The sequence below is a fragment of the Rutilus rutilus genome (genome assembly GCF_951802725.1).
Source record: "Rutilus rutilus genome assembly, chromosome: 3".
Lineage (NCBI taxonomy): Eukaryota > Metazoa > Chordata > Actinopteri > Cypriniformes > Leuciscidae > Rutilus > Rutilus rutilus.
In genome coordinates, this window is record NC_140211.1 from 23068054 (window position 1) to 23212232 (window position 144179).

The following is a 144179-nucleotide window of genomic DNA, read 5'->3' on the forward strand; positions in this document are numbered from 1 at the left end:
ATTGGAATAGGGCAGGGTTTCACTGGCAGGTTGAATTTCATTTGGACCTGAAATCAGGAAAGCCCTGAAGAGTCTTTTTCTTCTCTTTGGAACTGTCATATTTCACAGAGGGAATCAGAGTATGAGAGCGACAGAGATTCCAATAGTTCAGGATATAATTGCTTTTTATATAGCTTAATTCAATGATTCCAGGGCAATGACAGTTACATATTTGATGATGGGACTTCTTCCTGTAGGACATACCCTCCCCAGCTGCTCACTGGAGGTGAGTAATGAGCTAAACTATAAACTATAAACCGTAACTGTGCTGATGATGTGGCTGAAGGCCACTGAGCATGTGCAGTGAGTCTGCTCAGGGCCTTCTGCTGCTCATGCATTTACTTCATCTTCCTGTGCTGTCACAGGACGGCCTGCCATCGAGCAGCCAGACCTGAAAGTTTAATGAACACCAATTAAGCCTTCGCAATCGCTTAAGTGGTTTGGACTACTGGCAGTGAAGATAGAGGAGCGATGAGATGAGATAAGGAGAGAGGAGAAAAGGAATGGAGAGGAAAACAGAAAAAGAAGCCGATTATAAAAGATTATATATAAAACTTTAAATTATTTTAGAGTTATGGACATATTTATTTTAATTAGTGAAATATGATTATCTGCTCCTGCTGTTAATATTATTTAGAATATTATGATAAAATTAACCTTGTGTTAATATGAATGTCATAATATTTAATAAATTCATTACGTTGCAGCTCATGTGCTACTCCAATATGCCCTTTAATAATTCTTTTTTTTATTAGTGTCATCCTGTGATCTTTATATCAATGCTGAGTTCAGAGTAGCTCTGACTGCTTGCCCACATGAAACATTGACACACATGCATTTCATCTACAGCTCTTTGCTGTCTGCCCTTTCAAATCTTTTCTGGTGGGAACCCTGTAAAGCAGCCAAGCCCCCTTTAACTCTCTCTCTATCTCTTCTATGAAAGCAGCACTGGTGTGCGTAGGCCTCTATGGTATACAGATCTTTTACTGCCCCACTGGAATAAGCTTGAAATGCACACTCAGTTTATGCACAGATATAATAAGCAGATAGGAAAACCCATGTGGTCTAACAATCAGTGAAAATATGTAGCCTATTGCTGCAACTGAACTGACAGAGACTCAGTCAAGCATCATAGAAGAGTTGGATCCAACAACAAATACTTATAAGTATTTGTAACTGCATGGATTAACATCCCCAGTCTGTGGGCAATACAGTACACACAATGTATGTGTACAACAAAATCTAAATAACCCTATACAGATCTAATTGTCTTAGCAATATGTTTTCAAAGCTTTGATTCAAAGATGTAAATTGAAGACCATTGATTTTTAATGTGGCTGTCTACCAGAAATCTCCAGAGGATGTGAATGTTCTGTTGTTGGAAGCGGTTCGGTCTAAGTGATGTTATTTTAGTGCTCCTCCACTAAACACAAACGAAGCATCTCCTTCGTTTGACACAATAGGCTATGTGCATGAAATCAAATCTTGAAATGTAGGCTACTTCAGCTGTTAATCTAATTATACGTCTTCATATTTGTAATAAAAAGTGAGCTTGGAAATGCAGTAAGCTTGTGCTTTTCTCTCTTTAGACCCCATAGCTGATCAGTCAGTAATAACTGGTCTGTCTAGAACAGACACATTTATATTTGTGACCTTAATATGAAACACCCATATGAAGAGAATCTTGCTCAATAAGTGGCTGCATCCAAAATCGCATTCTCTCTTGAGTATAATGCCAAAAGTATTGGGACACCCCTCCAAATCATTGAATTCAGGTGTTCCAATCACTTCCATGGCCACAGCTGCACAAACATTTGTGAAAGAATGAGTCGATTGACAGCACACTTTGAAGGCCCAAAAAGGTATGAGACATTGTTAAAATAGTCAGTCCATAGTCCAAAGTGGTTCAACCTTAAATTTATGAAGCGACGAGAATACTTTTTTTGTGTACCAAAAAAAATCGACTTTATTCAGGAATTTCTTCTCTTCTGTATCAGTCCCTGACGCACATTCACGAGATGAAGCATGCTAGTTAGTTAGCCAGAGTAATTAATGACAGAATTTTCATTTTTGGGTGAACTAACCCTTTAACGGACGCTCTGAGGTAAAGTGTTCAGACTGGTTGAACAAGCTCTGCTTTCGTGTTAGTTTTCTTTAAATTAATGTTGTTAAACATCATATTTGATTCACATGTAGTGTGACGATCATGATATAAATAACATATGAATGATAGAAACACAAGATGTTTAGCAGTCATTTAAAAGGTTATCAGCATTAGGCCTACGTGTTTTTGCAGTGCCTTACTGGAGTGTAGCCTACGTATTTCAGCAATAATTGTAATTTTCTCACAACTGTAAACGCAAAACTTTAAACACTACATAAAACATAAGTAAATCAAATCAAACCAAAATGAATGTGACGATGGTGACTGGATTTGTTTGTGTGTGCAAACATCGCTATGGGATTTGTTACTTTAAATTTCAGTGTATATTGATCGTGTTCCGTTAAGTATCCACTGTAATATAACAACATTGCCCTCTGCTGGTAAATGTGTTTTTTTTTTTTTTTTTTTGAGGGATCATTTTTAACTTCGTGTCTGAAGAAACGAATAACAATCTTTGATGGAAAAAATTCATGGAGATAATGATTAAAGGCCAACAAACATATCAAAATTGTGGGGTTTGTGATCTACTTTGTTTCAGTAATTCCACCTGAATCATTTGTGTGATTCAGATTAAGTTTGCTAATAAATTATTTAATTTTTGCATTCTATTTATTACATTTTGATTTCTACTTGTTCACTATAAGTATCAACTTTCTTAATTAGAATTCAGTAAAACACAAATGGACACGGACAAGCAGCAAATAGGCTATACAGTCTTCAAAACACAATATACACACCACAGCTTCACATCAGGATAATTAGAAAAAGGTGAAACATTTTGGTTAAGGCATATTTTTATCACAAATTCCAATAAATAAATTATTCAGCTCATGGTAAGAAATGGATACATTTTCTTGAAGATACAGGTCTGATGTTGGGAAAACCTTTTAACTGGTTGAGAGTACACAGCAAATTACGAATTTAGAGTAATCTAAGTTTTATTTAAGAGTTTGATCATTTTACGACTATAACAAAAATGTGTGAAAGTCTCGAGATACAATGTTTGTAGGAGTGTTTTTCAAATCTGAGCTTTGTCTCTGAAGATAGACTCCAGACAAGGATTAACCATTTCTATTTTTCCCGTGTATTTACAGAGACTGAAGTCATAGTGGAGAGGAAGTTAGACTTTATGAATATAGTGGTCAAGTGGTGGCTGTAGTTTTTGCTGTGGTGATGTTTGAATAGCAGTGAAGGACTCTGAGCTTGTTGGTGTATTTAAAGAGCACTTATAGACTCTCCTGAAAGCAGTGCTTGGATATTCAAGTGCTTTGGCAGATTATCAGTAGCAGAGGAAAGGTGCTCACAGAGACATTAAGAGTGATTCACCTCTGCAGTCAGAGAAGGCAGATAATGAGATAATACTATGGCAGTGCTGAATGTTTAGTAACGTGCTCTGATATAAGAGATAGCTGGAGATAGCCTATTAATATGAGCGAGAGTCATATTGGCTTCAGACACCAGGGTGTGCGCTGAGTCGACAGAGAGCGTCTCCTACAATGTCCAGCTCATGCCTGAGCTCCTCGACCACATCGTTGATGCTGGGCATGTCCTTCAGCACACATACGCTCTGTGTGTACGGGTTATAACGCAGGGAGAATGGACGCTGGATTGTCTTTGCAAACTCACTGTGAAGGATAAAATGTATGGTTAAAACAAAATAATAATGATATAGAAATATAACACGTCACATATACAAAAAATGTATTTACCGCATTCTAAATTTAGCTTCCTCAAAGCTCTCTGAAACAAAGTAAACATCTTGAAAGGTGGTGATGAGACACTCCTGCTTACAGGTGACCTTTGGCTCAAAGGGAAGGATTTTAGCAGCGCCTGAGAGAGAGTGCTTTTAAACAAAACATGGGTTTCAGTGTCATATCACAGTAATGTTACAGTTTATAATAGCCTTATTACAAAGTATTTCTATTTCAAATAAATGCTATTCTTTTGAACTTTCTATTCATCAACAAAATCCTGATTTTTGTTTCATGCGATGATAATAATAACAAATGTTTCTTATAAAATAAATGTGCCGCAAATCAGCATATTAGAATGATTTCTGAAGGATCATGTGACACTGAAGACTGGAGTAATGATGCTGAAAAATCAGCTTTGCCATCACAGGAATAAATTACATTTAAAAAAATATTAAAACAGAAAATAGTTATTTTAAATTGTAATGATATTTCACAATATTACAGTTTTTACTGTATTTTTGATACAGTAATGTAGCCTTGGTGAGCAGAAGAGACTTTTGAAAACATAAAAAAAAGTAAATGGGGAACAACTTATATTTTATTCATATTTATTGTTCAAATGATTAGATTAAACATAAAAAGGTTATTGTTCTAATCTTTAATTCTAAAACCGATAATGCGTATCTAGTGTACCTTAAGTTCGCTGATGGACGAGAGAAGTCCAGCACCGTATGCTCTGAGTGAACCCTCCTGCTTGCACAGGCCAAACTCTACCGTGAAGAAATAGCACTGCAATGGCACACACACCAACATAACAACAATCAAAACTACTGCAAAAAAAAATTACGGCTTCGTATGCACACCAGGACAGCAAAATGTACTGAAATATATACTGTTGCTAATTTCTGCACAGCATCATCAGACGCCCCGAGAGAAGCCAGTCCTAATTCCTGAGAGAACTGTGCAAAACTTGGTTCAGCCAACAGAGGAACATGACCCAGCAGCTCATGACACGTGTCCCTGAAACACATAGACATGAAGATCTCTTTAATTTATTCATTTATTTGCATGTGCCTATTTCACATGGCACATACAAACGTGAAGTGAAGCAGGAGCAAGCTACTAAATGTGGTTGAGATGTTGTTTCATCGCTGAAATAACATTGAAACGATGATAAATGGTTGTAAAAAGGTTAACAAAATCAATGATGAAATTTGAACAATATTGAATAACAAAATTCAACAGGGATTTAACATGACTCATGACGTTGATTCACCCATGTTGAAATGATAGCACACAAAATGGAGCCCAAAGTACAAAATATAAACTGCTTAAATCATCTGGATTTAGTTTGATTTGTTGAATAAAAGGTGCTGTTTGTTACAATTCCTGCGTGTGTAACTTCTTCATGCATCAAGTTTGATGGACAGTGTGTTGCTTCAACAATGGGTTCTGCTTCATAAAAGCCTATTTCAAAAGATTGTGTCGATAAATCGGCCTGAAGAGATAAAGGGACATATGCTTTGTACTCACGGTTCAGGAGTGTAGAGAGGATCTGAGCTGTGACGCACATATTGTGTACAGTGAAACACTCTGAAGGCCAGACCAGCCAGAAAGTCTCTCGGTGACAAGTACCCAGCAACAGGGCGAATGGTGAAGCCAGTTCGCTCTGAAACACAGATACACAGCCACACATCTACTGTCCCCTGCTGGTGACACAACTAATATTCCTCTTCAGTTCCTCTTGTAAGGTTAAAATGTATCTTTTAAAAAAAACTGTGCGTGTGCTCGGTCTCACCTCTCAGGAAGTTGGACACGTCCTCCAGCTGTGGTATGTTGTCCTCTCTGTAGCCGCAGTACTGGGTGAGCAGAGGCAGGTTGTGCAGGTACTCTCTACAGGCATGTGTGGGGTACAGCTTATTCAGCTCCCGAAACACTACACCCCACGTCTTCACCTCTTCCTCTGTGAACTCCACACGTGGTATGGGATCTCCACTGCAGAGTGAGATAGAACCATGTCAATATTAAAGATATGTATAAATATATTTAATAAAACATGGAATTAATCCAGTTATTGTTAAACCTTATTAAACATACTGTTTGTAACTCATGGCAAGATCAGCAAAATATTTCCTTCTCTTACGATACACGTTGTCTTTGAATCCCTGAAATCGTATAAGAACAAAAATGTTTTCATACACAGGGTCACAACTCAAATACTGAAGACATGATCAGTATGACACAAGGACTACTAATTATTAATAACCAGTGAATTTATGAAGCAGACAATACAAACCGGATGATCCGCATCCAAATCTGAACCGTACATTAGAACACGACAGGCACTCTTATCCAGATCTGAGATCTTCTTAGGGAACCAAGGCACTTCAGCAAGATCTGAAATATGTATTTTCACAGTGTTACACAACTTTATGTGCAGTACTTGTCAATCTAATGAGGGAGTAAAACACAGTACCATTTACAGGCGTCCAGAACTTATCAGGTGAGTCCATGGCTATAATGCTTGTTTGTTTGCGCAGCAGCTGAACAATATCTTTCAGAGTTTCTCGATCACTGTCACAATCCACCAGTACTTCCAACTCCGAGTTACGCCGTCGGGACTTACGTGACTCAATATGCAAAAGGTTTACCTGGTTGTCCTGTTTATAACAAATGAAAATACATCATTTAGCACACAAATTTTCTATTTGAAATATAATTCGCGTACATATCAGAGTATACATATATTTGGAGATGTACTAGATTTATAATGTGTGATAAATGCAGTGAGAAGGTATACTTACATTTATACATACTGTAAGTGACCCTGGACCACAAAACCAGTCATACGTCGCACGGGTATATTTGTGGCAATAGCCAACACAACATTGTATGGGTCAAAATTATCGATTTTTCTTTTATGCCAAAAATCATTAGGATATTAAGTAAAGATCATGATCCATGGAGATATTTTTGTACATTTCCTACCTTAAATATATCAAAAATTTATTTTTGTGAGTGGATGCAGCACTATCGAGAACATAAATGGACAACTTTAAAGGCGATTTTCTCAATATTTCGGACTCCAGACTTTCAAATAGTTGTATCTCGGCCAAATATTGTCCTATCCTAACAAACCATACATCAATGGAAAGCTTATTTATTCAGCTTTCAGATGATATAGAAATCTCAAAATCTCCCCATAAAACTGGTTTTGTGGTCCAGGGTCACATATATCACCAGCATTTCTTCATTCATGGACATAGTCCATACTTTCCATGATAGGGTTTGACAATTACTGTAGTTTTAGCTGGAATTACTAAACAATTAGTTATTTAACAACTTACCTTTTTAAGGTGCCAGCTACTGTATGTATAACATGATCCTACTAAAGCTAAGAATAACCAAATAATACAGATAGATAGAACAGAAAACATTTATGTACCTGAAATAATTTTAAAGCCTTCACAAGCCCTCCAACTTCATTCTTCAGAGAGAAGACAATTGCGGCATGTTCCCTCTTGGAGGAAAGTGTCTTGTCTTTGTTCTCGTCTTTCTTATGAAAAGTAGTTTTGTTCAGCTTAATGAGAGAGAGTGTGAGAGAGAGTGAGAGAGAGAGTGAGAGAGAGAGAGAGAGAGAGAGAGAGAGAGAGAGAGAGAGAGAGAGAGAGAGTGAGAGAGAGAGAGAGAGAGAGAGGCTATTATATTCAGTACTCAGGTGTTTCTTCACATTACCATGACAATCTCTCTACTATAGAGCAGATGTGTAATATCCTGCGTGAGTGAACTTATGTTTGTTTTTGACCTGCTTTTCAAATAGGAAATCGTTATTCAAAGGCAAATAACATGTAAAGAACATCATTGTCAACAGGTTGGGTAGGATCCATTCATCCATAGTGCTAATAAATACTTAGCCTACATGACTAAACCAGCACTATGTGGTGGACAGCGACTTAAAAGTTAAAAGCCAATGACATCAACAAATCACCTTTTTTTTCTTCTATTATATTAACAATATACAATACATAGATCAGAAGTTCATGCCCATTCAAAAATATATGGAAGTTGTTTTTTTTTTTTTTTTAAATGTACTTCCATGATATGGTAAACACAAAATATATTTAATATTATATTATTAATGCAAGTTATTGCAAAGAATTAGAATAATATAAAAATATATATCAACTATTTTATTCCTTTCTTCCCAGCTAACAATTTTTGGTTCCCATAACGTTAGTTTTTGGTACCCAGAACATTCTCAGAATGTTAGTTTATGGTTCCCAGAACGTTATTTTTATGGTAACCACCCAGCAACGTTCTGGGAACGTTATTTTATTGTTACATAAAAATAAAACCAAAAAAGAACGTTCCCCTAACGTAAGTATTTGGTTCCCAAAAAAATAACCAAAAAATAACATTAGGGGAACGTTCTGTGTTAACTGGGTTTGAACCTCAACAATTAATGACTGCACACAAGTCTATTGTAACTCGTCAAGTTCTACTAAAAGTAAAGCAATACAAGAATACATCCGTATTCAAACATTAGGCTAAGCATTTTGAGTGGGCCTACATGTAAAAAGTTGTTTTTACCTCATTGTTGAGTTGCTTCTCTTCGTAACTCTTATTGATGGAGTCAAAAGACCGTCCTCGACGCGGTCCGTCAAGCTTGTTGGCGAGCATGGATGGGTGCTCTTGATTTTATAGTAGAATATGGAGAGGTGCGTGGATCAGACAGACGCTGCTATCAGTCTGGTAATGATGTTTTCTCTTTGGATTTATAAAGAGATTCGGCGGAGGAGGGGGAGGAGCGCGACCAGACCGACCAGAAGATTCAGCAAGTGAAAACTATTTAACCGTTAGATCGTTATGAAACAATACAACTGAATAGCCTAATAATAATAATAATGTTATTGATATAAGCACAAAATGGGAGAAAGGTGCTTGTCACATTTTTTTGTTAACCCCAGTGACTATTGAGATGTTTTGTCCAGTATAGCCTATAGCCTATTTTGACAGTAACGTCTGAATGCAGCCTGAGTTTGCTTTAATTGTGTTCAATTGTTTTTCCAACATCTACTTCAAAAATATAATGACGATGTTGGAAATGTATTCATTAATGTAATGTAAGGTTGTTTTGTACTAAATGTTAAAAACACATACAAAACCTCTGCTAGAAAATTCCATTTGACTCAAAACCTTACATTTAATGAGATATCCCATTGCCAACTACAGGGTACCCCCAGGATCCTCCAACTTAAATTCAAGGCTTTTTAAGACCTTTTTAATACCATTTCAAATGAAATTCAATGCCAACTTCGTACCAATTCCGACAGAAGTATGAGGGGAAAATGTAAAATCTGTATACATTTTAAACCCTAAAAAATAATTATGTACAAGTAGACTATTTGAATTAAATAAAACATTTTATTTAAATTATCAGTCATATTTAATACATACGCGGCAGCGTTGTAGCGTGCACGTGTGTGGGCCAATGTTAATTTTGGCAGCCATTTTTGATTTAGTCTTACTCTTCATCTTCAGACGAAAATGCTTATTGGTCTTAGTCACATTTGAGTCATTCTGCCTTTCATAGTTTTAGTTGACGAAATGTGTTTGCATTTTTGGTCAACTTTTAGTCATTACTTTTAGTCAAACTGCAGTTACTTTAATTACTATTTTATATGTAGCCTAGTCTTTAGACAGAAAATGTCATAATTATTCTCTCTAGGCCAATTCGATTAAGCTTATGAGAAATTAAAATTAAGCTAACAGGCTGTATTGACATTGCACTCTTTAGCAGTAGCACTTGTGCAATTCTACATATCCCTTTTCCTTAGTTCTCCCATTTTTTAGAGTGCCGTACCCCCTCTCTTCCACGACTGCAGTCACATCTTTCCATTAAGGGACAATATTTGCCCCATTTAATCGATTTTTCCATTTCATTTTTCACCTTTATAATACTTTTAAAAATAAATAATGCTTTAAATAAAACAATGTTCAATAAATATTCAATGTTAAAAAAACGTTCAATATTAATAAAAATATGATATTAAAATCGCCAGTAGGTGGCGGTAACTCATTGTCTTTGTCATAGCCACAGATTTTGTTGCAAAATAGAGCAATAAGCCTGTTTAAAATTTAGTACATCACTTAATGTTACCCTTTTTTTTTTCTTTTTTTTTTTTACTGTTGTATAAAATCAATGTCACATTTGAAATCGTGTGGATAGTTGGGAAACATTGCATTCTTGCTCGCATAATGATCAACATTAAAAACACTGCTGTATATCAGCCTGCATTTTGATCGCAGATTTAGTCGCACAAACAGCGCAAGCGGCTCATGACAGATATTCTCAAATGAAGATCGCTGAACTCCAGCTTGTCTGTGTTTTCAGATCATCCGCGCTTCTTCAACAATGTAGAGAGAGCGCGCGTGGATGGTTATGGCCAGATACTACTGAAAAGACCGGGTAGAAAACATGCTCTTTTAACAGAAAAGCTCTGATTAGTAACCATCGTAACGGGTGCGCGCGCTTTGCGCGTTCTTCTATGACGTGAAGTGCGAGGTGCACTCAACGTTACGCGACAAATTTTTAATTAGTCTACATTAGTAACAGCTAATTTTGTTATGGTATGAATTTAATCATAGAAAAGGCAAAAAAAAATTAAGACCTTTGTAACGAAATTCAAGACTTTGTATACCAAATTCAAGGCTTTTAAGGCCTTAATTTGAGATTATCAAATTTAAGACTTTTTCAATGCTTTTAAGACCCCGCGGGTACCCTGCAACTAGCTCCAGTCTCTTATCTTATTTTGCTTACATATTGATCATTATTGATATCATATTGGTTATCACCTTGAAAGTGTGAAGAGTCAGAGCATAATAGACATGTGCGCTATTCATAATGTTAATTAGTTTATTATTTTGATGTTTAATATTGAATCACAACAGTATGTCAGTAGAATATGCCATATTAAACACCAGCCTTACAGCAGATCACAAGGAAAGAGAAGAAAAAACAAAAAGGTAAGGAAATTCAAATAAAATAGAAAATCGAGTATCATGCAATGATCTCTGCTGATATGTTTCAGCACTATTGCCAAATGAACAGCTCCGACAATGCATTAAAAGATTCATAAAAATCGAGTCGAAGACCTTGGCATTTAAAACACACCCAATCTTTCATGTGGTGCATATTGTTGATTTATGTACTCTTTCCAAGGTTGGTCTGGGATCAGTGAGCTTTATTTCCACGCCTCTGTGGAAAAAATCAGTGACGAAAGTGATGTGGATAATGGTCTAATAAGACACGGCAGCAGGTCTAGATTAACTGGTGACGACTGATTCGGAATGTGCTTGTCACTGGTTCCTGTTGTCTCCCAACCAAACTAAAGGCCCCAGTCCACACTATAGTTCCAGTCCGGGGGTGATTTTTTCCAAAGGGAGAAACATGGAAAATAATAAAAGCACGTCAATGAGCGTGGCTCGGATTAATAATGATGTGGTAGTTATGAGCAATGGCTGTTTACAAGCTCACACCAGCATTAATTAGCTCAAAACGCAATATAATTAGGTACTGCTGTACGTCCATTTCCAAACAACATGACTAATCTTTTATTCAGACATTCTCACGCTACTTCTGTGCTTTATTGGTCCATTGTCTGTGCCTCCCACTGCTTGGTCATTGATCTGAAAGACCTCCATACCCCTCTTCAGGGGGATAGACAGACAGTCTTTTGTATGGCAGTCCATAAGTACACATCTCATTAGGCTTCATGAAGTGAGAGATTCACCATCTATTGAAACACGGCCAGTTTATACCAGTTCCAACAGCGTGCTGAGATTATTATTTATTTATTTTTTGCGCTATTTAGTGCAAATGTAGAATATCTTTAGCTCTGCAAACCAATTTCCCATATCATAAAAAATGTTGAAAACCAAAAATGTGTGTGAATCAAAACACTTTGAACTTTATGACTCAAAGGAAATCTCATTCACCACAACTCATTTAGAGGTAAGGCACAAGAAATGCTTGAACTTTTTTGTGGTAATAACCATCAGGGGGTACAGAGGAACCAGGGAAAAAAAGATGTGTTCACCTTATTATGGTTAGCATGTATAACTTGTATTTACATTATGTATGAGATTTCCATTCATTTCCTTTTTTCCATATATAGTAATGATGTTTGTGCAGAACCGGTGACGTACAGCGTGATTGAGCCAAGTCAAATCATGCTCAGACTAATCCAATGCAGTGCTGGAGTCTGGTCTACAGTAAAGCTTCACTGTATGCACACAGCTTCTGCAATCAGAGTCAATTCAATCTACAGTCAGTCTCAGCAACAGGAAGTTCCCTTCAATCTATGTTGTGAGAAAAGGCCATGATAGAATAAGCAATGATACAGAGTTCATTGGTCTGTCAAACAACCTGAAGTTCCTTCAAGGCATTAGTGCTTCCTGTCCTCCCATGTGAGCAAGACAAGGTATGTGATGCAGAACAATGTCAGGAAAGATTAACTCTGGTCATGATCACTGAGCTTCAGTTGAAAGATGACAATCGTAAGAAATATTTGGGCAGTCTATAAAATCCATAACAGTATAGGTGGACCGAACAAGATATGCTCCAGTGCTGGGAAAAATAACTAGGCAGCCCTCATTAGTGGTTTAACTTTGCTGCAAGGCACCTGAGTCAAGTTTTGGCATGGTCTACACATTTTATGAGACTGTAGATTTTCATGCTGACCTTTTATATATTTTACTTAAAGGTAAAGGTCTCCTTTCACTGATATACAAAGGAAGGAAGAAATGAATGTGTATAGACCGTGTGTTCAAAAGCTCTGAGAGCTAATTCTAATTCCTAATGTCTGAGGCAGGCATAAACATGTGCGTCAGCATGCTGCATGTGCATCTGGCATGCTCCACAACCTGTGATCTCTTCGTCATCCTGTATGGATGATGGAGGGTGCAAAACAGGGCTATGTGACAGAAAAGATTCCATCATAATCATAATCTTTTCAAGGCGCTGAAAAAAATTTCAGGAGAACTTCCTGTTTCAACATGGACACCACTCTTTCCATGTATATATATTAAAGATATTAATACTTGTATTCATTGAGGATGCATTAAATTGGTCGAAAGTTACAGTAAAGACATTTATAACATTACAAAAGATTTCTATTTAAAATAAATGCTTTTAATGTCATTTAAAGCTTTTTATTCATCAAAGAATCCTGAATGGTTTCTATATGGCATAATAGTTGCTACAATAATATTAAGCATCACGCCTGTTTTCAACATTGATAATTACGTTTCTTGAGCACCAAATCAGCTTATTTGAATGATTTCTGAAGGAACGTGTAACACGGAAGACTGGAGTAGTCTGCTTTAACAGTTAAAATGTAATAATAACTCACTAAATTACTGGTTTTACTGTACTGATCAAATAAATGCAGGTTTAAGTATAAGAGACTTCTTTCAAAAGCATTTAAAAGCTTTATTGACCCCACTCTTTTGAACAGCAGTGCAAGTATATGACAATAGCCAACCTTGTTTATGTTTATTTAAAACCTTAACTGAAATTGTAACAATATCAACAACCAAAACTTTCCACAATCATGTGTTATTGACTCGCCAGTGTTAGCATATATAGACATTAAACGCTGAAGATGTATGAGACAGGAAATTGGCTGCAAGTCACATAGGTTTACTTACTGTTTATCCTGTTCAGTTTTTAACCTCTCACCTACTCTGAGATCATTTCTAGAATACTATTTAAAGAATGGGATGTGTTATGTGCAGGGGCTTTTATTATCAGTTGTATGTAAAAAGAGTATGTGGTGATCTAATAAACCTAAATTTGCCAGGCTTAGAATTGAAAATGAACAATTTGTAATCATGACAGTGATGCTGCTTTAAACCATGCAGGATCAATTTATTGACATTTTCAATTAAATTCATTTTATGATTAGTTTGAAATGTTTCTTCATGTTTGTTACAGTGACAACTTTAAGAGGGAATTTCATAAGAGCAGGCTTGACATTTTCACAATGCAGGTATGGATAACAGTAAACACTTAGATGGATGAATTTTACAGCCACGACAGCAGCTAGACCAAGGTAATGGACTAACTGGACAGAATGACTGACAGCTGTTGAGACACAGACACACTTGACTGTACATGAGCAGTCACATCTGATTAAATTCTTGCTTGTATGATATAGGCTACTGCCAGACAACCATCAACTATATCCAGTTCTTTCTTAGGAAGCAGTGAAATCACTCGTTTTCTTTTTAACGATTGAAAAAGACTAACCAAGTCAAACAACATGGACATGAACATGGTTTGTTTTACCATTAAACATTTTTCTAAGTGAAATTCACCTTCAAAGGTTCAGATAAGAGGGAAAAATGTATTATTACCCAGTATGAGCATTAAATACTTACAGAGAATGTAATAAATTCATCTTAGGGAAATTTTGTTTAATAAGTAGTATCCTTTGAGGCCAATGTTTCTTCATAAACCAAAACCAGAGTTTGGCATTAGAGTAACACAATATACAATATAATTTGAATATACTGTTACATTTATTAAAGACAAAGATCAATTTGAAATTTGTTCCAATCGTTTGTGAAAGTGGCAGATGCACTGTTAAGTACACCAGCACTAACAGATTGGAATAAAAAAATTAAAATAAAAAAAAAGATAGAGAGCGCCATGTGGTGGTCATGACAGGAATTATCTTACTGCTAGTCGTCTCCCCAACCCTCATCTGAGAAAATATCAGCCTGTCGTTGTTTGAAATTGTTTTTGAAGTCCTCATCAAAGTGCTCCAGATCATCTTCTTTGAAAATACCCTAGTAAATAAGGAAAATAAGAAAAACAGCTGTGTGATGACAAACACGTCCTCTAAATAATGAATCTGAGCATGCGAGATGGCTACCGAACCACAAATATCCGTGTCCTATGGTGTGGTGTTCTCACCTTTGGTAGGTATCCCAGCAGTTTTGTCGCATGCTGTTTTAGGAGCCTCTGTCTCTCCTCTTCGATGATCTTCCGACGCTGAGTCTCTCTCTCCTGCTCCATTGCTCGCTCCTCTTCCTCCCTCTCCTGTTGAATATTAAGATTCATTCATTCCACATTATCGGCAGTTATTGGTATAGTCTGACTCGGAAGGAACTAACGAGTGAGCTGCACATTTGCAGGTTGATTTGTGGGTTTGGGTCTTACTTGTTCAGCCAGATACTGCTGTCTCCTGTCTTCCAGCAGCTTCTCCACAGCCCGTTTGTGTTCCAACTGTTTCATACGACGCTTCTGGGCATTCATCTGCTCAATTCGGTCATCCTCTGCAAACTTGGCCATCATTATCTGTCTGAAGGCCTCCTCTTCCTCTTTCTCGGCTTGTATACGCAACTGCTTGAAAGCCATCATCTCCCGGCGCGTCTGCTGCAGCTCCAACCGCTGCCGGATCCTCTTCTCCATCTCTTCCTGTGAGTGACATGATGGTAAAGAGATGGTAAACGTTTTATATGGTGCTAGTGAATCTACAAATAATTACAATAAAATACATCTTCTCATAATTACACTGTAACATGGACAACTTAAAATAGTGTAACCCAAAAATAAGATTCATTATTGATTGAGGAAATCTTGAAGGCCCTAAAAGGGTTATTTGAAATATGAATTGGACATTTCATTGACAGGAATCATGAGATTGACCTTTGTCATCTTTGTAAAATGTTTAAAGTGCATCCAGTAAAGTGTGATGTGGTAAGACCGTTCTCACAATTTCTTGTTGTCTTGCAGCCTCAGCCTGCTCTTCCAAGTAGAGTTCCTCACGGACGCGCTCCATCTTCTCACGCTGTCTGTTCTCCATCTCGATCTGCTCAGAGAGCTATAAACCAGCAGGAAAAAAAGAACACATTAACATTTGAATCTTGATTGCTCGCCTGTACTTGATGACCCAGAGGGTGAGCTTTCATGTACCATTTTGTGCAGGGTTTCTTTCTCCTGCTCTCGCTCTCTAACTTTGGCCATCCTGTCCTCCTCTTTCCTTTGCTGGTATTGGGCAAACTCAATGATGCGCCTGTTCTCTGCTTCCACTTTTTCTCGCTCCATACATCTCCACTCTGCTTGCTGCTTTTTAAAATCTTCAATGTATCTCTGAGTGGTCGTCACCTTCTCGAGTCGTAACTGAAGCTCCCTGTAAATTAAGCTTGTCAGTTTCAAACCGTCCTAGAACCATCTGATCAACTCATCTAAAATAGATATTGTGATCTTGTCTGTTTGCTCCAGAATAATTAATAAACGTAAGAAAAAGGAACACACTCACATCTGGTCCTCCTCATAGATCTTTCGCACTATTTCGTCCACCATGAGTTTTTCTTTAAGAAACTCATCATAGGCTTCCTGCCTCTTGCGCTCCTTCTCCTCAAGCTGCTGCTCAAGGTCTTGCTGGTAGCGCACCACCTCTTCATACTTCTTCTGCTCCAGCTTCTCCTTTTCCATCTCTGCACGCTCATGCTCGCCCTTCATCTTATGGGCAACAGCAGCCTCTTGTCGCTGGTAATATGTTAAATCACAATAAGCAAAACCACAAAATAGATGGCCAAATGTAAGACACTACTTTGGAGTTCACACTCACCATTGTCTCATATCGCATGGCCTCCTTTTCTGCCATCTGTGCTGCCCGTTCTCTGTTCAGGTAAGCAGATTTGAGCTTCAACTCTAGCTCTCGAAGCTCAACACTGCCAATAAAACACAAAGTTTAATAAATGGTAAAGCTATAAAAAAAAAAAAAATGTATACAGCGCTACACAGAGTGCCATTACACTCTGGTCTGTTACCTGTTCTCTTTAATGTACTGTCTCATCTTCTCATCTCGAAGTTTCTCATTATTAATTCTCGCCAGCTCCTTGGCCATCCTCTCTTCCTGTTCAAGCTGCCTCTCTCTGAACTGTCTGTCCTCTTCTGCCTAAAAACATACATTTTGCAGGAGTCATATAAGTGTTAGATTTTGATTTTATACATTCACATTTAATTGTAATATTAAATATATGTTAAATGTGTTAATTCAGAATATATTGTGGTGATCTATGTATGTTTTAAAATGCCTCAGGAAGGAAGACTGCAGTGCCATAGGGCACAGCTAATGGGGATCCAAACAAATAAACAAAAACGACACCACGCATCTCTGCATATAGCTGACGTATTTTATAAAACCAACCTTGAGAAATGATTCATTGACTTGTTTGCCATACTCTTCAGCTTGCACCTTGCGCAGGAAGCGCTTTCTCTCGACTCTTTCTTCGCACTGGAGGTTGGCTTGCAGCTGCCGCTCTTTGGCGATGCTTTTGGTCTGATCTTCACGCATTTCCTCCTGTTTGCGGTGATCCAGGATCATCTTCTGATGGTGGTTGTGAGAGATGTTGCGACGCTGGCTCATGAAAGACTGCAAAGACACGGTCACTTATAAGTTCTACAACACAACCTCGCTAATTAATGACTAAAATCGCGTCTTACATGTCATCTTTATTCGCGCGTCGTCATCTGTATACAACGATTAGTTTGTTCAAACAGACTGTTTATGGCTTTTTAACTATTAAAATCTACGTCATATTTACCATTCCTCAGTTGTGCTCGACAGCTCCGTCGATTTTGCTTTTGAAATGCTTTTGTTTCTATCCAGACAAAGTAGGAAACTCCACGCTTATTTGTTTGTGAGTCGTTGTCCTAGAAACGCCGGGCTTTCAGACCTGGGAATAAAGACGAATTGTATTGGCCAGCGCAACTCTTGCAGAGCCAATAAAGCGCAACAGGTTCCGGAAGTAAACATTCCATTTATTTTGTCAAAGGATACATTTATGTTGAAGGATTCCTTAAAAACACTTATCTATATAGAGAACTAAAAACTGTGTAAAATAAATAAATAAATATGCGCTCATCCATTTAATGGCAGTGAATAGTGACCAGCATCAAGCTTTGTTAAAAAAGACGCAAACATATCACAGAATGATCCCATGACACGTGTTCTTCTGGGTGCATATTTTTAGTGAAAACCGTAATTGAATGTATTGTTTAACGAAATTCTTGACCACCTTGGCCATTGGGCTTCTCTGCACGCCTGCACAATGTTCGTCAAGGCTCTATTAGGGCCGCAGTTCACTCCCTCTTTGCCAGAAAAAGCACACAAGTTGTAAGTACAAACTAGTTGTTAACGCATTAGCTAACCAGAGTCTCACAAATGTGCATGTCGTGCAGCTGTGCAGAGAAGACCAACAGAAAAGGTCAAACATTTTGTTGAATACTACATGACATTTTTGTTTGTTTTTCACTAAACCCTATGGCCTACCCCCAGAACAGTTGTAATACGCCATGTGTTGCATGGGATCATCATTCTGTGATGCTTTTGCATCTTTTTTTACAAAGCTTGATGCTGGTCACTATTCGCTGCTATAATGAACGAGGGCGAGCATTTTTAAACAATTATCCTTTTGTGGTCCATAAAAGAAGAAGGGCATACGGCATTAGAACAACACCAGGGTGAGTAAATGATGACTTAATTTTCATTTTATGGTGAACTATCCCTTTGTAGTTACCATGAAATCATTATTGATTTTTATTTTTTACAGAAAATTTTCAGTATTTAATATAAAAGATTTATTTGTGCACATCATAATCCTTTTTTTCACATCATGTTTTCTTGTAATCTTTAGAGGGCGGGACAACCTGTCACTCACATGAGATCACAGCAGTGGCAAACTATGATAGACAAAAATCACATCCCGCCCTACATGTTTTCTTGTTCGAGAAGCTGTTTCTCTCATATGTAAGTCACAATAGGAAAGAAAAGAGGTGTGTTCCAGAGATTGTTTTATTATTGGAAGATGAGAGGGTCTCTAGGCTCTTGGAAAAAGCAAAACGGCTAACTTGGATCACTTGAGGCACCTCATCATAATGGCAGTGACATCAGTGGCCAGCATTCAGAGTTTTAAGACAATAAGTTACAGTTTACGTTGTACACAGTTTCTTGTGGATTAGCTTGTGTGTCTTGTGAATAATGTTATATATTTGGTGTTATATAGCTGAACATACAGTAGTGTTAGGGGTTAACAGTTTAGGACCCAATAACCAGATGTTTGAAAGAAGACCCGGAGTCAGAATTATAATAAATTGAAGAAAAGTTTTACTGAAGATAGTTTGCAGTTTCATCAGCAGAAGTCAGCTTCAAGACTCACACAGGAGTTCGTAGGCCGCCCCGCTTACAGTTACAAAGATCACAGCAGTTATACCATTTCCAAGGTCTAAGCTACGTCATTGCTTACAGGCTGAATGATTCTGATTGGCTAAGAAATCGATCAACAGTAATTTTCCACACATATACAGATAGACTGAAGCATATCTCCATAGATTATGCAGCTGACACTCGGACCCTGAAGTCAGGCACGCCGTGACCTTCCAGTTCTCAGGTTTGCATTGCTGGGCGCCAGCCTGTCCCGAACAACTCAGTCAATCTCCAATAATGCCAGTTCCTTAACCTGTAACCAAGAGGACTAACATACACACCGACACGGTTCCAAGGTTGGAAAGTTCTTTCTCTCAAGGATAGGAAACTTTAGTCTAAATGGAAAATATAGGCTTTAACTGAGAAATGGTCCCTTAAACTATAGACTTCAATGACCCCTATTTGTTTTAACACGTTGAAGACCTTTCTCAAACTCAAACACAAAACCAGTCCCTATTTCATTTCTGGAAGCTGGGATAAATAAGCAAGCACTGTTACTGCATTCAGATGTCAAATACAGACATTAAAGAATACATGAAAAGATCATTCCAGTAATCACACTGGTTACTTCTATAACAAAGTAAAATCTCCAGAGAAGTCATTCAACTCATTTGATATTTAGAAGGAAAAATGTTGATTAATACCTTAATTATAATCACTCATTACATATACATTGAAGCAGCAGTGGATTCCAATCCACCCCCTTCAGTAGAACTGCAATTTTTGTGGAATGTGACTTACTGAGCAGTTAAAAAGGTTCAAATTACTGGTCACTACAGTGCGCATAAAACCACATTTAAGATTAGATTTAAATCTATTCATAAAAAAACAGCTTTATTGGACATACACAGCAGTGACACCAATCACTAAAAATGTGTAGTTTAATTGTTGAAATCTGGAAGCCACAGAGAGACCACATAATTATTGTATTTATTTTTCATTAAACAACAATCTAATACAATTGTTACATGTATGATCTGTGTTTCCCCCCTTCATTGTGTTTTTGGTTCAGTCCTGTGACCTAGTGTTCAATGATTGTTCTAATTAGTCATGTCTATCACCTGTGCATTGCCAATCACCTCATTAGTTATCTTGTTATTGCCTGTGTATTTTATACCTTGTGTTCTCCTTCAGTCTGGGTCCGTTATCGTCAATGTAAGCGTGAGTGTTTGGTGATTAAATGTTATTTATACGTATTCCTCGTCTCCATGAGCTTTGTCCGGCACGATTTTCTGTTTGTTCATTAAAATTCATTATCAGCATCATAGTGCATGGCAGTCATAGTCATTCAAATATTTTTAAAATTGAAAGAAAGAAAGAAAGAGATACTTTATAAATCCCCAATGTGGAAATTGTCATGCATAAGCAGCCAGACTTCTCAGGACAATACACTATTATACAAAAATACAAACATATTATACACTAAGTAAAGATTATACAGAATAAACACCAAAAAAACAACAGTAAATATGTATACAATATTTAACTACACAGAGTATACAAAAATGCACAGGATATAGGATATATGTATAGCCTACAGTTACAATTACAAGAGAGGCTGCATATACGAAGTCTGCATTTCCCCTGTTATGCAAATGAATGTGACCCACTAGTCCACCAAAAGATTAATAATGCCTCTGCTTTTTTTTTAAGAGATGTATTCTACAATTTTATTACAGAAGGTACAAATTACCTTCTATATCGCTCACTGTTACACCAGGGCAAAATCACTCCTGCTAAAATTTGTCCTCAAACCAACATGAGGGGGGTGAAAGATGCTATTCATGATAATCACATGTTTGAAAGAAACCATCGATATTGTATATTTTCTTTGGACAATATATCACTCAATATTACACAACACCTATTATGAAGTACTAGCCTACATGATAATGCTGTAAATGAGTCCTACCTGTCGAGATACCATAACGCTCTGCCTCCTCTTAAAAAATAACATTATTATAAAGGTAAAATCTACATAAAAAAAAGTATTGTTTAGTGTAAAACATGCTAAAGATTAGCAAACAGGCTGTCAATTAAATAAAAGCTGCTTATTCAGCGTAGTGAAGCCTCTCTTCCATTGATATTCAACAACAACAAAAAAACAAAAAATCCTCTTGTCTCCGTCCCTGCGTACTGACAAAGCTGGAGAGCTTTTCTGGCTAAAGGTTGCAGGCTTGCCTTCCAGTGGCTTTGGTGTGTTCGACTTGAAGCGGCCATGTGCAGATCGATCGGTGCATGACAAGACTTTCCCGCGAGAGCGATTAGAGAGCAGACAGCTCTGAATGCTTTCGAAGCGCTTTGATGTCATACACCAATCGGTCTGCGCAGAGCCACTTCAAGTCAAACACACCTAGACCATTGCAAACATGATTGGAACCGCAGAAGCTATTTTACAACCCAGGTTAAGGACAATGATACACGGGCATGCCAATAAAATATGTTTATCTAATCTGAACTGATAACCTGTTACCCTTTGTCATTGAATCCTGGATACTTTGAAACTCTAGCACTTGTGGCATGTTCCTAATAATATATTCAGATGGAACACTGGACCTCCGACCACTGGCCTCCGTCCCGTAACACCACACTGAAAATCACTTGGGAGAAAAAGCCTCTACGGAGGAAACCTTTTCAATTTTCAATTTATTGGTTTATTGTTCAGCAACATCTACAGGTTGTCCCTTGATAAAAATAGGTTGAATGGATTCCTGAAAAAATTATATCTCTTCCTTGTTGTATTTGCCAGTAAAGGAAGTCTTTGTCATTCTTTGATAAGAAAAGGATATAAATTAACATTTTTCCTCAAGCCACTTTAGACACCAAGAACAAAAGCTATTACCTTACTACTGGCTCATGGAAATGGTAAGTTAATGTGCTGTCTTTTTCAGATAATACAAACAAATGACAGAGTATACGATTTGATAACTTATTGAATGTAATGAATTGATTGAAGAAAAATGTGCTGAATGTGTGAAACCGATTTGTCAACATCAGTTTGCTTTTAGTAAACATTCACACAAAAACATGGAACCAATTCACAATTTCAGGTTTGCACATTTTCAGAGTGTGGTTTTAATTTGAATTCTGAAGAACCTTTCTCCTTTTGTTTGCAGACTGTCTTTCTTATAAAAATGTTTTTAGGGATCCTTCTCAGTCTCCCACTGAGTTTATGGTTCTGTGACGCTAAATCAAGTAAGTGTAATTATCTGATTTGATTGAAATTCATTTCTATTAAGAACGTCATCATCATTTTTTTTATCACAATATATGTGACACATTTTCTGACTCACTTTTTGACTTGCATTACAGCAAAACCAGCGTTTACTCTTTTTTTATGTTCTTTCTACAGTGGGAGCTATGTATGTAATACAAGAAACAGAAGCACCATGTATTAATATCAGTGATACCAAAAGCAATCATGAGCTTGAAAAACTTCTCGACAGAATTAAATACGTTGCTCGAAGCTGCAAAGAAATTCTTGACAAATATCAAGTTTATGAGGGTATGGTCTTTTTATATTTAAATTTTTGTTATCTTAAGGAATAACTCAATTTAGGTGACTCAGCAATGCTTCTGTTCACTCAGATGGCCTGTACTATCTGATCTCATCAAGAGGGGTCCTTTACCAGACGTTCTGTGATATGACCACTGCGGGCGGCGGATGGACGCTGGTGGCCAGTGTTCATGAAAACAACATGTATGGAAAGTGTACTGTTGGTGATCGCTGGTCGAGTGAGCAGGGCAGCAACGCAAACCGGCCTGATGGTGAAGGGACATGGGCGAACAGAGTCACGTTTGGAACCGCAGAGGCCGCTACAAGTGATGATTATAAGGTACTTTTTTATTATATCAATGGTTTTACAACCCTGGTTTAAGGGAAGCAATATAAAGGACACAAAGATGTTTATCCAGAATCTGACACAGTCTGTGTCCTTTCTGTCACTAAAAAGACAATCAATATTAAGTAATATTGAGAGATATTATCAATTTGACTGCACTGACACTATCGAATGAAAGCAAAACTTGAACTGAATATGAGCTGGATAATGATGATTATATTGTCTTTTCTGTATCTGCTTTATTGCTGTGGGTGGTGATTTCATAGCTGACAAACTTTGCAAAATCGCCACTGTTACTGATCTGATTAAATCAACATTAAACTAAGTTGAGCTGGAAAATGCATACTATTGTCTTCCGTAGAGCTGCTTTATAGCTGAATCAAATTTGTTTCATAACTGATGAACTTTGCAACATTCACACTTCAGCTGTATTGAATCAACATAAATTGAGCTGAATAATTACTTTATTGCAGAGCTGCATTATTGCTGAAACCAAAGTCGTTTCATTAATTCAGTTTTGCAACATTATCATTATGAAACTATCTACATTTTATAAAGCACTATATAAATAAATATGACTTGATTTGACAGAATCCTGGATACTTTGACATTGCGGCACAGGATGTGTCTGTGTGGCATGTTCCTAATAATATGGCGTTTGAACACTGGACCACAGCCTCCATCCTGAGATACCACACCGAAAATCGCTTCTTAACTCTACATGGAGGAAACCTTTTCAGTTTATTTAAGGTCAGATAAACTTTAACGCAAGTTTTGAGTTTGAAACATTCCCAGAAATATAGGTGGCCAAACTTTTATTTTAATTTTCCCAGAAATTTCCTGTGAGGTTTGGAGTCGGGACATGCAACATTGATAATGGACCTGCTATTCCAATAGCGTATGATACTGGAAGTAAGGATTCTACCAAAAAACTGTATGGACCCAATTCAAGAGGTACAGAAATACCTCTTGAGCCAATTTATTTATTTATTTTTTGGATATTTTAAAGAAAGTATAGCCACATAGACTGATTGTCATTAAATCTGTGTATTAATCAGTGATATGTGTATTATTTTTGCAAAGCATCATCAATGTTGAGATCCAATCACTTTAATGAATGAAAGCCATGTCGTGTGTGCATGGACCTTTCATGACAGATCATCAATTATATATTCTGTGCTTTTTTTCAGGAATATTTGAACCTGGATTCATCACATTCAGAGTCTTCAATACTGAAAAGGCAGCCATGGCTATTTGTTCGGGCGTTAAACCAACCGGCTGTCACACTGAACATGTGAGTTTAACAAATATTATGGATTATTTACAACAGTGTTTATGAACAGCATTTGATCACCACAGGCAATTATTCATGCTTCATTGTATAAATGAAGAGGAAATCCATTTATAGTACCGTAATAACAGAAAAAAATGAACTGCACCAATGTTAATTAATGCACTCATATTTTTGCAGTTTTGTATTGGTGGCGGTGGACACTTTCCTGAGGGGGTCCCTAGACAGTGTGGAGACTTTACGAGTTTCGACTGGGATGGCTATGGCACTAATACAGGATGGAGTGCTTCCAGAGAGATAACTGAAGCAGCTGTACTTCTTTTTTATCGCTGACACTCTGAAACTAAAATTACCTGCTACTTTTTCTTCTCTCTTGAGATATATCACATTAATTAACATCTGATTGTTACATGGACAATTATTTATTTAAAGATATTTACTTAATCTAAGAATAAACATAATCTAAGAATAAGTTACATTTGTTCAGTGGGATTTTTAGGTAAATGTGTTTAAAAAAAAAAAATTGTCCTTTATTGAGCAGCTTCTGCTAGTTTTTAAATCCATAGCCAGTATTGTATACTTTAAAATGTGTTTTTTATTGTTTATTATAACTGTTCAAAAATGGAAACAAAAAATAAATCCAGTGGATTTCCACTAACTGAAACATTTACAAAACATTCACATTTGTACACACACACACACACACACACACACACACACACACACACACACAAAACGTAGCAATTACTGTAAGATCTATTGAAACATTCTTCATCTCTTGTCACACTCTATTTTCTAAATTCTTTGTTTAGATATTTATTTTATTATTTTGGACAATAGAAGAAGGGTAAAAATGGCAGTTTACAAAATATTAAACACTTTACTGACAAAATAAAATATATATTACTATTGTGTAAGTAATATTTCAAAATATAATAATTAATTCAAACACATTACTAAACACACACACACACACACACACAGATTAGGTTTAAACGGGCACGCGCATTCTCTGAGTTGCCCAGAAGCTTGAAGTCTCTCAGCAGTGATCGAATTCTTGAACTATACAAATGAAATTTAAGAAAATAAATGAACTAAGCAGATGATCCCTGTCTATTTAATCTATTTATGGTTTCAAAATAAACTTAAAAGTGAAAGTAAGAGTGAAAGCTGAGTGTTCATGAATGCCATCAGAATGACAAGTTCTTATGTCATTGTTCACAAACAAGATAGTCAAAATGCTTAACCAAGTTGTTATCAATATAACAGTGTACTTTGTCAGTATTTCCAGATGTAACCCAGATATAGCAAGCAATCATTGAACCTGTAGCGTCTGGACCAATCAGACACAATTATTCATTATATTTATTGAATAATCCAGCAAACCCACTCTCCCAACAAACTATGTTCCAGAGTTCTGTGAACACTCTAAAAAAAATCTTGGCTTATTTTTTCTACCCAAATCCTGGGTTGAGCCTTTTGGGTAATTTTTTGGGGTTATTTTTTCAGTATTTGGGCAGTTTTGTATTACCCAGCTCCTGGGTCAGACGTAACAACCACGTGTTTGGGTAGTTTTCTTGTGTTACCCAGATCCTGGGTCAGACATAACAACCCGGGGATTGAGTTATTTATCGCAGACTTTTTGCGATTTCTTCAGGAGAGAGAGCAGTGCAGCTCCATCAAAACGGTGCATGTCTTCGAGTAAAATACAGGTTTGTGTAAATTTTATTTTATCTATAAATTCCTTATTGTGCTGTATATCATTTAATTTTGTGCAAAGCAACATATAGGGGTGCGATGTGAGTCACCTACACTAGTCGCCTCATTTTGATACAATTTTATGATTTTATTCAAAAATATACAGAATATAAATAGGCTACGTATGATTTTAAAATATTTTCTCAGAACTGTACACTATTTGTTTATGGCTATGTTATGGAGCCAGTCGCCGCATATTTCGGCTACAAGTGAAATGCAGGGCGGCGGACTGAAGTTATAAGTTCCCCCGATGAACATGACACAATGTGCCGGCACAAGATCCAGCGACGTTACGAAACGGGACAACAGAGACTGGTTGATTACACTTTAATTACTTATAAATGTTTAATTTTTACTTATAATATTTGTTAAACAAGCTTAAGTGTTGGCGATATTAAAAATGTCATAAAATATACTTTATATGATTGAAAATAAAGGAATATCATGCAAGCCAGTGGTTGTATCGGGTATTAAAAAAAGTTTGGAGGATTTAAATTAATCCGTAGACATTAATTCATGTATGAAGTAAAAAAAGTACAAATGAATAGTAAGAATGAATCAACTATGCTGGGTTAAATAAACAACCCAATTTGCTCTGTAAAATTAACCCTTCTGTCCTATAGGCTATTTACCCAGCCCTTGGGTTGAAAACAAATTAAACTTAGTAGCCTACACCTACACAGCGCCACCTAGTGTTCCAGAGATTTAGGGATTTTTGCAAAAACGCTTTTGAAACTTTTGAAAACATTGTCCAAATTTTGTTTTCTCTATGTCCTTTTGTTCCCTGGCTTATGCCGATTCTGAAGATATGTAATTTGTCATTTTCCATCAATGTGCCTGTCCTCCATATTGAAGTACGGAGAACTACTCCTCCTACAAATTTTGTCCAAAATCTGATCCGACAATCTTTGGACCAAGCCGCACATAAATGACTGAACGGATATTTGATATTCGCTACCGTTTCAGAGAAATTCCTCTCCAAAGTTGACCGTGCCTGTGTTTGTTGTTTTATGTTAGTTAGCTTAGCATGCTAGTTGGTTAGCATGCGGACCAGTTGCCATTCGTTCTAATGTGGCTCTTCAGCTATCAAGTTAACCTTAAGCTACGTAAACATTAATTAAGCCAAGCATGCTAATCTGATTAACAGATTTTGTGTGCTCATTCTCACCCTGAAAGGCAGCCTGGTGAATGTGCATTAAAAGTATAGCGGAGGATTTTCCCGAATTTTAGAAAAGAACCGCCCTCTCCACTTTTTGAAACGCCTATTAAATGTGTGCACGAGAGAGCATGCACAAGCTAATCATAGCTTACATTAACTTTTACTAGCAGTGATTTTAAATGGATTTCTCCAAATAGCATGCCAAACTTTACCTGTCAAGTAGAAACTTCGCGACTGAGGCATCAGTGGGAAGCCCAACCTGTGTTTTGAGTGCACGCCATCGTGTGAATCGTGTGAATCGTGTGCACGAGCACGTACAACGACCTTACGTAAACATATCACCAGAATGATTGACACTTAGGAGGACCAATAGTCTTGATGATCCACCCGGAAAAAGAAAATCCTCCGCTATACCTTTAACTGAGTGGTGCAGTTTGCAAAATCACAGGCCCTGAACCTTTTAAGATGTGGGATCGAATTCCATGTGGCACATGCCTAGACCGCAAGAGGTACTGTGGCCAGAAGTGGTACAAAAGTTGTTTCTGTTCTAGACATTGTGTCTGAACTTGTTAAATTAGCATGTGGTGAATTTATATACAAAATCTTCATTTTGATTTCATCCTCACTTGTACTACTGAGTCTCTGCTGTTAACTGAAAGCATGTAATCTAAAGATTGTAGGTTCGACAACTTTATAAAAGTGTGTGTAATGTTGTCACTTTGATTCCTTTATTATCTATGTGAGTATTATACTAATCTTTCTTTCTCTTGGATTAGAAAAGTGTTTTTTATTCATTCTGTGTTTGTTCAAAAATTCTGTCATTTTTGCTTTTCTGGCTCTGCACTGCTCTTGCTGCCCCTTCGGAGCCTGGCCCCGTATCACTGCTTGCAGCTATATTTTCTGATGTTTTTGTTTTTGCTAGTAGGTCTGAATGGCCTTTCATTCCAAAACCTGTTTGCATCACAAAACCAGTGCATGGTTGGTGCATTTTTAACTCACTTTTTCTTTTAACACTATCTGTTATGTTTAGGGTAGGGTTGAGTGTAGGTGGTAGACTGCATTATTTTCAAACACGATAGAACATTAAAGGCACACTATGCAGTTTCCGTTTTTCTCAAACAGCGACCCCTAGATTCGCTGTGGAGTACTTGTATTTAACGTTACTGCCGTAAATACCTCTCACGCAGAGCCATCTCTGCACTCTTCCTACTGCGTTTTCTTCGTCGACTCTGCCATGATTCACGTCTGAAATGCATGCTAGTGTCTTCCATAGAGGCTGCTTCATATGTTGTTGATGTATGTGACGTCGTGCCGTAAAGCAAGCCGTGATTCTTGTGATATTTGTTGGGGCGCCACCTCTCAAACTTCCATTGCTGGGTTTGCCAGCGGCGTCCCCCCTCCTGCTTTGCTTTCAGGATGATTCGCCCCACTACGAGTTTGTTTACCATCGAAATTTTGAAGCTGGTATATTAAGGTACAAATCTTGCATAGTGTGCCTTTAACCTTTCATTTCTGAACTGCGCAATGCAAACTACAACATATTTTTTTACCTTCATCAGTTTCAGAGAAAATGGGACTGGAAACTTCACTTTGAAAGTGCCGCAAAATGTGCAAGAAGGAACATAATAGCTAGCATTGTTGTACCACAGATAAGCACAAGCAGGCATTTATAACTACAACTGGACTTTTGCCTCAAAACATTACACAATCAAGTTAACCTACTTACAGGTGGCCAATAACCTATATGACTTTCTTTCTGAGCACAAAATAAGATATTTTGACTGTATGAACTTTTTGTTTTAGAACAAAACATTTTAATAAAAAGATATCCGTTAAAAGTGTTATGAGCTTTCTCTCTAATAGCATCAGTGTTTACCTCAAAAGCTAGTTTATCATCAAATACAGTGCCCAAACATTTAAATTGTTCAGCAGCCTCTACAGGTCATCCCTTGATGAGAATATGTCTAATATGTAACAGATAGAACAAATTAAAATGACTGACGCTGTCTAAACTTGATAAGTTATACAGATGCCCATTTAATTTCCCACATACCCTACATACTTGAGCTAATCCTAACAACAGGACAAATGGAAGAATAAAATGTTTGTTTTGATGCATCCTGTTTAAACAGCTAGTTTGCGTCTCTGTACAGACTTCAGAAGAACCCCATCACAAGTGGATGGTTTATTTAGAATAAGGGTTGAAAATAATGATAATAATAATAATAATAATAAAAAACCAGCATATATAGTTTTGTTTTTGTGCACAAAAAATATTATTAACATTTTAAGTGAACCTCAAAGAAAATATTAAAATAATAATAAAAAAATCCATGTCATGACCCATTTAAACCCTTTTAGATTCTGATCATATACAGGCCCTAAACATGCTGTAATATCTGTAAACTTCAGTTACTCATAAATCAGCCATTGATAAGAAAAGTATATAAATGTACATCATTTCCTTATGCCATTTTAGACATCAAGAACACAAAACATTTTTTTACCACTCCCTCATTCAAATGGTAAGTTAATATGCTGTGTTGTTCAGATAATTGAACAGTAAATACAGATTATACAGTATATGGTTTGTTAATTTATTAAATATAATTAAGTGATTAAAGAAAAATGTGTGAAACAGATTTGTCATCTTTTGCTTTTAGTAAACATTCTTTACACAAAAACATGCAACCAAACACATCACAATTTCAAATGTACATGGTTTCAGGTTTTTTTTTTTCATGTAGGCTACATTCTATTTCTGCTGTTTTTGCTCTTCTGACTCTTCACTGCTGTTCCTGCCCCTTCTGAGCTTGGCCCTGTATCACTGCTTGCAGCTATATTTTCGGATGTTTTTGTTTTGGCTAGTAGAACTTCTGAATGGCCAGTAAGTAAAGTTGAGTGGCGAGTGAAAAAGTTAATTTCAAACCCTGTTTGCATCACAAAACCAGTGCATGGTTGATGCGTTTTTATCTCACTTTTTCTTTTAACACTATCTGTTATGTTTAGAGTAGGGTTGAATGTAGATGGTAGACTGCATTATTTTCAAACACAATAGAGCATTAACCTTTCTTTTCTGAACTGCGCAATGCAAATGACAACCTTAATTAAATGTCGCCACATTCACTTTCATCAGTTTCAGAGACAATGGGACTGGAAACTTCACTTTGAAAGTGCCGCAAAATGTGCAAGAAGGAACATAATAGCTAGCATTGTTGTACCACAGATAAGCACAAGCAGGCATTTATAACTACAACTGGACTTTTGCCTCAAAACATTACACAATCAAGTTAACCTAGTTATAGGTGGCCAATAAACTATATGACTTTCTTTCTGAGCACAAAAAAGATATTTTGACTGTATGAACTGTTTTTGTTTTAGAACAAAACATTTAAAAAAAAAAACATATCCATATTTTAACTTTGTAGTTAAAAGTGTTATGAGCTTTCTCTCTAATAGCATCAGTGTTTACCTCAAAAGTTAGTTTATCATCAAATACAGTGCCCAAACATTTAAATTGTTCAGCAGCCTCTACAGGTCATCCCTTGATGAGAATACGTCTAATATGTAACAGATTTACAACTGTTCAACAATTACAACAAAAATCAACAATTTATAATCACTGACGCATGTCTACACTTGATACAATATACAGATGCCCATTTAATTACCCACATACCCTACATACTTGAGCTACTCCTTACAACAGGACAAATAAAAGACTAAAATAACATTTGGTTTGATGCATCCTGTTTAAACAGCTAGTCTACATCTCTGTACAGACTTCAGAAGGACCCCAGCATCATCAAGAGGGGTCCTTTACCAGACGTTCTGTGATATGACCACTGCGGGCGGCGGATGGACGCTGGTGGCCAGTGTTCATGAAAACAACATGTATGGAAAGTGTACTGTTGGTGATCGCTGGTCGAGTGAGCAGGGCAGCAACGCAAACCGGCCTGATGGTGAAGGGACATGGGCGAACAGAGTCACGTTTGGAACCGCAGAGGCCGCTACAAGTGATGATTATAAGGTACTTTTTTTATAAGAACAATCAAAACATGCTTATCTAGAATCTGAATTGACAATCTGTTTCCTTTCTATCATAGAATCCTGGAGACTTTGACATTATGGCACATGATGTGTCTGTGTGTTCTTTTCCTAATAACATGGAGTTGGACAACTGGACCACTGCCTCCATCCTGAGATACGATACCACACTGAAAATTCATTCTTAAAGGGATGGTTCGGAGTAAAATCAACCTAGGGTCCTTTGCACCATGACATCGAGCCCTGACGTGGCGCAGAACACTTTCCACGTTAAAGACCGTTTTTATATGAACGTTTGCGTGGATTTTAGCCTGTACGAACACTCTAAGATCAAACCTGTGCGCATGAGGCCCCATTTTTATAAATGAGGCCCCAGATCACTGAATATAATGAAAGTGATGTCAAATTTGCATAAATCATTAATAATTTATTCTGTATTTCTTTTCCAGCACAATTTGAGCCTGGATTCATCACATTCAGAGCCTTCAATGAGGAAAAGGCAGCCATGGCTCTGTTTGGGTGTTAAACCCACCGTTTGTGACTTTGAACGTGTGAGTTAAAGTTATATTCTGGTTTATTTACAAAAATATTTATGAACAGCATTTGTGACAATGGAAGCTTAGGCAAGCAGACCAGAAGATTTAAAAACAGACACATGAAGTGTGTGAATTCAGTGGGGGTTTTTTTAGGTGGAACTACATTTTGAGTTAATGAAATACTTCTGGTGATGCGCTTGTTCTTGATCAACAGAGCTTAAGGATAGTTGTTAGTAATGCACTCATATTTTTGCAGTTCTGTATTGGTGGCGGTGGACACTTTCCTGAGGGGGTCCCTAGGCAGTGTGGAGACTTTACGGCTTTCGACTGGAATGGCTATGGTACTAATACAGGCACCAGTGCTTCCAAAGAGATAACCGAAGCAGCTGTACTTCTTTTTTTTATCGCTGACACTTTGAAACCAAAATCATCTGCTTCTTTTTTTTTTTTTTTGCTTCTCTCTTGAGATATATCACATTAATTAACGTCTGATTGTAACATGCACAATTATATATTTCTTTACAACATATATATTTTATATTGTTCTGTAATCTAAGGATTAGTGAAGTTTGTTCGGTGGGAATTTTAGTTATGCATATTTAGTTTATATTTAGTTTATATTATATATTTAGTTTGACTGATTAAAATTTTTCCATTTAATGAGCAGTTTCTGCTAGTTTTTAAATCCATCTCCAGTACTGTATACTTTAACACTCTCAGTGTTCATAAATTGTTATATATATATATATATATATATATATACAGTATATATTTATATATTCAAACAACAATATATATCTGTTCAAATGAAACAAATGTTTAAATAAAAGCAGTGGATTTACCCCTACTGAAACATTTTTTTATAAACTTTCATGCTTTTTCCAAATTCTTTATTTTGATATTTATTTGTATTATCTTGGACATGTGTATTTATATATATATATTCAGGGATCTCTATTCTTCTTTCTCTCTCTCTCTCTCTCTCTCTCGCTCTCTATATATATACATACATACATACATATATACATATATACACATATACATTGAAGAATAAAGATCCCTGACTAAAAAACATCTGCAAATAAGGATGTTTCATACCCCTTTAAACACTCAACAACTTTTAACGTTAGGGAATTTCATCTTTTTATCAATATTCTCAATATCTGAAATGAAAAAGTCATAAGTCTGGTGCTGGAAGCATACCCTTTCTTAAAGGCTACTTGTTGAGGTGTGAAGCATATCATGGAAACTAAACTAGGGCTGATGTCTTGCAAGAGATATATTGTAATGCCACAATTTTTATGAAAGCACACATTTGAAATTTGTTTTACAAAGATAAACTGTATATTTACAAAATTCAAGTTTGTATCACTACAATATAAAAAAAGTGCATCGATGTTGTAAAAAAAAGTCAAAGTCCACCTCTGTTATTTGAGATTGAACAATGAGCATATAGTAAAAAAAAAAGATGTATAATTATTTAGGGTATTAGAGAAGGATAGTTTATAAAAATGTAATAAAGTACATAACAGTTCATTTTTCTATTCAATAAATTACGACCACTAAAAAAAAAAAAAAAAAAAACAGAGCTACAAACTCCAGTGCCTAATATTATATTACATATAATAACAATGGCCATTACAATAAAGTGAGCCAACTTTTGCACTTTTTTCCTCCAAGATGTCCTTTTTTTTCTAGATGTCAAAGAAGAAGCACCAGAAAACATGGCTGTTTTATAGTTACAGCACTTTGAGGTTTCTCTTGTATATTCTCTTGTCTCTTGTCAGACACTGGATTTGGCCAAGGATCAAATGTATTGACTGCGATTCCAAAGACCCTGTGAAAAAAGTTATTTCCTTTGAATTCATGTCAAAAGTCAAGCTTTTCACTCGAATGCATCTTCCAAAAGTCTCTCTTTTGATATGTCTCTCAGAACAACATCCTTTAAGCGGTTGTGGACATCGTGTCATCAGAGGGGTTTGATCTGGAGCGAGAAGAGAGATGGAGACCCATCTATAGGGTCGGCTCAGTAAGCAGTGCAGGCATGATGTGGATAATTGCAGTGTTTTTCATGGTTGAACAACAGGTCGTCCAGTGCGCAGAGCATATCCCTCAGCTTTATTCATTGCCTCAAGTTCTGTTTTTCTCTCTTTCTCCCTTTCTCTCAGTTTCAGAGACGTCTAATGTTGCTGTTGGTTGGTCCCTGAGATGTAGGCCTGTCTGAACCCTCTTGAGCAGCCTGCGTTATCGCTCTTCCACCATCTTGCCATTAGCCTCATTCTCAGCTTCCTCCCGTCTTTTCTGCCTTTGGAAAAACCCCAACTAGTTGAGTGAAAAAAGAAAGAATAAAATAACAAAACAAAAAAATAAGAAAGATATTCTTATATTCAAGATTCACTAATCAAATAATTTATCCAATCTTTCTATGCATATAGTACATCTATCTATCTATATCTATAAATATATCTATCTGTCTGTCTGAAGTGAGTCTGTCAGTCTGTGTGTGCTTATAAATGTAGAACACATTACCTTCCAGAGAGCCAGAATGAGGAGAGAGAGGAGTAACAGGCCTCCAAGTGTGCTGCCAATGATAATCCAGATGGAAACACGGTAATCCTCCTCTTTCCTAATCTCCAGGATTATCTGTGAAAACACATAAAAAGGAAAAATATAAAACACTATACTGCTTTATGAGAGATGCCGGCTTATTTGTATATCTTGCCACTGACACATTTCATGTTTTGCTGATGTTAGAATATATGTCTATTTCCTGTCCTGCCTATAGATGGCAGCACCACACAGTAATAAAGAAAAGAACAGAACTCAAGTGTGCTGCTGGTCCTTTCGGTCCCCTTGGCTCCAGATTCTTTAACTGTGGTGAAACAACTCACACAGTAGCTAACCAAAGGACACTATGATGTGTAAAGGGAAGGTTCTGGCATGAGAGAACCAGCGAGCCTAATTGCGTAAAGTCAAATATTCAGTAATGTTAGCATAGAGGTATTTATGTTTCAGGCCTGTGTACAATTGTTCTTAACTCTTTCTGACAGATGAATGAAAACACATCGTTTGTCCATGTTTTTCTCCCTCAGTATTGCCAAGGATGGAAAAGACAAAAGCAACCTCTCATACTAACCACGTCTTCCAAGTATTCGGTCATGGATTTATATTTACCTATTCTAAACATGTTGTCCAGCAATGTTTATGTAACGTGGCTTTCTGTAAATGCTGATGTGTACAGAGGGTGACTCACGTGTCTGACCGGCCTCTCTTCAGGCAGAAACATGGGGCTGGAAGGGTTCAGCTCCACTGAGGCTGTCGTCACCAGCTCAAGGGTTTTGAACTTCAGCTGCCGTGACAAGAAAAACAGTTTTCAGTTTATCTGACAGACACTTACTCCAGTGGACGTGAGAAAGTGGGAGAGGATCAGCACTAGAAGTGAGAGGCTATAGAGGTGGTAGAAAGAGTCAGTGTATTTGGACATTTAAGCCACATTTGTCATAAATGGTCTGAATTTCATTGCATTAGATACAAAATATCAAATCAACTGGAATCTACAAACTTATTATGTTTTTTTTTTTGTTTTTTTTTGTGCATTTGTTAGTTGTTTCACTAAGATATACAAATATCTTAATTTTGAACAATTTATCCATTGTTTTGAAATCTGAAATCTGAATAATAATAATAATAATAATAATTTATGAAATGATTAACTTGAAAAGTGCGCAAAATGTAAACAAAACCAGATTTAGTTACAGTATGTCTCTAATTACTGCTCTAGTCACAGTTTTGCATTGGTTTTGGGAGATCCTCTTGATTAAAGACTTCATGCATTGATGTCAGGTTCTTCCCACAGTGCACTTCTTCATCTTCATCAGATTGCTACTCACCGCATGCAGTGCATCAGTACGAAGGGATCCGCCGATTTTCACGCTGACGTCTCTGTAGGAAGGCAGGTTGACGGTACACTGTACAGGCACTGCCAGGGTGTTGGAGTAGTTCTGTGCAAAGGAACAAGAAACATTTCTCTCACAAACAGACAATCTTACAGATGAAACCCAGCTGCTTGCGGTGGAAATCTGACATGCGTTAGAGTTGCATTACAAAACTCCCCACCTCAGACATATGAGAATCTTCAAAAACACAATAACATTTCTAGAACTGATTGAAGATGAACCACATTTACCAATAATAAGCTTTATTTATGGCACAATTTATTAAACTCGAGTGGCTTTATTCAGAGAGTATAAACCAACTATTTTGCAGAGAAGTGCTTTACTGCTATGCGTTAAATTAGCACATCTCATATCTGAAAGCCCCTAAATCAGGCAAACTTTAAAACGGCACAAACCAGACTTTTATAAAGTGTTAAAGTGCTAGCCTGAATGTGGCGCAAGCTTTGTCTGTGATAACAGGCAGACACTATAAGCCTGTGTAGAAAGGGTCTTACCAGTCGTGATGTTCGTGAGAGGTCCTCTGGAGAGGCTCGACTGTGAGCCACATGCTGAGGGGGGATACAATGACTTCCACCAACCTGATGGAAAAATGACACAAATCACTATTAATATCATTCCTGTAGCTTAAACAGTAGAACATGGCACTAGCAGCACAAAAGTCATGGGTTTGATTGCCAGGGAATGCATGAACTGAAAAAAGTATAGTCTACCTTGATTGATATGTAGATCACTTTGGATAAAAGACTTAAAGTGCACCATTTATGCTATTTTAAAGGTTCCTAATTTTGTTTTGAAGGTCTCCTGCAATAGGCCTACATGCATCCAAGGTCAAAAACACATTAATTGTCTCATAATATACATTGCACATCATCTCATTTCTCAAAGATTCTGAAAACGGTTTGTTTGAAGATTCAGTCTCTTTAAACCCCACCTTTCCACGACCCTACTCTGCTTTGATTGGTCAGATGAGTCTGTTTGTCGTGACTGGTCTACCGCCTACAGCACGTGTCAGAAACGAAACGCCTATTATTATACCTAAATTTCAGCTCCGGAGGCCCACTCAGCACTTGATACACAGTGATACGAACGATAGCATCGGTGGTGGCGCAATGGATAAGACACATGCCTTTGGTGTGAGAGACCCGGGTTCGAATCCACTGTGAGACACCAATGTGTCCCTGAGCAAGACACTTAACCCCTAGTTGCTCCAGAGGCGTGCGACCTCTGACATATATAGCAATTGTAAGTCGCTTTGGATAAAAGCGTCAGCTAAATGAATAAATGTAAATGTAAATGTAAGTAAGACTGAAAAAATTGTTATGCACTTTGATCTTAAAACATTTGCAGACCATTTTTATTTACGAACAGCTATATTTTACACTGCATGAAAAGTAATATTTGAAAAAGCATAATGATAGAACTCTAAGACTTAAAAGACTTGAAAACACTTTGTGACTTTTTAAATCTGAACAGATTTTAGAATACTAGGCATACACTTGCCAACTTTGTAAATGGTTACAGAGGACAAATAGGTCATCAATAACATATCCTCCAACTGGATTGAATCATGTTCTGAAGCTAAAAAATCATTTGCCCTGAATACATGATGTGATTTTCTGTGAACTCAAATCAGCAGACTGGCTCTGACCTTTGGCAACTAGCGTCAACTTATCCAGACTGTAAATAGATGCAAAAATCTGATCGAAAGGGCAAAACATTTTTAAAATCTAAAGGAAAATCTGATGTCTAGTTGTGTCCTCCTCACCTGGTCAATATGGAAATCTCTGATCTTCAGGAGTTGATTGCCATTTTTCGTGACCTCAGGGATTGCAATGTACAGTTGCAAGTCTTGGACTGGAAAATAACCAAGGTTCTTGATCTGTGATGCATAGAAGAAACATGTTTGGTTTTTTGAAACATCAGTTTTTGGGGTCCTGCTCTTTTAAGTAACAGATAGCTAAGTGGACCTCACCTGAAAGGTAAAGTTGAATGGAGGGTTGAAATCATCCGGTTCTTCTAGAGAGAGATCAGGTTTAAGCTCATATCGGGTTGGGTAAAACTCCCTGTGAGAATGAAAATATATTGTAACTATTCTAATTCCCACAACCACGCATATTGATTAGAGCGTTTAAACAAACACATCTATCTCACCTTGTGAAAAGCAGATCAGCTTCATATTTTAGAGTGTAGAAAATGTCATTAATGTTATCGTGTAGGACAACTTCCTCACCCTCACTGCAGAAACATAAATGACACAAGCATGAGAAACCTCCCAGGCAGATACACTCACCCTGTAATTCACTGCGCAGTGACGCTCGATACCGTTTATGAAAAGTTTAACATTCCAGCTTAAGCATCATTGTTGTCCGGAATCCTTTTTCCTCAGAGTTTCATGACATTCCAAACCATCAACTATGCTCTAGATACTTTAACTGCAGTTACGACATCTAGATGATTTCAATATGAGTGTGGCCATTTAGTAATCCAGTGATCCATGCATATTTTCTTTTTTTGTTTTGTGGTCCACAGGACAAAAGTTATATGATTTCGAACTACATTTTTTAAAGCAAATAATCTGGCTGAAATAGTACAGAATCGATTATCTCAGATAGATGTAAGGCCGGCTGAATGTTAGCTGTGTCCTACCTGGTAACCTCCAGAACGAGCCGTACGTGATCCAGCAGCACAGAGTGACTGAATTCAAATTCCAAACGAAATGTTACCTGGTGAGTAAGAGACAGAGTAATGGTTAATAAAAACAGCCACATGATAGTAACACAAGTGACTGACTAGTGTTAGTAGTTTTTTTTTTCAGTTTTTTTTTTCAGACTTACAAAAAAGCAACAAAAAACAACAACAGAGCTTTAGCAGAGGATTTAGGAATGTAGCCTACAATAACCTGCCTTAAAGGTGCAGTAAGCGATTTTTGAAAAACGCTGTTGAAAAGTGTATCGGACCGTGCACCAAAACACACTTGTAGTAAATCAGCAGTAAGGGGCGTATACACTAATGATGGGGGAGGAGAGAGAGCTCAGTGCACAAGACAAGATATTAGCAGAAGAGAGCAGAGAAGGCAGAGAAAATGCAAAAGAGGAAAAGGCCAGGGGAATATAACTTTAAAAAGACGGGTTACGACCAGGCAAGAGTTAGGACCCGCATTAACATTAGAGAAGATTTCCAGTGCTTGAGAGACCTTAAGGTGCGGGAAGGCCTGAAAATGGATGCCGAGGTTGTTTTATTTATTCACGATATGCGAGTAACGTTGTTTTGCTGTGTTTCACAGAACTAAGATATGCTGTCTTTACTGAGGTCAGATAAATCCCATCACATAGAGACTCTTTCACCTAGATATCATCATATAGAGATATAGGTGTCTGTTCCCAGAATTAGGAAATACAAAACACTCCCAAACAAAAAATGTAATCGATGTTCAACAAATAAAAAATAGATATAATACAGATGAACAAATGATAAAGCTCGGGTTGCTGAATATTCAATCCCTTACTTCAAAAGCACTTATTGTTAATGATATGATTACAGATTATAACCTAGACATGTTGTGTCTTGACAGAAACCTGGCTAAAACCAGACAATTACATTACTTTAAATGAGTCCACCCCCCAAGATTACTGTTATAAAAACGAGCCACATCTGAAAGGAAAAGGGGGTGGTGTTGCTGTCATCTACAGTTATATCTTCAGAATTACAGAGAAGTCTAGTTTCAAATAAAATGATTTTGAAGTGTTGGTGCTTAATGTAACACTATCTAGTGTAAATGATAAATCACGCTTGACATTTGTGCTAGCTACTGTATACAGGAAACCAGGGCACCATACAGACTTTATCAAAGAATTTGCTGATTTTTTATCGGAGTTAGTACTGGCTGCAGATAAAGTCCTAATTGTTGGTGATTTTAATATACATATAGATAATGAAAAAGACGCATTGGGACTGGCATTTAGAGACATTCTGAACTCTATTGGAGTTAGACAACACGTGTCAGGACACACTCATTCTCATAATACTTTAGATCTAATATTGTCACATGGAATCAATGTTAATGCTGTTGAATTTTACAGCAGAGTGATGACATCTCAGTCATACTCCATTTAGCCATGGTTGCAAAGCCGACTCCGTGTTACAAATATGTTAGAACTATCACTTCTGCCACTAAAGATTGCTTTATTGATAATATTCCTGATCAATTTCATCTCCTCAGCATCCCAGATAGCTTAGAAGAACTCGATATTGCGACAGAAACTTTTGACTCTCTTTTCCAGCACTTTAGACACAGTTGCTCCTTTGCGCCTAAATAATCCAAAGCCGTGGTACAATGAGCACACTCGGGCCCTTAAGAGAGCAGTAAATGAAGAAATGTCTTATCGATCACAAGTTCAGTATGGAGTACCACAGTACTAGGACCGTTGCTGTTCACTCTGTACATGCTACCTTTGGGAGATATCATTAGGAAGCATGGGATTAGTTTTCACTGTTATGCCGATGATACTCAGCTCTATATCTCTTCGCGCCCCGATGAAACTTGCTAATTCAAGAAATTAACGGAATGCATAGCTGATATAAAAATTTGGATGACTAGTAATTTCCTACTACTTAATTCTGAAAAAACAGAGTTTTCTAATGATTGGACTAAAAACCTCTGCATATACTAACTTAGAATACTGTCTAACAATTGATGGCTGCTCTGTCAAGTCTTCGTCGTCGGTTAGGAACCTGGGTGTGCTCTTTGATACCAATCTTTCATTTGAAAGCCAATATATGTTTTTTCTTTTGGTTCCCCTTTTAGTGATCGCTATAATCCCTTTAGCTTGTCACATTTGTAATATATTAGTTTGGACTATCATGTTATGTAGGGATCTGTTCATGAAAACTGTTTGTTTTTTGGGATGGAAGGGATGACTTTGCCATCGAAGGAGTAGAGGAACTAAATAATAATTAGACATTCGATCTGAATTATCATACAGTAGTAACAAATTGCTTTCACTTATTGATGACATCATACCCTCGGGTGGCAGGCACAGCAGATTCCGCCATAGTCGTTGCCTGTGTTGCATCGAGTGTACGTGAATGTGGGGGTGGAGGCTTCAAGATAGGGGTGTGATCCTTTTGTGCAGGGTGTGTTTGTTTTGGTGATTTGTGAACACACATTTACAAAAAAAATGTAAAGTGCTGCAAACGCAAGCTCCTAAATCATTATATTCAGAACATTCTACAATGGCGTTTTAAGAAAAAAGGTTACTGAAAGTTTGTTTGGCACTTTATATAATTTACAGCATGCTAAAGTCTAGTTTTTCTTTGATTCATTCTAACTACAGTTACATGCTCAAACAAATGAGTTCAGATTTTGAGTTCCCTTGCCTCCAAAAATCAGATTTAACACCTGATCACATCCAAAAACCTACATTTTAAAATATGACTCCATAGGCTGTTTCCAGGGCAAACAGCCTTTCTGGATATAAAAGAATGACACAAACAGGCCAAGACCCTGCTATTCTACCCCTAGCCTATCCTACAGACCAATAGCATCATTTTTGTGGGAGAAGGCACTCCATCTGGTACTGCTGGCTATTCTCTAACCACCACATGAAGTATTAACTTCCATATCCTGCATATACATCACTTAAAAGTGGCAAAACACAGATACAAAAGATATAGACTCTCCCAAAGAAAATCTGCTCCAGTTCATGAAGCATCTGCTCAAGCCACCACTTATGAGGTGATCCAAGTCTCCATACAGTTAAACATACAGTTATTCTTTTCTGTTATTTGATAATATACTGTAGATATTATAGATGTTGTTCCAAAATTGATGCATGACATTCTACCTTCTGTGAAAAATAAAAGGCAATATTTTGAAGAACTGTTCTTGTCGATACAATGAAAATCAGTGTGGTCCAAAACAACACTAAACCCCATTGACTTTCATTATATGGACAAAAACAAGCAAACAAACAAAAAACAAACAAGCAGCAACAAAAACACAGGAACATTTTTCAAAGATTTGGAATGACATGAGGGTGAGTAAATTATGACAGAATGAATTATGAAAATGTAAAGTTTTATGTGAACAATCCTTTTAAAGCACATAAATTGGTTTTTAGTTTGATTCTTGCTTAGAGAAATGGAAGCACTTGGACACAGCTATAACTACGTGGGCAAACTCTTCATTCCCTCTTGGTGAGTAGTGGCACAAAGCAGCATGGAAAATCCTTTTTACATTCTCTCCTCCTGAGTTCTCCTCCTTTTATTCCACTTTCGCTCCATCTCAAACTGTTCTGAGCTGAACCAGGCTCCCATGTGGGCCCATAAAATCTCTCTTTGTAGCCACAAGTGTAGTTCCAATGACCTCCAAACCTCAAGAAAATGAATCAGGACTCTGTGAGAAGCTGCTGACCCGTTTCCTATCAAAGCAGTGCCCTAGCACAGGACAGACTTCTGTGGTCCAGGTCATGTGATTGATGGGCTCTGTACGGATGTAGTAACTGTTATGCAGTAGTATTCTTGCATTACATTCCTGCCTTATGTTTTTCTTTTTCTGGAGAGGGCCGAACATGAGCATAAGTAAAAAAGGACACTAAGTGAATCATTCTGTGACTTAAGGGTGCTGGTGACCTTGTGAGTTTATTTATGCCCCATGGAACATTCCAGACATAAAGATTTGGTATGTCTGCGACAGATTCTGACAGTTCTGCAGATGGGTAATGTGAAGAAGTCTATAGGGTTTTTGACTGTGTGGTCCAATATGTTTGTGTAAGCAAGGCTTTCTAGAGCACAGACGGCTAGTGCTAACCCTGGTTTAACCTCTAAATGTCTCGTGTTGCTGAACATGGTGATAAAAAATTCTCACATTAGGATTATACATTATATAATTCTGCACATACTAATATAGTAACTTTTAGCACGCTGTACTCCAGCCATATGTGCACAGCTAACAATTTGCCAGTTTATTATCCAATATGTGCATATTATCCAATGTGCAGTCACTGGCAAATTGTTAGCTGTGCACATATGGCTGGAGTACAGCGTGCTAAAAGTTACTATATTAGTTACATTAAATTTGACTTGGCTAAGGGTCCTAAAAAACATCACACAATCCCCAAATAATTTTTTGGGCTAGAGGTTTTTGATATGGTACAGTGTAACTGTCTAACTGTATAAATGTTGCAATGACAACTCACCTGTGACTTTGCTCTCATAAAGGGTGCACTGATATTGCAAGATTTCTCATATTTTCGCTTGTTCTCACTGCGGCAGTCTATATGTATATCAGAGTTATCCTATAAATAAAGACAGAGAGATCATTTAACTTACAGTAACAATTACTATTGCAGATGCATTTCTAGAACGTAATTAGTATCAATCAAGATTATGAATGAACAAAGGAACAATCAATCAATCCTTGTCAGGTACCAAACAACCAAAGGTATTAGAGTGATGTACCTTCACTATAAGGCTGGAGAAGCGTAGGTTTGGAGTGAAAGTGATGTTAAGCTGGGCTCCATATGCGTTCTCCCCTCTGTTTTCTAGACGTACATCCACTACCATCCTCCTTCTGGATCCCTCCATAATGCGTTCGGAAGGTTCTGCTGCTGTCTGACTCCGACATATCAGACTGCCTGCCCGAAACGCCTGGGCACAGAACTGCCTGCAGAGCATCAGAGTGGTCATGAGCATGTGAAGAAGTGCGTTTGCATGTGTGTGTGTGCGTGACTTATCCTACTTGCGATTTATTAGATCAGTCTGAGATTGTAACACCAAGTCTGGAACACAATGGTCGTCTTCATCACACCCGTTCCAGAAGGGAAGCTGGAGAAAACCAGGAAGAAGAAGAAAACAACGCAAAGTGCCATTACATTTATATGTATTAATATACATGCAAAAGAGTTTCATAATGTGTGTTAATGTTGTTAATGAAAGATATATAGTGTGACGATGAAGTTTCCTTTGACCTACAGACCTGTGTTTTCACAGTAGTTGGCCAGCCATCATCCAGAACTGGGCCTTGATCCAGGTCCAATAGCTCCGTCTCTACAGTGAATATAATGGGCCTGGCGTAGTCTGTAGTCTCCTGTATCAACATTACAATATCATAAATCTCTCAATATAAATAAATGGCTATAAAAGAGTAACTTGGAAGAATATAATCTGCTGCTGTAATGCTAGAAAGTGAACTTAATAAAAGAGGAATGCTGTTATTTCAATAGAAAATCTGAATGAACAGACATGAAAGTACATAATTAATAGAACCAATAATGACTTGGCAGTTATCACAGATTATATTATCATTATCAATGATTTATGCAATGCAATGCACCATTATGATACTGTAACCTAAGAGGTGAAAGCTAACCATGACGTGGAAGTAGATGTGGTCACAGGTCTCCTCTCCAGGAAGCAGTGTAAGATTTTGAGGCTGCTGGCGATCTGGATCATCAAACACGGCTCGAGGGTTAAAGCGCTTCTCCTCAAAGAAAGCACTATAGCTAAGAGCTAAGAGAAGTGGAAGAAATAAAGTGAACATACAGTGAAATATTTACTCATCACGTTACAAATTATTTGCAAATAATGCTAGATAGCATGTGTTGGTATATATACGCTAGCATTCAAAAGTTTGAGGTCAGTACGATTTTTTTATGTTTCTGAAATAAAGTATTTTATGCTCACCAAGGCAGTATTTTTTGGATAAAAATACAGTAAAAAAATTATATCATTATTACAATTTAAGATAACTGTTTTCTATTTAAATATATTTTAAAATGTAATTTTACATGATGCTTCAATACATGATTCTTTAATATGCGGATATGGTGCTAAAGAAACATTTATTATTATCATCAATGTTGAAAACAGTTGTGCTGCTTAATATTATTTTGTGATATTTATTTCAGGATTCTTTGGTGAATATAAAGTTCAAAAGAACAGCATTTGAAACTTTATACATTATATTATAAATGTCTTGAGTGTCTCTTTTGGTCAATTTAATGTGTCCCTTCTGAATAAAAGTATTCAATTCTTACTGACCCCAAACTTTTGAATGGCAGATTTGAGACAGAAATTGATGATACTCCGGAGATCTGAGAGCAATTTGTGAGTTCTAAGGCCTTAAAAGACAGAAAATCGAATCTTAAGGAAAACCCTGCTAAGCACATGTGAGGTGAATTAGAAAAAAAAGTTTTCTCCTTTTATAATGTCCCAAATGTCTAATTTCCCAGATGATCATATAGAGAGATGACATGTCTTAGTCTTTGATACCATTACGTTGGTTTCACACCCATGACATTTTTGATGAAGATGCTCTGGGGTCGTAAAGATTAATTAAAAACAGTTGTTCTGCTCTGTTGTCCCACACATTACACAGGAACCTGACCTTCCAGCACATGACTTTCAAAACAACATGGTTACCGAGGCCTTAAGTCAAACTGCATGTGTCAAACCCTAGACCTGTCCTGAGGGACTGAGGCATTTTTTCTTTCCTTTCACACCATTCCAGCTTCTATGGCTATGTTCATGGCAAGAGCCAGGTTTAGTTAATTAAAAACCTTAAGACTAAATATGGATTTACTTCGTTAAAAACCTTTTGAAAAGTATCAACAGAATAGAGCATTTGCCTCTGCTGTGAAAACTGAACTATGGTCAGGGATGCAGATATACGCTGACATTGTTGATTTGTTGCAAAAGCTGCTGCCTGCTGCCACTTAATTTCCAGATTTAGATCCATCTGTGTAAATTGGGGTATATTGTGGGAACATTGGGCCTCATTCACCAATATCTTCCTAAGAATTTTCTTAAGTTTGTACTTAATAAACTTCCTAAGAAAAGTCTACGTCGGATTCATGACGATCTTAAACAACAGAATTGTTCGCACATGTGTTCTTAGGATTGATGAATCCCAGTCTTCGTAATTGAAAGCGCGTGTCAGTTGTTCCTAATTAGCATAAAAAACGCCCGCAAATTCCCATATAAGGACATGACACTTCAGGGCCGTGTGCAAGAACAGTTGGAGAATGTCCAAAAGCCGCACAGACTGTGGTGGTCCACCGATCACCAAACGAAAAAAGTACTTCAGTAATTCTGAAATAGAAATTCTACTGCAACAGGTAAATGCCAAACGAGGAAAAATATTTGATTTAATCAGCTTTATTGCTGATGTAAATTGCAGTGTTAGTGTTTCTTTGCATACTATGATTCGTTTTTTCAACAAATGATCAGAAATACATCACAGTAAAATACTATCATTGTAAAAAACAAATTAAATAAAATGCAGTAACCAATTATTTGGAACAAACTGTCATCTCTCAAATGTGCATAAGAGTGCTCTTGAGTGTGCGTAGATTTTGTTCTTAGCTAAGAACAAATCCAAGATAAGAAAACATTAGTGAATGTCAGAATCATCGTAAAAAGTGTGTAAGTGGGGTTTAAGAACACATTTCTTCGTAAGAACGGTTGGTGAATGAGGCCCATTGCTCTTATGTTCAAAAATTGCTGGTGATAATCATTTGGATGTGTTTTTGATTTTTGGTTTCTCGCTAAATCCAGATAGATTTTAGGCTTTTTGAGACTCCATGGAGGAAATTTGCAAAAATGTGTCTATTCCAAAATGTTTAAATCCATGGTTTTAATGCGTTGACCAAATGGACAGATGTAACTTGGTTTTGTAAGAATGGAGAAACTGGAAGAACTGGAAGAGAAAACTAAGGAAATTAATATTTGAACTCTCTTGCTATATTACCGTCCCCATTCGAGACACGATCACACTTGAGTTGATCACCTCCCAATTTACACATCATTCCCTTCACCCATCCCTGCCTGAATTCACCCAAAAATCTATATGGTTTAATATAAACAATTATCATACAGTATTATACATGTTTGGTATCATTTGAAATGACTGGTACAAATGTCTCATTCTCAAAGAAGTAAACCAAAAGGTAAAAAAGTTCTTAAAGTCTGCGTGAACCGGAAGTTGCAAACGAGTTTTCTCCAGTGTTGTGACGTATTTCCAAGTGAAACTTTTACTTTAGCGCTCCTCCTCTACATTTCTGCTCATAGCAGACTAACGGTTTGAGGGGAGTGGTTACGCGTTTTCAACCCAAGCCGTCAAACTGACGTCATCAGAGAAGGAACGCCATTCCAGACCGGAAGAAACTTTTTAGATTTTAATTAAAGATTACCACGGCAAACAATTTTTTTCTGTGTATTAACTAGCACGGATTAATTGTTCACCACAAGACTAGTAATATGTTCTAACAAAGTAAATAGGGTCAATTTTGATTTCAGGTGGACTTTAGAGAGAACTTGCACACAGAGGAGGGTGTGTCTTCCAGGCAAATGGCATCCTGCTCCCAAAAGGTGTAAACTCTGAATGCAAATTCCCATTGTTAGCAAATGTTTCTGTCAGAAAAGTTTCTGTCTATATAAAGAAATGCAACAAGAGGCTCAGCGCGATTTGTAGCTCAAATTAGCCTGTGATGCAGAGTGTATGCAGGCACTCCGCATCATGTATTTTCTAATGTCAGGTTTGCATCTTTCCTCTTTATTCCAGAGAATTTGATGTTTTGTATTTATTATCTTTGAACTGATTATGAAATTGGGATGATACATTTACCTGACATAATAAATTGTTACATTTGATTTTATTCTGACTGACTCTGAAATTGTTTTCCCAAGTAGATTAAACGGATTCGTATGTTACCGCAAGACTGCGTCAGATTAGTGACGACTAATATTTGGCACTAATTCAAATGTACTTGGTTTGCAAAGACAAGAAGTGAATTTCCGTTTAGGGCAGCAAAAATGCTGATTGACCAACCTAAATTTGGGTGTGTCTTACCTCTGTTTTAATTTAATGTTACTTTAGATAAGTGTACGTGGGAAACCACGGCATGCCAATCCAAAGCTATTATAAGAGAAGTTAAGTTGGTCGACTTATATCTGTAGTAGTGGCCATACCTCTACTGAAGTAAACGTCACTTTAATTTCAAGTGTATGCAAAATCATGGGGGCTATATAAAAGTATCTTTGATTGTGTACGCGTGAATGCGACCATCTCAGGTATAAAGCCAATTACCTCTGTTTAGTGACCCAAAACTGACGAGCTTGTGATTGTGAGACCCGCGTTAAACGGAAGGTGTGAGGACCTCAAAGCGACACAGTTTCCTAATATGAACGGGTAAATATAAGTAAAGAGTTAAAAAGAATAACCAAACATTCGCTCACATTTGATGATGCTCAGATATCATTAAAACCTTTTTCATTTATGGAGTCAGATGAAATAACGAGGTAATACATATGAGAAAATGTATTGCATTTAATCTTGTTGTGTTGCGTAAAAAGGACGCAGTAACACGCAGAGACCTTCACCCGTTCTATCGGATACCGCCACTGGACAGATTTAGACGGGCTTACAGTTTTCTTTTATCTATTATTGAATGCTGACTTGAAAAGCTGCTGAATAGGCTGGATTTTCCTTATTTGTTTTAAGTTTGATTGTATATTTTAGAGCCAACTTTAGCAGTCTGATTTCCAAGGAAGATTCATTGGGTTCCACATATAAACTTTTGACCAGTGCCAATCGTATGCCTTGGTGGTGTACAGTATCCAAAAGTCATATATATTTCCTGGCTGATTTCCTGGTTTGTGAGCACTTGAAACCGTTCTGCATTGACCAGGACTGTATTTAGTTTATCTTCAGTTGGAATTCACAACATGTTCTTTCCAAGTAAAATCATCACGAATATAACTCTCAAGATAGACAAGATGGTCTGTAGTGTTTCAACCTTCTGAGGCATTTTAAAGCAGTAATGTAGTCTGCCACACTTCTACTTAGTGTTTTTGCACAGCAATGACTTCATGTGTAGGTAGGACCCATAAAACACAATATTAAAACCATTCACATCTATTATATCTGGAACCATTTATAACACTATTCACTTGATTTTTTGGCTACCTGACACAATATTACACATGCTAAAAAGACTTTTATACTAATTTAATTTGTTGTTTCAGCCAGAGTCATCATTCAATGTGTCTACTTTACTTCTAAATTTCCAGAACTAGCTAAGCAGTTTTTCTTTTCCCCTCCCAAGGCAAATCTTGAATCAACAAAGCAACAAAGGAAAGATCAAGAGATTACTGTATGTTGAACAATTCATCACAACTGAATATTTTTCAGGCTAATACGTGGCATGCTTAGAAGGGAAACCTTAACTGAACTACACTGAATATGCAGCTGGTTGGTGGTGTGAGAATCCCGCCAGCTGTCAGCTGTTTAGTTCTCGTCTAATGATACTTTAATCAACAGATTCTAAATGATGAGAGGAAACGGCTGCTTTCAAAGCACTACCATAACTTCCTGTTATCCATTCAGAGTGTGTTTGGGTGAAAACTAAGTGTGATATCATTCTTTAAACCAAAGAACTGTTGCAATCCAACACTACAACAGATGGATTCAGTGCAAAAAAGACCATATTATTTACATAAGTAGATAAATAAGCACCAATTTCATATTATGATCAACAATCTACACAGAAATGAAACTTTTTATTTACCAATTTATTTACCTGCAGAAAACTTACAAGACATCAAAGTACAGTATTGCTTATTTATTGAAAAAAGTATTTAAAATTTTTAGCATAAAAATATAAAAACTGACCTATTTCTTGAGAGGGTCTGATAGGAGTCCGAGCTGTGACATTCAGACATACAATAGCCGACATGCAGGTCACATCTTTTCCTCCTCGCCGACAGTCTTTATTAAATACGTTGATCTTGCTGGGCTCAAATCGAACCGTGGCATGGATTTGGACAACACTTCTAGACCTGTAGCACAGCAAATATTATCGAGTTTTTTATTAAGGAAAAACTAACAGTGTAAAGAACCCTGTGTTAGAGACCCACCACAGAAGTACTGCTGCACCGAGGGAGCCCACAGCCAGATCCACCAGGCCATCTCCATTCATATCCATATTGCCATGGATACTACGACCAAAGTACTGCAGACCCGTGGCCAGCTGAACTGCAGAAATCCTCTGACAGAGAGAGGAGATGGGTGTAAAATAAATAACTATTCAAACCGAACACATTCAAATAATGAATACACAAGAGAACAGCTGGACACTTATGTGGTACCTGTTTATATTTCCTCAATATTCTGGTGCGTTGGCTGTAGTAGATGTAAATGGCTCCTTTGTGATCATCCTCTAGTGGAGCTCCCACCACCACATCATTAAATGAATCCCCATTTAGATCAGGCACAGGAGCCAGTGCAGAGCCGAAACGGGCATTCTGACCTTGATCTAAGATCTCCAGCGAGCCCTCCAATATGAAACGAGGCTGATGGGAAAACAAGCATAAAGAGCTGCCGTGAGGTAGTAAGACACAATTTAGAAACAGCATGAGCTTTGTTGCTCCAGTTTGATGGCTTGTACAGGGGGTAAGGCAGAGGGTAAACTAATGGGTTTCACAATGCAACAATGTACAGATAGTTTTCCCTTTAATAAAGTCAACTGACGCCACAATGCATTGAAAATGTGGTCATGCACTGGGCTGTACTCTGTCTATGTGGGTTGGATACTAGTACTGAATGTTTTGTGAACTCCTATTTCCATATTATTGGATGCTCATCTAACCTATAATTCAATGTTGCTTTTGCTTAAAACTGAAATCTTGAAGTCTTAATTGGACTTAAAATACATTGAGAATACATTAGGAATCAGACATAAATACAGTAAGAATAAATATTATGGTTTAAGAGAGATATAAAAGTTTAAGTTTATATTACTGTTGTACAAAAATTTTCAATGCAAACTTTTAATGAGCAATAGGATCATTGTTTATATTTATTTCATACACCAACAATTAAAAAAACTCTGAAAAGATGCTGCTTATGATGTAAATATCCACTTAGGTCATGTACAAGGGCTAAACATTTCTGTGACCAGAAACAATCTTTTGAGGATTTTGTTAAAGATCCAGAGACGACGACAACCCACGCGTTTATGTAAGAAATTTGGAAGAAACTGCTGCCTTTATCCAACAAAACAGAAAAAAAAACAAATGCTGCATAGATTGCAACACAACTGTAGCATGATTTTGAAAATAAAATGCAGCCTTTAAGAAATGCAAAAATTGATTGAAATAAATAGTTATAAGCATACACATTCACAATAACGGTCCAAACCAGACTCCCAAGGTCAAATGTAAGAACTGCTCCTGTATTATCACTTAAGGTGAGGTCAGTAAGAAGGCATTTGAGCCTCTCAAATCAATTAGTCTCAAATGGGTGGAAAGTTTGAGGAAAAGGTGCACTTTCTCAAAGCAAAAACTGCTCAAGTTAGCCAAGTATTTGGGAGAGTAATTAGCCATGCACATAACTCTCCTCCTAAATTCCTAAATCTCTCACTCGCACTGAAAATATATGGCCATAGATGACAGACACATGAAATCAATTGCATCCTTCCTAAAACAGCATCGGAGAGGAGAGGAGAGGAGAGGAGAGGAGAGGAGAGGAGAGGAGAGGAGAGGAGAGGAGAGGAGAGGAGAGGAGAGGAGAGGAGAGGAGAGGAGAAGAGAAGAGAAGAGAAGAGAAGAGAAGAGAAGAGAAGAGAAGAGAAGAGAAGAGAAGAGAAGAGAAGAGAAGAGAAGAGAAGAGAAGAGAAGAGAAGAGAAGAGAAGAGAAGAGAAGAGAAGAGAATGATTTGGATAGAGTATGTACTACGGTATATGAATAATGACTTAAATATGGTCAATTATTTCAGTTAACGATGTTGATGTACCCCTGTGTCTGGCTGCAACCTGAGGCATAACACAGATTGTGGTCCCCTGGTTAAGGCCACAAGGAAATAGCTTATAAGCTAAATGAATAAAGATGGAGGTCTGCTTTATTCACAGCATTGCTCCAGCTTTACACTCCAGCTTTTTCCATTTATTAAAGCAGCTTTCTCTCTCTCTGTGCGATTCATATAATTACATTTCAAGGGGGAAATATTTTCCTGCTGAGTTCACCCTCCAATACTCTCTGATGCGAGGTATGGCAGGTGGCAAAAGCCTGCCAGTATTTATGTGAGACCATTAATGAGGAACTGCATTAATGCACAGGCACAGTTTTCAGAGCTTGGATCCCTCAGCTTTAAGACAAGAGACAACATCTGTAATGTTGCTTTCTGGGTGAGAAGTAAACAGGAAGTAATATAATAGCTTGTCAATGGCTAATTAACTTGTTTTTCACAAGAAACTGTACCTGCTCTGTGACTCTGTATATGTAGACTTTGCCCTTTTCCCAGCCTCCACTGAAGAACATGGGCGCAGCCACCAGCAGGTTATCAGTCACTCCATCATCATCCATGTCCAATGGAGCAATCTCACTGCCATAGTATGACCCTATCTGCACAAACACATCCATCGAAGCCAGACTGATTACTACTGGTGCACAAGGACATGCATTTAGTGCCTATGAAGCACATCACTTGGATATGTATAAGCTAATGTAAGCATAAAAATGCATGAGCTGTACCACTTTTTACTTACACTGTCCTCAAGCATAAGGGCATATAAATATATACAGTGAATGGCAAAATAAAAATGCCATAATATGACAATTTAAGTGCACAATCTCATTCCAAAGTCTTTGCAACTTTATACGAGCAGTTGGTTGATTCAAAAATGTATGGCTTGTCTTTAATCTCATACTTTAAGGGGTTATAAAACATATACTGTATATATATATATATATATATATATAGATCTAGACAAAGCAACAACAAAAACAGCATAACCAAATGCTTATTTATCATGTGTCTCTCAATCACAATCCTCTGTACAGTATATGCTTTCTAAATAAATACTCACATGCATAATTATGCAGTTTGATTAATAGGGGTCATATTTAAGGCAATTTCTTGAGGTGCTAATCACCTGTTAAATGTTTACCTCCTTTAAAAATATTCAATAACTCTGTGCTTTGTTTGTGAGAGTGAATTTATTTGCATGCTTTAGGACTGTGATGAGAAGCACATGGATTTGAGTTTGTAGTCTAGACAGTCCACTCATCGCAAATGAAAGCCAGGAGAGAGATTGAAAACACAATGACCAATTGATCACTGACGTTTGTACAGTCTAGCTGCTTTTCCACCATCAGGCCAAACCGTTCTCATTGCTTAATCGATCCATTCCACGCTGATCCGGCCCAGCCGATATGGATAAGGTTTCGTTTTCAACTTTGGGGCTGATAACGAGCTCTTTGGAATGTAATACAAATGCGTCAGTCGTTGCATTGGTAACGCAAGAGTCTACAGACGATATGAGATGTAAATAGCGATTGTGTTATGGAGGATGTTCAGATAATTCTTTTCATTTTATTATTAACTTGTGTTTAGGTCGCTCAAATAGCCCACCAGGCCAGCTTCAGAAAAACTGGTAGCCAGGCAACAGAAACTGAACTGTATTAATATAACTGTAACTATAACTGAAACAATTCCTTGCTGTTCTTAAAACCGTTCGGCTTGACAGTGGAAAAGAAGCTTTGGAGTACTTGAATACAGGAGAGCTGTAAACACGCAAAAACTGCGTGTGAAGAATGAGTCAGAGCAGCAGAATGCTATTGGAGAATAAATGAGCATTGTATACAAACACTGTGTGCTGCAAATGTTTGTAAGCATGTTTGTAAGTGCTTTACCTGCTGGCCCTTGAGTGAGTGTAATATAGTGAGCTCTCCAGTATTTTTCAGGGTGAAGATGATGACCTTGCCCGTGTGGTTAAAACGTGGAGCTCCTGCTACATATAACTGACCACTGAGAGCTGACACCACTGACGTCACTGTGTAACCTACAAACACACAATAAAATGCTTATCAATTAAAGACTGTATACTGGATGTATCACTTTACTTGGTAACAGAGTGGAGATAAAATGAGACCAAGAGAGTCAAAATTTTTTTTTACAGTAGAATGAATAACAATAAAAAAACTAAAAAACATTTAGATTTATCTCAGTGACAGCCATGGTTGAATCAATGTATATGTGTGGATTCTTTACCCAGGTAGGCTCCATGGTTCTTCAGTTCATCTGGAAACTCCTGTTCATAGGAGGACTTTGGTGGAACCACTTTACCCTGACGAGTCTCCTTCAGCACAGCCCCATTCCAGTCATAAGCTCCCACAGCTCCCACTAAAATACCGTCCTGCAGACAGAGCAAACAAATATATTCAGATTTTTACTTTTACATACAATTCACTAACTTTACAATTACATACAATTTACTGACTATCTTCTTCTTTTCTGTAAACTCTTATAGCATCAAACTACAGGTTTGGGTCTTTAAACGGATGAATGGAGGCATCTATTGTTTTAAGTTGCCAGTTTTTCTGACATCCAACTGATTTTTATGAGATCCTAGAGCATCTGCAGAGGTTAATTTCGGGTTGATGTGCTTTTGCTTCCAATGGCACTACATTAGTCAAATAAAATAAATCAATTTCAGTGAGAATTGTATAGAATTAATTCTGGAACAGCTGCTGAAGAATAATGGAATCCATGTAAAAAAAAAGCTCACAATCTCAAAAACCTCTTTATATTATTTAGCCAATGCATCAAACATGCCTCCATGGCATAATGTATGAGGGCGGTAAGATTATTTGTAATTGACAAAAATATCTTGAGGATTTTACGGTAGATTGAAAGCACAGTAAAAAAATAAACATTTTGCAATTGTTTGTATAGAACATATTGTAGCTACATTCTTGACCTCATTTAGCTCTCAGTAAATTCATAATACAGTGATTCACAAATTTTATCTCATTCATTCAGTGTCCATCCAGCTCATGATTTCTCTGGAAGTGCTTTGCATTCAATTGCCATGGAAACCTCATAAAACAATTAATTTACTTAGTGATGAGTTTATTCTGCTGAAAAATATGAACAAAATGCTTTGCATCCCACACTGTTAATTATGTAGACAGTAGTCGGAATGAGAGCAAGTGGAATGGGTTCATGTTTAGAGAGAACTTAAATTCCCTGGCGTATATACAAACAACAACGTTCCGAGCAATCCCAGCCCAGACGGAACATTCTTACCAAACTTGCAGCCCACTGAGAATGCGCTGCTCTGGCTCAGTGGATACTTCAGATCTCAAACATAAACACAGAGAGCTGATAATCATGACTTTCTGGTTTTTAATCAGAGAACAAAATGCACTGTGGATGAAACCACCAATGTTTTCAGAAAGCTTCCTGATTTGTGTGCCTTTATGGTGTGACCTCATCCTTTCAACAACTTCTGCTTCGGCTCTACTGCATCCTGGCTTTCACAGCATAAAAGGAGTCACATCTAAACGGAACAGTGCTGGCTGAGTGTGATGTTGTGCACCTGGTACCATTGCACCTCATCATCGCTACCATAAATCCATCATCGCTTTTCATTTCTACTGAACCAGCACCACATATGCATTCAGAAGATGTGATAAGGGACCAGCACAAAGACACAAAGCAGGACTGCCTCTAAACCTGATGCTACCAGGACTGCAGTGCTTTAAGACTTTTACTGGACACATTTGACTCATTTTTTGCTTTTGCTTGTCTAATTTTGACCAGTTAAACACTTGAATCTTGTTCCTGCTAACACTTCAGTCTGCATTCCCCACTACAGTGGATGCCAAAATATGGCCAAAAGCATTGCAAGCCCATGAACAGCCATTTGTAGCGAAAACAAGTGTGAAGAACTGCAAAACAGATTGACCATGTCGAACCAATCTGTATGTGTAAAAAATAAACTGTTGCAAATGTCTAAATTGTTGGGTACGCTTACAGTTTTGGCACGATTCTCCCACTCATTAGAGCTTTTCAAGTGTGAGAGGGAAGGCGGGTCTACCTTCTTCTTGTAGTCAATCGAATGAGGTTCTCGTTGACTCTGGATTTAATCTTATCTGATTGGTTCATTAAACACGCCAGACGGCATCTTTATCTTAATTTGGCTCAGCATCATTCTCACTGAGCCAAATTAAGATTTATCAGTCTGTTTTTTCAGTTTCAGTTACTAACTTTAACTTTATCTTTTTTAATTACGTCAAAAAATTATATCTAGGCAATCACTTATATTGTTACTGTATATCTTACCTAGTTCTGGCATGAGACTCTAGATGGTGCATGCTGATAGGTCTAACTCACTTATTATTATTATCTACATACTGTAACACAGCTGATTGGTTGTTGTTGCATTAGCGGCCAATGAGCTGTGGCTCAACATTCAAACAAATACCAATACAAATACTTGCTGTTAGCAGTCTTCAGCGCGCTTTCAGAACGAATCTGGAATCAACTTCTAATATAAGTGATTGATGTTTTATTCCACATCTCTGCGCACATTGTGTGGTCCGGTTATTTAATTCCTAAATGGAGCAATCTTTACAAGTTTTAAACTAGCTTTATGTTAGAAATGTTTTAAACTAGCATCATGTCAACAGTTGCGCGAGTGAATCACTGATGCTTATAAGCAGCAGTGTTTACTGCATGCAGCAGCATCGGTCTACTGTATTTCATTGCTGTTTTATACGCTGTTAGCATGTATATGAAAACAGTTAAACTGATATAAGCATTTGCGCTTTAAACGGCGTTCACATATTTAGCGGTATAAGTTTAATGACGCATTCATTTATTTCCAAGAGCAATGTTTTTATTAGCTATGCTAAATGTGTGTGGTTGATTCAGATGCGTGTGTGTCCGAGTCACGCTAAAAAACAATACAGTTAAACTAAGCATCTGTTTATAGTCTTGTGTGATTTACTAAGCATAAGCTGGAGCGTTATGCAGTTGTGTCTGTGAAGCAGCGAATGGTCTATTTTTTGTATCTCTGTGAGCATACGTTGTCCAAGTTATGGATGAGAAGGTTAAAGTAAATAAGAAAACAACAACAACAACAACATTCTTTTATTTCAAGAGTAATGTTTTCATTAATTATGTTTAACATGTTAATACAGTATGAGAGCATGCTCCTGTCATTTATTATCGCTCCTAATGGCTTTTCATTTATCAAATAGGAGTATAAAGGTTTTGTAATTATTATCAAATGACTTATTGATGGTACTTGCTCTGGTGGTTGCTGAATTCCTATCTCTATCAGCTTGCATTGTTATATCTATTGTTCACGAGAACACACAGCATGCATTTCTAGTGTTTATCCGGTCAGCAAGCTAGCCAAGGCGCAAATAGCCTTAGGTCACTAGTGTTAAGCAGGTCGGCAAGGTAGCCAAGATAGCAAAACATGTAGTCCCATGAAAAAAAAAATGCAGTACATGTCTTGGCAATAGATCTGCTGTTTGTTCTGGATGTTTTTTTCCTGTCCTTTCCTGTCTCCTGTCTATGTCATCATGTATGTATGCATATCTGCCGATGCAACAGCTTGTTTTACCACTCAACATCATGTGTATTTTACTTGTACTGTCTATTTCTCCTATTACCCTGTGCAACTGTATAGGGTAAAAAAGTTGCTTTACAAATGTATAGCAATAGTCTTCCTGCCCACAGCTTTATTGGTATTGGCTGGACAACTTGTAAATTATCTGTTTGGATGTTTGTTGAAAAGGGCTCTGCCCTTTTCTCTTCTTTCCTGATTTGATGGGGGGTTCATTCATGCATGTTACATGTGCAGCAGCAGCAGCATGCCTTACATGCTCACAGCAATGTCTGTGAATGTATTGGCAGTAGCAAGTCTCTGTACTTGCTCTGCAGCAGCAGCAGCAGCAGCAGCGTAGCAGATCTATTCCGGCAAGGCCAAATACATTACCATTGCCATATCCATTACCATGCCAATCTCTATACCATTCCAATCTCCCGAGACTTGTCATGACAGAAATAATGTTGTCTAGTGATCATGTTAAATGTACAAAAATCCAAAAATAAATAAACCAAATAAAATATTTTCTGGGGCATGAAATAAAGTCTAAGTCGAATATGTGTCACATATATATAAGCCTAGACACATTTAAACCTAGATACATCCTTTAGAGAGTACCATCTGGATTTAGGGGTATGATTTTCTCCTAGAGTGCAAACATTCTTTCCAACAACTTATCCCTCCTCTCAACACTCAAGATGCTTCTGTTGCAGATGTTGTTCCAGGCATCCAGATTTTCAGCCATCCCAATGGCCATCTGGAGTTTTCCTATCCATTTCTTCCATAAAAAAAGACTAGATATTAATAACTCTCATTGCTGGCCTTCAGGGGACGGAGTGGAAAAATCAGAGGGGTTGCATCAGCAAACTGTGCAGCCTGGACAGAGATGATTAGCGTTACAGTTGGGAGCAGGTCTTGGATGGATACAGACCTACCAGGTACAGTTTGGGCTGATTTGTGGACGGATCGTGGCAGACTGCCTGCCAGAGCAGCAGGTACAGTACGGGAGTGTCAGATGCTGAGTCTGTCAGCTCTGGGTTTAGACAGACAAGAAAAAAATATTCCTTCTCCCCTAAGGTGCGGCTCCTCCACACTTCTCACCACAATAATCCCTTCCATGGGAAAGCCTGGGCCTTATATTCATTTTTTTGGAATGAGATTCAGAAAGAGGCTTGTTTGAATTATCAGGGAGGAATCTTATCTGCTCACCATTGTAAAGGTGTAATATTTTTGGTGTATCATATTACTGACAGCGACATATAGAGATGACCTAAAGAAAGAGAAGAAAAGAAAGAAAGAAAGAAAGAAAGAAAGAAAGAAAGAAAGAAAGAAAGAAAGAAAGAAAGAAAGAAAGAAAGAAAGAAAGAAAGAAAGAAAGAAAGAAAGAAAGAAAGATAAAGTTTCAGTTTAAAGAAAGTAAACCTAAACATTCACTGAACGTCTGACTTTTGGTTCAGACAAAGTTCTTAATCTGATCTCAGTTAAACTGTCTAGGTTTTTCTTGCAGCTGAGATGGAAAAAAGGAGCTGTGCACTAAGGAATAAAGTAGACCCAGAACTTACAAAGCACATTTATATTCACACCGATACGCTGATAACTCCCAAAAATCAGCTTATTGAATTAACCCATTGTCCCAGTTTACATGCAAACCTCTAATCCGGCAATGCAGGTAAGCCATGTTTACTAGACTTTATTAAAAAATCTGGTTATTACCCGGTAGTGACGTCAAAACCAAATAATTCGTGGATCTGACTCAGAGTGTTCCATTCGTTATACGAGATGTAATGTTAAAGGGATAGTTCACCCAAAAATGAAAATGACCACATGATTTACTCACCCTCAAGCCATCCTAGGTGTATATGACATTCTTCTTTCAGACGAATACAATCGGAGTTAAAAAATGTCCTGTCTCTTCCAAGCTTTATAATGGCAGTGATAAGTTTTATAATGGCAGTGATAAGTTTTGAAGTCCATTAAAGTGCATCCATCCATGATAAAAGTGCTCCACATGGCTCTGGTTGGGTTAATAAAGGCCTTCTGAAGTGAAGCGATGCGTTCGTGTAAGAAAAATATCCATATTTAAAACTTTATTGACTAAAATAAATAAAAATACACCTAGGATGACTAAATCATAAGGGCTAATTTTCATCTTTGGGTGAATATATCCCTTTAAATAAATAAGCAGTGTACCACTGTACCACTTCTACTTCGTCTGCATGAGATGAGAACACATTTTTATAATTTCTTGGTCAAGAAAGAGTTGGAGTTTGCAATATATTTCCTCCTCCCTTACCGTGAAATGCTCACTCTTTCTGGATGTGCTTATATCTGCAGGACACTTTACTGTCACATATCACACATGCACACTTCAATAAGATGACAGAATCCAGGTTAATCTGTTTACATGCCGGGCGAAACAGGGGTACGGTTTAAAAATCTACCTGTGTTGATCGGTTTATGCTAAAGCCATTTATGACCTTACTTTGATAAAGGAAAACAGGTTAACGTGTTAACATGACCACATTTAAATGCAGTTACAGACTGATGAACATACAGACTCACCTCCACTATGTGTGTGGAGAAGCCAGCCTGAGACATCTGGAGACCAAATGCTGTCCCATTCTTGCTAGTCCCTGCACACAAAGACAACATAAACACACAGGAGAAAAGAGTCCACCATTTCCTACTACAGAGCATTGCAGATTTCAGTGATCTTAAAGAAAGAGTTGGCACTGAGAATATAGCAAAGAGATGTGGTATAAATTTGAAGATTTGGTCCAATGCAATTTACAGTGTAGTGCTGTGCAGAGATTTTACAGGCTGCGGTTTTGGGCTGTGTTATGGATATGATGCAATGCTGTGTGTGGTGCCATTGTGGTAAAATCGCCAACCCTCTAAACTGAAGATCCTCTCTCCGAGAGCGTCCACAATGTCCTTCAAAGCTGCCTCATCTGTCACATTAAAGAAATGCTTATCGTCGGGTTCGCTAGCGATGTACTTGATCTCATTAAGGAAAGCTTCAGGGTTGATGCCTCTTCGATTGTAGTAGCCCAGTACCTGTTGTGAAGAAGAACGTCAAGAATCAATCAGCCTGAAAAGAGCTCAAACATGACGCATTTCTTTTGAGCGCCCAAGGCAACATATCAAATCTAAGGCTCAATAAGTAGGAGTGAAAGCATTGGGCCTTTTTCACTGGTGTCAGCAGCTGAATGTGACTTTAATGACTGGTTAAAAGCCCATTTTAAAAATAGGTCATCACATAATTTCAGCATGAGAGTTGGCATCACTGCCAAAGTAAAAAACGAAAGCAGGAAAAAAAATGAAGTAAACTGAAGTAAGAAAGGCAATACTTACAGCGATGGCATATCTGGTGATGCCGTCCTTCTCGCTGTCCTCAATGACCTGCTGCAGGTCAGCGCTGTCATGTGATTCTCCATCTGTGATGACGATCATGACCTTCTTTGCTCCTCTTCTACCTCCCTGTTTAAAGGCCTCTGAGCTGTGAATATCCATAGATAATAATTGATGCTCTGTAAATGTAAATCTTGGACTCTATTAATAAGCAAAATGTACAATCGTTCAAAAGTTTGAGGTCAGTAAGTTACTTCCTTGAAAGAAAAGAATTATTTTATTCAGCAAGGATGCATTGAATTGATCAAAAGTGACAGTAAAGATGTGTTAAAGTGACAGTAAACATTTATAATGTTACAAAATATTTATATCTTTTTAAATGGTGTTCTTTTGAACTTTCTATTTATCAAAGAAAAATTAATAGAATCTTCTCTATCTTTTGTGAAGTTTAAAGTTTGAGCAGCACAACTGTTTTCGACAGGGATAATAATAAGAATTGTTTCTTGAACAACAAATCAGCATATTAGAATGATTTCTGTGACACTGAAGACTAAATGACATTTAAAAAAAAGATTAAAACAGAAAACAGTTAATAGTTTAAAACAGTTAAAAATAATACAAATATTTCACAATATTACTGTTTATACTGTATTTTAATCAAATAAATGCAGCCTTAATGAACAGAAGAGACTACTTTCAAAAACATAAAAAAAATTAATGGTAATGAAAAACTTTTGCATGGTAGTGTAATGATTATTAGCTGGATGATTATTAAGTGTTTTTTTATTATTATTATTATTATATATATTTTTCATTTATGCGCAGTACCGTGCAACACTGATTCCCAGCGCAGTGTTGGTCTCTTCTCCTCCTCGCTGGCCTATTTTACGGGCTGCTTTGACCACATCCTCCACAGAACGGAAGTCATTCAGCTGAAACTCTGTCACCACCTTTTCTCCATATTGTAGTACTCCAACCTGACGAACACATGATTCACCTCATGTGACAAAAATGAAGACACATTTGATACTTCGCAGTGACATTGTTCAGAAACTCAAAAACACCTGAATCTGTCCCGGTCCAACGTAGAATTTCCGCAGGATGTTGATAAGGAAGTCTTGAACTTCATTCCAGGGGTAGATTGAATTTGAACCGTCCAGGACTATAACTATGTCCATGTATGTCTCACACCCTGATAAGGGAAATTAGATGTTTTTGATGCCTTTGGCAACTCTTAAAAGGTAGTAATTCTGCTCAGAAGCTAATTTTAGGGATTTGTAAAAAAAAAAAGAAAAAAAAAGAGGCCTGTGATTCTTTCATAAAAAAATACAAATAAAATAAAAGATTTATATTCTCAGCTCTTTCTTTATGAGCAGTCATGATCATTTTCTTTTTAACAAGAAGATTAATTCCACAATATATTGCATATGACAGATCCAGAAACTGTCATGGCCAAATTCAGCATAAAAATAAAGTCCACATTTAAGACAGAAAGTTGAAACATATTACTGAAATGTCACTGTAAAAACCGTCCTAGTTAAATCGAGGGCGCAGGTGCATTGTGCTTACTTTGGAAGGCAGGAGCGATAGTGCGGGAAAACTTGAAGCTGGCGTTGACTCTGGAGCAAATTCCAGTGCTGTAGTACGAGCTACCACATTCGTACGACCAAAGGGGACCACATGCCTGTGAATTATCACAAAGAGAATTAAGTGCACCATTAATAAATTAAGATCATGGGCTCATTTGACATAAAAAATATGATGCCATAGTGTTCCACAGGGAATAGATGTTGTTTAAACACTTAATAATATTAGTGTTGTAGACCGTTTAAATTCCAGATTACTTTAAATATAACACTGAATATGTATTATTATCTAACCAGACATTCAAAACCTTCAACTCACCACAAAGCTGTTGTCTTTAGGGTTGGACGAAAGGGTCATTCCAAGTCTCATCTTATCCTTTCGTTCAGAGACATTTGTCAAGGATATCCTTCCTTAAGAAAAAAAAACAAAACATTAACAAATGTTTTAAATGTGTAAGCGAAATAAAATGCTGTGCTGTAAAATCTGACCACAGTCCATATGTGGCATATGTACTTTAAACAGGGACTTCCTCTAACAGTAAACATATTTGTTAATTCTGTCTAGACATTCCTGACTTTATCTGCAGTGTGCATCTGTTATGTGTGTGCATCTATATGCATACACATATCGAAACTGGCAGAGTGTGGTTGTACTGACACACTTAAGATTATATAGAACACATATGCTTGACATACTGTAGATGTTGTGTTCTGTAGTGAAAAACCCAGATGTGTATGTAAACTCAATTTCAGGGGTGTATTTGAATGAATCAATCTGTTCCCCACCCCCCACTGCTTTTCACAAGGCATGCATGGTAACACTTTACCCAAACCACAACTCTTACCCTTATTGTGGACGTTTTGTGAAGTAATTATTTGGTGCTAGTAAATAATTACAGTTCCTTTTGAAGTATGTTTACAAAAAGTATTTATGCTAATTATATTTCTAGTAATTATAATCCACAGTCATCCAGTGTTAATCTCATCAACACAATTACTGACGGAATTTTTCATTAACAATGGGTTGACCAATGATAACAAAGAGACGTAATATGTACATTATGATGATAATTAAAATTATGATTTTTTTTTAATTATGGAAATATGATGATAAAAACAATTCTGAAATGCTTTTTACACAAAATTAACTAAAAATTCTGTGAAAATATAAAAACTGCAATCACCATACCAAGATTGAGTTTGGTGCAGCTGGGTCCTCCAGATCTCCTGCTTAAGGGACATTTGTACACATCTCCTGTCTGATGCTGTCCATTTGTTTCCAGTGGGGCTCCTACCAGTAACCTAGAAACATACACAATCCAAACATATAAATGTTATCTTTGACACAGTACAACATTCATCTAACAGAAATGTCAGAAAAAACAACAACACATAAGCATAAAGCAGGTGTGTGATCCACTTCCCTGTAAATAATACAGCCAGAAGCGTGTTGATTTAATCTCCCTATGAAAACAGGGACGTTTAAAGGAGGTTAGAGGAAGTGAATCAATGAGAGATGGCAGGTGAGTGGAATCTAACGGCAAAGGAATGTTTAAACAGGTTTAAGCTGACTGTTGATGTCTGAGGTAATGTATCGATGGAAGCGCGCAGGGCGGTTAGGTATGTGGGACTCTGCTGAGATCTGTTTGTGTGTGTGTTGAAATATGTATCCTATGACCCAGACTGACTAAACACATCGCTCCATTAATGCTGACATGCTTTACACGTAATACTGCTCCTGCAGAGAGCAATCAGGGACACACACATTATTCAGGTGCAGTGGCAGTCGCACTGTAGGGAGCAGTTCATACTTTTCACGGCTCTCGGAAGCATGCAGCTTTTAAAAGCAAAGGCTGTCACTTTCACTAAGTAGCCATGGAGGACTCATTCAACTAGTCACAGATCACTGGAATACTAGGCACCCTTAAACACATCAAGATGTGTACTTTCAACTGTTTATTCAAGAGAAGCAGAATTTTTTCATGCTGATAGTGGTCTCGAGGGAGAGAGAAAACCTGTTTGACACATTTATGTGCCTGTGCCATGTCAAGATGGGCTCTTAAGTCATTCAGAACTTCAAAATTAGTTAATGGTGAGGTGGTACTATTAAATAGCCTATCAGATGTAAGGCAGTATATGTCCATTGGGGTCAGAGAGTGAAAATAAAACTAATCATGGGAACCAAAAGTCCATTTACTGCAAAATAGCAAATTTTAAGAGTAGCTCTAATGTAAAATGCTATATTTTCACGTGAGCAGCACAGCATTGCAACTCAGAGTTCCGTTCACAGCTCAAAGTATAATTGTTCAGCGTTATGGATCAGGTAGAACGATTATCCCAACCACTAAAGATAGATTTGCAAATAACCCTAATGATGTCTCAACTGCTCAGTGTACAGTGGCTAGATTAGAATAAACAGACATCACCTGAACTGAATGTTCCATCACAGTTTAGTAGTAATTCATTAATGAATTTCTACACTGAGAAAATAGAAAGCATCTGAAATACAATTATAAATGTATACAACCTTTGACAGCATTTTATGATCCAGCCTCAATTATCGGCCCCTAAAGAACAATTGCAGTGCTTTACAACTATGGGACAGGAAAAGATAAAACTTACTGCATATTAAACCAACAACACATTTATTAAATCCAATACCCACTAAATTAAAGAGTTGCTCCCTGTAGCAATAGAGCCTCTTCTCAATTTTATTAATTCTTCTCTATCTCTAGGTAATGTCCCAAGACCCTTCAAGCTGGCACTGATTAAGCCCCTCATTAAGGAACCACAACTAGATCCAAATGAATTGACAAATTACAGACCAATATCAAATCTTCCATCTATGTCTAAAATACTAGAAAAAGTTCTGCTCATTTGTGCTCCTTATAGCAAAAAAAAGGATATCTATGAAAAATTTCAGTCAGGATTCAGGACCCATCAGAGCACAGAAACTGTGCTCGTTAAAATTACAAATGACTTGCTTCTAGCTTCTGACCAAGGCTGCATCTCAATACTAGTTTTACTTGATCTTAGTGCTGCATTCAACACTATAGATCATAAAATACTCTTAGATCGGTTACAAAATTACACTGGTATTCAGGGACAGGCATTAAGATGGTTTAGATTGTACCTATCTGACCGTAAACATTTTGTTTATTTAAATAATCCATATTACCATCAGTAAATTATGGAGTGCAGCAAGGGTCTGTTTTAGGCCCTCTGCTATTTTCAGTAGGCCTATAGGCTGCCCCTTGGTAATATTATTAGAAAACATGGAATTAGTTTCCACTGTTATGCTGATGATACACCATTATATATTTCATCACGACAGATATGTTGTCAAGTTGACAGAGTGTGTTTAAGATATAAAATATTGGGCAACCAGTAATTCTCTTCCATTAAATTCACATAACACAGAGACCATCTAATAAGAGGTCAAATGGAGTATTACTTATTAGACCAAAAACCTGTACAGAGAATCTCCTAGAATTCAATTTGCATCTACAAGAATGTACTGTTACTTCACCCTCTACAGTTAAAGACCTGGGTGTTATATTAGTCAGCAACTTGTCTCCTGAAATCACCTTCACCTTAGAAACACTGCTGAAATACGGAACAAGTTATCTGTTTCTGATGCAGAAAAGCTAGTTCATGCATTCATGAACTCTAGACTGGATTACTGTAATGCACTACTAGGTGGTTGTCCTGCAAACAAGCTACATTCCATCAGATCAAATGCACATGAAAATCTATTGCTTGAATATGAATGTTATGAACAGTAGCTATGCTAATTATTGTCCAGTTGCTTTTCTGTTTCTAACTCTGGATGCCCATTACAGATTACACCAACTCCAGTTGAGATCTTCAGATGATGCCAATTCTGTATCAACATACAAAACTGGCAAATTTTCTATAAATTGTAATCATTATGATCAAAACGTATCGTAATAATAGCATTAACAAGGCTCATTGTTTCTGCCTAAATGAATGCATGATGTTAGCTAACTTCATGATTTGTATTATCGTATAACTGCACATATCTGACATAGATTTAAGGAAGGGAATCACTCAGAAGGTGATCATCCTATTTGAAAACCCCTCTTCATTCTGCATCATACATGAAAGATTCAAAATACTAAGGCACTAACACATTCCGCCACAATGAAAATATTTATAAGCACCACATCTCACACACACCAATAATCACCACATCTAAAGCTGATTCTGACAGGTGGTAAAGGTTAATTCTCTGAACAGGAGCAATACCCACTCAGGGACAGTGCGATTCAGGGAGCGATATCTGACACTCGTTTATTGCAGATCCAGACCTCAATGAGTGTTCTGCCATAGGCCAGGGGTCAACATCATGGGACCCTTGAGAAAATATTTCTCTGTTTGGCAAGCTTCTCCAGGGAAGCATTCCAACAAAATCTGGATCCAGCTCCCCAAACAAATGGATTTTACCCATTACAGTTAAAATACAATTATAAGAATGTAGAAAAAATAACACTACAGATGTATGTTTACTGATCAGTCTCACTTTAGAAATAAACAAAATGAACTGACAGTGACAGTGTATCACTGTTTCTTATGTAAATATGAAATTTCTGTGATATAACAATATTTGGATAAACTAACCATCTAACCAAGTTTGACATAGGCTTGAAATGAGCATGAAATAAGTTTACACATAAAAACAACAACAACCGAAGTCTCCAGTTAAAAGTGAATCTAAACATTTTCAAATGTCTCTGGAAATAATTTTTCACAGAAGGAGCTCAGACTGTGTGCATATTTTCACTGCTATTAATATTGTGAATATTACTGGTGCTATAGCCGCTTTTGGCACTACACTTTACACTTGAGTTCAGCTCGGGACAAACTCACCTAAATAAAAAAATTGAAAGAGAAATAGAGAGATGAGCATGAGAAAGAAGGCCATTGTTGCAGTGATTTAATAGTCTAGTCAGATTTCCAGGGCAATGACACAGTGAGCTGTTAAAACAATCAGGCTCAGACTCATTAAGTTCATATTTTTTTTTTTTTCTCTGCGGCAGGGCTACAAAAGGCTAATAGCACTGAATGAAACAGCCTCGCTAATACACAACCTTTACATACTCAATATCCCACAAAGAACTGGACTAGCAACCCGAGTCATTTGGAAAATTCTAAGAGGAAAGTGTTTGCCATTAATAGACAAATGTTTTTCACATTTGGAGGGTTAGAAAATACTTGGTACCATGGTGCTGAGGTCTATGAAGTGCCAGTGAGTCCACTGATATGCTGTTTCATTACTTTCATATATGACAGGACAGAAAAGCAGAGATGCACCACAAATGATCTATCTTAAATCCCAGCCTGTGTTATTGATTTAAAAGAACAAGTTAAACATCACAAAAACCTCATCACATTACCATGAAACCTAACACATTTGTGTTGTTACTTCTTCATTGTAAAGGTAGCAAAGCTAGTGAACTATAGCAACACACCCCACATAAAACCCATTATTTAATCATTACTGCTTTGCTTTGTTAACCAAGAATAAAAGACGGTTTGTGAGCCATATTTCAGATGAGTTTGAGTCTAGAGAATGCTTCAGCCCTCCTGCTGCTTGTGGAATTCAGAGGTCACAGGCCAGACAAAAGTCAAAACTCAGCAAGGAATTCAAACTGCAAAACTCTCAAAAATAAACAGGCTGTGCGTGTGTGTCCACGTTTGTCTCTATGTTCATCCCTAGGAATCTATCAGGCCAATTCTGTGGATGTGCAACTGTCAACGGCCACCCAAGGAAAAATCCCACTGGCAGCCAGAGACATCAGAAAAATAACTCAATTGTAATGAACGTGTTACGCTGAAAGATCTTTGCTATGCCAAATAGTACAACTTCTCATTGATTGCACTGCAAATGTGAACCAAGAATTCATGTCTTTTACATAACCACATTTCTGTATATTTGATAAGGTCATCCATGACCACTGATGATGGATCAGCACCATCACAGACATCATAGTAATGCAAGTCAGTCATTCGAACTAAGTTGTTTCCATTTATGTATTGTCTTGCAGTTGTAAAAGTTTCCTCTCCATCCATGAGCTCTGACCATTTTTCTATCCAAACAGCATTCACACTACTGCAGCAGAAAGTGAGAGACGGGAAGAAATAGCAATTGAGAACTGTTTTCTTTGGGATTACATACAGCTGAATGTAATAATGGCTGCAGATCATGTGCTGTTCTTTTGAGCACAATCTTCATTTGCACGTGCACATCCCTTCCCTATAATGTGCAAAATAAATTATGAGCATGCAACGTCGTAGTTTTTGTCAATTAGTAAGTCATGAAATTAAGAGTACCAATAAATTACTTAACTTGTTCTTTGTGTGTTAGCTGGGAAGGATTTGCATGCTGGTATGATGTTCATTCTATTCATCAGTTTCCATATGTTTCAGTAACAGTTAATGTTAGTATTATGTATTTACCATTGTAACTTGTTTCCGTAACCCCATCATACAACTTAATTTTCACTTTGTGGTATTTTGTATATTTTTAAATGACTTCGGTGGCTCATACCAATTTAGCTTTATTGTAATAACAAAAACTAATTTGGGACTGTTATTTAATAGCCTTATCTTAAGCTATTTTAGGAATTACGTCAAATTTCTAAATTGGGTCGCGGTCTAATGACCATGGGAAAGTGTGGGTCTCATGGTCAAACCAGTTGAGAATCACTGTTCTGTGTGATACTAGTAGTGGTTAGTAGGTTAAGTTGGACAAAGCAGTTGGATGCAAAGCAGACTTTAAGGGAGTGTTCACACTAGTAGTTCGGTTCTCTTGGTTCTTTTGATCCGGACCAAAAAAAGAAAATGATACATTCCCTGTCCCATTTTTCCCCCCTTAAAACTTCCACTTGGTTTTGAGTAAAGTCCCCTCGACGAGGGAAGTAGGGGTGAAGATCTTTCCCTATGAAATACCACTATATGCAAATTAGCATAGCGAACGTGCTCACCTACGCAGCGCAGTGTCAACGTGTCTACCGGTAGTCGCCTACTACTATTTTCATTCAGGAAAATGCCGGTTCCAGCGGTTGTGTTGCCTGTGTGAGCTGTGTTGGTTTATCTATGTCTGATTAATCAACAGAGAGGACATGTGGAAAACAGAAGACGCATTCGCCGGATTTGTTTCAGGTTTGTCGACTATAAAGACACAGTCATTTTAAGTCTGAACCTAAAGATACAAAAAATAAAGGCTTTTATGACGTATATTTTGCAACCCACCTTTTTAGGGGTCTCGGTCCGTTTGTTTGGTGCGCATCAAGGTTTGGATGGCAGCATTTACACTCCAATGAAACGCACTAACAAAGCAATCGCACCGGAGTTTGTTTTAATCTAACTAAACCTGCCAAGTGTGAACACAGCCTAAGAGAATCAACAGCTCTAGACAAATACAAAATTCTGTCATGAAACTCTAGATGGTGCAGGCTGATAGGTCCTTAACTCAATTTGTTAGCGATCACATCGTTATCAACATTGTGCAGCTGATTGGTTGCTGTGGCATCTCAAACCAATGAGCTGCTCAACATTCAAATACATGGCATTGTTTGCTGTTAGCAGTCAGCAGCGTGCTTTCAGAAACCCTCCATCTTTCCCAGCTCCACTTGTATTTGCTACGGGGGTCATTTCATGATTGTTATATGTGCAGCAGCAGCACGGATCTATTTCGCCAAGAAATTATTATTATGTCATGACAGAACTTCTTTTTTTTTTCAAGACATATTGTCACTTTTGGTGACATAAGCAAACCCCAAAAAAGTGTATAATTCTGATTTAAAATAAAATTAAACATGCTTGTTTAGTGGTTTACATGGCATGGAAATATAAGGTTTCTCCGATTGCAAAAAAGCTAAACAACACTAATTTGTGGAACACAGGCTAGTTTTAACATGACAATTTCAAAGGTTCTAGCCTGCAATTATGTATATGCTATTGAACATGGTAGGAAACTGCTGAAATTGTTCCAATATACAGTATAGGTCAATGCCTTTGTCTTGGAACATGAAGTGAACATGTTCCAAACAATCCTGGTGTACTGATCTGAAATAAAATGCATATGTTAACATAGTATTTAGACTCTGAGAGAAAAATATGAGAGAACAGCAACTACTTCATACTTCCTTCTAGTCCATGGTTTCAGTAACCACAGCTGATGTGTGTGTTGCCAGCCCCTTTCCCCATTTTCCTACACCACTAAACCCCTTCTGTGCCTCTGAAACTGGGATAACACCCTTTTCAACTGCATGCTGCTGTGATAGAACCCTCATGGAACCCGAGAGAAAGAGAAAGAATAGTGAATACTACTATAATACCATTTTAGAAGTTTATTATATGTATATAAACTAGTTACACATACTAGTTAAACAATAGAAGGTATATAGCCAGATTCAAAGAGAAAAAAAGAGACAGGATGAACAATTGGATGATAGTCTTTTGCTGTTATCATTATTTAATTCCTCATTTAGCTTCTTGATTAGATTTCAGATATGACATTATATGGTATATGATATTAAACAATTGACCAAAACAGTGATGTTCAATTAGTGCTTCTCCAGTGATGCATTTTGACCATGTCAGAGTCTATTTTGTGCACACAACATGAATAAGCTACAACAGGTAAACATGTCAGCTGTGTGAACATACTTCACTGTGGCCAAAAATTATGCTAGAGTAGCAATATGTCAAATTACTTTGGCTCATTGCCAAAGAATTTTGCTACAACTGGTTTAATTTATTACCTTGAACAGCATACCGAGTTGAATTATGCAAAAACTCACATTTAAATACACATTTTTATTTAGGGTTTTAGTTTTAGCCTAAATAAAACTCTTTTTTTTTTTAATGAATTTTGTGTGCAACATTAAATATGATATGATTTATATGATATATGATATGATATATGATATATATGATATGATATGATATGATATGATATGATATGATATGATATATGATATATGATATATGATATATGATATGATATGAAATTTCCAAAACATCTCTCAAAATATTTGAGGGCAAAGGACTATGACCCTGCCTCAGAAAGTCTCCACGGACCCCCAATCAAGTTACTTCACTGAATTTAATACTGTAGGTATTCTGCACCAAAAACTGCATGAAAAATAAGTTGAACTGTCATAGTGTATTGTGTGTTGTCCATGCTGAGAGGGCTTTGGGGTTGTGAGAGAGGTGAGACACAGCTAGACTACATTACTTTCCTGGACTAAACATTCTCCTCAAAGGATCTGACTGTGCTAATCAAGACATTTCCTGACTCAAACTGTGTGAGAGCACCAGTACACACATGCACAACTTGCACAAGTAAATAGCAAGCAGTGTCTCAGAGTCCAAAGCATTTCTCCTGTTCAAACGATCTGAAGTAAACTTACCACATAATGACGGTTAGCAACCATCTACAGCCAATTCCTGCACAACTCTTTTCCTCTCCTACTGCCTAGTCATGCCAGTATAAACACAACACAAGCTCCCTAAAGCTCTGTCTTTTTATCACATTAACAGATGGGAATGAGAGAAGGTATTGCTGGCATCAGAAATATTATATTAAAGGCGACATATTATGCCCCTTTTCACAAGATGTTATATAAATATATGGTGTCCCCAGAATGTATCTGTGAAATTTCAGCTCAAAATACCCCCCAGATCATTTATTATAGCTTGTCAAATTTGTCTCTTTTTGGGTGTGAGCAAAAACGGGCCGTTTTTGTGTGTGTCCCTTTAAATGCAAATGAGCTGCTGCTCACCGCACCCGTTCAGAAGAGGGTCGATCCTTTACATGAGCTTCGGATACTCCGGCTATAATAAAACACGTGAATCTCAATCATCCAAAATCTCAGAAATAACCAGTAGTGGAGTGCAGCCTTACAGAGAGACTCAGGAAGAGGTTGCAACTTTTAGACTGCACCTGGACATTTCTGAATGGTTAATGGATACTGAGTTCTCTGAGTTCTTTAAGACAGCTGTGACATTTTTTGGTCAAATAGTGTTCTGTGCTCGTCTGTGCAGCCAATGACAGAACAGTTTGCATGCTTTTCTCGAACTTTTGCCATTGTGTTAGAACTGGTTACACTGTTATCACTTGCGAAAACCAAATGGCGGCACCATGGGTGGAAACGTGCAGAAGATCCCCTTCCTACATCAGAAGGGGAGCAAAATCTGATCGGCTTATTTTTTGACATGCTTGCAGAGAAAGGCAAACAAAGTTAATGGGTTGTGACTTTTTTTTTAAACGTTTTCTGGGTTGGTAAATGCACCGGAGACCCGATTATAGCACTTAAACACGGAAAAAGTCTGATTTTCATGATATGTCCCCTTTAATTTTGACCACGAGGCAATGTTAGCTTTCATTTCATTAACTGTTTGCAGCACACAGGTGTAAACTTACAGTGCTGTTCACAATATCAACAGTGACATTTGTTAATTGGGCTTTCACTCAATATTATCTTGTCTTCATGTGGAGTTTAGTCTTCTACTGCAATATTGGTAGATGTACAAGTCTTTATTTATGACTGCTTTGTGTATGTTGTGTAAGTGCTCATTCACAACACACATCTCCCAAACAAAACCTAAATATGATTTTTTTTTTTTTTTTTTTTTATAGCCAAGCCAGACACACATGCCACACTAAAAATGTCCTTTGGGCTGTTAATGGTTTCCAGATGCCGTGTGAATGGGGCAGAGAGAAAGGGGGTCTGTTTGGCAGCCTCTCACTTGAGAAAGTCTTTGTTGATATCACCCCACATCAGTCTAGCTAAACTGACTACACACTCACATCTAAACTACAGACCAAGCCATCTAGCCATTACCTGAGGAATGTGAGATAGAATATATCATTTTCATGATCTAAGGTACAATGGGGGAAAAAAATGTCTTCATTACAATGAGAAGCAGATGAGCTGAATTCTCTTGCTTGTACCAAACAAACATGAGGTCCTTCATACAGTTCTATGATATGAAGTCAAAGGGGTGATTTACACTTAGAAACAAAGAAAAGGTTTCTCTTTGCAGGCACACTTATTATTACACACACACACACACACACACACACAGAAAGAGAGAGAGAGATAGACCTTTGGGCAGGGTTTCAGGTGAGCTGTGGCCAAGCAGACAAACTGGGATGCCAGATTTGAATCAAATTGCCAAAGCAAAGAGAGATGATGATATCACAGTGATGGACGACAAATGTTAAACTCCTTCCAATTCTCATAACCCCCTAAAAGCATCATAGGTGGATTTTCCTTTTACAAGAGATCTAAATTTACTTGTGATGAAAACTGTATAAATCATGAGGCAATGAGACCTACTGTTGGTTTAGGAGTTGCAATGAAAAACAAATTCACTATTTTCTGGGACATCTTTCTGAATTACACTTCCCTCACCTCAAGAACTGGACACAGGATTTTTTGTTTTGTTTTGTTTTGATAGATGAATGTAAATAAGCTTTCAGACTATGATTTTGCACACAACCAACGTGCTTTTGACATAATGTATTAGGTATTTATGAGGGTGAGTAAATGATAACAGAATTTTCATTCTTGGGTGAACTATCCCTTTAAAATCAAAGGGTACAGGAAGAGACTCAATAAGTGCTTCTTACCACTTCTGTCCCCCAGCCATGTGTTGTTGGACAGTGTAGCCAAACTGCGTCTGCCTGGGGCCCTTTATGATCCTGTGATTTATGGTGTCAATATTGAAACAGTCATGGAACCCTGTAAACAGACAAAGATAATTCAACTATGAATTTCATCCACAGCATGCTTAAACATAAAACTACACTTACTGGCAATGGCAATAGATTCTGTGAGGCAAGGAGTTCCAGCGATGACCCAAAACTAAGAAGCAAAATTTAATTGTGGCTAAACTGAATTTGTGCCCGCACAAAGAATCCTAAATAGTAGCGCTTCTGGTCATGAGCAACACTGTACTGTTTCTACACAACACACAGACGAACAGTAAACCGAGAGGAAAGTACACATTGTTTTTTGTTTGGCCTTAACCAAATCACTTGACGGATTTGCAGACAAATATGCACAAACTTGAAGTGTGGAAATGTATTTCAAAATTTAAGTCATTTGTATTGTTTATATTTAATTAATTTGAATTAAATTTGGATAAAGCCTTGGATAAGGATTTTCTCTGAATAAGGCGTTGTACTCAGATTTGTCTTTGTAGTGAGTATTGCCTAAAATGTAAATGACTGAGCAGCAATGAGTAACCCAATTAATTAAAAATTGCTTGTGTTAATTGGGCTTTTTGAGGCTTCTTAAAGATGTGGTCCAGAAATCCTCCTTACATGGAAAATAATCAATAGACACTTTGATGTTTTGAGGTTTCATCCTATTCTGAAAACAGACTGTGATTGCTATATTTCCATCAAAGTTCAAAGGTGTCTCTTTTTACACATGACATCCCTGTATGGCTTCTGCTTATGTTCTGACAGGCCCCTACAAGATCCTGGTCAATGGATTAACAAACACCTTCATGGAGGTCCAATGCTGAAGCCCCTTCATAATCAGTCTAATGCTCAAGATCATGGAGAAAGCCTGCATGACTTTCACCGCTTGACCTGACACTCTCCAACTCTGTCAACAGACTCTGGTGTGGAAGAGACAGGACTATTCAACCTCATTATGGATGAGACTAAACAAAAAAGCTGTCAATCACCACAACAGATTTGACTGTCTGTCCATCAAAAAGAAAAAGAAAAAAAAAGACATAAGTACTGAAGTTACACCTATGACTCACAGAGCTCTTACAGGCAGGGCCAATTTCAGTCAAAATCAAAAGACTATTTTGTCTTTTAAGTTGCTTCCTTTCAGCACCATAATTATGGCTTAATCTGAAGCAAAAGATGACTGTTTAGGCTACAGATATTTTTTCTTTTTAATTAAAGGGATAGTCCACCCAAAAACTGAAAATTCTGCCATCATTTGCTCACCCTCGTGTCCTTCCAAACATGAATGACTTTCTTTTCTGGATCAAAAGAGAAGAAGAAAAAATATATATAAATAAAATAAAACATTCTTCAAAATATCTTCTTTTGTGATCCAGAGAGAAAGTCATAGATTTGGAATGATGAGTAAATGATGACAGAATTTTCAGCCAAAAATGAAAATTCTGTCATTAATTACTCACCCTCCTGTCGTTCCAAACCCATAAGACTTCCGTTCATCGATTTATGTCCCTCCATTGACAGCTACGCAACAGAACCTGTGACGCTTCAAAAAGTTCATAAAGAGATCGCAAAACGAATCCATATGAATTGAGCGGTTAAGTCCAAGATTTTCTGAAGAGACACAATCGCTTTATATGATGAACAGATTGAATTTAGGCTTTTATTCACATAAACAATCATCAACTCACACATCAGTTGCGGTAAACCAACAGGAGCTCAAGCATGTTTGCTTGACATGTGAGAACCAATGAGGTTCATTCTCATGTGTTACGCAACACGTTTGAGCTTCCGCAAGAGGTTTGTTCTCACGCGTCAAGCAGATCAATGTTTATTTGTGAATAAAAGCCTAAATTCAATCTGTTCATCTAAAGTGTATCATTCAATCATTCATATAAAGTGATCAAGTCTCTTCAGAAAATTTGGACTAAACCACTCAATTCATATGGATCAGTTTTACGATCTCTTTTGCGTAGCTGTCAATGTAGGGGACAGAAATCTCTCAGATTTCATCAAAAAGATCTTCATTTGTGTGCCGAAGATGAACGAAAGTCTTGCGAGTTTGGGGGTCAGTAATGAATGACAGAATTTTCATTTTTTGGTGAACTATTCCTAAGTAAACAAAACCTTTTATTATTTGTAAACAGACTTGAGCAAATAATGTCAAATAATCATGTCGTTAACGATTTTAGCGAATATTTTTTGATGCAGGTCTCAAAGGTAGCCTTTTCATGTTATAAACCCTGTGAATAAAGATCAATATCCATAAGCATAAACTAAATCTAAAGCAGGTGCTGAATTTAAAAAAAAAAGAAAGAAAGAAAAAAAAAGCTTTGATCCAAGTGTAAACACAATGGTTAATTTACCTGAGAATCATATTGAATTACACCGTTAATCTCCGCTCTGAACTCTGAACGACAGCATATGGATGTCATAACCTTGCATTTCCACGTGTGCAAGGTTATGACATCCATATGCTGTCGTTCAGAGTTCAGAGAATGAATCAGTTTGACAAAAAAAAAAAAAAAAAAGGCAAGGATGCAGAAAACATACAATGGGGTCTGATGAAAAGCCTGATTCTCTTTGGTGGCCCCAGGTCTCCTTGCCTCCAGTTTGGCCTCTGTACCAATGGAAAAAAACAGAGGGAAAACATCCATCTCCTCTGGATTAAATTAAAAGACTAAAGAAAATGTCTTTCAAAATAGAAAAAAAAAACAATTTATTTTCCAGCTATCACCAGAGAAAATGAAATAGTTTATTGATGATAATGCTGATAAGTACAATGTCTGCTTCATGCAGGGATGCAGTTTCCATTCAGCATATTATATCTTGCAGCGGATTGATGGATGAGATGAAGAAATCTTCCCCTTAGTAGAGGGGAGAGGAGGAGAAGTGAAGTGCTTTTAGCATCCCTCCCCCTCTCTCTCTCTCTCTCTCTTTCTCTCTCTCTCTCTTTCCATTTCCCACGTTCTCTTTCTGTAGACAAAAGCATGAATAATGACAGGCTACTGTTGTGTACAGGGATGATGTAAAATCATTTTTGCACATTAATCTGTTCAGGCACAAGAATGCACAGGGAATAATGTGAACCACATGTCTTTCCTAGCCTCATTTTTGGTCACTGCCTTTCACAGAAAGTGATAAACAGTTGAGAGTGATGCTGCCAGTCATTGACGTTTTATTCTGATTACTGTATGTCCCACTGTGAACTGCAATGAAGGCTTATATAGAGAAACTCAAATTGAACCCTGCATGGTTCACACACAGACTTATTCTCATCAGATCCTCTGTTCCATGCCCTTCTTTCTTCGAAGTTAATAAAAATGTGTATATGACAAACGGATATCCTAGTTTCCTGCCCTTAACCAAATTTGAGAAGTCTAATGCATTTTATCAAATATAATAAAATGTATAATATTTCAATTGTCTTGCTATAAATATACAAATCTACAATAGCATTCAAAAGTTTGGGGTGAGAAAGGTTTTTTTCATGTTTTTAAAGCTCATATGGCTGAATTTTTTTTATTAAAACTATAAAACAGCAATATTCAGAAATATTATTACAATTTAAAATAAGTGTTTTTCACTTTAATATGTTTTAAAATGTAATTAATTCCTGTGGTCAAAGCAGAATTTTCAGCATCATTACTCCAGTCTTCAGTGTCACACGACTCTACTGAAATCAGTCTAATATCTGATTTGGTGCTCAAGAAACAGGTCTTATTATTATCAATGTTAAAAATGGTTGTGCTGCCTAATAGTTTTGTGGAAAATGTGACTAAATTTTTTCAGGATTTTTGATGAATAGAAAGTTCAAAAGTTCTAGTAAAATGTATTAGTCGCTTTTGATCACTTTAATGCGTTCTTGCTGAATAAAAGTAGATTTTTTTTTATTTTTATAAAACTCTTTTTGACTCCAAATTTAGAGGGATTAAATAAACTGGATCTAACAAACTCATATAATTACCTATATAAACTCATATAATTACTGAAACCATATAATTCACTTACATGGCAACATACTGTTGCATAAATTGCAACACTGGCCAGACGTCCAGAACCTTTTGATCTTTTTTCCCCAAACATTCTCTTGGAAGACTCACCACAAAAATGAGAACCTTACACATGTATGAATCTAAATATAGATCCATTGGTTGACCAGTGAAGAAGAAAAACTTAATAACACCTGTGATAATTAAACTTTGCTTTTACCTTTTCCCCCCTAAATTCTCTCCCACAGTCATTGATCACTTTTTCCAAAGTGGTTTAATTGCACATCTAAGGCATCCAGTCTGTTACTGAAACCAAATTGTCCCAGACACCATCTGAGAACAGCTTTACCCTTGAAAAAAGAAAGAAAAAAATCGAAGGGAAAAAATAATGAAAAAGAGAGGGGAGTAGAAAGGTTCTTGTTTCCATTTAAAAGCACTAACGTGGCAGACACTTTAATATTCTCTGTAATATCAGCAGGTCCTATAGAGTGGGTTTCCTGTGTATGGATTTCTTTGCCCAGATAAATAAACCTCAATACAGTGGCTGCAAGGGTTGCACTGTGTGTCCAGGCCAGGCCTGCGCTGTTTTGGACCACAACCAAGCTACAGGAGCCACACCACAGTCAAACTGACAGTGAAGCTCCAGTCTATGAGAATGTCCATGGATCCTGAAGACTAACAATCTGCCAGACCTTGACAGACCCATGGTATAGTGATCGGGATGCTTAAAGAGCTATACACAGAGATGCAGGTTTGAATCTGGCCTACATCATTCTCCTATTTCTCTTCATTTGTCTTTTAAATACAAATCTTTCACATTAAGACCGCATCTTCACTGAAAACCTAAATGTATTAATACCTTGTAATGCAAATGTTGATAATGAGCATTGTGCAAGTACACACCACTTCATCTTCCAAAAACACGGGTGTTAAATCCTATTGATCTTCTGATGAAATCAATATGATTATGCTACATGCTTGATGTTGTCACCAGACAATTAAATAAGACAAAACTCCAGCTAATACCTGCAGCTGCAATATATTACAGTAGTCCTCTAAAAAACAATCAATGCCACATGCCCAGACACTGAAATCTCGATCAGATCGTGATCAAAATCAAAACATTTCTAAAGAAACGTTTAAGTTGGTGTTGGCCACATCTGTGGCATATCTACTGCAGACCAACCACCAAAATCTAATTCATAATCAAAACCCACATCACCAATACTGATGTGCTACTAGACCGTAGTTATACATACAGCTGTGTACAAGCCCACATGTGACAAAATCTCCTAAACATCTGCTCACCCCTCCGTCATCCCTTCCCTCCTTCACAAATATTTACGTGAGGAACTGCCCTGATGCTAATGAGCCTCACTGATGCCCACTGGCGAGGATTATGGGCCAGCAGATTGACTTTTAATAAACTCCACATGCCGGAAATGCATCTTTCAAACCATTGCTTTGAAATGCTATTCTGCTTAAGATCTCATGGGCTTTATGCTCTTACTGTATGCGCTGCACCTCAGGGACTGATATACATTCTGTTACACTTACAGATTAAGCTTAAAATGACCAGACATTGCTCATTTCATGCTGACTTTCCAACTGTGAGCTCTGTGGTCTGGAAAGCTCATTGAAGGGCTGCTGAGAGATGGCTAGCAGGGGATGAGCCTGGTGGCCTTCGACTGGGTTTGTGGCCAAAGTAAACTCTCTGTGAGGCACGTGGCATCAGCAGACTGATATAGACCACAGTCAGGCATTACTCACTAGCTCTGGAGTTCCTATCCCACACAAAAAATTCCTTCATTATTATTACCTAGTACTCCAGGTAGAGGCATCTAAGGTCACAATATCTGATCTTTAATCGCAGCCTGAATCAGCTGCTACTAACATCAAAGCTCTTACAAACTACAGAGATAAATAGAATACAGCAGTTTCTTTACACCATAAATCAGCCAGGAAACAAACATTTACCAAACAACAGCAATTCAACCGACATTTTCACATATCGTTCCTATCGTGGATATCTCCAGCATCAAAGCAAAACAAGTCCTATTTTAATCATATTAGTTGTGAATGCAAGTTTGCAGTCTGAATTGAATGTGGTGATAAAAAAAATAGTGGACGAGAGCTGCATGCCAAAACAGCGTAATCCCATTCACTATCAAGTGAGTCATGAGAGTCGACTCTTTTAGTGAATCATTTAAAAATGTCACTAGTTTGAATTAGTCTGACGAATCCTTCACTGAATCAATCACAGTGGTTACTGAATCAACATCTGATTCATTTATTGCAAATTATTGTTTCTTTCAGCTATGTCCGTCTTCAGTTCAGTATTTTTTTGTACTGAAGGTTCATGAAACATAAAACGTTACTGAAAAGTCGTTACAGACTGGTTGTGTGGAACAGACCCTCTACTAAGCCCTGTTGTCACATTTACCTGATCTCTCAGAAAAAAAAAAGTACAAAGGTCAATGGGGGTACTCCTAAAGCGAAAAGGTACATCTTTGTACCTTATTCACCCCTAAATGGTACATAATAGTATCTTTTAAAGTACATAATAGTATCTTTTAAAGTACATATTTATACTTTAAGTGTACATATTAGTACTTTAAGTGTATATTTTAACTTTTGTACCTTAGGGTACTGTCCCAGTGACAGCTTTGTACCTTTTTTTCTGTGCTTGCTTTCGCTGTCAAACATGAAGTCAGAATCGATCACACTTGAGTGAATTATCTCAAGAAATGCAAATATTATCTGGATTAACCAACTTTCTGTCATAGTCGGAAGGCTATTCAAACATTGTTGGATTTGGAAAATATGGAATTGTTCTATTAAGTGTCAGTGTGAACAGATTAATATTTCCTTTCAGTATGAACAGGTTGAATTTCATGCGGTTTTGATATCATTCCATCGCAACATTTGTAATAATTGTGCACCTTGCTTGAGCCAGAGTGTATTTGAGTGCAGGTCAATTTAGGAGCGTCTGATTTGAGCAAAGAATCCATGTTTAGGCCGCATTCAGCTGCAAAGCGAACATAGAAGTTGCTTTGTAGAAATGTGTTAATGTAATGTGAACAGGGAAAGGCTGAAAGGAGTACAATAGACAGTAGTTTGTAGTATAATGTTTACTTTGCTGGACTTGATTAAAATTGGCCCGGGTCACAGCTGGCTTACTGGCGACTGGTCAAGATGAGTAATAAACAAACTAAACAGAAAAAGCATGTTTGAACATACCAACACACACATGTTCTTTATATCTCTCTCACACATTAGTCCTTGATTAGTACTAGTTCCATCAACAGTTAAACATAAATTTCCTTCTCTTTTAGCCAATCAAATTACATAAAATAAATATTTGGATATTTCCATTCTCATAGCCTTCTTAATTTTGCAGATGGATAGACAGACAAATTAAATAAGACCTAAAACATGACAGGACTGGTGAGGAATGCAAATTTGATTAAAATTTTCTCAGGGACCCTTGACCCTTGACAGCACTGAACTGCAAAAGTCCTTTAAATATGCTGTCAAGAGAGTCATTTCAGAAGTGAACTTTAATCTTCCCCCTCTTTCCCAGACACAGCAAACAATGAACTCCCAATACATCCCTGATAAAATCTCCCTGCATTTCAAAGTATGCAAGAGCTAGGATGGAAATTGGAGCAAGGGTAAACTCCAACCATTCCACAGCCAATCCAGCATCCCTATCTATCACAGGAGGTCAGTGTAACAGCGCCTGACATTGGAAAGCAGACGTGGGAGATGCACAGTGCTGGGATACAATCCCATGTGCACAAATCACATCCATGGCACTTATTCAACTCTCAAGTTGCAGAGTATTTAATTCAGTTTGGTAGTATCAATGGAGTGTTTACTTACCGCTTTGCCTCTCTTAAATGTTTTTAATTGGAAACAGGCAACACACTCACCTGGCATCACGCTCCAGAGAATCCAGAGTAGGTGGGTCCAGTAGTACTCCATGTGCATGTGCGAGATGGAGAACGAGACCGAGTGCGTGTTAGTGTATGTGTGTGTGTGTGTGTGCGTAAGGATGGAATATCCTGACAGTGTGCTCTCCTGTACAACCGGCTCTGATTGACTCTACTGCTCCTAAAAACACTCTATATCTGAGGCAAGGAGGAGGAGACAGTGGCCAAACTAAAAGGAGGTGCTCATTCAGCCAAAAGACAGATCTTCACTCTTTTTCTTTCTCTCTCTCTCTCTCTCTCATTTCCTCCCTCTTTTTGTCTCTTCGTCTGTCTGTCCATCTATGCTTGATTTAGGTCACTCTATTATGAGCTCATGCATTGCTCCTGAAAATGCTTTTTGAGAAGAATATGGAAATTCAGGTTTCAGGAATCACTTTACATCACCTCTATGGCAAAAACTGATCTTCCATAATCTTCTAATTTGCTTAACAAGCAGTTTAAACTGCATACTTTCGGAAAGATGCCCTCCAACTTGATTGATGCAGAGATTTGTGGTTAACATAGCTGCATGTTACCATATAAAGCCCACTGACAAACTCTCAGCAGAACCTCAGACACCATCCAAACCACGCTATACCCAAGCATATAATTACAGATTATATAATAACTAATACTGACGTTCTGGCCGCTCTAATCGTGAAATATGGCCCACCTCCATTTCAACTTGACCTTGAAAATAGCAAAACCACAGTTACTAAGTTTTGGTCAAAATGAACATGCAGTGTGTTGTAATCGTACACACCAGTAAACTACCAAACATGTACATAATATCCTGATTATAAAAATCACAACAAGAGCAAGATTTCTACGAGAAAATATCTACTTCAAAATTATGCATTTAAGAAATTAAATGATTCTAAAAAAAATATTGATTTATTACTTATGAATTTATGATTCACTAGTATTATCCAAAATAATAATAAAATAAAATAACATAATTGTTGGGCCTGTAGCAAATACACACATCTTGTTTAATTAATTCATCATCATGGTGTGTATTAATACTTATTCATTTTTTCATGGAGTTAAATTGGTTATGTCTCTAGTCTGAAACCAAAGTAAAACATCTGATGAACATTGAGCTGATTTTACTTTAAACATAAGTGACCAAAGTAAAGGGTGCTGCTTTCATTAAGAGTACTTAAAAAGCCATCTTTTGTTTTCCTTTCATCAAATGTTTCTATCAAAGCAAGGCATACAAATTTGCAGTATAATTCCCCCTCTTTGGAAATGAGGCAGCTGCGAGTTATAAGTTCTTTCAAATTCTGCAAAGGACTGCATAGTCAAACCATTGAGCATAGCAGTTACTCCAACAGACAGATGCAGGCACGTAGCGAGAGAAAGAGTGAGACAAAGAGATGTTTAGGCCCTTGACAGAAAGATTTAGTGAGTACACCTGAGCTCTGTTCTAAATGTGAATACCATCAACTGATTCATTGGCTAATATTGAATGTAGCGGGCAGACCAGGGACAAGTTGCATAAACATATGGCCATTATAATAAAGTACCCCTGTAGTCAATAATTGTACACTCTAAAAAATGCTGGGTTGTTTTAACCCAAAAAATGCAGTTTAAAAATGGACAAATTGCATTTTGGACAAAATCAAAAATGGACAAAAATGCAATTAAAAAATGGACAAATTGCATTGGTTACATTAAAAATGTAACCCAACGGCTGGGTTTGTCCATTTTTAACCCAACGTTGGGTTAGTCCATATTTGACCCAACACTGGGTTAAAACAACCCAGCATTTTTTAGAGTGTATCCCTTATATCTCATCTTTGATCACCAAAATGACATATTTAAACGATAATTTATGATTAGCCATTGGCTTGACTACATTTTCAAATAGCTAATAATGTGTTGCTAATGTTACACAAACCATGTTCCCGTTCACCATCTCAGTCAGACAGCTTCCCTCTAAAAATCAGCATCCTTAGAAACGCTTTGAACAACCCAGAACGTCAGTGGACAAAGTCATATAGTTCATTATAACATCATAATATTACATCATACATAATTCACTCGCTATATTGCTAAATGTACATGATTTTTCATATCAAAAGAAAAATATACCAGCATAACCTGGCTTCTCTTGAGACTCCCCTGCTTTGCAGTTAATGATAAAGCCAAAAAAATTAAAGTTAATGATAAAGTACGCCCACACGTTGACGTGATTGGTTACAAGGTAGTTTGTTACGTTAGAAACACCAGAGATTTCAGACCGCGTACAGCAAACCCTCTTTTGGCATTAATTATTACTACTATACTATTAGTTATTTTTGCGGCTGACCTTATTGCATATGCATTTGTAGGAGTTTCCTTTTCAGACGTAAAACTTATGGGATAAGAGTATTTAAATGAATCAGGCAACATCATTTACTAAGGTTTTGCGCTAGTCAATTTGCTGTTATTTGTGCCATTATTTTTGCACTGGCTTGGTAGATTGCGTTTGTCATTATGGAAATGATTCAGCTGCGTCTGTGTTCTTTATTTTTGTGTGTCGTCAGTAGATCACGCACTCTCACGCTAATGTACCCATTTTGGCAAATCTGGCCCTTAAAAAGTTATGAACAGTCTTAAAGAAAAACAACTGATGACTAACTTGTAAGACTAGTCTTGGCAGTTTATGCAACCAACCACGGCTTAACACAGATGTGTTTACACTCATTATGGTTTTTTTTTATTTTATTCAGCATTCAGAATGTAAATCCATGATAGACATAGCCTATATTTATCCAATACATGTTTTCCAATAATTCTAAAAGAATTCTGTGTTTTTATATGATGCAATATATTTTTTTCCAGCAATTCTAAAATAATAATTCTGTGTTTGAGACTGGACTAACAAAATTAATCATGCAGTGAAGGAGATAAACTATATAACTTAAAGTATAATTTAAGTCTTTTGAGTCAGCAAAAATGATCACCTCATTAGAATCTGTTGTTTGAGAATCAGACTACACTGGTCAGGCTGTCTGTTTTTCACAATGTAGATTCAGCAGCAGTGTTGCAGCGTCACTGAATAGCACAGGAAACTTTGTATATATTCTGTCCACATCTGCTGAAGAATGCACATGCAAGAACCCTTATTTATTTATTTAAAAAAAGGAATTCCATATCCCTACAGTCTATACCCATATCAACGAAAATATAAAGTAGCTAACTAGAATTCTCATAAAAAAATATAAGGAATAACTCAGGTTCCTTTGGCTCTCCTTGCAACCTTCTGTCCTCTATGGAAGTGAATAAAGATGCTTTGCAGATGAGGATTACAAATTGGGTAAATGTATAGAGGGATAGAGAAGAGGCTATTTTGTTTCACAACACAACATAAGGGAGCTTTTACCAGTATTGTGAGGTTGCAGCTCATAGCTCAAGAATCCCCGCTGTCAGTTTGCAAAATGTCAACAGTCCAAACAAATGATAAATCGTAGAGTAACCTGCAATTAAAATTTAAGTCTGATGCTTTCTCTAAAAAGAGAAGAGGGGCCTGAGAGGGAGCTGGTTGCTTCAGTCACTGTTTCCACATGGAAGGAAAATGCTTTCGTTCATGATGCTTGGTGAGCTACTGACCAAAATTGACCTGCCAATATTTAAACTCAGAGAAGAATTTAGTAAAGATAGAAAGAGGCTAATGTACTGAATGAATTGTAATAATGAGTTGTGAGAAGTTGTTTTTCAAAAAAAAAAATCATTCCATTCTTTCCACCAAAAGATGAGGGTCCTAAGCCCCTTGTCGAGGAGAGGTTGGAAATCAATATCCTCTGCAGGAGCAACACTTACCTCATGACCACAAACCATCTAACAGCAGTAGCAACTGCAAACAATTATCCCAATAACCTCCACATTACCTGCTGCATGGTGTCTGACTGACTCTTTAGAGAAACACAAGCCAAAAAATAAAGCCAACAACAAATTTAGTTGAACTTCATCAGAGTTAAAGCTTACAATGAAAATGTAAGGCCTCTCACATCTCCATCATGTCATCGAGAAATAATGGACTTGCAATCTTAATGTGAAAAAATGGACTTGCACTCAATCTAATATAATAATAGTAATACTTTTCAATAACTGCTATAATCACTATATGGAAAGTGATTAAATCGTCATTTTCCAAAGTCCTTATTAGCTCCGTTTATTATTTAAAGTCTTTATTTGTTTTTTAAGAAACATTTAATGAGACATTTAAGTAGAAAGTATAATATAAACAGATATATAGATCCTTTTTATATCTATTAATAAAAACAAAAAATATTTTGATCGTCATATATTTTGGGAGCAGAAAAAATTCATATTTTCCTTGAGCTTTCAGCTAGGTTGTTTTGGCAAGGAAATATAGTGCAATATCAGTGACAGCTCTGCTGTGGTCAAACCCTAGAAGTCACCACAGTGTCAAGTGCCAGTCAGATCAACCCAAATCTGGACCCTTTGACTGTTTCTGTAAGATGTTGCTCAAAACATGGCAACCGCAGTCAATAATGCTGAACTGTGGTAATATCTGAAAGCCAACTCCTGCTTTGTTTTGTTGCCTTTGTTGCCTACTTTCCACTTCCAGAATTTAAAATAGAAACTGTTACGAGTGCAGATGATGGTTGACCTATACAACTCCACGTTCAAAATGTAAACTTTCCACAATTCAGGCAAATAACATTGTAAAGTCGCCAGTACCGGATCAACACATAGACTTAGACAGTTGCCATAAAGGACTTTTTAGAACCAGAGTTATAAAAATAGCATATGGCAGAGGTTGTTCTATAGCTTTTATATAACATAAATACTCCTTCATTAAATTACTACACATTACATTAATCTCTATGACATGACCCTCTCAGCTCCAAAATAAATGTGTTCATGAATCATATGAAATCATCCTAGGAATCAGAGATTTTGTGGTTAGGCCACAGAAGCATGAGTCAACCAATCAGACATGAGTGTGATGTGCTTGGCCGTTTGACTGACAGGCAACGTTCAACTGGAGGAATTCAGTGGTTTGGGCAGAGACGTCGGTGTCCTCGCTCTCACTCGCAAGCTGTGATGAAAGCTTTAGCTTTCCCAATATACAATATTTTACCAAGAGCTCAACTTGTGTAATATCGGTATGCTAAAACCCGAATCAACACTCTCGCTGTGTTGAAATCCAGCGGTTTGGACTGTAAATCGTGATCTCATAGCCATTTGCATTCCAGCTGCTCTTCTCTCTCCATGAGATCTGCCATGAAAGGGCTATTTTTGCTGGTTATGCTGTTCAGTTCAAAGACAAAACTATCATAATATAGACCCTAATTGATATTATATCATGATACAAATAATATTCTTGAAAAATAATGTCATGACTTTCATGACTTCTCGCAGTGTCAGAGCTCCTTTAAGGATGCAGCACTCAAGGTAAGGTTTGATGGTTGAATTGTGGCTTTGTTCTTAAATTAGTTTATACTGAGCAGAAACACATTAAAGGGGTGGTATAATGCCCTTTTCACAAGATGTAAAATAAGTCTTTGTTGTCCCTAGAGTGTGTATGTGAAATTTTAGCTCAAAATACCCCACAGATTTTGATACAGCATGTTAAAGTTGTCACTTTTTGAGGTGCACCATTTTTGTGTCTGTTCCTTTAAATGCAAATGAGCTGCTGCTCCTGGCACAGGGGGCAGAGCTTCAAGACCTCACACAGACATGCACTGGAAATTTCAAAAACTTTTAGCCTTTTATGTTCAGATCGAAGTCAGAAAGATGGAGAGACTCAAGGTGAAGTGACAACATGTAGACAACATTTCTGAATGGTTAGTTGGTGATTTTATGTGTAGTTATCTTCTAGTCATTGATTAGCATATTCTGTCTTGATAATCTATAAATCGCGTTGTAAAAGTGCAAAGTGTTGTAACTTTGCAGATGTTGTTTATGTTCAAACCTCAACATTACACACTAACTAAAGTTAGAAAAGTGAAATCATATTCAACCACCCCTTTATTTCTTTTTTTTCTATGCTACTGTACCATCAACAGTAGTGCTGAACAGAACGTCATGCACACTAAAGTCAAAAATAGTATCTTAGATGCTTTATGATGGGTGAGAGATTGAATTGCACCTGAAGGATTAAAAGTGAATTTAGTTTTGGAATCCAAAGGGTGCAGCAATTAATTGTAAGAGAGGCAGAGAGGATGTTTAAATGACTCACTTGATGTTCTGACTCCTGATGTTTTGGATCCTGAATATTATTACAACACAGCACTGACAATAAGCTACACTCTCGCCACCATGGAGGTCTGTTCTACTCAGGGAGCACCAAATTGTCAAAAGTGTCATGAAATCTCAATATTTCTGATGGAACGCCTCCATGTTTCATGTGCCAAGACCCTTTAACTCTCCCAGTCCTCACTGGTTTTATTATTGCACATGATGTGGTTATTCACATAGGCTACTGCTGAGAGAATGGAGAGCAGTTTAATTGTAAGCAAGGCAATAGTGTACCAATAGAAATGCTCATATAATGTGAAAGATGGCAGAGGCCTTTAATATAAATACAGAAAGTAAGCGAGCAAATGGTCTAGCCTGAGCAGTGAGTCATTCTTACTTTTCCAGATATCTGGCAGCTGAGCTGACTGGCGCTCAGAGCCAGTAGCAACATCAGGATTTGTGGAAACTGAAACCACACACCACAGCAGGAATAGCCACATGATTTGCACCAGACAACACACACATACACACGCACAAAGTAGTCAAACATGCAAACAAACGCATGGACATGGAGACACACAACCAGAAACCGACCAGGGACAATCCAGCTCCGTTTTATCCTTGCGATTTACAGCCACGTCACCTCAACAAATTATACACGCAGGTAAACTCAGGGTACACTTTAAACCACTAGACTAACAACATCCCTGACACCATATATTCAGAATTCCACACTATCATCTACAGCAAAACAAGGAATTTGTGGACAGAAACTCTCCTTCGTAGCCTTTAAGCTGCAAAAGTAATGACTTCTGTGCCTGAGCTTTGGCCTTGGTTTGTTCTCGCTTGAGTCAGCCCTTCAGCGGCCGCTCGAACACAGGCGGTTGTTTCAACATGGACCAATTAGCTCATAATGTGGTCTAAAATCACCCGATGCCTTGTGCGTGCCTGCTAAAGGGAAATGCTCCTGTTTCATAGAGCTTCCGCATCACTTCATATGAAACAGAATGGAAAAATGTAAGAGAGAGGGAAAATCGTATCTTTCTTTTCTTCTGCATCACCATGGAAAACCCAAAGCTCCGTCATTTCCAGCATGTAATTATTAGGTTTGAGGAGCCTGATACGTAATTATTTATTTCAGGGTTGACCGCTTAAACGCCGAACTGAGCCCCAGTGAGCAGGCCCTGTAAATGCATCCCATATGATGACATATTAGCAGGAGAAAGCATAATAGTTTTTGTGGCTGAGAAGATTTTTGCAGCAGTAATGCAGTCATTTCTTTCTCATACAAATGTTTTTTGTTTTGATCTTATTTCCTAGCAATACAGTCATTTAAATGACATTTTGCTCAGTAGCAAGTGGAAACATTTGAGATCCTTATCATCCCTGGTGCTCTAGCAAGTGCTATATTCATTAAAGGAAAGTACGAAATAAAAAAAGTAATGAGAATATTTTTGTAAACTGAAATAAAAATTAAAACAAACTGGAAAAACTAAACTAAAGACTCATAATTTAATTTAGTTTTAGATGCATACATGGCATATTTTAACATTTAAAAATTTTACATTAAACATGAATTTGTGAAACATTTTTAAATAATACCAGATAGCACATAGAAAACTTTAACTAACAATGACAGAGTGGCCAAAAACTAAACTGAAAAGTTTAGCTCTAAAACAATATTTAAATTTTAAAATAACCCTGATTTAAGAACCTAAAACCCATCTTCTCATTCCCACAAACACTGTCTCTGAAATAATCCAATATACTATTAAAAATAAAACAAAGGCAATTTTTCTCATGAGAATCTCACAAAATATCTATTTGAGAAGATGGGAAGTAAACAGTGAGCATTTCCCTATTTACCATTTGCTTCTCTGATGTTTGGCCAGGTCAAGGGTTGCTGGACAGACTTCAGAGAAATTGGCCGCCTTTTGATCCAAGAGTGACCACTTACAGTAAAAAGGCATTATCCATAACGTGGGCATGTCCACATTTTTAAACTGTGAATGCAATTGCCATTTAAGGAAACTATAAAATGGAAAATAACAATCTCAGATTTTTCCCTAATGTGACTTAATCCCTTAAAATAGATTTTCACTTTTTGCTTCATCAGCTTGTATGATAATCACACCCAGAAAGTTGTGATTTCATTGCAAGTCATTTGTCAGGAACGAACAAGGGATTAAGCACTGAACAATATCAGTTTCCTGGACCTAAGGCACAGGGACCACAGAAATTGCAAATATGCTATGGACAGAAGTGTAAATATACACATAATTGCTCTATAAATGGGTATGACTCATTTCCTAAGTCTTTCAAAAAGGTCTGGAAAATCGCATGGGCATCTTTACAAAGAGTACTGAAATATAGCTGGACGGCTAGGTTTGGATCTGGCCAAACAGCTGGGGACCTGGAGCGAGTGTTCAGCTGGAAATACCAGCTCAGATTTTCAGCCGGTTGATTTGACATACTGCTTAGTGCATTAGAGGTAAAGATTATTCCAGAGGCATAGAAGCACCACTCTATGGAAAGAATGGAAAATTCCCACAATGCCTGGATCAAATACAGGTGATCTATATCTCAAAGTATAGTCTGGCATATGATTTAAGGACACATAACATTATCCAGCAGAACAAAAGTCAGGGAGAACATTATGATTGATTCTTTTTCAATCCGTCTGCCCAAACTTAGCAATTCTATAGAAACTTCCTGTCAAACATTCCAAGAATACTAGAACAGGAGCTGTTTAGATAGTCATCTGAAAGTATGTTAACATTGTCTAAAACATTCATAAGATGTACCATAAGGTCCACATATGGCCATTTTCCCAACATAGGTAGGTGTAACATTTTCCAGAGATACAATGGAGGATAGATTTGATTAAAAAAATAATCTTTTTTTTGTACATTTGGAGTGCTGTCAGTACAGAGAACAACGACAAAAATCGGTGTTGCCTACACCGTGTTATCCTCGTTTTAACATTTGCACCCTGTTGACTTCAAGTTTTAAACCTGCTTTTAGGCTCTTAACATCCTTGATGTGTCATTACAAGTGCACAGGTCATGTGAGTGATTCCTTCTGAGTGAACGCGGGTGAATCTGACTGCAGTAGATGTGAAAGAAATATATAAAAAATGATGTTTATTCAGCCAGTGCACATACCTGTATTTGCATCCTGTTTTCGGTCGAAGTCCACAGTAATCGATTGTCAAGTTCACGCGCGTGATCATAGGTACTAAACCTAGGCGCGTGAACTCGACAATCGACTACTGTGGACTTCGACCGAAAACAGGATGTAAATACAGGTATGTGCGCTGGCTGAATAAACATCATTTTTATTCATATCTTTCACATCTACTGCAGTCAGATTCACCCGCGTTCACTGAGAAGGAATCACTCACATGACCTGTGCACTTGTAATGACACATCAAGGATTTCTCCTTTAATGATTTCATTATCTGGGGTTAGTTATAACGACTGGACTATACTATCAACTCCCAGGGCTCAACAGTAAGGATTTTCAGGGCTGGACCAGTTAGCCAGTCGTTATGATCAAAAATAATGATACATTTTTACTTTCAGCAAGGTATTGTCACATTTAGGTTGCAGCAAGCACAGGAAAAAGAAGATCGGGGTTCAAAAAGGCTTTAATAATCCACACGCGCAAAATATCCAAAAGATAGGCGAGCAAACACAACTTAACATTAACGTGACGGACAAATGAGAACTGAAAAGACTGCAACTTAAATTAAAGGCAAATGAGGGTAATTATGATAAGCACCTGTGATAATGAATCTCCATGACAACTGAAGAGTGACGGGAAAACTAAACAAAGGAACATATGTGACTGAAACAAACAAACTAACTAAAAGTCCATGATAACAACACTAACTGAACATATTTGTGACAGGTATTTATACCCCTTACAAAACAAATCTTTGAAATTATACAGCTGTAAGATCATTAACACAATTGATGGAAAAAATGCCATATGATTCCAAACATTACTGACTGGTTTTTATAGTTGGTCTTCATGGTCCTTTTTATAGTTCTGACAAAACCTCACATTGGCATAAGGCCAGCAGGCCATCCTTATTTTCACCCAATGTTATTTTATTTTATTTATTTATTTGACAAAATATTAAATTGTACCAGATTCATTCGTGTCAATTTTTTTTTTTTTTTTTTTAATATATTTTTTATTGAAGGAAGAACAAAGTGATGTAACACATACATAAAGACTTTAACAATACTCCTTGTTTTTTACAATTTTTCCCCTTTCCCACAACCCACCCATTGAACAGAGATAAATAAATAAAATAATATAATAAAACAACATATAAACAATATATATATATAAAAAAAATAAAAAAAAAATAATAATAATAAAAATAAATAAATAAATAAATAAATAAATAAATAAATAAATAAATAAATAAATAAATAAATAAATGAAAAAAAAATTTTCTAAGTTCTTATATTACAAACAGTGAGAAAATAATTGACAACATTGTTAGCCAACTGTGTCGGATTACGTCATCCGATCCAATGTACACAAGCCTTTTAATAATAATTGGTTTTAGTTTGGGGGGAGAGTTGCATCCTTTTCAAAATAAGAAATCATTGGGGTCCATACTGAATAAAAACGTTTGGTGGATCCTCGAAGAGAATATTTAATTTTCTCCAGTTTCAAAAACAGCATCACATCACTAAGCCAGAGTGAAACTAAGGGTGGTTTACTTGACTTCCAATCAAGTAATATTCTTCTACGAGCCAAAAGACATGCAAAAGCGCATGCGTCCTGACACTTTTTGGACATGACCACATCTTGTTCAGGTACTCCAAAGACAGCCATCTCAAAACTAGGCCTGATATCCTTAACATATGCCTCAGACAAAATTTTAAATATAGCCGTCCAGTAATCCAGCAGTCTGGGACAAGACCAAAACATATGAGCAAGGTCTGCTTTAGCAGAGCGACAACGTTCACATGTATCAGCCACATTTGCGTATATCTTAGACAGCCTAACCTTGCTGTAATGAAGTCTGTGGAGAACCTTGAACTGGATTAAACCCAAGCGAGTACAGGAGGTTGTTCCATTCACTCTAGATAATGCATTATTCCAGGTTTCCTCTGAAATATCCACTGCCAAATCTTTTGTCCACTCTGCACGGATTTTATCTAGATTAATATTTTTTATTGACATTAGAATATTATATATATTAGAAATTATACCTTTCAAATGTAAGGGAATGTTTAAAATTGCATCCAATTCTGTACTGGGAGGAATGGATGGATATGTGGGACAAAGATTTTGAATTAAATGACGAACCTGAAAATATCTAAACGTGTGATTTTGGCAGATTATATTTTGAGGAAAGGTTGGAAAAAGAGACGAAAAAATCCTCAATGAAAAGATCACTAAATTTAACAAGACCTGTCTGTTGCCACTGACTGAAGACTGAGTCCAATTGAGCTGGAAGGAATAGGTGATTTTTGCATATAGGGCTGGCTATGAGAAAGTCCTTAAAACCAAAAAATTGTCTAAATTGAAACCAAATCTTGAGAGTATTTGCGACGACTGGGCATTGAGTATACATAGAAATACAAAGGGGCAATTTAGATAAAGCTAAAGCAGGAAGGGATGATGAGGTACAGGAGTTTGCCTCTGAGATACACCAGACATCTTTGGGGATCTGAAGCCAATAAAGTACTTTCGAAATATTTGCAGCCCAATAATAATACCTGAAATTAGGAAGCGCTAAACCGCCTTGAGATTTCTGTCTCTGGAGAAATTCCTTCCTAATCCTAGGTGTTTTTCCACCCCATATAAATGATGAAATAAGTCTGTCTAAATTCTGAAAAAAGGATTTTGGTAAAAATATTGGAATGCATTGAAACAAGTACAAGAATCTTGGTAAAATGTTCATTTTTACACAATTAATTCTACCTGCAAGAGAGAGAAATAGCAAATTCCATTTTTTTATGTCTAATTTTAACTTGTCAATTAGAGGGACAAAGTTCTCATTGTAAAGGTTAGGGAATCCCTGTGTGATGTTTATGCCTAAATATCTAAAACCCGTTATAGACATCTGAAAAGCTATATCGGTATTTGAAATCTGGAGGCCCTTACTGTTTATGGGGAAACAAACACTTTTCGAGAAGTTCAGTTTATAACTGAATTGACACATTCGTGTCAATTTTTATTTATTTTTTTACTGATGTTTCTTTATAAACTGAATATCCCTCATGAGATTTTCCATTTTTCTTTGGTCTTTGGCACAAATACTCCAGACACTGTGCAATCCTGCGTCTTTTCCCATAGACACACACACTATAATAGTGAAGGAAACACCATCGTGCTTTGACAGCTTGACGCCTGCATATTTTTTATAGACTTAAGTAGAATTTCCTCTTGTTTCATTCTAATCTCTGGCGTTTCAATAAAGCTTTGCAGTCCAAGTGCCAAGCACCTCTGTGAGAGCTGTAATCGGCTCACAGCACTATACTATAATTGAAGCAAGACCACTGGACTCATGGTTAAAGCCTCATTGTGCTTCAGAGGTAAGGTAGCAGACAGACCACACACACATATATATGTCCTCCTCACACATTCACACAGCTCATATTGATCTTTGGATTGTCAGTCCCAAAAAAAAAAAACCCACACATGAAAGTTCTGGCACTGGATCAGCCAAGCATACAAAGAGCTTAACCAAACATCAATGCATAGAAAAATGGATCCCTGACCACATCAAAGCATTTGTGACCACTGAGTTCAGTGCAGCCCTAAACTATTACAATTTACTATCGCTTTTAAGCATTTAAAAGCATTCACAGTTTGAAATATGAACAGTGTATCCATAAATAACCCAATGAATACATCTAAAAAGAGATAATTTAGCTCTTGTATGTCATACTATTATTTCTCTGTACAGCTATTCTTCCAATTATTGGATAAATATTTTTCTATAGAGGAAACGGTAGACAGTTTATTGTATTCTTTATTAATGATACCCCGAGGGACACACAACAGGATAACTTGCTTGCGCTCACATTTATTTATTTTATGTATTATTTATATGATTCCCACTGCAATTACTGATCTAAAAACTACAGCTGTCTTTTGCTTACTCTTTCACATATGTGCAGTGAATCAGTCAAATATGACGTGCAAAAGCTTGCAATTCTTTATGAGAATGTTACATGATGTTTAAAACTTGTTTAAAGTTATCAGCTAGTGAAACGGCTCTATTTCCAGGCATCCGGTTAACCCTCTGGACTGGAGCGGTGGCAGTAACTCACCAGAGTAAGCCTGTAATGATGTGAGGGGTTAACAGGCTAATGTCTTTATGAGGGGAAAATGCCACGTGTGCAATGCAAACCTTAATGTATCTCTCTGAGGAAACATGCAGAGAGTGTTATGGTGGATGTGGGGGGTGGAGTCACATGGTTTCCTTCAACTTGTCATGTTATAAAGGGGCAGATCTATTGGACAGAATGGACACTATAGGTAAAATGATATAGTTGGGAATACAACCTTATAAAGCAGACTACTGCGGCTAAATACAACATTATCTAGAAAAGTCTAGGTCAAATGTGCTTTTAAGCACATATAAACATATAGTGTGCTTGTAGTTGTACAAAAAATGTACTTGCAGATCATTTAATTATGAAATAAAAGGGCACTTAAGTGTGCATAGTTTCATGACTTTATGACAAGTATATTTTTAAAAAGTGCATGTAGTAATAGTGTCAAATTAAATGTTTTACTCTAAAGTAAATCATTATGTTCTAACAATACTTTGTGATGCTTTAAAGAAGTAATATTAACTCTAATGTGTCATTCGATAAGTGTAGGGGAAGATGGGGGTAGAACAATGTGCATTTACTTTTAAATTGTAACAGATATGAGTTTATGTGCAGAATCAGGATGATGATGCATCAGCACCATGTGTTATTAAGGGGAATAAATAGAAACATTTGCTAAAGTTGTCAAAGCACAAAATGTTAACATATTCAAAGAGGCCATCTTACCCCACTATTGGGGCAAGATGCCTCCCTATACCCCATGCAAAATTCTACAGAACGTACATGACTTTTGATATTCTTATTAATATTTATATGTTTTAATGTGCACATTTCTAAATCAGCTATTCTATTTAAAATTGTGTTTTTACAATTTAGTTGAATAACTAAATAACCGTTGACATACAAAGCAGAATCTCAGCAAAAGAGCTTCATACAAAAGGTAAATTTATTCTATGACTTATATACAGGCATATGAATATTTACATATCTAATTGCCCATATTTTAATTTAAGATAATTGCCATAATATCATCACAAATTCAAATGTAATGATTTTACTCAATTAGCCTATAGGTTTAAATTAATCACTTTAATAAATTACTTAAGTCCAACTAAAGTTGGTCGAAAAGTACTCTAGAATTCAGCTAATTGCATTTATTAAAAATGTACAAACTTTCATTTAATTGCATTTAACATGCAATTAAGTATCCAACAACATTACATTCAGTTTTTATTTACATATATTTCTTTAAAAGTATATTATTTCTGTAATAAGAACTCAAGTATACTAAGGCCCGATTGCACAGATAGGGTTTAGATTAAGCCAGGATTAGGCCTTAGTTCAATTAGGACATTAAAGTAGCTTTTATGAACGTGTGACATAAACTGACAAAAAAAAAAAAACATAATTGATGTGCATCTTGAGACAAAACAAAGACACTAACATATTTTAAGATATGTCAGTGCAAGTTGCTTTCAGTTAAGCCTTGTCTGTGAAACCGGGGGTAAAGGTATACTAAAGTATATTTCTTTTTCACAAGGGACCTCATTTAAATGGCTAGTTCACCCAAAAATGACACTTCTGTCATCATCTACTCACCCTCATGTCGTTACATTCCTGTATGACTTACTTTCTTCTCTGGATCACAAAAATGTTTCAAATATTTGTTTCCATACATTTTTGGGAGAATTAATACTTTGAAGTTTACCTATAATTTTCCATAATCCTATATTACACATCTTATTCCTTTTGTTTGTATTCCATAAAGCCCTTAGCTCATCAGCTACTCTCCTGTCTCCTTCCTGGAGGCCCTTACTTTTTCCCTTGGCCCCTGACTTCAGAGGAAGTGGTTTCTGTGCAGACAGCGTGTAGCTGGAACATTGTGTCATGTACATGGGAAGCTGTAACCAAAGAACTGCACATTAAAAGTTCCACTAGAGTAACGCTTTCTGTGCAGACAGATCTGGTGGACAGTCAAGCCAGAATTGAGGGTCTGCCTTGAATCTAACCATAAGTATGTGCTCTGGTGTATAATACTACCCTCTAGTGTTAATATTCTGTTAGTGAACAGAACACTGGGAAATATCCTGTCCCCTGTTGCATTGAACACACACAAATTCACACCCAAAGAAAACATTTTTACGTTAACACATAACTGCACTCATCACTGTCTATTATAAAACAACACTTCCAAGAAGTTCCTGTAGAACTTCGCTTCCAGATCCAGTCAAAATCATATCAAGGCCTATTAAGAGGAATTTCAGGCATGAGCAGATGCATGTTGTGCTGTTATCTCTGCTTCTTCTGTAGGTATAATTCCAGTATCTAGGTCTTTTTGAAGGTTCAAAAGCATGGCTTATCTCAGTCATGTCTGCTCATTGTTTTAATGAGCAGACGGTATACTCTGCATGTTTGGACAACATTATTTACAATTTAACTATAACAACAATGTTGCATTTAAATATAATCTCCCAGCACTATTCTAAACATCAGACATAATGACCCTTAACTGAACTGAAATGTTAGTTGACATAAAAATGATGAACGTTCTGTTATCATGTACTCACCCTCGTGTTGTTCCAAACCTGTGCAAGGGACACAAAAGAATGTTGGTAACCAAACCATTTATATTGAATGGGGAAAAAAAAGAAATATCTACTTATATGTTGCACAGAAGAAATAAAGTCATACAGGTTTGGAACAAAGTGATGATAAGTAAATGATGACAGAATCTTCATTTTTAGGTCCTTTTCATTTGGGTGAACTATGCCTTTATGCTAACTTAAGATAAAATAATGACCTATTTAAAAAAAGCTTTGGCAGTAGCCATGACACACTTTCAAACTAACTACGAAATTAAAAATTTGCAATATATGTTGCTTGCGAAAATGTACACCATTAAAAATTTTGGGGTCAAGAATCATTTTATTCAGCAAGAACGCATTAAATTGGTTAAAAGAGACAGTGAAGTCTTTTAAAGTGTTCCCAAAAAAATCTTTCAAATAAATGCTGTTCTTTTAAACTTTCTATTAAGAATACTGGTAAAATGTATCTTGGTTTCCACAAAAATATTCAGCAGCAGAATGGTTTTCAGCATTGATAATTATAAGAAATGTTTCTTGAGCTCCAAATCAGCATATTAGCAGCTTTGCTATTGCATGAATAAATTACATTTTAAAATACAAAAAAAATAAAACCTGAAACTTACAAAAAGAGTTTTTTTTGTTTTGTTTTTTCATTGAAAATTATGTAGTTATGAGATCTACCAAGAGGGGCTAACTGCTGAAAGTAACAAGTCTTTACTTACTGTAAAAATGGCCAGAAGTCAGTCATACAGGTTTGGTTCAGGTTTTGTCCTGATTTCTTCAAGGGGAGGGTCTATGGGCTAGTAACTGTAAATTTTTTGTTTTTGTTTTCAGATATTTCGATCTAATGAACAAAATAAGCTTGTGCAATTTACATATGAAAGAGAAAGGAGACAACGGGAAAAAATACGGAGAGCAGCAGCTTTAGTTTCTGCTCTGAACGCTGCAAGACCACACCGAACGCTGTGAGTGTTAGAAATCAGGAATGGTTAGAGAACATTGTGCTTGGTATGTTTATCATCTTCAGATCAAACTTGGGCTGACAAAGTTTAAATCCTGTCTGGCTAGTGTGCTTCCCATAAAGTTTACACGTTAGGGCAGTAGGCTGTCCAGTAGGCAATAGGTCATCTTTTGTGGCTGTTCGAACGCATTCGACCACATGAGCGTTCACGCTACGAAAGCAATACGATCAAATGCGTTTTGGACTACCTCAGGAAGTGGTCGAAAGTGGACAAGCTTTCCAGGGCCTGGGTGAACTATCCCCTTAAATTTGTTGTTCAACAAATGTAATTAGTGATGTAATATTTCTTAGGCCCACAAGAGGGCAGCAGAACATTAAAAAAAACTTCTCAGTCATGGATCTCCTGCAACAGTCATATGATAGTGATAGTCTAGTCATATGATAGTCAAACTCTTAAAATAGTTTTTCTAGCTCTTTATGCTTCTCTTTTTCTTTCTTTTTTAAGTATATGCATTTTAACTAAGCAATTCATATTTTTCTAAACATGTATCTCAACAACCTTAGAAACCATATTCCACCAAACACACTAGTATGTGTATTAATAAACCCACATGAATTAATTTGGGTCTTCTTCGGGCAGTTTTTAAGATTTCAGAGTGTCTGTCATTTTGTTTGCTTTCTGAATTTTGATTAGCAGCCAAGTTACAACATTTTTATTGTAGTAGGCCTAGATACTATAGAGAGAGAGGGGGAGAGTTTGAATATACAGTATGTTGTGTACAGAGAGCTAATACGATTATGACATGTAGAACAGGGTAATGCATTTGTGGACATCAATAATCTTCATTAGCCCATGCAGTAATCAGATTGACAGCATAGAGAGAGAGAGAGAGAGAGAGAGAGAGAGAGAGAGAGAGAGAGAGAGAGAGAGAGAGAGAGAGAGAGAGAGAGAGAGAGACTGTGTAGTAGTAACATGCTGAGCTCACTTCACTGCAGTATCCTGACTACAGGAGCACGGCTGCGGCGGCACTGATAGGCTCGGATACTGAGCGAGAGACAGCGACCAGACACTCCCTCCCTCTCTCTCTCTTCTCCTCCTCTTTCACAATCTCTCATGTCTCACTCTGCTGTCGTAGAGGCTGCAGACTGCACGCACTCAGTGAGTCCATCTCTTTCTCTCCATCTGTCCTGCTGTCTCACTCAGCATTTCAGGAACAGAAGCTGACTCTTCTGCACTCTTCTCTGCATGACTGTCACAAAGGTAAGCGTGTGCTGGAGCTTGTGAGGCTGGGAGGGGCTGCTGGGTTCGGGCTTCACTGCAGTGGGATGTTCTGCTGAATCTGTGACTGTAGTGTGCTGCAGTGCCGGACAGGTGGTGTGTGTGTGTGTGTGTGTTTATGCAGGTGAATCTTATACCTGCAGGATTTGCTGTGCGGTGCAAACTTCTATGTGCGTTTGTCCAACTGGATCCCTGTGTGTGTTTAATATGCGAGTGCCTGTCCCGCAGTAGGGCAGTGGGTCTTGGCTGGGTGAGGCATGTGTGTGTGTGTGTGTGTGTGTGTGTGTGTGTGTGTGTGTGTGTGTGTGTGTGTGTGTGCGCGTGTGTGTGTGTGTGTGTGTGTGTGTGTGTGTGTGTGTGTGTGTGTGTGTGTGTGTGTGTGTGTCTTTAGCAGACTGATTACGAAGGGGAGCTCTTAATCCAGTGCTGTCCTGCATTAAGCCTGAGCTGTGCTTTTTTGCTGAGGATGGACTGAGCATGTCACAAACTACAGTACGCATGAGATAAAAAGAAGAAAAGAGTGAAGGACTAAGAAGAAAAGAAGGTGAAAAGAAGGTGAAAAGGGATATAGGGTGAATTCAAGTAAAAAAGGGCCACTTTTTGGGATTGAGTCATGATGACATTTAAAAAGTAGCCCAATTTAGCTGAATTCTTCTTAGAAATATAAATGTGGATCAGGCTGTGGTAATTTGTCTTCATTGTGCATGTTTGAATGATCAAAATGTGTGTTTAAGTTTGATTCGCCTATGGCAATGGACTTTCACAGCTAAATTCCTGTCGCTGCTGGCTAAATGAACAAAATGTATAAAAATTGGAGAAAAATTACTATGAAATTAGCGTTAATGCAGGACACAAACAAACATGTTTGTTGTCAAAGTCTTCCTCCTCAGTCTGTAAAGCTGGAAACAGCCAGGTCTAAGCCTGATATTGTAGAGATGAACATATAAGACTGCGCTTTATAACACCACAACATCATAAATCATAAATAATTTATACCATACACACACACACACGTACATATAAAATTATAAATAATTAAATCTATAATACACCATACATTTTTTTATAATATTAAAATAATAAAAAAATCTAATAATATATTAAAAATATGTTTGATATCAAATTACATCTGGTTATTATTTAGAGTTCAGTCTCCACATGACGCAGGTGCTGACTGTGCAAGAACTGGTGTGTGTGTGTGTGTGTGTGTGTGTGTGTGTGTGTGTGTGTGTGTGTGTGTGTGTGTGTGCGTGTGTTCGTGCATGTGTGCGTGTGTGTGTTTTGCTCTGGTGGAGAAGGTTGAGATGTTGAGTAGGGGCTCGAGTGATGGATACTGTACAGAGCTAAATGACCTTGGAGCGTTTGTGTATGTGTGCTGACTGAGCAGAACAGTCCTCTGGGTCAGACAGTGAGAGACAGAGAGCGATTCCACTCAAGAGTGTGTCTCCATATGTGAGAGTGAGTGCACATATATACTAGTGTTTGACCACACAGCTGTGCGGCAGGATATCCTCACAGACTCTTGGAACTGAAATGGTCACACACCTCGCCTCGGATTGTCATGAAGAGGACAGGATGCATCTCTCACTGCAGGGCTATAAAACAGCTGGCTGCACGTCACTTCCTGTCGTGTTAAAATGTTATAGTTAATAAATCACTGTGGATGTTAATGTTAGGAACTACAGCCAAAAAAATGCCTCATATTCAAATAAATATTTTAATCAGTGAAAGGGGAACGAGTGTACAAAAATGCCTCTCACACAATCTACAAAAGCTGGATAGCACTAGTGTAGGGTGACCATATTCCAGGTCATGTCCGGCCGGGATTTCGAGATCGCCCAAAATATCCGCGATTCGGCTTTTGCTTTCTCGTCGCCATTCATTTTGTTTACATGTACACCTTTTGATTCAGTAGTACTGAATTAATTCCGATTGGTGAATCTGAATGTAGTGTTTACATGAACGCTAAACAAGTGATCGGTTGATGTGCGTGTTAGCATTGCTAAGAAAATTCCTGTGTTTTCGTCTCGATCGGGATCCGTGTGAATCAGAATGCATGACCTGCAAAGCTGGCACGTACGTGTCAGTGTCAAATAACGTAATAATGTAAACATAATGAATGGTGACTGTAGAAAGCAAAAGACGAATCCCGGGCATTTTGGGCGATCTCGAAATCCTGGCCAGATATGTCCTGGTTAAACAGGACGTACGGTCACCCTACACTAGTGGGCTAAATAATTACAAAAAATATAGCACAAATTATTTTAGTTAAATATTTGCCATAAAAAAAAAAAAGGAAAGAAAGAAAAGAAAAGAAATTCATTGATGTTTAACTAGCTATGGCCCGGGAAAAATACCTTATTTAAAAAAAAAAAAATCTAAAGTTTAAAATTCCTTTAAAAAGCAAAAATTAAATTAAAAAGTCCAACCACCTGAAAGCCACTCCCTAATTCCCACACTAACTTAGAGGCATGAAATGTACAGAAACACAGTAATCCATTTCATATAAAGACGCAAACAAAATGGAAGGACTGGATGGAAAGCTGAAGGAGGGGTTAGAGATCATTCTGTCTCCTAGGGTGGAAGGTCAACACATGTGCCCTCATGCCTTTGTTTAAAGCTGAGCATATATTTCACCTTGAGACAGAAATGCCATCAGATTCACCAGTAATTTGAGGAGAATGGACCCATTGGGTAAATTTCGTCCCCAATATCAAGGCACAGAGCCAGGCAGACGTAAATGTGCTTCATGATCACTAAGTGTGCTGTGAGTGTATTTATGGGGATATTGTGAGAAGAGTCCTCATCTATGGTGTGTGTGGGTGGGTTTGCACATATGTGCATGACAGTAGGTCAAGAGGAAGGTAGGAAGCTTACAGGTGTGTTTATAAAGCTAAGAGAAGATTGCACATATAAATTGCACAGAAGCACAATTGACAGGATTGTGTGAGTGACTGAACGGGCCCTGCGTGGGTAGGAGGACTGTAAAGTTGCAGGTGTAAGACATTATCATAACTGACCTCATGCACAGAGTGGGTGTTGTGTTTTGGCAGAGGTGTGGGTGTGTGTGTGTGTGTGTGTGTGTGTGTGTGTGTGTGTGTGTGTGTGTGTGTGTGTGTGTGTGTGTGTGTGTGTGTGTGTGTGTTTGTGTGTATGCACAGTTGCACACTATATGTATGTAGGCTATATGTTACATACATTTTAGAGCTGCACGATTCTGGATAAATTGAGAATCACATTTTGTTTAAATTAGAGATGATTCTCCGACGATTCTGAATAGACAACTGAAATTAGACAACAAAATAACATGTAATTTGATTCTGACAAAATGAATGATTCAATAACAAATAGATTTTTTAACAGTCACTTGTTGCCACCTACTGCCGTAATGATGTAATTGATTCAATCTTTATTTGAAGAGTCAAGTTATTTTCAAAAGGTGATTTTACTGTTTATATCCAAACTATAAACTTTTACCAAGCTAATTTGTGACATTTTGATTATTGTAACAAAATAAATAATGATACTGTGTGGTTGAAAAGAATGTTCGTGAAGCTGTTTCTTAAACATAACAACTGCTCTCTCTGGGTCAACAGCAGCACCAAGGCAGATTTGGATGTTAGTTGAGATCGTACTTGTCAAAGGTTTAATAGACAGAGCCGAATCGCCATAAGATTGCGGTCTTTTAACGATTAATTGTGCAGCTCTTAAGGCAGGGACACACCAAGCCGACGGTTGGATGTTGGGCAACGTGGGGCCATATTTGAGCATCGGTCGGCTTAGTTTTTTAGGTGTGTTCTGCACTGTTGGCTCTATTCAGACACCATTGGGTTTTTTTGGGCCGATTCAGCATGTTGAATCGGCTTCGGGCCGTCGGTGAGAGAACTCAGCTTAGTGATGGAGTCAGTGCACGAGAATAAAGGAGAAAGTGATGACAGCGAGCAAAGAAGACGGTACAGACAGAAGGCTGTTCTAATTTTACATCATCTTACCTGAGCATTCCAATGCATTCATAATAACATGAGCCGATGGATCAGCGTGATTGATATTCAAAATGGTAAGCAAGCGCTGCTTTGTTTATGGTTTATCTGCAGTGCAGTCCTAGTTTCAGTTTCCCTTTTTGAATGAAGATAATAGACAATCGAAACTTGCTGATATAGACAGATTGCTTACAAACAGGCGCAGAACGCACATGCTAGTTGACAGTCGCCTTTAGTCCTTTTTGGTGTGTTCAAGCACAGCTTTTTGGCTGAGACGCAGCAAACGAAAGGCAACAACACAGTCGTCTTCCTCTCACACACACTTTTGTTGCCGCTAGTTCCTTGATTTCGGCTTGGCGTGTCCCGGGTTTTATACACGTGTGAGTTGTAGGATTAGCCTATGTGTTGGTACCTCATAGATGTGAGGATATTAAATCCTACATACAGATTTGTGTCCAATCAAATGCTCTCTAGAGTCCTTCAATATATCCTGCCCAAACTTTCATATCAATAGGAAATAGTCTCTGTTAATCACAGTATCCCTAAAGAATATCTCTAAAGAATTCCTAACAAAACTTCAGCAAAGCATGTTAGTATAAATCACAACTATCAGAGTAATGGCAGGCACAAAGTGTATTAGTACATGCTTGATTTGGACCCTGTTTTTTGTTCTATCCTCAAAGGGAATCTTATAATTTGGACTGAAGTTGCTGGCTATTATGCCCTATGCAGGCAGTGTGCACACACGCTGAGAAGAGTCACATTTGATCCAAATCCTTACAGCTAGCTTAGCAACCCAAACCTCCCGCTGGCCAATGTGCTTATACAGAAAACATCCAGTAATGAACAAATGACTAAAAGGTCCTGCATTTTTCTTCAACTTTTATATGAAGCCTGAGAAAGTGCTTGTCCATATTATGTGGTGAGAACTAACTATTCAAACTCCACAGAGACTGAGAGTTTCAGTGGGACTGACGGTAGAAAAGGAAAGGGGATCATGTCATTTATAAATATCCTGCTCAGCTCCTGCAGAGCTGTAGTGAACGTGAGGTAGAGACACTGGGAAGAGGATGTGCTTCCTGTGGTCCTGGACTGGTGAGTGAGTGAGTGAGTGCAGTGGGAGACACTGTAGATAAACAGCAGCTGTGGGACATCAGTGTGTGATGTTCACACGATCTTGTTATTCCCATTGTCTGTCTTAGCTGTGTTTTCAATCCTACTCCAAGGCATAGAAATTGAGAAAATATTATATTAAGCAACTTGCCTTGAGATATCTGTATCTTTTTGCAACTGCAATCCTAGATGCATAGACACACTTACACACTTCACTAACTGTCAAGAAGAATAAGTCCACTCACAATGTTAAAATATCTATGAAAACAGCACTTCAACTTTTGGCTCAATCAATGGCTTCAGTTTTGAAAACAGTCTTTATTTTTGCAATCCCATTTTTGTGTCCCTATGTGTATACTGTGTGTAAGAGGTCCAACAGTGGAACATGGGGCCAGAGAAGGAAATGCTACAGCCTACACAAATCAAACAGTGTGGGAGAGGGAACTAAAGAAAAAAAAAAATGAAGATAGGTCATATGCTTACGCTCTCAGGATTTCAACACACTCCTCATACAAGCACCGTCTCATGAAAATGGAGCTCATTATCTGTAATGCAGTACAGCAGCAACACATCCCATGCAGTGATCCCACTGACCAATGACTCCTATAAATGTGCTTGTCAAGATAATGAAGTGAACAGCACTTTCTTTCACCCATGTTATATGACAGGCTATATGTTGCATTAAACAAATAGTCAATAGCTCTGTTCTGTAAACAGAGTTTGATTTTTGTTATCACTATGAATAATAGGTACAATCCCAGTAATCATATTTACTCATTATAGTTCCTGTTCATGTACATGTCAGGTTTCCAATCACTTATGTGTTATAATTTCACACCTTGACCTCTATGAGTTCATCAAAACAAAGATTAGACTGCATATCAACACTGGATTTCACAATTTCGGATGGAGCTGCCATAATTAGTTTTGATATGCCAGTTGTCTTATAGCACTAGCTGTTAAACATTAAATAAAATTTATGCAGAAAAAAAATATATACCAATAAAGCAGACCTTGCATCCCATGGGTTCAACTGAACAAAATTTTCACTGTTTGAAATTGGCGCAAAATAGAAATGGAAATTGTAGCCACCGAGGTAGCCAGAGCTCAGCCAATAATTAATTGTTCCATCATAGTTAATGCATGTTGTCTTCTTACAGAATAAAAATCTTATCATGTGTTTTTATGCAAATTATTGTACTTTTATATGCAATATTCAAAAAGTACATAAAAATACATGGGTGGCATCCATGATCATTAGCAAGCCCATAGAGACTCGGCAGATAACAACTGGAATGCCTGTCATAAATCCATAAATCCATCCCTCATCCCTTTCACATTTAGTAGCCTAAATATTATGGCTAATGTTATGCTTTCAGCTATTAATACGTGTGTAGTACTCTTAACTCTGTTTAACAAATTTTCTCTTGTTTAAATCCATTTCACAGATTCTCTTTTCTCATCCGAAATTAGCACAGAAATTGTGAAAAAAAAAAAGTATAGGCTATAGCAAAAAAAAAAAAGGAAAAAAAAAATAGCAGATTGCCTGGGCCTGGTCATAAGAGAGAAAGCACAATGGGAAAATTATGAAAATGTTTTTGATACTTCAGGCTGAAGTAAACAATACCTACAAGTTGTCTGAGGTTATAGCCGCAAAAGGAAAAAGAGAGCAGCTTTCTTTGTGAGCAGAGAGAAAGAGAGAGGTCAGCTGAGTGCTGTGAAGGTTCACATTCCTTCCCAGCATTCTCTGGCCCTAAGCAGTGTTTTTTGAAGTGATATGCCAAAAACTCCAGCCTTATATTTTTTTAGAAAACGCATCAGTGAGAAAGTGCAAAGGTGTGTGTGTGTGTGTGTGTGTAAGAGCAATGTTAGAAACTGCACTTTTATAACAGCATGGACTAGCTATTCCAGCGAGAGTGATCAATATTAATATAAACACCATTCAGAACATGATACCATACGATCAAATATATTAAATTCAGTTCTACACAACTCTATACACTTTATGGCAATAGGCCAACAAAAACCAGCTTGGATGGAGAAATCCAAAGTGGAAAATATGGTCTGGATAGAGAGCAAGCTTGGAATGAGAAATGCATTATGTCTTACAGGCCTCAGGTAGAAACTCAGTGTTGTGAAAAGCGAGTAAAAGAAGCAGGGATCAAAACCCATGTGAGCCTGGACTTATGGCAGCCCAGACTTCCTTCAGGCAGTTTTCAAATCACTCAGCTCTCCCTCCAGCCTCCAATTAATCAAACTTCACAGACGAAACAAATCCCACACAACAAAACAGAGCAGGAGGATTCAGAGAAAGAGACCGGTAAAAAGACATAAGAGAAGATGCAAGAGTGAGAAACAAAAAGAAGCATGATATGAGAAATCATGTTTTAAGAGTGAGGCAATGTTGTGGACTTTTTCAGAGAAAAACAAAAAAAAGTGTGGCACCGCTTGACAGGACCCGAGACCTGAACAGACAGATTGCCAGGTGGAGGCCCACTGACACAGATTTTTAGCTCAACCACTCCAACTGTTCATTGCATCTGTTTGCAGATCTTGACTATGGCTACAAATGTTACATGCCACTATTTATCATCCAATCAACATCCATCAGATCCATAAAGGACACTCACATTCATGCATGCCTTTGTGCAGAAACAGAAATCTGTCAATAAAGAAAATTGATTTCTTCAAAACAATCACACAACAGGTCAGGGAATGTAATTGCATTAGGTCTTTAAAAATCATATGGAGCGGTGAAATTGTAATAATATTTTACTTTTTTTTTCTGTATTTTTGATCAAACAAATGCAGCCTTTGTTTGCATAAGTAAACTATTGAAAAAATATTTAAAAATCTTACCGACACCTAGGGCTGTAGTCAAGACCACCTTTGTCGAGTCCAAGACAAGTCCAAGACCAGGACTACCAGGCTCACGAAAAAGACCCGAAATGCCCATAGTTATTAAGTGGCCAGTGTTTCACTTTCCCTCCAATAATATTTTGTTTTAATATCGCGGCGACATATGTGTGATTACTGGGAACATAATAAAGACTCCTGGACTCGGTCGAGACCAAAAGCCATATTTGGCAAGACCAGTGGCCGAGACCGAGACAAGTCCGAGTCCGAATACCAGCGAGTCCGAGACAAGTCCGAGACCATAGAAAAACGGTCTCGAGTCCGGACTCGAGTCCAAGACCGGACTCGAGTACTACAGCCCTACCGACTCCTAGGTTACAGCTGCAGGTAATTGCCTCAAAACAACCTTGCACCAAATTTCTCACTAGTGCTTGTATTAGATTTCACAGAAATTATTGTTAATGTCCTTGAATGCGACCTTAATGATGCCACCTTCGCTGATGTTTTTGCTTAACATCATCTTGCTCAGCCTCTCATACAGCTGTTTTACATTTGACACTACCCTGAGCACATTTCAGAGTACACCTTGCAAAAGCCAATTTTAGCTCAGAGTGCTGTGCTGGCAATCACACTGGAACAGAATCCTGCCTGCAATGAGAAACAGTCAGAAGAGATTAGCCAAGCAGGAAGACGACAGGCTAATACGACATTGTCATGTCACTGTGGAAGGTCACAGTGCTCATCAGCAGCTGGGTAACACTATTACGGGATGCCAGCTTCTCAGGTCTGGCTGCTGTTGTGTTGTCATACGCTTTGTTGTTTCAGCTTTGTAGGTCGTAAGGAAATGTAAAAAATAGTGAAGGTAGAATACAGTCAAGTAGAAATAGGAATATTATAACAACAGAATGTTTAGAACTTACTACATGCAATCAAACAATTTGACATTGACAGTCTACTAAGAAAGAATCTGTCATTAAAAACCCCATATTGATCGACCACTATTCTATACCTTTTACACAATACCTAGGTTATGGTATTGCTGTCATTTTGGGTTTGGGTGTGGTGTGTGTCTGGCTAATTTATCCAGGCCAGATGGCATGTCTGAGCCATGATGCTCCTCTCCTGTGTAGACTTACACAGGGGGCCAGAGACTGCAGGGGAGAAAGTCTGTCCACTCAGCAAAGCATCGCCAAATCTGAAGCCATAATCCAATTTACAAAAGGACTTTCTCCAAGATGGAGAATGCTGGAGAGGCACTAACCTATGTGCAGCTTTCATAGGATAAGAAAGCACAACACAAACTGAGCAGTACAAGGGGTGAGACAGTGAATGTGAGAATGGCACCAAAGCAAGCCTTTTTAATCTATTTTAATCTATACTTTAACTCTGAAATATAAATATATTGCTAACCAGTCTGGGATTGCCTTCTCTGTGGAAGATACAGGTGCTGAGGACTTTAGAATTTGACCAAAACAAGGTATCGTTAAAGTGTTTTAGAATTAGTCTGTGTCATAAGCATGTCTATGACCGCATTTACATTACATGGTTCCAGTGACATATATATACTTGCAAAAACTTGCAATTCAGACTTTTTTTCTTGTAATTGTGAGTTTATTTCTCGAAATTCTGACTTTTCTCAGAATTGTGAGATATAAACTCGCAATTGCACGTTATAAGGTCCAATTCTAAGTAAAAAAAAATCTCAGAATTGCAAGTTTATATCTTTCATTTCTGACTTTATATTTCATAATTGCATGTTATAAAAGTCAGAATTTACTTCTGTAAAAAAAAAGTCAGAATTGTGAGATGAAAAGTCGCAATTACCTTTTTTACTCAGTGTCAGTGACAAGCTTCCATAGATATGACCCACGAACGTGTAAGCAGGAAAAAAACACATGGATTCCGATATTCTCAGATTGGTTTCAGGCCTCATTCATATGTGGAATTAAATTTGATACGTGCATCTGTGTTTGCCATATAAAGAGACAGATCGGATACATTCGCCCAGGCTCCAACAAGGGCTCTCCTCTTTTTTCTTCCTGACCTTTAAAGATGGTACAGAAAGCAAAAGCTTGTATTTTCATTTCGTCTGCATCCATTGCAAATCACATTTAAAAGATGATGTAAGCAGGTCGTTAAAAAATCTGATATAGTCAACAAATCAGAATTGGGCATCAAGACCTGCAGTGTAAATGTGGCCTTCAAATAATGCCTATAGGTAGGGGAATCACTATATTTTGGAACTAATAAATAACCCACTCTCAATCATTTCTATTTCTGCAAATTCCTGTAAAAATTTTACTCAGCAATGTTACTCGCTTTAGAAATGATGGACTGTATGGACTGTGAGGCTTAGTATTAAAGTATTAATATTGTGTTTAGTATTACTATTGTGTTATTGACAAAGGTTTTGTCAGGTATTATTATTGTGTACTGTCATACTACAGTACATATTTAACTCTTTTATCTCTCGGGGAATTTGTTTTAGCAGCTATCAATCATAAAACAGCATAAATGAATTCATTTTGACAGGTGAAGTGGATATCTACTGAATCAGAGATGACAGGCTGTTAGTCTTTATGCAAGTTCGCGGGACTCTTGGCATTCTGAAGCTAGGAAATATGTAGGTTGGGATGGAAGTAATTTTGCAAAGTGCATCTACATCTGTGTTTGAGCTCTCTAAATAATGAAAAGTATTCTGCCAGCAGAGAGCAGCTCCTGCGGTAAAGAAATGTTGCATGTCAAAGTCAAAGAGAATGGGCTTTAACCCCATTTGACCGCCTCTCTTAAAAGAACAGATCCAAAATAACAGATCTGGTGCACCTATCTGAAAATAACGATATTTTGGTCTATTTTGTTTGTATCTTGAGCACTTGCCAGATGGCCGTCATTGCAAATGGGGCTCATGTTTTTGTTGCATGCGGTTCAGAGCTGGCATCAGGACATCTCAAGCTGCTTCAGAAAGCTCACACACATAGCAGTCACTCTGTATTCTCTATGTCTACTTTCATTCAGAAGCTTCTTATTTCATGCTGAATTGGTCACACATCTTAGCGGAACAAAATGTCATTAGTGAATCCTATGTCATTTGATTGACAGATAAGCATAGGGCTGAGTCACTGTCTAGTCTAATGGTGACCATAATGATCACCCCACCTGCATCTACTTCCTGCCACCCTTCCCCCTCCATCTCTTAACGTGTGCCATCCTTTGTTCTTCTTCTCCTCACCTCTCCACCGTAATCCCCATCTATCCATATGTTGGTTCTGCTTATCACACCCTGACCATTAACAACAGGGAGGTTAGAGAAAGGAAAACAAACAGCTCCTCTCCTGAGAATGACAGTCTCTAGGGGACGCTCTATAGTGATGCTTGAGAACACAAGATGAAAAAGTGAAAAAGAAAAAGTGTCTTTTTAACACTGATTTTGAATGTTAATCAAATAACCAAAGCACTGTACAGTATTATGTTATTTTTACAAAGTCAAAAGTTAGTTACATAGAGATGTTACATCTAGAAGAATATCTGTAATCACATTAACAAGTGATCATAGATGCAAGAAAGTCATGTTTTGCACGTTACGAAGTCAGATAATGAACAAACTTTGTTTTGTTTGAGTGCTTTGTTTGCGCAAAAAAAAACAAACATATCTGCTCTTACGTCTACATGCATGCGTCGTGGTGCCTTTTTGTGAAAGTAGTAAATTATGTTTTATTTTTGTGCAAACAAAGTACTCGGATTGCTTCATAAAATTGAGGTTAAACAACTGGAGTCACATGGATTACTTTTATGATGTCTTTGAAAGCTCTCTGATTTCATTAAAAATATCTTAATTTGTGTTCCGAAGATGAACGAATGGCCTATGGGTTTGGAATGGCATGAGCGTGAGTAATTAATGACAGAATTTTAATTTTTGGGTGAACTATCCCTTTAATTGAAAAGTGTTGACAAAGCATGTTGATTGGTGGTGAGTGTAGTCCACTACAAGCCAAAAAGGACAGTGAATAGGACAAATAGGACAGTGAATTGTTTCTAAATAATTTAATACTTTAAATAAAGCTTTAATATATATATATATATATATATATATAAAATTTTTTAAATAAAAGTCTGAAGTACAAAACAGTTTTTAAAACATTCTGGTTTTGATATCTCATGAAGTTGGTTGACTAAGGCCTAACTAAGAAATTAAAATGTAAGGAATAACTACATAATTCCCATACTTTACCTTTCCCATCTGTGTAATTTTAGTTTTCATAACTTGCGCTTATGCTTAAATGTGCAAAATAGTTATAATAAAGAGAAAGTAATTGACAAAACCTCTGAGTTAGTCTATGGACTTATCAAAAGGATTTATCAATATTTTCTGCTTCTTTATGGAAGCGCTTCGGTTAAAGTCAAGACATTTTTTTTTTTATAAAATAAAATTCATACATAAGGAATAGAGGCTACAGAGTGTAGAATAAAGAAAGGAGGAGGGTGTGCTTACTGCTTCCTTGATAGAAAGCATCTTTATAAGCATAACTGGACCTTAAGAGCAGAGCAAAGCTGTCCTTGACTTTGTGTCTTTCAGCACGACAACAGATAACCTCCTCTTTCATTATTTTCTGCTTTTTCTGTCTGATAACCCTCAAGGACATCCTGTCCCTAAGTGCATGGACAACAACACTCCGCTTATATGATATGAAAAGTATTGAAACTTTTCATATCATAAATAAATATTGAAAAGTATATGAAAAAGTATTGAAATTGAAAAAAGATTATGAATAATCCAAATAAAACCTTTAAAATGTATCAATTTGAATGTAAGAAATGTGCCTTGGCAGAAAATTAATGCTTACATTTCACAGAAAATGATTTGGTGCTGAGTAGTAAAGTTACGATTTACAAAAGAAGGATATTTCTTAATGTTTCTTTCTCTTATTTGGTCTCCCCGTTCCATAAAACCACTTCCCTTCAGTCTTTCAGCTTTCAGCTTCAGTAGTGCTGTGACCTGACTGCACCCATCCTCTCTGTCTGATCCCCTACAGAGACAAAAAGGGAGGAAACTGGTGGTCTTGTTTCTTGTGTGTTTTTGAGGAAGTATGTCATGATACACTAAATACATTTCCCAATGATCCTAAATCAACATCCTGCTGTTTAGAATCATGGCAAAATAAATCATATTTTACCTGAGCTGTGAATGTGAGTTGCTGCTGTCTGTATTAAACGTAATAAAAAGACTTTGTGCTGTAAAAGAGAAGTCAAGAAATGCCTTTATCTTGAGTTGTACTCGGGCTGCAAAAACTTGACCACTGTAGTCCGATTCACAAACAAATAACTGAGCTGATTCTTATTAGTCACTCAAAAACATACAGCGCAACCAGTGTAGTCTGATTCCTAAACTAATGACTCTTATGACCCGGTTCTTTAAATGAATAGTTCAAATGGACGAGTTACCGATTTAAATCAGTCTGATACTTAATCAATATCTTATTGCATTATTATTTTTAGTGATGTATGACATATCAAAAGTTGTGAAATCAGTCAAGACAATCACTGGAAGACCCCCTACCCACACGGACCCCCTGACCCCTAGTGTAAAACAATGCAGATTTTTCATAATTTTTCTCCCTTTTAACAATTAGGCCAATGTGAAAACCTGTTAAAACCTGAGTGTCAGTTGATACTCGCAGCTGCATCTGCATAGTCTGGTGGAAAAAGACAGCCAAGCAGAAAGACAATAACAAACAAAGGGCACCCCAATACACAAAACACCCTCCAGTACAGTAGTAATGAGGGTCTCTATCCCATCTCTGAGCCGTTTTCCTCCCTCCCCAGAGTTCTGTCTTCTCTGAGAATTGAAGAGATTTAAATGCCCTTCAGCTCTGACAAAATCATTCTGTTCAGGAACTTAACTTATACATGGTATTATGTTTTCCTCAAGGTATTGTCAATGCTGAATAACATAAGCTCATGGCTTAGGATGATCTCATTGCACTGTACATGCACAAATATAGCGAATCTAGTGAAAATACACTCTAAACACTGAGAAAATACGTTATCATTTGCAACTTGGTGGCCGTATCAGGTAAATATCATGTTGTCCTCATTATATCTGTCTGCACTGAGTAAATGCTGAATTTTCTATAGCAAAGTCTGTGCTAAAACCCAAGTCACCAGCATTCATTCTGACTTTTCTGTGTGTGAAAGGACAGCATGCAGCTTGACCTGGCTTTCTCTCAGCTGTATTTCATTCACAGCTGGAGCCAAAGCTGCCAAAACAGGCAGTGGGTCTCCAGGCTCAAGAGTTATTTAACTCCCACAGAGACAGAATGGCATCGGAACTAAGAAGCAGGAACTGGAGCCTAGCTAATGCCCAACAAAGACGGGCATGGTGAGGGGCTGAAAGCAGTCTAACTAACAACCAACTGTGGCCCTCTGGAGGCCTTTCATCCATTTGTGTGCCACATTTTAAAAACAGAAGACGCTTGCTTCCTGTCTTGGAAGCTGTTGGAATATTAGTATCTTTGAGTGATTCATTGCATGAATAATATTCATAGGCAGAGTTGGTTGGGGATATCTAATATTTGGATGCTGTAATGGAGTGATACAGTACATTAATAGCGTTTTCCTTTCAAAATGTCCACAGTACCGTTTTCAAGCCTCCACACTAAAATGTTGGAAAATCTTACATTCACCTTACTGTGCATGCGTAAAACCTCCTAAAAGCTCACTGAGATGATACAGATGGAACAGACATAATAAAGTTCTCATGCTATTCTTCTAGTAGGATCATTTTATTTAGAAAATTATCTCACCATTCACTGATGCGTCCAGTAGCACTCAGTCACCATTATATGTATGCGTCACATGACTAAATGTGTCATTGTTTTCAAATACCTCCGATTTCACAGTCCACACTACAAAGCGAAAATGCCGTTTTCAAATCTATCCACTTGGGAAAGCATCTTTCAAAAAGCTCAGTTTTTGCAGGACAAAAATGCTTTCTCCGTGTGGACGTAAGGCCAAAACGGAGAGAAATGAAACCGTATTAGTGGCCTAACTTTTAAGTACAGACCTGCAATAAATGGTAGAAAGATGCATTAATGGATGGTATAAAGAAAATCAAAAACATAGCATGCAGAAGAAACTGAAAAAGTCAATAAAGAGTGTAGTCTCTGGAGTCTCTCTATCCTGCAGCAAAAAGAGCACATGTGTGCACAAGCTCACATACAGTGGTACACGCACATCACACAAATCATTTTCTCTCAAACAGTCTGCTTAATTTGCAGTGACACCATCCTAGACAAAATGATACATGCTTCAGTACTTTTGTGTTGCCAGAGTTTTGACTAACAGCATAAAATCTGGTCCAGAATGAAGCTTGTTCTACCCAGGAAAAAAACATCTGACTGACAAATACATACATACCAACCACAGCTTGTTTATTTTTTACATGTCGTTTAGGGGCTAGGCTGATCTGAAATAGACTTAATTACAGTAATAGACCAGTATCAGAATTTTTTTTTTTTATAACATTTACCGATTATTTCACAGAAATTGAAGCTGAACTTCATAGAGTGCATCAAATAGCCTAAGTACTGTAAATTTCAAAGATTAAAAAAATAAAAATAAAAAAAACTGTGATTATCTCTTTCTGAAAAGCACTAATACTATTAGCTCGGTACACTCTCAAAAAATGTTACTTTCAGGGGTACAACAGCTTGAGGCAGTACTCCTAGAGAGACTATTAGTGAAAGTGGCATGTGAAGGCCAAGTGTGGTAACCATATTCGAATTTGTCCTCTGCATTTAACGCATCCAAGTTAGTGCACACACATTAGGAGCAGTGAGTAGTGAACACACACACTGCAAACCTGTGGACACACACACCCAGAGCAGTGGGCAGCCATATTTGCAGTGGCGCCTGGGGAGCGATTGGGAGTTGGGTGCCTTGTTCAAGGGTAACTCAGTCATTTCTTGCCGGTATTGAGACTCAAAACTGAGACCTTCAGGTTACCAGTCTGACTCTCTCACCATTAGGCTAGGCCATGACTTCCCCCTACCCCATCCCTACCCCATTTAATGGGTAGATAAGGTGTCCCGTTAAAGGTACTTTCTGTGTGACAAGCTGTTGCACCCCTAAAAGTGCACGTGTAACTTTTTTCAGAAGTGCTTCAGATGTGCTCTTACTGCCAGAAGTTACATAGCACCAGCCAGTCACATTAACACGGGCAATTTCGGCCAAATCTTGCCATTTTGCGGGCAAATGCATCAGACTGTCATTAAACAGTGGGCGGTCCTTGGGTGTGCCATCTAAGGGTGAGACTAAGCCTTCAGTGCATGCGTACACACACATCCTTTTGCAGGTCTACCTAGTGATGTTCTTAAAATGAACATATTAACTTTACTTGGGGCTAAACATCAATATGTATTCTCTGGACAGTATTTGCATGAATGCATGCAACAGTCAGACAGCCCAGACTACAAAATATCTGTAGGGTGTTTTACTGACACATGGTGAACAGAGAGCAGAGCTGAAGGGGACGCCAAGGAGAGAGTGCTGTTGCACTAAAGTTAAATAAATCTTGTCTGTCTGCATAGAGGTTGTCAAGAGCTAGCCAAATATACCATTTAATCATTCAACATAATTAGAGAGAGAAAGACTTTTGTTTTTATCATAGACCTGAGAACGCTCCGGACAATTCCCAAGGTCTTATTAACATTCTCCTGTTTATTTCTAATAATATCACATAGCATAATTATAATTCTTTGAGAAGCTGTAAATCAACCAACAACAGAACAACATACCAGCCTCTCACATCTTCGGCATGTACAGGATCAATTTAGGACGTCCTACCAAAAAAAAAAAAAAAAAGATTTTACTCTGTTTAACATAGTAAATATAACTGGTTGGTTAAATACAATGAACGTGATTACATGGTCAACCTTCAGCCAATCTATCTGTAGATTTCACAGACCATATCTGCTGAAGCAAATTATGCCTTAAGAAATTGAACATCATACTTATTAATCTGTACTATAGGCTGCGGAACAATAAATCCTACAAGCAAGAGGCAATTCAATTATGAAGAAAATATACACTATGGTTCAGTAGTTTGGGGTCAGTAAGATTTAGGATGCATTAAATTGATCAAACGTGACAGCAAATAAATGCTGTCTTTTGAACTTTTTATTCATCAGGGAAAATAAATGTATCACGGTTTCCACCAAAATGTTAAGCAGCACACTGTTTTCAACATTGATAAGTATTAAGACATCAACATTGATAATAATTAGGTTTCCTGGGCAGCAAAGCAGAATATAAGAATGATTTCTGAAGGATCATGTGACACTGAAGACTGGAGTAATGATGCTAAAATTCCGCTTTCCCATCACAGGAATTATAAACTAAAATATATTCATTTTAAATTGTAATAATATTTCACAATATTATGTTTTTCCTGTATTTTTGATTAAATATAACTATTATGACTATTTTTGAGTATAAAGACTATCAAAAACGTTGACAATTTTTACCAATCCCAACCCCAAACTTGTGAATGGTACTGTAAATATACAAATGCAAAATGGCTTGCAGTGCATTTGTATTCGTAAATGACACACATCTGAAACTTACTGCTGAAACTTTTAATCGTGTCATGTATTTCCAACTGTAAATCTATTCATCTTAAATATAGAACATCATATTAACTGGACATCTGGAGGACTGGGTATTTAGAGAAGTGAGGAAAAAAATAAGAAAAATAGGAACATAGATGGGGAGAGAGCTCAGAAACAAGAAGGCTGTTATGTTTTTCAAGACCATAGCTACCATAGTGGATGCGCATAAAACAATAATCACCCTCCAGTGGAAATGAGGACACTTCCCCCAGACATAAGTAGACAGAGTGCAGTTGCATCATACTTATTATATAACTTTCTATATAACACTGTCTTTGAGATCGATATGTTTTATAAACTGAATGAGATGGTAAGGAATCTGATCTATGGCAGTAAACTGAAAGACATTAATAAGCAAACACTGACATAAAGAGAGGATGGAGCAACAACTTGTGTCTGGGAGGCATGTTGGGCTGGGCCTGGTAAGAGGGAGGGAATGAAGTAGTGAGGGAGGGATGAAAGGAGGCTGTGGGAGGAAAAAGGGAAAGAGAGAAACAGATGCAAGTAACTCAGGCCGGCAAACTACATGCACGCAGGAAGCCGGAGAAGATACAGGCTCGTTCTATAGATGATTGCAGAATACAGAGGGTGGTCATCTCAAAACCAAAGGAAAGGTAGGAAATTAGCCTCAATAATTTGGAGTCAGACATTGAGGTGAAAATAATAATAAATACGATCTATTTTATTTTCATACTGAATAAGCAAGTATATTTTGATGATTTATGTATAGAAAAAGGCTTATTACTTGTGTAAAGTACACAAATAGATAGCGGTCTGTTTGTGTCTTTTGGAGATACATGGAAGTGAGCGAGTGTGTATGTACGAGCAGCATTAAATGAATGAATGTCCTTGTATGCAAATCTCACAGCTCTCTACACCCCAAGGCCTCTCTCTGGTTGATTCGGTTATGGTTAAACAGGCAAGACAACACGCACACAAACCACTGAATGCTTTAGTACAGCTGTAAACATTCAACATGGTTGGAGAGCTGAAAATTAGACATGTGGATGTAAGAAAATGTAATATGATGGAGGCAGACCTCAGATAGATGCAATTTCATGCCTCACCGCTAACAGGATGCGACTAGCCAAACTTTTTTTGGCGTGCTAGTATAATTCCCAGTCAGTCAACATATAAATGTTACAAATAAACTAAAGACTATAAAGGTTATGCATGTGCTCATACACAACACACAAATATTCACAATGCAGTCTTTAGTCATGAGTGATGTCAGTCTCAAAAAAGATTCAGATCAGACACTGGTGATTTAACACTTCTTCTTCTCCTTCTGGCCATTATCTGTTTGAATCACAGCTCATTTTAGTTTAAATGGCACAGTCTCAGTCATTAGAGCCTAAATTGTTGCTTACACATTCCTTTAGGCTAAACTACAAACGGTGGTTTGAGCTCTTAGTGAAATTTTACAAGCATCCACCAACCGCTTCCTGTTTGAGTGGCGGAGTCTTCTAAAGAGTTTCATACTGGAAAATGGAGCAAAGTCAGCCCTATCCGGTCCAATATTCATATTACTCTTATCTGTATTTCACTTATCATATCATGGTGTCATTGGACATATGATGTTATATATTTATTGACATGATCTGTGTATGAGTTTCCAAAAAGGCCTAAGTGATGTTTGGCTGGTTAATGGTTGGGTTTTGGATGTTGGTTTGTGTTTAGTCTTGTTTACTTTGTGTCATTTGGTTCATTCAATCCTGCTGGTCTATTGCGAAAACACAGATTTAGGTTTTCCACTGGTATCATGACAAAAATAAACATGGTTTTAACTTAATAATATATTTTTCCTTAAAAAATAAAATAAAAAGATTATTCTTGCAAAAGCTACAGCAATCTTTTGATTGAAAAGATTTCATGTTTAATGTTGTTTTAAACATAAAGGTTCTTCATTGGTTCTTTGCAGTTTGCAACAACTTATAAAGGGCCTTGTTAATATGTAAAGAGAGTATTCCCAGTTCACATGTTCATATAACATTAATCCTAATGAATGTAAACAGATTTGGTTGGGTCAGGTGGCGCTCTTGTTAGAACCTTTATTTTTTTAAAGTGTAGACTTGTCTTTAACCACTTCTTCTGTCCACCTCACAGCTTGCATAATAATGAATATTAAAAGACCAAAAAAAAAAAAAAAAAACCGGTGTCACTTCTAAGCTTGTTGTCTTTGCATGTGCTTTGCAGATGTCATGGCGGCCGACCTACCGGAGCTCCAAGTTTCGAAACGTCTATGGCAAAGTGGCGAACCGAGAGCACTGCTTCGAGGGCATCCCGATCACAAAGAACGTCCATGACAACCATTTCTGCGCGGTCAACGCCAAGTTCCTCGCCATAGTAACGGAGAGCGCGGGAGGAGGATCTTTCGTTGTGATCCCGGTCACTCAGGTAACCACCACAGTCACGCGAGCACAGCACTGGTGTTTTCTCTAGACAGTTTGTCTTAACGGCTCTGGGTTGCACTAAATTAATGACCGACACAATGTAGGGCGTCGGAGACTAGAACAATCAGCAGCATGAGTGATGCTAACCTTTTTAAGAGGCTTATTTTGGTCACATAGGTGTCGGCAGGTTTCAAATGGAGCAATGGGTTCGTGACTTAGTGTTTATATAAGGGTATATCAAAATGATCTCTTTCAACAGGGTTATATTCCTTCCAAAGAGTACATTAATATGCACAATGTTTTGTTATTGCCCTATTGCCAGTAAGGTCATTGATCTAGTTTAATCATTTGGAAGACCACAAATGTTTGTTTTTGCATCTTTTAAGAGCAAGTTGCTATCACCCTCTGTGCTTGAACCATGACTCCATAGACTATTCCATAGAGAAAGACTCCATAGTCTTTCCTTGTTGCTGAGAGGTTAATTAAAATTTTGTGTTTTCCCGTATTGATTATTGTAATGCCTTGTTAGCTGGAGTGTCAAAAGCTACCTTAAACAAATTGCAGGTAACGTTAGTGCAAAACTCGGCTGCTAGAACTACTAGACTAATCTCTCCTTACTAGAACTAAGGATAAGAGATCACATTACTCCCATTTTGGAGTCTCTGCATTGGCTCCCTGTTAGGTTTAGGGTAGATTTAAAAATTCTGATGCTTACTTACAAGGCTTTACATGGGTTGGCACCTCAATACTTGACCGAACTTTTAATTCCATATACTCCAACGCGTGACCTTCGTTCATCTGAAACTGGTCTTTTAACTGTTCCTTTAACTCGCTTACAATTAATGGGAGATAGATAGGGCTTTTTCTTCAATAGCTCCAAAACTATGGAATTCTTTATCAATCGAGATAAGGCAAGAAAAATCTCTTAGCATTTTTAAATCTTACTTTAAAACTCTTTTCTTTTTTTTTAGGGTAGCTTTTAATTGAATATTTGTATAATTTTTTTATTGTGCATTATTTTATATGGTGTATTTTTGTTGTTTTATTTGTTTGCTTTGAGATGTACAGTTAAAGTCGCTATAGAAAATAAAGGTTATTATTATTATGTTTTAGAATGCTCTAAATGAAAGCTTTCTGTTAACCTGTTTACAGGCCGACCAAAAGCCTGACTATAGTGATCAGAAAGCAGATGCTTTTCCTTTAATCTCTGGCTTTGATGCTGTAAAATGGACAAGCACTGGAAGCTGCTGATCACTGATGTTGATATAACAGTAACGTGGACTACAACGATGAGGACATCAGTGTGCTCTGGCCGGAACAGAATATCCGCTTCATAAGGAAGAAGGAGTTTCTGTAGGTTAATGAGAGAGTTCACCAAAAAAACCTTAATATTCTGCCTTCATTTACTCACCCTCATGTCATTCCGAACCTGTACGACTTTCTTTCTTCTGCAAAACAAGATTTTGAAGAATGTTAGTAACCAAACAGTTTTGGTCACCATTGACTTCCATTATATAATTAAAAATATGTTCCACAGAAGAAAGTCATACAAGTTTGGAACAACATGAGGGTGAGTGAATAATGAAAGAATTTTTAGTTATTATAAGTTATTTTCTTTGTTTTGAAAAACCAAGTAACTGAATCCCAAGGAGACAAAATGCAAGTGAATTTAAATGTGCCTCCAAATTCCACCTTCACAGCAAGTGGCCAAACTTCAAGAATAGCACAGATAGAAAAAAATGACACACACACTATTTATCATTGACATGACAATGACAATTTTTGGCACAGAGCCTTTGATGTCCCATTCTTCTCTCCAGTCATCTCCTTTCTTTATTCTGTCTATTCTTCTGTTCCTCCTCTTGAGCGCATCCGGTCATGCTACATTGCCCAGTGGGCCTGCAGACCCTCGGTCATGCTCTCAGCCAACTTGGATAAACTATCAATAGCACTTTTGTGATGAACACTCAGAGTCACCCAGTTAAAGTGTCACGTAGAAGGCCAGCTTTGTGCTCTTCATGGGCTCATTCCACAGTGTTTGTGACTCCAACTGGGCTCCCATGCAGGCCTTGAAAAAGAGTTCAGTCCCTCTGACTTCAGCATGTGCGTTTCTCTGGACACCACGTGGGGCTCTGTTTTTCCCAGCTTCTTCATCCTCCGTCTCCCTTGCATCTCTTTCTCTCTCTGCCTAGCATTGACAGCTCCCTGCAAAGTTTGCATGCATACTGTAATACTGAGAAGTTCACTGTCACAATCACTGAACTCTGGCATAGAGATAATAGAAATCACTGTGAAGCTATTTAATAAGTGATAATAGTTCAACCTCAGTTGGATGATAGGTCTAACTAATATACAGACTTTAAGATTTTTGCATTTAGCCACCTTTTATTCTTAAAGTAACCATTTTTGTATTTGTTGTAATATGTATATAGCTCATTCGATTTCTCTAATGCTTTTATTCAAACCAAGGCATTAGTCTGAATTAGTCTATTTTACAGGGACAACTGTCTGATTAAGGAGGATCAGCAATTCTCATAATACATCTGAGATATAGACACATGGGAAAAATATAATGGCAGAACATTGGCTTTTCAAATGGAATTCCTCATTTGACAAAGGAGCTTCAGTTGTGGAATGGAAACTGCATTCAGAAACCAAGATGAGATGGCCCAGGGAAAGAGAAAAAAGAGCATGAATAGAAGACTGTGGTATTCGCGATGATGTCATCATTAACTGTTTAACCATTTGGAAATGAAACCGTTCCTTTCCTTGACCTAAGCTGCCGTTGACAGAAACTTCTCTGAATGATAATGCGTGCTGTAATGGTTTGGGATGATATCAGAATTCTTAAAATAATTCAGAACTCCCATCTAAAAGGCTCAAGGCGTACACACACACACACACACACACACACACACACACACAAACAAGAGGGAGTTGGGCCATCTGGCAACACAGATAGGAAACTGCCAACCATTTCAGACTACCTTAACATGCCCAAAAGTGCTTTTAACTGGACCCACACCCATTTTAATAATGCCTCAGTTAACATACAGTAAGCTCAGAAAACTGAAATGCCCTTTGTTTAGAATTTTGTTCAGGAACCATGGAAAATGTTGGGCTTGGAAGAAGCAAAATAATTTTTAACAGTCTAGACTTTAGAAAAGAGTAGCACTGGCCAGTCATTTCAATTTTCTGAGGATGTGGCAGTGTAAATCTACAGAAAAACTCCATACTCATCTTTCTCTCACTGAATATCTACAACAGAATATTAAGTATTAGACTGCCGATCATCAGTTTGTATCAAGTAATTCATTAATTAGTCAAAAATATCCTAATATTATGCATATAGTATGTGCAGGCAGGCTATCTTACATTTATGTTAGTTAAAAATGCTGATATTGTAAGTATTTTTTGTTTATACGGTATAAACCTGCATTTAGAAAAATGTTGTCTCTGCCACTTATATTTTAGTAAAGGTCTAGCTCAGCCAGATTAGTCAGATAGTGAGTCATCACTCATGCGCTATTGCATTTAGCATATTATTTAGAAAGAAAAACGACAAACTTTAGCCCTGAAATGTGCATTCAGGAAGGTGTTTAATGTGGGATCAGGGATTTTGTACAATAATAAGTATAAGCAGAAATGAAGCAGAAATGATTTTACAGCATATACTCTATGGACTTCCATAATAATGTTATATTGACTCCATAATTAGATGTAGATACTAAATAGACACTAATGGAAGTGTGACTCAGCAAAGCCTTGTAACTTCTCTGCTAAGGATGTTAAATTTGTGCCCTATAAGACCATATTTTTGTTTGTGCTATTAGATTTATGGCAGTCTAGAGGCACATCCACTGACATCATAATTAGTGTAATCACATGGCTGTTCCTCACGCATCATTGTGCTGCTCACAATAGAGGGTGTGGCTAAATATATTATCTCCTTTTGTCTCTGACTCTAAGATCTCAGACAGCGACTATTCTGATCTGCAGCCAAAACATCCATCTCAACAACCACTCACTGCCAACACACTCCTACACACACACAAAAGAATGACAATAAACAGGAAGTGAAAAACAATGAATAATTAGAGAGCGGAAACTGAGAAGCAAAGAAAAATAGGTGTAAAATGCAAAAGCATCTCTTTCAAAACTTTGTCCTGTGCATATATGAAAGAAAATCATGCATAATCATGTTTGTGTATTAGATGTCATGATGTTTAAATGCAATCATTTAATTGCATTTATCATTATGCATGCATTTAATGCAATTAAGAGATCATTAAAGATGTCATATACATTCATTCACTACACTGATAATGTTAGTTCTAGTTAAGTCATACTTTATTCATTTCTGTGCTGCTGTGCTGTTAATAACGCCCTGTTTGAGTCATTTTTCATCTTAGTTCTAAAAATGTATGTTTTGGAATACAATATGATTTTATAGTACATCTTTTATCACAAATTTCTCACATTGTTATCATGATGTGAGAGGCAATGATGAGCTGTTCGAATAAGCGCGAGATCAGTCTTGAGAGCTATATATAGTCTTGGAAAACACCTTGACAAATCAGAAATCCTCACATGCTGGCAAACATCTGAACAACAAACTATAGCCGACTGCTTTGGCCACAACAGTTAAAGGCTTTAGCATTTTATAATCGGCCATTTTCAGTGTTCTTTTGAGTTTTGATCTCCTGTGGGAAATCAAGACATTTCCTCGCCCAAGAAAATTATATTTAAAATATAAATAGCAATCGCTCGGGCAATCGCTGTGCTAATTTAATGCCATAATCTAACACAGATTTCCATCATGCTAATCTAGTAGAATAGCACAGAGAGTACAGACATGAACGTGTGACAGCCAGTCTGCTATGAGTTCATTGCTTACATATCCAACCAAGAAGCCACATGCTGTTCTGTTCTTGACCGAAAATTCACATTCAAGCTAACAAAATTTCTTCAACAATGAAATGACTTCTCTGATTTCACAGCACTAACAGTACTATATCACTGCATTGCACTGAAGCCCGGACAGATGAAGACTCTTTCATAAGCAGCCCACTCAGGGTGCACTCATGCATGACCTGAACTACAAATCCCAAAGGACCTCAGAAAGAGGTCAATGGACTAAAGTGGCATCAAACATTCATGACATCATGACTACCATTCTGTCTACTGCTGACTGTCTGACTATAGTTATGTAGCTCCACACAGTGGACGTTTGTGTGTATTACAATGGAGCTGTTTGAATGTTTTCAACTATCCATGTCTTGCTATGTGTGTCCTTACATTCTTTTATTTGTGTAAACAAAACCATCAGATCAGTAACCTATACTTTCCTCCCGCAGTTTGGCCGTATCGACCCTCACTATCCAAAGGTCTGTGGTCACCAAGGTAAAGTGCTGGACATCAAATGGAATCCTTTCCATGACAACATAATTGCGTCTTGTTCAGAGGACTCTTCTGTAAGTAAAATCCTCATGATGGTCAAATTAGTCAGCATCATTTAAAAAACTTGTTTCAGTTGTTTCAGTTTATTTTTGTTGTCATTAATGGAAAACCATTTACTTTTCATGATGTGGATGGTGAAAGAGTTTTACATTAACCTGAAATATTACTGAAATATTAATATAACAGGACCAAATATATCACTTAAATAGAAGTTTTATTTATTGAACCTTAAGTCACATCAAGTATAGGGATATATTAGGAAAGGGATAAATATTTAAATGTCATTTCAATATGATTTTGATTTACATGAATTATTTTAAGTGACCCTGCAAAATGAAAATTAATTAATTAAAAAAAGAGAAATAATAATAGATATGAAATGAATATCTGTGAATATAATAATAGATATGAAAAAAAAAAAATTAAACACAAAAATATGCCAATAATGCCTTGCCGAAATTCATAACAGGGACAGAATAAGTAAACACATTAGTGTTGTTGTTGTTATTATTATTATTATTAGATAGCTCTGATTGGATTATGATAGGCAAATCCAGTTATTTTAATGCTTTCGTGTTTGTTCTACATTGTATTTGTCATATGAGACTGATTTAACCATTTATGAAGTTATATAATTATAACTAACCTGACATTAGAGTCTTAAACCTTCTTGATATAGTTGATTTAAAAGTGATATTTTTTTTAGTTCTGCATCTTTGTGTCTGTGAATGTGTCAGGTACGAATATGGGAGATTCCTGATGAAGGACTGAGAAGGAATTTGACAGAGCCTGTATTAGAACTGTATGGTCACAGCAGACGCGTGGGCCTCATAGAGTGGCACCCAACCACTAGTGGGATTCTCTTCAGTGCTGGCTATGACTACAAGGTAATACAATTTTTAACAACCGAATTTGACAGTCTCAAAATCAGTAATATGAGCTATAAAGTTAAAACATGGCCAGTGTGGACAGTTGGTGCTTAAGATTGTATGTGAAAACTTATTTTGATTGTCCACAGTATGAACATGAGAGTGCCATACTGCCACTCACAGAAATAAAACGGTCAAAAGACTGTATCTGAGGTATGACTAATGTGTTCTTGGTATTTTTGTCTCTCTGTAGATCCTGATTTGGAATCTGGAGATTGGGGAGCCGGTGAAAATGATTGACTGCCACACAGACGTGGTCCTCTGTATGTCATTTAACACAGAGGGGAGTCTGCTGGCCACCAGCTGCAAGGACAAGAAGCTCCGCGTCATTGAGCCCCGCTCTGGCAAAGTGCTACAGGTGCGGATTACGTGTGTTTAGTCTTTCAGTATATGCAGCACTCAAACACTCACAGTCCCAAGTAAACAGACAGACTCATGGCAAATTTCAATCACATTCCTTCTAATATCTGATATTGACTTCATTCTGCACTCTTCATATTCGTCAAGTATGCATTAAGTTGATTATAGTAAAGACACTTATAATGTTACAAAAGATTTCTGTTTCAAATCGGCATATTAGAATAATTTCTGATGGATCATGTGACTAAAGACAGGAGTAATGGCTGCTGAAAATTCAGCTTTGCCATTGCAGGAGTAAATTACATTTTAAAATATATTAAAATAGAAAAAAGTTATTTTAAATTGTAATCTTATTTCACAGTATTACTTTTTTACTGTATAAATGTAGCCTTGTTGAGCATAAGAGACTTCTGTTAGAAACATTAAAACATCTTACCAACCCTAAAATATTTGAACAGTATTTTTTTATTTATATAACCATACACACAAACTCATTTTATTATATGTTCTAAAATATTTTGTACACATCGAGAGGGAAAATATCCATCATCACCATGAATTTTTGGAATAACCATCATATTTCATGCACCCTTATTTTGTAAATGCACTATTGAGAAAATTGTTTGCAGAACTGAAATTTTCACGTGTTTTTGTTTTATATTGTCAAGCAGGAGGCAAACTTTAAAAACCACAAAGTGAACCGTGTTGTGTTCCTAGGCAACATGAAACGACTCCTAACGACAGGTGTGTCTCGCTGGAACACACGCCAGATTGCTCTCTGGGACCAGGTGAGGACAACCTATGCGTGTGGGTCAGGTTTTGACCTGATCACTCCCGACGAGGGCTGTTATACCTGAAATCACGTGGGATCAGTCAAGGAGGAAAATAAACAAAAAATTTAATAAGCAGAAAATATTATTTTATTTAAAATGTAAATGCTAAAATGTGTCAGGGAGGGTCAGGGGTGGGGGCAGGTATAGTTTTCGGTGTTAGAAAATACTATTAGTTAAGTATAAAGACAAATTAAGTCAAGTCTCCACAATGGCAGAAAAACAAATGCGCGTGTGCGTGTGTGTGTGCTCATTTACAAAACTCATCCAGAAATACACATTGTCCCTGATGTCTGCATTACCCTAAAGATTAAGATCGCTGAAAGTCATTGTTTTCTTCTCAGCATCTTCCCTGTAATTATTGTGTGAGAATCACATTAATTGTTCTGTGTAAGTGTAGCTAAACAGCTACACTCAACTGCAGTGGAGAGAGAATATGGGTAAAGGAGCTGGTTGCTTTGCTCTTCGTACATTGTTAGGGTTCTTAGAAAGTACTGTATCTCAACATTAATTTGTTAAAAGAAAAAAGTTATTTGCTCTCTTATTGCACTGTCTCTCATCACAGGAGGATCTGTCCATGCCGATCATTGAAGAGGAGATTGACGGCCTGTCAGGACTGCTTTTTCCATTCTATGATGCAGACACACATATGCTCTACTTAGCAGGCAAGGTACACATTACTCCATACTGATAAGGATTCTTACATAATTGTAATGCTTGTAAATATGCATTTCGTTCAAAAGTTCGGCATCCGTAAAAAAAAATCAGGAAGGATGCATTTAATAGTAAAAAAACAAAAAACATTTATAATGTTACAAAAGATTTCCATTTCAAATAAATGCTATTCGTTTGAACTTTCTGTCCAGGAAAGAATCTTGAAAAAATCTTGATAAGATTTTTTTCTTGAGCACCAAATCAGCACATTGATGTCTGAAGGATCATGTGACACTGAAGACTGGATTAATGACTGCTGAAAATTCAGCTTTGCCATCACATGAAAAAATTACATTTTAAAATTGAAAAGTTTTTTTTTAAATTGTAATAATAATGTTAATAATAATAATATAGCTGTTTATTTAATTATCGGGGCCAAGCAGAATAAGACGACAAGACATGGCTGAAAGTGTCAGACCAACTGCAACAATGAGCAATTAAAGACATTTAAAGAGGATTTTAGACAAAATGGCTGATAAATCATATAAACAGTAATAAAAAAATATGATTGAATTGATTATCATTTTCGACCAATAGGTGGCGCAGTTACAAAACTGATGTGATGTGGTCAGAGTGAAGTGACAATGACACATACAAAGTTTGGTGTCAATATGTCAAGGCATTGCAGAGATAAAGCCTGAATAGTCCTTTTGGCATCATGCCTCAACGTTGCTGCTGCGGTATACGAAAACGGTTTCGTCTATCGACACGAAATCCATAACTTTTAGTCGGCACAGTCTGGAGATGATACGATTCGATTTTGGTGAAAATCGGACAAACGGTCTAGGAGGAGTTCGAAAACTTCTCACGCTCCTTCAGGGCATCGTGCTGATGACCCATACCAGGTTTCGTAACAATCCGTTCATGCGTTCTTGAAATACAGCATTTTAGCACATAATTCAAAATGGCCGACAGCCAAAATGGCCGATATGGTAAAATTGGATATCAGTCGACTCGGCTTGTTGCCCTGAATCTAACGAGACCACTTTTATGATTTTTGGACAAACTGTTCAAAAGTTATAAGCAAAAATAGCCAATTTTCATATCTCCGGACCAGTAGGTGGAGCTGCACCAAAACGCAGCATGTAGCCTCAGGTCATACTTGTGATGACATGCACCAAGTTTGGTCTGAATCCGATAAAGCGTTGCGGAGATACAGCCTTACGTCTGATTTCGCAAGCGCTACGTAAAATTTGTTCGTGGGTTTATCGAAAACGGTTTGGCGAATCAACTTAAATTCCATAACTTTTTGTCGGCATGGTCTGGAGATGATCTGGTTAAATTTTCGTGAAAATCTGAGTAACAGCCTAGTAGTTCGAAAAAGTAGGTTTTTCGGAAAATTCTAAATGGCGGAAAAATGTCCATGACGGAAAATGACGTCATGGTGCAATCGAATCGTCTTGAGCCAAGGAATCAGAGGAAGAATTTTGTTTCTAGCCCATGTGGTTCAAAAGTTATTAGGATAAACATGAGTGCAACTTTGGACAGTTGGTGGCGCTAGAGGGATTGAGTTGGAGACTCCAAATTTGCTATGGTGACAGTTCAGACTGTCCTCTATCAGTGTGCCAAATTTCATAACTTTCCCGCAAGCGGTTCTTTGGGCTGCCATAGACTCCCAGTCGGAAAAATGAAGAATAATAATAATAGGAACGGGAACAGATACAATAGGTGCCTCCGCACCTTCGGTGCTTGGCCCCTAAATACGTTTATTTTATAGTGCCTTTCAGAAAACTCAAACTTTCAGTTACTGTTTTTACTGTATTTTTTAGAGCATAAGAGACAAAACATAAAAAAAACTTACCGACCCCAAACTGTTGAACGGTTATGTATGTTAGATATAAAAATCGATATAAAAATGTTCAGCCAAATACTGAAAAGCCACATTGATACTGCCATCACAAATGATCACCTTAGAAAAAAACAGTGATTGTCTTTGAACTGACTAAGATGGTGTAATTGTAGGGTGATGGGAACATCCGGTACTATGAGATCACCCTGGAGAAGCCCTACCTGCAGTATCTCATGGAGTTCAGGTCCCCTGCACCACAGAAAGGCCTCGGTAAAACTCAAATTCTCACCATTCAATGATCACACTATACCAGCAACCTCTGTAAAATGGAGTAAAAAACTTTCAAAATTAACCCTTGAATGCAATAAATAAACGAACAAACAATAATAAAACCCCAAACCACTTTTCAAGGAGGTCAAAATGACCCATATTGGATTCAGTTTTTTTCCATAGAAAGGTTTTATCTCAGTTTTCAATGTAATCATTTAAGATTTTGTTTATAAATAAATGTTTTTATTATAATTTATTCACTTCAAAATATATTTAAAAAAAAGATGTATATGATATAGCTTTTATGAGCAATGTAAGGAATATCAAGGAATGAAATTATTTTTATTGACAAAAATAATCAGAATCACAAAATCCAAAACTATCTTTATGCAGTCTAGGGTTAAAACTGTAACTTTGTAAGTATACCTTTAAGTGGATAGCACTTTTATTTAATTAGTGGTTTCTCCTCTAATAAACCAGATATGTATTGTGTTATGATCTCTTCCATATCAAGACAAAACCAACAATAAGCATGCCAGTGACTGGTGTCTAATGTTCAACTTCTCATGTGTGTTCTGATAGGAGTGATGCCGAAGCATGGACTAGACGTAGGAGCGTGTGAAGTCTTCAGGTTTTATAAGTTGGTGACTCTGAAGGGCCTGATTGAGCCAATCTCTATGATCGTACCTAGAAGGGTGAGCATAAGCACCATGAAGATATTAGTTCCCAGACCACGGTTCCCAATTAAATGAATCATTGAGGGTTCCACTGAAGGACGAGAGAAATTTGTGCTAGACAGTAGACACATCCCTTGTATGAGGTCTCAGGTAATAGTTGTGTAAACTGCCTTATTTTTTAAAGCAAGCCATTTGACAGGATGGAGGAATCCATCACCTCTCTGTTGCTGGTGTAACTGCCACATCAGTGAGATGAGAGTAGTGAGCCGTGTAATAACCTCAATGTGAGACACAGCATGTGTGTTTTTGTGCTCTGGACAGAATGGGCAGTGGCGGGTTGGTCCATTATTGTTTAGGCTTCACAAACAGTGGGAAGGACAGCATCCACTCAACCCCACAATTTTAAAGTCTACACACACCCAAATAAATCCAGTGCCAGCTTCTTTCAGTGCAAATGGTCCTGAAATCTATCATTCATGATATTGGAGAAATCGGTTGTTGCACTGCCAGCAGTTTAACCCAGGGGGCGACAAGGGGGGGGTTATACAATCAATTTAACAGTATGCAAATATAAATATATATATATATATATATATATATAGTTCTCCTGCATTCTTTGTAACATACATATGTTCAAGATTAGTTATATATACTTGGTAGTTTTATGGAACTATTCAATATAGCTGCTTTGAAGTTATATTTCTTATGTAAAGTGTTATACAAATGAATTTGAAATAAAAATGGATCTCTACTGTTGGGTACAAATAGTATTGGGTAATATTTTATTGTTAATGAAATTTGTTCATATTACATTTTTTTTTTTTAAATGAATATATAGCTAATATTAATTGGAAAAAAAATTGGAATCAACACATTTGCTATTTTATGACATAATATTTAGTCTGTATACCTTAGCTAAGGGGATTATCATATTTCAGAGTCCCAGGCATTAAAAGTTTTGAAAACCCCTGTTTTTACTCACACACAACGCATTTGCTAATTGTTTTATTTGTAGCAGAAACCTTAAAAAACAGCAAACCCACATAAACCTGTAAGAACCTGGGAATAATTTTACTCAGATACTGAGTTTCCTTTTCCTTTCCTTTTCATTCACACGTCCTGAAGCAACCTTAAAGGTGCCATAGGTGATTCTCTGCAGAAACATTTTTTGAAAGTCTCCTCATATCCTGTTAGCAATCACTCTGTTAAAGGATCTAAATGTATTTTTATATATGTAGACTGTGGAAGTGGTAGGACCATAAAATATTTGTTCAATCGTTGCGTTCGGTCCAAACGGTCCTATAGAATGTGTTCCCTGTCGGCCAATGTGTGTTTGCATACCACTGCGCAGGCTGTTCGTCCTCAGCGCGTTCACGTACGCTGTGCAGACAGAGCGAGAATGGCAGGCAAGCAGCAACAACCTAACTTTCCCTCTGAATCGACAACAAGTGGCCCTGGCAAAGGATCTACGATCTTTATATCTTCATCTGAGCCAAGCAGACTCTCATCGTGGAAACCGTCATGCAAGAAATATTATTACACACTGACAAGTTTTTCTAGCTAAACAAACTGAAAACTTGCTGCATCTAATTCTGTTTTTAAGAATTTGTTTACGTTTGGTATTGTAGTACTGTTACTCACTGTCTGTACTGTAAACTGTTCTCACCGGTGAATGGCACATGATGTATTGCAGTAACATTGTCTCCGGTCTTCTTGGCTGCAGGGAGGGTGGGACGTACGCTTTTAGAGCATTTTCCCAGATGTCCTACAGCACCTTTAAGTGCTCTGCACAATGAACACAGTGGCAATAGTGTGCTTTCTGTGACACTCTGGAGTCCAAGTAGTTGTTTAGACTGAACATTTACCTATCCAGAGCTTTGTTATTATCACCTAATGCTAATAGTGTAAAAACAGTACATGAACACCCTGTTTCTTTTCAGTCTGAAACCTATCAGGAGGACATATATCCCATGACTCCCGGGACAGAACCTGCCCTGTCTGCTGATGAGTGGCTCAGTGGAATCAACCGAGGTAAAGACCTGCAGTTATCTTCAGAATAAAAATATTTGAAGACAAAGGTTGAAATTAAGCTAATCCTTGCATGCATGTACACGTCTAGGTCCGGTGCTCATGTCCTTAAAAGAGGGCTACAACAGACCCAACAAGCTGGTGTTCAAGGCACCAGTGAAGGAGAAGAAGGGTGGAGTGGTCAATGGGATTGACCTGCTAGAAAACGTGCCTCCCCGTACAGAGAATGAGGTGTTACCATGATTCTGTTAAGATTTAATATGGTTGTTGAAAGGACAATTTAGCACATGTCTGTGTGTAACCCTTTGATTTGTGCTCTGCAGCTCTTGCGGATGTTCTTCAGGCAGCAGGAGGAGTTGCGCCGACTGAAGGACGAACTTGCGCAGAAGGACATTAAGATCAGACAGCTTGAGCTGGAGCTCAATAACTTAAGGAACAGCCCAAACATCAACAACAATAACAACAGCAGCAGCAGCAGCAATGGTAGCAGCATTTGACGTGGGATCTGTGCTGTTTCTGTTGATCTCCTAAAGTGACACACTAGCTATAAGCCCCCAGCTGAAACACATGGGCTTCCTTTTTCCTAACACTCAAATATCCTTCCTTCAAGACCACTGGAGACCAAGCGCTTGTCTTCATAAAGCAGTGTTTCACTCTGACCCTCAGTGTTGACCCCACAGCTGCAGTGTGCTAAGTTGACTTTATTGGACTGATGATTCACTTAGGCTACCCTGTGAAAAGTCTCCCATCTTCAGTCACACTGCCAGTCTACCTGCAGTGGATTGATTCTCCCTATATGGATTGATTTTGGTACAAGATATTCATTGCATTATCATCTCATAATTGTAGACTTTAAATATTAGAATTATTTATTTCATTTCTTTTTTCCTTTGTGCTATTGGCCCTCGTTTTAAACCGCTTAATAAACTCCATATAGAGATAAACAAGTGTTTTAATAAGGTCAAACAGACATGCTTCACCCATCAAGCTGTTATCTCATGTAAACACTAGTTCTATTGCATCATTAGGATATGACCCACAGTGCTGTTTTAATGTAGAAACTCAAGCACCACAGTCCAGCAATCTTTCGACAGATGACTTTTACCCTACTGACATGCTCCTGAGTCCTGAAGTTTCGAGTTTGTACTAATACAAGTTGGGATAATTTAGATCCTCCTCACATTGTGCAGTGTGAAGTATGTTCAAGTCAGTCTATATAAGTAATAGCTTATATAATTCAAATGGGTCTTTTCATTTAAATAAACTTTTGCAATATACGGATGGAAAAAAATCCACTAATTGTAAAATCCAATCATGAAATGAATTAGCCTAGATGTAGTATTAGAGACCTACACTGTAGTTTCATAGGAAGGTTCAAAGAAAGACAAAAAAAAAAAAAAATTGATTCAGAAAGATGATTGAAAGGTATTGTTTATTTTAAAGACTGTCTGGTTTACAAAGCATAATGGAGCATTGTTTTTTTCTTTACTTTTTTTTTTTTTAACATTTAAATTAAACCTATTGACTTCCATTTTCAGTTCTTACTTTTAAATTAAGTGTCTCGAGTTTCAGGTTTGTAGCTTGTAACACATAATTTATCCTTTCAGTCCTGATATAATATTCAAACATTTGACCTCTTAATTATACAGATTGCTTTTTAGATTGGATGTCAATTTTTGTAAAATGCATTGTATTCCGCTTAGATTTTTCAATGTAAGCGCTTTTAAATGTTTTATTGTAAGTGGACAAATTCCCTGTGGGCAAATATAATGCGCCACAAAACACTATAGGTGCAGTCACGCTCTTCAATGCGCACTGCTCTGTAAAGGTTAACCTATTAATTATATTATATGAACACATTTATTTTGTCCAGAACAAACTGGAAAATATCGTTTTAAAAAATTTTATGGCACACTTACTGGGGCCACCCATGATCTGATGTGTTAAATTCTTATCATTGGTAAAACGGATCACTTGATTCCTGAAAGCTCTCAAACCTCGCGCGACCAGCACGGAAAGCAAAGCTCCTCCTCTGTGAGTGTTTGTCGCTATTTAATTAAAACACTATAAACATCAAGCTTTTGTCAAATATTTTGCCTTATAAAACAAGACAAACCCCAGCAGCAGCTCCTGCTTCATTATTGCATAGTAATAGAGCGTTTTGAGTGCATTTCAAGAATTCTACCATTAGGGGGCAGTGAAGCCACAATCTTGCGCATGTGTTGTGTATGGATAGCAGCACATAGGCCTACACTACACTTGCCATGAAGCAAACACTACACAGCATCCTGCTAACGCATTAATGAGCAGTTCAAACACAGACAGTAGTCCTTAGTTAATATCCTAGCCTGCAGTTCAGACACACAATAGTCCTTAGATAATATCCTAGCATGTGGTATAAGTAAAAATATTAGCCTACCTAAATGGGCCTCAAAAAAAGTGAGGAATAGTGTGTTTATGTGGCCTGTACATTCCCAATCTCATACCTTACAATACACTGTGTATCCCTTTGGATGTTAAGGTGAAGTGGGTAATAATTTAGATGTTCACATTGCGAGGTGCCAGAATATTTATGTTGTACTAACTTGAGCCCCTTCATTTTGGTGTCAGACAAGATGCTCACTGCCTACACAAACACAATTAATGTTGAAATATTTCGTGCTGACAGTGCCTGAAGAATTATGATGCAAGACATTAGGCTAACCTTTGTCTTTGATTAAAATGAGGAACATTAATAGGTAATCACTACTCTGTATTTCACCATTCATTATGATTAGCTTACTAACTACAGCATGTTGCACTATGGGTAATTGCATTCAAAGTAAAAACCCCATCCTGAGGAAGAGAACATAAAATACAACTGTCTAGACTATATCTTAATTTACCTGACATTCTTGAACAAAAATATGACAATCTGCCCCCCAGACTGAGACACCTCTTAGTTACACTGTATGCAATGCTTTCATTTTCATGTTAACAAAGCACATGCATATACAGTTAATATTCATTTGAACAAAATTGCTGACTTTTATTCATGTAAAAATTTCAATCAGTATGATCTGACAACTGGATACAGCTGTTAAAATTGCGTATGCTTTCTATTTAAATAATTGGCATGACGCTTCTGAATATTTACACAATATCCAGTTACGCATCATCAAAAATATACAAGCTATTTTCCCTGAGCTTCACAATGCAATTTCACTTCATATATTCAATTAATCCGAAATATTCAGTGGCGAGATGATATACACTAGCCATTTCTGCACCAGACTCAAAAACAATCTATTGATCATGTAATCACAACTAATTACAATATATGGATTTTCTGTGCCAGTCAGAACAGATATTTCAAATTACCATAGAACCACTTGCATTTTCATTCATTTTATTACAGTTAATGGTTACAACTGAGATTATTTGTGAAAATGTCTGCCATTATCAAAGGGAATCAGAAAAAAAATATATTTGGTCATTATTTACAAAGAACAGAAACCTCTGAACTATCCACACAAAGGGAGAAGGGGTTTAGGACTCATTTGACAAGGGCAGACATTCGGCTCTGAACATTAAAAAATAAAATAAAAATCACATTGAGAGGTTGAACTGTGCATGTCCAAGCAGACATCATGATGTGTTCTTCATGCCTAAACAGCACGTCATGTGGTGGTGGGGATGATGATGAAAACACCAAAAAAAAAGAAGAAAAAAAAAAAGAAAAGAAAACAACAACAAACAAAAAAAAAAAAATACACAAATAAAAAAAGATGCAATAAAAAAGTGGGTTAGAAAATGTTCTTCCTTGAAATCCAGTAGTCAACTTTAAAATAGAGTCAGCCATGCACTTCTAAAAGGTTTTTGGTTGTTTTTTTTCTTTTTTAATACACAAGTCATCACCAGCATTTAGGCATCAACAGTAAAGACAGGGAAAAAATTACAAGAGCATACTGGTCTGTTTTCCAACAATAATAAATTTCCACACTGTGTTGTCAGCCATTTGAAGAGCTTTTGGAGAAAATGAAGGGAATCAAACTGAAAGTACAAACCAAACCAAAAAAAACAACAACAACATCAACAACAAAAAAGCTAAAAACAAATATTTAAACTGTGTCCTCGTTTATACTAGCCCCACCCCCTACCATTTGAATACCTCCCCAAACCATCGAAGAGTGACAATAGGACAGATATACAGGGGTTAAACGGTCAGATCACAATGGGGGAGGGGGGGATAGGGGGAGAGTCCATGTTCAGTCCTCATCTTCCTCCCCTTCCTCATCCAGTTCTCTTTTCCTCTTCTGACCCCGTTCCTCCTCTGTAAACACAACACAGGAGGACCAGAAGTTTTGTTTACTCTTATTCTCACCCTGCTTATCAGCATTCAGTTCGCAGGTGGGGACACGTTATTGTATTAACTGTGGTCTTAATCTATTCACTTACCAAAGTCTTCCTCATCATCTACCTCGCCGTCATTTAACTCCTCTTCCTCCTCTTCCTAAAAGTGAGAAAAAGGAACAAATTTATACCATGTTTGTATATTTCGATATAAAAAAAAAAGGAATCAACATTTTCTTCCAGCATTAACCTCTCCGCTGATGTCCTCTTCTTCCTCCTCTTCTCCCTCTTCCTCATCATCCTCCTCCCCCTCTTCTTCATCTTCATCCCCTGGAGCTGCATCTTCATCATACTCCTCCTCTTCTCCCTCTGCAGACAAAATTAGGTCAATGACAAATGAATTCCTTAAATGAAATTTAAAAAAATGATGCACCTTGAAGCACATTATCAGCCCAACTCTTTAGAAACATACCATCTTCATCATCCTCATCATCATCTAGGCCTTCAACGTAAGCTTCAGCATCAGAGTCTGGTGCTTCTTTATCCTCTTTGTCATAGCCGTCGAGATATGTCAGCTGAGGGAGCAGCTTGAAAACATTTTCTCTGTAGTCATTCAGGTTTGTCACCTCACAGTTGAACAAGTCTAAACTTTTGAGGCTTTCCAATTTTTTCTGTTGGGAAAAGGGCAGGAGGTCAGAACAATGACAATAATAATACATAGTTTTTACTAATATATATATATATAAAAATAAAAATAGGATACGACTCCTATGACAAGAATATAGCTTACCAGGGGTTCGATGGTGCTGAGGTCTTTAATTTTGTTGCCACTGAGGTTGAGATGGGTGAGGTTGGGACACTTCTCTGCCAGTACCTCCAGACCACCTGAGATTCTGTTATCGCTAAGCTCGAGCTGTGGAGAACATGATTCAGTGCCATATTAATAAGACTGGGGGGGAAACTAACAGCCTGAATATATATATATATATATATTTTTTTTTTATACACTTCTAAAAAAAATAGACACAAAACTGCCTATTACCTTTTTGAGTTTGTTAAGCTTAGGCAAATTGGCAACTGATGTCAAGCCTACGTTGATTGTGCTTAAAAATTCCAGTTCCTCAAACTCATCAGTGAGGCCCTCAATTTTCCCCTCATTTGACCGACAGTTGTCAAGCACAAGCTCTTTCACCTGTTAAAGGGCATATGAGATGAACAAGAGATTAAATGTTATGATTCATGAAAACAGCATTTGTAATAGCCTCTACATGAGCAACTTCAAATCAATGAGGCGGTGGACATGGTGGTTAAAGCAACTTAAATTCATTCACACAAGAGCTGTTTTTAACTTTTGCAGCATGCCAAAAGAGCACTGTATGTTTACACTTTTATTGTGCTGACCCACCAAAAAAAAAAAAAAAAAAAAAAAAAACGTAAAAATATGGAAATTACTTATTTATATAGTTTACATTGTTATCAACAAACAAATTAAAAAAAAGTGCTAATTTTAATCAGAAGATGAATACCTTAAATTAGAGCGAGGAAAATAAAGAGCGCAAATAAACACGTCGCAAATCGGGCGCCATTCAATTGTAAAGTTTACTTCAGCATGCGGTCTACGGTAACAGATAGGGGGGCATGTTTCGGTGCTTTGACAAAATCTCACATTTGACTCCCCATCCAACAAAATGGCTGACTCCGCAACAAGCGGCGTACATTGTTATCCTCTGGGTCGAGCATTTTTACTACAGTGCGTGCGTGTGTGCTCGAACAGCAAAGTAAAGACGCGTAAACGATAGCCTGGGTGTTACACAAATTCATTGCATTGTCTTGGAAGAGCAAAGACACGAGGACGGACCCAAGAATTCACGAGTAGGAGGGGCAGAGACTGAGGCGCATGATAATGCAACGGAGTCGCTCTTTAAGCGAAAGGTATTGACTTTCAGGGAATAAAGATAAAATGTCCGGCTTCACAGACGCTCGACTACCTATATTCAACGGTTCTGGTCGGTTCAAAGGAAAAAGACGGCGGCAACTATTCTCTCTGTTCGATTAAATATCGTGCGTCTTTGTTGCTGGTTAAAATGGCGGCTTGTCCTAGATCTTGCAACTAGAGCAGCGCAGCTTCAAGTTGCGTAGCGCTCACATAAGCGCCCAGTCCATGTAAATAACAAGCAGAGCCACACGGCTGGAAATCTCTTTATCCCGCCAGCTGAGACGCACAGAAGTGCTCGGAATACGGTTATGACATTTTAATTACGAGCTCTATTACAGCGTACTTGGGTATGCGTAAAGGGGCAATAACAGGGGACCTTGATAACGTTGCAATAAATTCATCAGAGAACGTAGTTACACTTGTGAGAATTGATATATAGTAAGAAAAACACGGGGGATATTTAAGAAGAAGAGAGTGTCGATTTGGTCTTTGCATTCTGGCAATGTCGTCGACATATAATGCAGTTTTAAATAGGTTTGGGCACCTTAACGCAACTAGATATGATGTGACGCGATTCCTTTCTATACTGCTATCAAACAACAAATGCGCTCGTTTTCCCATCTAGATCAAATAGGAGACTATTATCACTAACGTGCCAAAAGCCCACGAAAAGATCCCGCCTAAGTATTTACACAACTTTCTCGATTGGGAAATGTAAATGCTTTCAATTTAAAAGCTTTTAGCTGGAGAGATGCCACGAAATTTAGTTGACCGATCGCGTTTATCGCAAGCTATCTGTCAAACCGTCTGCACAGCTATTCACAAAATGCGTCCCACAACAAGTTACCGAACTGGTCAACGACCACTGTGACGGGAAAGTATGAATGTTGAATTGAAAATGGATGTGCGAAAGTGTGAGAGAAGCATGAACTGACGGCAGGCGACTTTTGCAGCACTGAGGATGCAAAGGAAAAGGGCGCGTTCAGGGGCTACAAAGTTACAAATATGGCTTCTCACGCCGCTTCCCTTGTTTATACACTGAATGCATGGAGCTCTTGCAGTTTCCGACCACAGCATCATCAAAAGATCTCCCGAAAGTTGGGAATAAAATAACCAGTAAAACTGATAAACTTATGGGCCGTGTGTAGGTATACTGAGATAACAACATCCGAGGCTCTAAGCTTGTAACAAAGTCGCCGCAAACTTTTCATTCAAGACATCAACTTGACGCGTGCACATCTAGCGTTGTCCATCCACGCAGAACTACTCTAACCAACAGTTTTAATAAAATCATATCACTCAGCAATAAATAAAGATGCTTACGTCTGACGGCGTCCGGTTCCGCAACTCCAGGTGAATTCTCTTTTTCATATCCATGTTACTGAACTCTAAATGAGTGATTTAAACCAAAGAGCGCAGTTTAGACTTGGAGTCTTTGCTGCACATTCAGCTATAGCCTCTTAACAAACTAGCTATTGCGAGTCTCACAAACATGATGCCCCAGTGGGTGGGAGTTGGGTGTGGGATTGTCGTCACCGGCGACCAATTAGAAGCGCGGAATGAAATGTGAAAACGCTCACAACTACACTGGCGACCAATCAGCGTTCGATCACAAGCTGGGTGGGGTTACAGGGACTGTTAGGTTGATCCAGCGAATCTGTTTTAGGGTGACATCTATGCGATAAAATCAACCGAACTGTCGAAGGCGCCAGAGACTAAGCAGGGTTATGGTAGTTACTTTTGTTTTGATTGGATTTATCTACACTTAGACGAGAACATATGAGTTATAGGAATACAAGGACGTTTTGAAATACACTGACGTGTTGGTTAAATAAAATGCTACGGTCGGGTAAATGAGGGCTGTGCATATATTTCATATTTAGTCAAACTGCTTCTTCTGTCTTGAAGCGTTTTCCTGGCAGGTAAGTACAGTCACTTTGGACTGATGGATGGTGGTGGACCGTCAGGAAAACACGACCCCTCCCCCTTTTGGAGGGAATGCACGGCGGCGACCACCGAGACTATCTGCGCTAAAAATCTTTATTACTTCTCGTCTAGATTAGGCAGTGAACATATCTCACTACATGTCACAATAAAGTGGATTTCCCGCATTGAAAGATTTACATTATTTGGTCCCGTTTATAGAAACGCTGATATGTAAATTGTATTAATGGTTTTAGATGAAGCATAATAATTCAACAAGAACGAAGGGACGGTTGCATAACAAAATGGACAAGCCAAACCTTTAAGACATATAATAGCGTGATATATAGATAGATAGATTTATAAAGCGAATAGAGGTGATATGACATAAATCGACGTAATTATTTTTCAGTTATTACAACTGAGCACCGCTACGGCAGAGCCCATAAGTTACCAGTAGCCACTGGTCTTATTAAAAACAAGTTTGTGTCACATGCACTTGACTGCCACATCGCACACTCCAACCACGGGCCCACGCTTTTTCCTACAGTTCAAACAAGCCAATCGTATTTCAGGGGGAGCATTCACTTCCGTTTCTCGCTTTGACTATTGTTGGTATTGATGGGGGAAAAAAACAAGGTCACCTGACTGTGCCCGGCGCCATCTTGATTCGCAAAATACAACACATTCAAATAATTATAATACCATTTATTGACTCTTAAAACGAACAAAAAGCAATAGACTTTACCTATATTTGATGTCATGTCTGTGTGTCGCTCCGCTACCCCTTAGAAAAAACTGTAGAGCAACTGCTTGGCGCATGATTGTTTTCACAAAAGTGCACCGGCTGGGTTGTTTGTTGAGAGAGCGCATTTCACTGGCGACTCTGTCGTTTTACAACGTTATTTCGAAATCACTTCATACCAGGACATTTTGCCCTTGAAGAAAACAGAAAAAAAATCTTCTTCTCTCGATCTGGCCACTGACTCCAACCCGCGCAAGCGGGCTATTCTCAAGCCCTTTTGATTGTGCTTGCGCATTAGTTGAGACCATTTTTCCTCTGGGTGTGTCTCACTCGTTGTCTGAACGTACTTGCTAGCAGTACTGCATCAAGTGTGTGTGTGTGTGTGTGTGTGTGTGTGGATTGCATTGCAGAGTGCGTCCACAATGTGCGCAGAGCCAAATCGTATTCGCACGCTTTGTGGCACACACACACGTACTCGGTCGCTCCTTTTCACACCACCGACGGCTAACTTTTGTGCGTGAATGACGAGGAACGTCATCTGGTCAAAACGTAGAAAATTAGCGAACGTGGACGAACATGCGAGTTAGAAATCACATCAAGGTCAAAGGAATTTTATTTATTTATTTTTTTGCGCGGAAGACTTTATCGTTTTGAGAATGACAATGAACACCACATCATGTGACAATCACCTAGATTCGTCAGAAATTTGAATAAAAAGGCATTTGGTAAACCGTTCCAAACAGATGGATTGATGAACATTTGCACTGTCTGCTATAAATGCTAAAGCTGCAATTCAAAGGATCAACTTGTGAAGTGTTCAATCAACAACCAGTTAGTTAGTGTAATCTCAAAACAATGCTTTAATATCTTCCTTACCCAAGATCACTCTTCTGTAAGGCACCATATCAGAGCTGTGTTTTCACAAAATTGGAGTGGCCTGTGTTGAGTTTTATCACAACAGCACTGTACATGCAAATATGAGATTACACACATTTTCAGAGGGTGCGGACAACATTAATAGGGCAGAACCCGTTTCTGAATCATGTCACAAATGTGTGGTTCTTGCCACTTACTCCATCAGTTACAGGCCTAATGCATACTACATGTCACAAAAAGTCCCATTTCAATTTATTTACTCCTTGTCAAGCATTTAGTCATAGCTAGACTTCTCTACCACACATAACACCCCATCTCTTTGCACAAAAAAGAATAGCCAGACCACAACATTTGAAAATGTACCATGCTATTGGATCTGACTGTTTCAGGGTGTTTCTGAAGTGACCTGGGACTGTAATAAAGAAACTTCCTATCTTACGTCTCTGTTAAGATTTGACGAGTTCTGTTTTCTAAATGACATCCTAACTGAAAATGTTTCTGCAATAAGACCCCTGATCTATTATTTTGAATGTTTTAGGACTGTATTCACAATTGGTGAATGACTTAGAGAATTTTATTACTGATATCGTGAACTCTTGAGGCCAATTAGCTACCTGCTAAATCCTGCTTATGCTGAATGTGCATATTTTAAGTTTTGCACTTTGTTAAGAAAGCATCAGATAATAACAGGAATGTATGGAGAGATTTGGGGAGTATTCAGTACAGATGATATTATCACTCCAGAGGCTGTTTAATGTCACAATGAAATCAAAATGGACAATTATTTAATATATATAGAATATTGCAACATTTATTATAAATTATTTATTTGTGGACATTTATTATTATTAATGTAGCCTACCTTCATAATCTTTAATCAACATAACTTCCCCTTGCTCTTGCAGCAACTTCTCTTCTCTGACGTGTTTACTAGCGTGAGGGTGGGACAACCTGTCACTCACATGAGATTACAGAAATAGCAAACCACAATGATCCAATCAATTCCTGATGGATAAAAAAGAGAAGAAATGAAAAAAAGAAAAAGAAAGTCTTGCCCGAGAATCCATTTCACCAGATATACATCACAATATCGCAACTTATGTTTCATGCCAACTTTAAGCAGACGTAAGAGAAGCTGCTTTCTGCTGACTGAAGTTTGTT

The 144179-nt window shown here is 37.4% G+C and overlaps 6 protein-coding genes and 1 pseudogene across 12 annotated transcripts; 3 read left to right on the top strand and 4 right to left on the bottom strand.

Annotated features, from left to right (window-relative positions):
* Window positions 1-2983: 2983 nt before the first annotated feature.
* tph1b (tryptophan hydroxylase 1b) lies at window positions 2984-8648 on the bottom strand. The gene is made up of 11 exons (XM_084403348.1): window positions 8488-8648; window positions 7343-7477; window positions 6374-6557; window positions 6194-6294; window positions 5995-6062; window positions 5696-5892; window positions 5431-5566; window positions 4791-4917; window positions 4591-4686; window positions 3913-4046; window positions 2984-3828 (listed from the first exon to the last, which is right to left on the bottom strand). Exons 1-11 carry the CDS (start codon window positions 8575-8577, stop codon window positions 3654-3656), a joined length of 1443 nt encoding a protein of 480 aa, XP_084259474.1. The 5' UTR covers window positions 8578-8648; the 3' UTR covers window positions 2984-3653.
* A 5140-nt stretch (window positions 8649-13788) lies between these two features.
* On the bottom strand, window positions 13789-17663 carry mns1 (meiosis-specific nuclear structural 1). 4 transcript variants are annotated; one of them, XM_084403340.1, is made up of 11 exons: window positions 17518-17628; window positions 17417-17443; window positions 17121-17330; window positions 16741-16868; window positions 16539-16641; window positions 16227-16456; window positions 15881-16097; window positions 15681-15788; window positions 15125-15382; window positions 14879-15004; window positions 13811-14751 (listed from the first exon to the last, which is right to left on the bottom strand). In XM_084403340.1, the coding sequence occupies exons 3-11, from the start codon at window positions 17295-17297 to the stop codon at window positions 14644-14646; spliced, it is 1455 nt and encodes a 484-aa protein (XP_084259466.1). In that variant the 5' UTR covers window positions 17298-17330; window positions 17417-17443; window positions 17518-17628; the 3' UTR covers window positions 13811-14643. The 4 variants fall into 4 exon arrangements, with proteins under 4 accessions (XP_084259463.1, XP_084259466.1, XP_084259465.1 ...); XM_084403337.1 differs by lacking the exon at window positions 17417-17443 and having other exon boundaries at window positions 13789-14751; window positions 17121-17345; window positions 17518-17649; XM_084403339.1 differs by lacking the exon at window positions 17417-17443 and having other exon boundaries at window positions 17518-17663.
* A 4327-nt stretch (window positions 17664-21990) lies between these two features.
* LOC311288474 (intelectin-like) lies at window positions 21991-24980 on the top strand. The gene is made up of 8 exons (XM_084405895.1): window positions 21991-22043; window positions 22295-22373; window positions 22531-22683; window positions 22767-23014; window positions 23612-23770; window positions 23854-23974; window positions 24211-24314; window positions 24492-24980. Exons 1-8 carry the CDS (start codon window positions 22035-22037, stop codon window positions 24642-24644), a joined length of 1026 nt encoding a protein of 341 aa, XP_084262021.1. The 5' UTR covers window positions 21991-22034; the 3' UTR covers window positions 24645-24980.
* A 5128-nt stretch (window positions 24981-30108) lies between these two features.
* LOC311287456 (intelectin-like) lies at window positions 30109-32426 on the top strand (annotated as a pseudogene). Its single transcript, XR_014630272.1, has 5 exons — window positions 30109-30115; window positions 30990-31258; window positions 31335-31452; window positions 31725-31826; window positions 32068-32426. The product of XR_014630272.1 is annotated as an intelectin-like (transcript).
* Window positions 32427-32786: 360 nt separating this feature from the next.
* On the bottom strand, window positions 32787-81901 carry itga11a (integrin, alpha 11a). Its single transcript, XM_084404058.1, has 30 exons — window positions 81771-81901; window positions 73769-73880; window positions 63293-63405; window positions 62423-62514; window positions 62087-62201; window positions 61582-61709; window positions 61346-61494; window positions 60521-60665; window positions 60058-60223; window positions 59729-59799; window positions 53815-53959; window positions 53457-53605; window positions 52023-52166; window positions 49913-50116; window positions 49682-49812; window positions 49437-49603; window positions 44136-44275; window positions 43743-43853; window positions 43506-43591; window positions 43226-43430; window positions 42964-43062; window positions 38414-38490; window positions 37919-38002; window positions 37740-37830; window positions 37533-37646; window positions 36262-36345; window positions 35702-35812; window positions 35065-35160; window positions 34341-34454; window positions 32787-34133 (listed from the first exon to the last, which is right to left on the bottom strand). Exons 1-30 carry the CDS (start codon window positions 81826-81828, stop codon window positions 34056-34058), a joined length of 3579 nt encoding a protein of 1192 aa, XP_084260184.1. The 5' UTR covers window positions 81829-81901; the 3' UTR covers window positions 32787-34055.
* Window positions 81902-99847: 17946 nt separating this feature from the next.
* On the top strand, window positions 99848-134737 carry coro2ba (coronin, actin binding protein, 2Ba). 3 transcript variants are annotated; one of them, XM_084405128.1, is made up of 12 exons: window positions 99848-100124; window positions 119953-120153; window positions 125507-125623; window positions 126347-126496; window positions 126732-126896; window positions 127570-127686; window positions 128294-128398; window positions 130405-130501; window positions 131084-131196; window positions 133119-133209; window positions 133298-133437; window positions 133530-134737. In XM_084405128.1, exons 1-12 carry the CDS (start codon window positions 100110-100112, stop codon window positions 133701-133703), a joined length of 1485 nt encoding a protein of 494 aa, XP_084261254.1. In that variant the 5' UTR covers window positions 99848-100109; the 3' UTR covers window positions 133704-134737. The 3 variants fall into 3 exon arrangements, with proteins under 3 accessions (XP_084261254.1, XP_084261253.1, XP_084261255.1); XM_084405127.1 differs by having other exon boundaries at window positions 127567-127686; window positions 133530-134582; XM_084405129.1 differs by lacking the exon at window positions 99848-100124 and adding an exon at window positions 118258-118370 and having other exon boundaries at window positions 127567-127686; window positions 133530-134582.
* A 1840-nt stretch (window positions 134738-136577) lies between these two features.
* anp32a (acidic (leucine-rich) nuclear phosphoprotein 32 family, member A) lies at window positions 136578-141943 on the bottom strand. Its single transcript, XM_084405131.1, has 7 exons — window positions 140798-141943; window positions 138581-138730; window positions 138329-138451; window positions 138011-138209; window positions 137789-137907; window positions 137644-137698; window positions 136578-137518 (listed from the first exon to the last, which is right to left on the bottom strand). Exons 1-7 carry the CDS (start codon window positions 140849-140851, stop codon window positions 137454-137456), a joined length of 765 nt encoding a protein of 254 aa, XP_084261257.1. The 5' UTR covers window positions 140852-141943; the 3' UTR covers window positions 136578-137453.
* Between the last annotated feature and the right edge of the window lie 2236 nt (window positions 141944-144179).

Bases quoted from the DNA above. Each gene is read 5' to 3' on its own strand.
- LOC311288474 (XM_084405895.1), top strand. The intron at 23,015-23,611 runs GTACTTTTTTAT...TTGATTTGACAG, and splicing joins CTACAAGTGATGATTATAAG to AATCCTGGATACTTTGACAT. The intron at 23,975-24,210 runs GTACAGAAATAC...GCTTTTTTTCAG, and splicing joins GTATGGACCCAATTCAAGAG to GAATATTTGAACCTGGATTC.
- coro2ba (XM_084405127.1), top strand. The intron at 125,624-126,346 runs GTAAGTAAAATC...TGAATGTGTCAG, and splicing joins CTTGTTCAGAGGACTCTTCT to GTACGAATATGGGAGATTCC. The intron at 126,897-127,566 runs GTGCGGATTACG...TATATTGTCAAG, and splicing joins GCTCTGGCAAAGTGCTACAG to CAGGAGGCAAACTTTAAAAA.
- tph1b (XM_084403348.1), bottom strand. From the start codon at position 8,577: ATGCTCGCCAACAAGCTTGACGGACCGCGTCGAGGACGGTCTTTTGAC. The intron at 7,478-8,487 runs GTAAAAACAACT...TCTCTCATTAAG, and splicing joins AGAAGCAACTCAACAATGAG to CTGAACAAAACTACTTTTCA. The intron at 4,918-5,430 runs GTGAGTACAAAG...TATGTGTTTCAG, and splicing joins CCTCTCTACACTCCTGAACC to GGACACGTGTCATGAGCTGC.
- itga11a (XM_084404058.1), bottom strand. From the start codon at position 81,828: ATGCACATGGAGTACTACTGGACCCACCTACTCTGGATTCTCTGGAGC. The intron at 62,515-63,292 runs GTATGGTGATTG...TTTTTTCTTAAG, and splicing joins CTGCACCAAACTCAATCTTG to GAAGGATATCCTTGACAAAT. The intron at 60,666-61,345 runs GTACTGCGCATA...GGATATTCACAG, and splicing joins CTGGGAATCAGTGTTGCACG to CTCAGAGGCCTTTAAACAGG.
- anp32a (XM_084405131.1), bottom strand. From the start codon at position 140,851: ATGGATATGAAAAAGAGAATTCACCTGGAGTTGCGGAACCGGACGCCG. The intron at 138,210-138,328 runs GTAAGCTATATT...TTTTCCCAACAG, and splicing joins TCAGCACCATCGAACCCCTG to AAAAAATTGGAAAGCCTCAA. The intron at 137,519-137,643 runs GTAAGTGAATAG...TTGTGTTTACAG, and splicing joins AGATGATGAGGAAGACTTTG to AGGAGGAACGGGGTCAGAAG.
- mns1 (XM_084403337.1), bottom strand. The intron at 16,098-16,226 runs GTGAGTGTGTTC...CTTAATTTACAG, and splicing joins ATCTATGAGGAGGACCAGAT to GGAGCTTCAGTTACGACTCG. The intron at 14,752-14,878 runs GTGAGAACACCA...CTTATTTACTAG, and splicing joins TGCTGGGATACCTACCAAAG to GGTATTTTCAAAGAAGATGA.